This window comes from Genypterus blacodes, unplaced genomic scaffold (genome assembly GCF_046128005.1).
Source record: "Genypterus blacodes isolate CSIRO-AG114 ecotype Tasmania unplaced genomic scaffold, CSIRO-AGI_Gbla_v1 ptg000022l_1, whole genome shotgun sequence".
Classification (NCBI taxonomy): domain Eukaryota; kingdom Metazoa; phylum Chordata; class Actinopteri; order Ophidiiformes; family Ophidiidae; genus Genypterus; species Genypterus blacodes.
In genome coordinates, this window is record NW_027466835.1 from 1,600,572 (window position 1) to 1,741,107 (window position 140,536).

Genomic DNA, 140,536 nt, shown 5'->3' on the forward strand with positions numbered 1-140,536 from the left:
GGACAACAGGAACACGTCTGAGGCGTAACCTGTTCTCCGGCCCTCCCTCGCTTTGAAAAACCAGATGAAGATCGGCTGCGGCCCTGAAGTCATTACACCTTCAAAGGTAATTAACACATGGCTTTTGTTTGGGACCGATGAGCCCCAGATTATGTAGGTGCAGATGGTCGGGCGGGGGCGGGGGGGGGGGGGGCGGGGGGGAAGGCGGACAACAGATACCAAGAGCAAGGTGTGCTTGGATGTGCTTTCATGTCAGCAGGAAGTGCTTGACCCCTGGCCCCCTCTTGACCCCAAATCTAGGCTGTCAACGCCACTTCCTTGAGTGGCCTGTAAAGATGAACATGTGGACGGAGATAGGGGCCCTTCAGAGCGCCGCACAGTGAGTGAGAGGACACAGCTGGCATCTCTGCCCTCTAACACCTTTTGCCAGTTATGCTAATGTACATCTATATAAGATCAAAGGCCTTTTTCTTTCAGAGAGCTCGTGAAAACCGCAGCAGAAGTTTGCGGACGCTGCGAGACTGTGTGAAATCAGAAAGATGGCCGTGGTCATCTGTCATCCGTCACCGTCGGCCGCTTCCATTCTCGCCGAGCTTCTATTTCACCCGGCGGCGCTGCGATTTGCCACCTGGCCGTACGTTCTTCTCCTCGCCGTCGGTAAACACGGGCGCTTCCTCCCCCCGTCGTACCATCAAAAGGAAAGGAGGAGTCTGCGGTCTGGCCTTGACCTTGAAGCTACAGCGGCTCCCATATTGCTTACGGGTGTGCGTACGTTTGGAGCGCCACTTTACCCTCCAACCCCTCTGATCTCTGGCCAAGCACAGATACGGCAGCGGCGACCACGTGCGTCTCTGCGTCTACGAGGTAACGCGAGGCATCAATCTGATCAGAGATTCATCTGTGATCCATCCTGACGATCCTGAACTCCGGCTTCCTCTGACGCTCCTCTGAATCACTCTCTTCTCTCTGATTCACTCTTTACTCCAGGAGCTGCGTATCGTTGTAATGAGGAGTCAATGAGCTATGACTTCATGCTGCACGCCTTCATACCACCGCTGCGATGATTCACGCGATTATTTTGGATTTTTAAGACTTTGTGAGCCGGCGCTGTGGAATGCTTCAGTCAGAGTCTGTGTGATGTCGCACGTATGGCTGTGACACTCACTCTCATTACAGCAATGGGAAGGAAAGAGTTGAGATTCAGGTAGTTTTGTCAGTCGGGGGGCCATCAAACACACACATACACACACACACACAAGCACATGCACAGACACACACATGGGCGCCGTGCTCCCTACAGTTTAATATGAATTATTTCAAGCAGACTCTTGGATCTGTGGGTCAGCGTCTGTCTCTCCAGAGTGTTTGATGATGGCGTTTTATTGTTCCAGAAGGTCAAGATCTTCAAAGCTCTCCTTCTGTTCTCCGCAGGGCACCCGGGCAGCAGCTGTCAGGATACACTCGGCTCTGTGTTCTTATACGAAAGGAGAGGTGGGTCAGGCCGGCTCTCGCTGAGATGTTTTGACTGGGGGTACAGGCGCTCAGCGGACGCCCTCGTACTGTTGTTCTGCCCTTTTGTGAGAGCGTGTGAATCCTGCTGGATGGGAAGTCGACGCTCCGGTCCGGAGTTTGCTGCTGATCAAATCGCGCATCAGCAGTGTGAATGTGTGTGTGTGTGTGTGTGTTTGTGTGAACCACCTCTATGATCAATGATTTCTGGACTTTATGTCAACTCATTGTATTTTGCAGGATCTTGTATTTAGAGACAACTTACATTGTATTAGTCATTTATTAAGATTTTGAAAATTTGGCCTTAAAAACATTCTGTAGTTTTTATTTTAATTCTTTAAATGAGTTAAACTGATAAAGTCATGCTGTTTTCAGGTAAATTTGTATACATACTTTTACACATTGTTATTATATTTACATTGTTTTGAATAGTTTTGTTTGCAACTTTGATTTGTCACTTTTGTCTTTGTGGAAAAAAATCATTACATTATTATATTGGTGTACTGGCGGAAGAACATGGTCACACACACACACACACACACACACACAAAGCCAGCCAGGATGCAGAGAGCACCGTGTTCCCTTGACCCCCTGCACCCTCACACTGACCACCCTGAAACGCTGACTCTCCTCCTCGCCGCCTGCCCTCCCCTCTCGACAGGACGTCCATGAAAGACTCCCCCCCTCCTTCCCCCCCGTCGCTGAAAAGACTCCTTTTCATGCGGCTGCCATGCATTTGATGTGTCCGCTCGCTGAACACGTCCACGCACGAGAGGCTGTGTGTGTGTGTTTTCATTTCTTTTTTTTTTACGCCTTTGATAGCTGGAATGCTTTTTGGGGATATTTGGTACAAAATGCGCCGACACGTGCCAGTTTTAATTTCCAGCTTTACAGGCGTGTGGAATATAAGCCCGGCTTTGTACAGCTGTGCATCTCCGCCCTTTTTAAATGCCACTGAAGTAACACATTGGTTTCCACTCCACCTGCTTGTAGGTCACCCGCAAGAGTTTGTTTTGCGTAATTGCGACTCAAATTGCGTTGAGGAGAGTCGCAGCCACGCCACGCCACCCACCCGGGTCCATGCACGTTAGATCAGCGGCTTGTCACAGCTGTCAGATAAAGATGATGCTTTAGCTGCCAGGGGTGGAATCAAAATTGGAGTCACATGGATCATTCCGAGCGAACAATAACAGAGTTGTTTTATCTTCCCCATGAGAGCCACTAACATTGAAGACAGTTGGTGTACACCGTTTGCCAGATTTCCTTGAATTTACAATTCCCGGCATTCCTCTGGCGTCTGAATCTTTCCAGCGCCAAGAAATAACAAAACAGCGATTACATGCAAATATGACCGGGGGGCTGGGGGGAGGGGGGGGCTTCACATGAATCTGTCAGTACTGCACAGCGTCTCTTGTTATGCAAATATGAAGGGTAAAGTATACACTGCAGAGAAGACTTGTGTCAGCTGATTGGATGTGAAGCGAGCAGCAGCAGCGAGCTCGCATGAGAGCGGGACACACACAGTAGCGGGGAAGAGGTTTGGTTTGCTCTCAAACAAAATGCCCCTGACTTTGATCATTCCCCACGGGGCTTTGATCTGCGCTTTCATGAAAGAGCCGTGCATGATGTTTAATTGATTATGTAGAGTGAACAAGCGTCGTTTGCTCTCGTATCATTCATTCCTCCTTTTGTGTGCGTGTGCGTGTGCGTGTGTGTGTGTGTGTGTGTGTGTGTGTGTGTAAAGCTCTCCAAAAAAGACGATCACTCGCATGCCATATTGCCCCTTCTTCCCTTTCTTCTTCTAAAACAAATAAAGACGTCAAACATCAAAGCTGTTCTTGGTTAATAAAAGAAGACCTCAAATATTTTCCATTATGTTTGACATGGTTTTGGGTTTCGCCAACCAGAGGAATAACAACAGCACTGAATAAAATGGCGCTTTTTAAAAAAAAAATGTTGTTGCTCCGTTTCTGTGTTAGAGGTTAAGCAGACTGAACCAGAGGAGTGTGTTCTTTGATGTTAGTGCTTCTAATTATTCAAAGGTAGTCTTTCTCTCTTCCAGCTCTCTTCTGAGACACCAGTCTGCCCCCCCCCTCCTCCCTCCTCCCATCCCTGCAAATCCATCCGCCGCTACAAAACGTCCCTCCGCTCTCTCTCCTCTTCCTTTACTGTCCCTTTCCACGCTTCTGATTATGATATCCAGAGTTCCCGGCTAAAACAACAGTCTGTCAGAGGGATCGCTTTCCCTTTGAAGTCCACGTCAGTCAGTTGTGTCTCTGTCTTAGGCCAGAGCGTTGACCCCTGACCTGCAGTGATTACTTCCGTGGTGCAGCCAAGCAGAGATAACTGTAAATACGGGCCTTTGATATCCGTTTAGGAGTGGAAGTTTGAGCCTAAGGGGGAAAAAACAATGATGAACAGGCATCTGAGCGCACACACACACACACACACACACACACACACACACACACACACACACACATACACAGATGGACACACAAGGCGCCATATGGCAGTGGTCAAGGAAACATGGGTATGACTTTCTGATCAAAGCCTCACACTGATATTTGAACCTCTCTGAACCCAAATCAGAGAAAATTTGTAGGGGTAGTTAATGAAATGAACACCTTAAATCTTCCTCCTGGTGTGACGCTTAGCTTATCTGGGGATTAAAGCAAACAGAGATCCGACCACAGCATTCCTGTGTGATATTCATGTGGCCCCAAGCATTTAAATCAGTGTCTGTGTCTCTGGGATGACATGGAGACGGAGTAACCTGCGTCTGCTGGAGTCACCGTGTCTCCTACCAGGGTTTGAACATAGATCACCTCCACGTTCTGTGTCACATAGCAGCTCCAGGATCTGTCCCCTGATGAAAGAGGTCACAGAAATCGGTTTTCAGCCGTGTTAGCCTCCTCTATCGCCGCGTTTCCTTACCCAGAGATCATTTGTCACATTTCTGTGTTTGCTTTAGATTGCAGAGTGTTATCTGCTTCCACTTACTCAAAGGTTGTGCCCCTGAGTGATGGCTGCAAGTCAGTCCAAGTTCAATAACGTGTGTTACAGTGTGTCTGACAGCGAGCAATAATGATGGAGAGACAGAAAGACGAAGAGCCTGTTGACATTACTACTTTTCTGGCAGGAGCCACTTGCTGAGGTCGATTAGAAACAGCACAGGATAAATCAAAGACGAGTAGAAGAATAGAATTCAAGACTGTCAGTGTTCAACTCATACATCAATGATGAGAGCACAGGAGAGTGTGTGTTGGGATATTCAATAGATATTTCTGTTACTCTGTGGATGTTCTTTCATCTCTGATAGAAGCATTTTTTCATGACAGATAGTTCAATCCAGAAAATGCACATTATGACACACATGTAACGCTAAACATGTCTGAATCTGAACTATGATCACAATTGTACCCAATTCACTCTTATCAATCAATAGGTGCTGGTTTTATGACGAGATGAGATTATCAACATGTTTTTCTTGGAATCAGAAATCCAATAAATCCATTCTTTGCATACCAACACCACCGCTGACGTGAAGCATACAGTTATTACGGGAACGACTGTTGACATGTTCTGCTAAAGCCGAGCAGAGTCGACCGCGCTCTCATGTGAGGGACAAATGAAGATGAGCAGATGAGAGTTTGTGTTCTCCATGGTGACTCTCTCTATACTCAGCTATAATTATGGCCTCTCTTTTTTTTCATCCTTTCTTCCAATAGGCTGTGGTATTTTGCTCTTTCTCTCTGAAGAAAAGAACAAGCTGACAGAGCTCGATGGATGTCATGTTAAAGCTCAGAATAGTAAACACAACGGCCTTGTAATTTGCAGAATGCTTTTGTCATCTTTACCTCTAATTTCTCTTTCAGCAGAAGTGAGCGCCACATTTGAGGAAGGCTTCTCAAAGGAAGCCGCAGAATGTTTCAGAGTGAAAATGAACTCAGAGAGAATGGCAGTCGCTGCTGACTGTTGGCTGGTTCCATGTCTCATTATCCGGCTTCTCAAACCCAGATAATACCAGTTTATGTTAAATCTGAAAACTACTTTAGAATAGGCCTTAAGGATATAGACCTTGGGTTGCCATGGTTACATCTCACTGCCAAGGTTACGACCCAGGTTGATGTGTTTACCAACTGGCTGCCGTGGTTACAGATCCTTCACAACCTTGTTGTCATGGTCTGGTCTGATGCCCATGATTACAGCCCGGTTGCCATGGCTGCTGCCCCCTTGTTGCCATAGTTTTATTTTAAATGCCACGGTTACAGCCTAGTTACCATGGTTAAAGTCGCCATGGTAAGGGTTTTGTGGCTTTGGTGCATCTGTTGCCCTGGTTACACATAGTTGCCATGGTTACGGCTCATCGCTGAAGCATTAGTCTAGTTACAGTCCTGTGACCTGATCAGCTGCTCCTCAAAGCTTCAGTGTGTGTGAATGTTACGACGTTCCCTTTGGCACATCATATATTCTCGGATCTTCGCTTTTTTTCAGAATAAGTTGATCGATTAGTTTGTGCTTATTCAAACAGCGCCCCCTCAGGAGGGAGCTGTAACCACCGAGTCACCTGTCCTTCCTGTCCTCTGTGTCTCTCCTTCACTAAAGACTCTCTCTGTCCCCTTATTTCATGGTGTCGATGTCTGTCTGTGACACAAGACAACCGTTGCTGACGTCCACCAGATATCTATCATAGCTTCCAAACCCACAGCCCTGAATTCACAGAAATTAGATTTGGTTGTTGATGTATGTTGATGTGTTTAACATCTGAGTAGTGCTGTTTAGAATGGAAGGCCAGCTCTTTACTGCTTCCACTGTGAGATTTTGTCTCCTGGCTTTGAAATGTAAATAATTTGACCTCTCCCATGGTTACACCTCCCATGTAAACAACCTCTGCACCACCACTCTTCCACTGATTTGAACTCTGAGTTTGGGGCAGAGGGGACGACTTGAGGAGACTGAACCTTTGAAAATGCCTTTCATGTCCCGCAGAAACGATGAACTCCTGTTGTAGTTTATTGCCGGTGTGATTTTTAAAAGCATCCCCGTGGCTCTTTGAAGTGAGAACGGGCCTGTTTCTCCTCTGCGGTGGTGTCAGCGCTCTCGTCTGTTTCTCGTCTCTGATTGGATCTGATGAAAACAGCTCACAAAATCCAATCTGGTCTGCATGAAGCTAACAGGTTCTGGAGAAATCACTGAGCGTGTTTGATTCACTGCACTTTCCTCAAACAGGTGGCCACAAATCTGACGCCTCCGAGGATGAAGACTGTGTTTTTCACAACACAACAAATGGTAAACGTTTGAAGCATCTAGGTACAGATTTAAAGGCTTTTGGCGGATGATGAAGAAGACCAGAGGAAGCTGATACAAGCATTTTTCCTCACTTTTCTCTGGCTTTGCTCCGATTGTCTTATTCTGCTCTAAACACACACATGAAACGGTTCTCCTGAGCTGTCGTCGCCTTTATAATATGGCCCAGCTACTTGAAAACAGGGAAAGGTTCTATTTTCCTCCCGCGTATTATTCATACTGATTCATGTGTCTTTTATGATGTTATTCCAGCTCCAAACGGAATTCAAAATAGTCCCAAAATGCTATTCCCAAACCTTTATATACCTAACACATAAACATTTTTATGGCTTGAATGTAATTTTGCGGGTGGAAATAAGCAGGAAGACAAAAAGAGACACATTTTTTGATTTCCTTCCAATAAATGTTTGGAATTGTAATAACCTCTGGGAGAGGCGGCCCTATTTCCGTCTCATGTGGTGAGAGCTTCCGGGTTGTTCTCTCTGTCTTTGCGGCATGCGTGTCCGTGGGTTTGTGTGACTCTTTGAGGTCTTTGTTTGTTTAATGAAGTGGTAATCTGTCTACATACAGGATCACCCTCCTGTCTTGAGTTCACTGTGTCAAGTGACTCTGCTTATTAACTTCTGTAGCGTCTCTAAAAATGGCCGGAGAGAGGATGGTACGTCCGCCGTAACTTGTGCGTTTCTGGTGTCGAGACGCCTTTTCTTCTACGCCGCCGCCCCCTCCGAGTTTGTGTGTTCAACTCATCACTGTCATTGAAACCTATTCTTGTGGCTGTGCTGCGCTGAGGGCCAAATGCAAATTGTATCCCAGTAGTGGACAGATGGAGGGCCAGAGGAGGTTGTGTTCTGCCTGACTGTGGCCTGTTTCTAAGGGTACTGAGGCCTTTCCAGCTGTGGCGCTGCAGTTTTTCGCCCGGGGAGCATCAGAAAAACAACATCAACATTGGAGTTACAGAGAGGAGACTGAAAACACGATCCACTCCGCAGTGTGTTTGAAATGTTAACTAAAGAAAACAAGCTGGCTAATGGTTTTGTATTTATATATTTTCTTTGGGCCCTTTGAAGTCCGAGCCCACATTGCATGTCAGCCTCAGGCAACACTCAAAAGTAGCCTAACTGTGAATGTAAAGACGCAACGACGCCAGGAAAAAGCTTGATTTCACCTTCGACTCGGAGGACTTCACGGATTTCACTAATGCGTTTATGTTAGAAAAACACAAAGTGAAAAAGCTGTTTCTGTTTCTGACTGACGTGTTTCACTTTTCACTCAAACACAAAGTCACTACACACAGACACGCCGACAGATTTGTACATATTGCATAATGAAGTGGGACGGAGCAGCACGTTTACATTTACATGCATAAATCAAAGGATAATCATGCTTTTATCCATTTTAAGAGTAAATGTCCCCTCATTTAATACAAATGAATTGCTTTACTTCCGGTTTTTGACATGACTTGACTCTGATCGTACACGTCAAGGCCTCATGTATGTCAGACGATGTGTTACTATCACTCTCAAAAGTGTGTTTTCAAGTCAGAACACTTCTTTGTGCAATTTCTACAGGCTTTGATAAAAATGTGTTTATCTGATAGTCGTATGGTGCCAGAGTGTTTGGTTGATTGAGTGGAGCTCTTGCAGGCATCTGTCTCTGTCTCTGCTATGCCTAAAATGCAAATTCCTGAGATTTTGTCGATGTGAGTTTGGTGGTTTAGGAGCCTTGTTGCCTGTTCTGAGGAAGATTCAGTGTAGCCCATTGTCACACTGTAAAAAGCCCCCTTGTGTGGCTGTTTTGTGTGTGTGGGCTGGGGGGCATGTGTGTGTGTGTGTGGGGTGTGGGGGGGGGTTCTCACTGCTTCTCGTTGGTTGCGGCGCAGCCCTGTCTGTTCTGTGGGCCATCTGTGGGTTGCGTGATGAGCTCTGTGGAACGGTGTTCTGTTAGTGGAGTTAAACAGGCACAGTCACGAGCTCTACCAGACGCCATTGGGCACAAGTGTCTTGTCTCTTTGAGGTTTGGTACACACGCACATACGCTGACATACTACGACGTATAAATCACAAAATGACATGGATACACAAACATAAAACACATTCAATTACGAGTGCAGGCAGAAATCCCTTCAAATTTGGAGAGAGAGAGTCGGATGCCAAGGAAAATGTTTCGCTGGTGGACCCGTCACGTCTATATTCCCCCTACGATCCCGCCGCTGCTGCTGGCCAAATCTCACAAAGCTGTGAATGAGTTATCCTGCAGCTGCCAGTATTTTTGGTCTTTAATGGCCTACCAGTACATTTTTGATACATCCCAACCGCACCAGAACCACCATCCATTTATCACTAATGTGTGCAGCCTGCAGCCTCTCCAAAAGCCTTTACGCAGCAGCCAAAATCCCTGTTTTATTCCTAATGTGTTGCTGTCCAACGTTTTTAATAGCTGCCTTTTTATGGTTATTGATTTACTTTATTTGAAGAGGGAGTGGGTGTAAGCCTTTTAGCTCACCCCTTCCCATTTGTCAAAACGCGAGCCATAAACCTCCCTGCGAGCACGGAGGTTTGAGAACAGAACATCCATTACCACTACCAGCCCGGATCCCGTTCAAAGCCGCGCGGGGACCCGCAAGTTTGGACGTGTCATGTGGTGGGACATGAAGTGACACTGGCTGGTGAATGTACATCAGAGGGGTCACTGCCCAAACGCTCTGCCACCCCACAACTGAAACTCTCCAAACCCCGTCTCATGCCAGACTCTGATAGGTTTTAAATGATTTTAATGGCAGAGACGGATAATGAAGACAAGAGTGTAAACGGACCAGAGTGATGTTAGAAAGAGAAGGAAAACCCGGGGGAGATCAAACAGCCCGTCTACAGACTTTGATGTTTGTCTCTTTCGTTCCGAGTCGCGGCGCTTTTCAGACATTTTATTGGTCTTCCGCTAAGACACTTCAACTCTTCTTCCTGCCACCTATTACGCAAACATGGCAGCATCTTTCCACATACGAGTACTTAAGAGATGCTCAAGTGTTTTCATGTATGGCCAACAAATACCAGCATGGACTGAAATCCATACAGGTGGTATGAGCCTTTACTTCTCTGTTACCGAGGGTTTCCATTCATACTACATTCCCATCTAAGGAAAAGAAGAAGAAGAAGATATGCTGTTTATTCCATTTTAGGAATGGAGGAGAATGGGTTAATAAACAAAACTGTACAGTGTCATTATCAACCAATGCAATATACGGTATAGAGAAGAGTATAGAGCAGGAAGATCTGTTGTCCTTTAAGACTGATTGATTGATTGATTGTCTTATTGATTGTTGATTTGGTGTAGTTTGTGATAAAAAGAAAGTGGCCCAAATGTTTTGCACGTGTACAGAACATCACAATCTGTGTTGCCGCTGTTGTCGAGCCGTGTTTGTTTTCCTCTGCGGCTCTGATTTTAGGAACAAATCAGCCGAGCCACACATACACACACACACACACACACACACACACTGAAGTGCCGGCATGGGAGGCCCGGCTGGCTTGGCAGTCGGTCAGAGTGGTTTGGCCTTTTATGAGATTACATGAAAGCGCGGGAACTAACGACGAGCGTTTGATCATCTGAGACCAAGCTGATTTACTGCGCAAGCCGACACCTCCGATTAGCCTTGGCAGCCCGTCGCTCCACAGAAACACGTCACTGACACGCCTCTTACACCTTTGAGCGGTTTACCTATAAAGGTCCCAGCTCCTGCAGCTTCACCTTTGCTGGGAGGAGCCGGCGAGCGAAACTGATGTCTGAAGCACAACAGAGAGAAATTAACAACATTGTTGCCAAACAGAATGAACAGATCTGTTTTTCATTTGTAACTGCTTTGTTCTGGGCATTATGTCATGGGATCGCACTCTGCGTTTGAAGTTCTTTTTACCTGACTGCGGTGAAATTAATTCCCACATGTTTGCGTTGACGAAACAGTCGATGGCCGGCTGTGTTTGGCATTAGCAGTTGGCAAGTTGAAGCTGTATTTTAAAGAAGCACCTGGTCCGTCTTTGGCACCACACTCACCTGTTTGAGTACCACTTGCAGATTCCTCAAACATTCCAGTTTAACAGCCCGGATGTCTGAATCAGCTATCGCAACTCCGAAAACAGGGCCTCACACCGACATCATCAATGTAAAAATGCACAATTCCGCTTAAAAACAACCCGCAGAGCAACACGCCAAAGCGGGTTCTCACATCTCTTTCCCTCCAAAACGCCAGTCCCTTGATGAACAAAGTCCTAAAAGAGACTTAGACAAAGGGGAAAAGACGGAAACCCACTGGAAACCACAGTCGTCAATGGCGTGCTTTACAAGAGACAAAACACTGAACAAAACACAAAGGATAAAGGATGTATTTGCTTCAAAGGTCTTACTGTAAGTGTAATTTTGCAAAGGGTTGGGTTTGCCCCCGTTCTGTAATTAAGTTCTTCACATCGGGTTTGTCTGGAATTAAAAGGACTATTGCCACTTCTCAACATGGATGTTTTTATGTGTCTATGTTTGTCTGTGGTGAGGGATGAAAGGGAGATGGAGGAGCCCTTTACACCAGCGGAACGTAGACGAGGAAGCGACGGCGGCGGTGTTTGAACTCTCAACCAGTCAACAGAGGTGGTTTGGGTTTTTTATTGCCTACTCAACGCTATGATGCCGTTTCTTCTCTTTGAGGTGAGGACACTGGCCAGCGGAATGTCCTCCGTCTATCTAACGTCTCCTCCACATGTTTGTTCGTCCCCACAGAGGAACGTTTGAACACAGTCTTGTACGCTCAACCCGTTAGACGGTGGCTAGGTTTGTCTCCACGCGTCTTTAAGAGCTTCCGCGACGGTCAGACGAGTCGGGAACCTATTCAGCTGCAGTTTGGCCCCAGAGTTCCGTTGACGCTCCGTAGATCCGCTCTTCAACAGGACACGTACGGGATGTTTTGATCCAGTCGCCGCACTGATCATCTGTGACTTCTTATGCAAGTCTCATGTTCATGAAGCTTTGTCTTCAGCTTGACATCAGTGCGTTGCCCTTTGCTCTGAAGGATACTTTTTAAGTATTTTGAAGTAAAAATCTGATGACAGTAGTTCATAGTAGTGGACTGTAAAGCATTATCTGTGGTTCGGTGGTTTCTCCCTCAAAGTAGCGCTCCGGGGCAGCTCTCAGAGTTCAATCACAGCCCCTGCTCCGCTTCCAAGACCACTCTTCAAATGACAATGATACGCTGACGTCAGACTCGGGCTGTTTTGCTAGTAAACCGAAGCAGAGAAGAGAAATAATAATGATACAAGAAGACGGGACTTGCTGATTTTCCTGGAAGCTTCGATTCATCGGAGCCAATAAGCCTTTGCTTTTTTAAGTATTTTTTCCTTGTGTGTGTGTGTGCCAGACATGATGTCGTCCCGATGAAGGATGGTCTGCAGCGCTCTTCAAAGGCACTTAAGATGTATAATTAATAACAGAAATCAGTAATTTGAAATTACAGCAGAGGACACCCAGGTCTCTTTGAACCCATCAAATCTCTATGGATGACTTGCGGTCCTTTAATTAGCCCGGATTGAAGAAATTGGGTGGGGTCTGTCTACTCTTTACCCACCGCCCACCGCAAGCACCTCCACCCAACACCCCAGACTGAAGGGAGAAGAAGAATAACTCAATTTTCCTCCTATCTAACCCCCAAAACATATGCTGAAGGAAAAGTCACTCCTCAAGCCGCCAAGTATTCTCGACAGTTCGTCTCCCGGTTTGGCCTGCGATGAAAAACATGGCCGACAGTCCTGGCTGGGATCCCGCAGGCTGCCGACAGTGCCTGCCCCCGTCTATCACAGCACGTATCTGTCAGTCAAAGATCAGAGAAGGAACCACAAGCCTCAACCAGAGTCTGCGGCGGCGTCTGTAAACTTGCATGTGGCGAAGACATCCACACAGCGAATCACCACAGGCCCCCCTCCTCCACCTCCACCTCCACCTCTACCTCCCCCGCGTGGCCCCGTATATCTCGCACAGCGCCGCGCACCCATCACAACAACAGGCACACATGCTTGTCTAAACTCTGCCAGCTTTGTTTACCGCTCTGGCTCGCAGCTACGGCAGCCAGACGTCCGTCACAGAGGCGAGAGCTAAAAATAGAGCCGCTCTCTCATTATCAGGACCATTTGAGAGCAAAGCTGTTGTTTGCTCCGAGCTCCGTTTTCCCATTATGTGATAAGCCGGCAAACCCAAACAATGACATACGGCTCTCATGGGCGTCGGCTGTGTTGCGGGAGCTCCGCTTCACAACCGTGATGTCAAATTAAATATTTCAGATGTGCCTTTGAAGAGATGAAGAGATCTTGATTTGTCTCTGCTTTGTGTCTGAGATGCTCCCATCCGTCCATCAACACCACACGCTGGCTCTGGTCCTGCTCCTTCTTCTTCTTCTTCTTCTCTATGGTCGGATGTGCCATTGAGGTCTTTGTGGAGAGCGGAGCATGTGGCCGCTCTCATGTTTCCCTCTGGTCTCTGTGGGTGGTCCCATGGGGGGGGGGGGGGGGGGGGGGGGTTGTTTGATTATTCTAGGATAATCTTTTGATTACAATTCAATATGTGAGAGAGCGCTGGAATTTCCTTTTTCTCCCCTAAAGAATACATGAATGAACTGATTACATGAGGCTAAGCAGGCATCTCCTCTGTCATACCTTGACAGCGTGTGGAGTTTGCTGCCTTGTTTGCTCGGCTGTGCAGAAATCCAACCCGACGAGGTGTTTAGTTTCGTTTCCACCGCTTTCAGATCTGTGAGACGAATGTGACATAAATCTTCACGTACGCATTCTTGGCCGGATTTTGTGTCTTTCAGCTGTTCATCTTTTCGTGACGTCTGACTCGGGGAGGGGGGATTAGAGAAGAAAGACGGCGCGGAAACTCTGGCAAAAGATAAATGAAATATGTTCATTCACGTAAACGTTTGAGCTGGATGACGCAGGGCTGGACGGGGAAGGAGCCTGTCTGTTTGCGTCGCACATTTTGGGAAAACATCAACCAATCCCTACATGTTTTGTAGTGTGTGTGATGTTTGACAGGTGCACCTGGTCGGCAGGAGTTTTGTTCGAGGCCGCGCAGGTTCAATTCCCGCCTCCCCTTCCTTCCCGTCCTTGCATTCCTCCCCTTGGCCATCTGCAGTGTCCCTCTCGCTCTCTGTGCCCATACAGGGACACTGGGTCGGCCTACACCATTTCTCTGTGACCTCATCTGTGTTTGATTTTTGCCTACTTCAAATTGGCCATGGGGTTAACAGCGGGTCCTTTGATCAGTCCTGCCAGGAATTGGACTTGTTTATCTTGTTTATCTGATGATGGCCCCTTAATGGGGGGGCATACATTTAGCCTTGATGTGGGCCTTGATAGCTGCAGGACACAGAGGAGAGACGGGCCAGGACTCTGTAATGGTCGGAGGTGAAGGAGAGACGATTACAGATGTGGCCGTGGGGCATCTGAGCCTTGTCTCTCTCTCTCTCTCTCTCTCTCTCAGGCTCATTCCTCTCACACTTATCTGACCCCATGCAGATGGCCCCTCATCACCATCATCATCATCAACTTCATCATCATCATCATCATCATCACAAAGCACCACTTTGCAGCATTTCCTCTCTTTTGTTTTCCCCCTCAGTTCCTCACATGCTGCTACTGAATGAATTGACAGTGAAATCACATCATTAATGAATCCACAACGGTGGCGTCTGGAGGTGACAGGAAGTGAGCGTGGTTCGCTCGGTCCATGGCAGCACTTTGGCGTGGAAACGGAAACAGAGTGAGGGATTTGTTGTACTTGCATTGTGGTTTCCCCGTCGCACGCTGCCAGTCGGAACGACGCAATGGAAAATTGTGTTTTCGCTCTGTCACATTGCAGCATGTCAGGATTCCCTGTAACTCAGCTCTTTCTCTGTCGCTTTCCGGGACTGATGCTTATTAATCGGCATGGCGACAGCGTTTCTCGGCAGGCTTTCAAAGCGGGAACAGAGGCATACATCATCGGCGGGCGTCCTCAGATGAGACGTGGCCCCGCTCGCTGCTCATTGACTTGCTGATGGAGACGTGAGGAGGCTGGTGGGTAGACAGCCAGGCCCCATCCCATCACTTGCCTGGCTCGACCTCGGCCCCCTCAAAATGAAAGCTTTCCTCTTCTGCGCCGCAGCTGGACTCCAGGGAGCCTGCGGAGAGCCTGTTTATTTGTGCAACAATGTAATCAGGAGGTCTGTCGTTACAGGACGTAGCCTTTGCACCTAACCGTCTCTCTCTCTCTCTCTCTCTCTCTCTCTCTCTCTCTCTCTCCCTCTCTCTCTCTCTCTCCACCAGCCCCATCCTTTCTTCTGTTCCCATCAGCTCCCCTCCCTTCTTTTTAACCATCTCTCTTTCACCACCCTCAATCTTTTTCTTTGAGCCTCATCATTATCCAAATCCTTTCGCTGACCCTTGTTGACCTCAGGACTTGTTTGATGTGGTCCTGGCAAAGACGGAGATGAAATAAAGTTGAAAGTTTATTGTTTAAAGGGGAGATTTCCATGATTAGGTTTTGAGAAATAAACTCCCCATCCCTTTACCTAAGAGACTGCCGGTGTGTGTGTGTGTGTGTGTGTGTGTGTGTGTGTGTGTGTGTGTGTGTGTGTGTGTGTGTGTGTGTTGCAGAGCTGCATGTGTGCTGTTTCAGGCACACACACCACAATCTCCCTTGATGTTGGTTGACACATGGACACTTTCTCGTGTTCTAATCAATGCCGCAGCGTGTTCACTGTGCTAACATGCTAACATGCTACATACTTTACTCTGTTATGTTGTGGTTTAAATCATGAGACTTTTCTTCCCAGTTAAAAGCCGAACGTAAGTAAACAAGCTCACACATGTGGCCACAACATTGCTGTTACTCTGTCCAGAGGTTTCTGCCTCTCTTTCTCCCTCTCCCTCCCTCTCTCTCTCTCCCTCTCTCTCTCCCCCTCTCTTTCTCTCCCCCTCTCTCATTCTCTCTCTCTCTCTCTCTCTCTCTCTCTCTCTCTCTCTCTCCCTCTCTCTCTCTCTCTCTCTCCCTCCTCCTCTGCTATCCATCCTCTTCATTCAGCAGATCCCACTGAGATATGACAGAACCCACCAGAGCCTCAACGTTTGGTCCAAACGTTAAAAATGTTAAAGCCAAACAATCTGACCTACATACATTTTCTCTATCGTTATGTGTTTTCGAAGCGATCCATCATTAACGCCACAATCTCATTTATTCCCGTGTTTGATATAATTTAAAGTCATTTGCAGGAGTATGTTATCCATCCACGTGTGATGGTTTGTTTCATGTTTCTCTCCCTTCGTTTGTAGTTCTATAGAGTGACCACGTCTGAATGAATTCCTCAGATTCACTTCACGTGGCGTCGCTCTTTCACCTGGAACGCTCTGGAGGCTCACAACGCTTTTCCAAGTCCTCGGTCTCTCTGATGACGCGTGTTGTTTCCCTGTTTGTCCCCAGAGACAGACAGGCGGGGACGTTTTGGCTGCTGCTCTGCCTTGAGCATCTCCAGTCTGCGCTGCTCCGCACAGAAGAAGAAGCATCTTGTTTTTCAACTGGTGGTTTTCTTAAGCCGTGATGTTTGATGTGGGCTCTCCTTAATCACACAACATGCTGTCTAAACATGAACTACATTCATCTTCGCTCCATGACGTTTGGAAGCCCCCCCCCCTCCCCGCCCCCCCTCCCGGTTTGTCGCTGCTTTTGTTGAGTTATTGTGCAACAACACAGTGAGACAAGAGGAAGGCAGCGGCCCTTGATCTCAATGAAGTGATTGTGTTTGATCTGGTCAATCCAGCGTTGAGGCTACTGAGGGAAGAGTGATCCTCTAATCCTGGATGGTACACATGTGTTCTTTGTAGTCCTTAATGTCTCTCTTCCTCCTCTGTCCACATCACTATCTGATGGGACGCAGAGTAAGTATTAAAGCGGTTCTTCAGAGGGAAGCCTGCCATTAGAGACGGAGATGCCGTGTGCCCTTTGAGGCTGACGACTTTTAATTACAAGCTGTGGGCCCGATGTCGTCGCGTTCCCTCCGTCTTGCTGAGTGGAGGCTTGGCCCAGCGCTGGCTGCAGACCCGGTGCCAGGCGCTGGAGTTGGCTACTTTGTGGCTTTGAGACAAGGCATGTCGCCGTGCCGAGCGTGACTCTACAGGAGTCCCACATGGGGGCAGGGATGAATGGCTTTTATCTCCCATTACAAACCCCCTCCTCCCCGCGTCCCCCCAGCCCTCCCTTCTCCCTTTCCTCTTGGAGCTTTGACTGACAGGGCAGTAGGTGGAGGATAGAACTAGAATAACCAGACCGGTTGTTAACATATCAGCCCTTGTTGGAGCTTCAAGGGCGTCCAGGGAGATCAAAGTGAAGCTTTCAGTCCAAAAGCACGACATTGTCTTGCGCAACAATCCCGTCCAGCCTCCAATTCAGCTGTCAGTGAATGAGGAAGTGGTCATGAACGCCAATGGCAGCCTTTCACCGTCCCCTAATGGGCTTTGATGATCTGACACAAAGACAGTGTCATAATGGTCTCAGAGAAAGTCTCATGTCCTTTTTCATTTGTTTATTGTTGTCATTAAACTGAGAATGACCCGACCCACACCTTTGTGTATTCAGTAATGATGATGAATGTCTGACAAACGACTGCTATTCAGCCGGTTAGGGTGTGTTGGTATCTCTTTCTTTCTTTCTTTCTTTCTTTCTTTCTTTCTTTCTTTCTTTCTTTCTTTCTTTCTTTCTTGTCTTGTCTTCCTACCCTCTTCTACCCTCTTCCTCTCTCCCGTCCTGTACGCAGTAACTCCTTCCCTCCCTCTCCGGGGTGCTGCCGTGGTGAATATCTCTCCGTCCCCTCGGGGACTTCTTTATTTTTCAGTTTTGTTTTGTTTTTCGGGCACCCTGCATTTATACCCGGCAGCCCTTTGATGTTGTTGCCTGGGTGCCGGTGGACAAAGGAGCCTCCATCAGCTGGACTTAAGGACGGGGTTGGTGGGGGTTTGGAAGAAAAAGGGGAGAAAGGGATGAATAAAGAATCAAAGTAGCTGGAATGGGGTTTAGGGGCGGAGGACTCCATGTGAAACTGTGAACCATGTACCCTCTTAAATATGGGCCCAGAGTTCACAGTTGTCATTGCTTTTCTTTTTTGCTTTGCTTTGTTTTTCCTTTGTGTCACACACCATTGTCCCTGTGTGTGTATTTGTTGCCAGGCTTTGTCTGCACTGTATATTCTCATTCTTTCAGCCCCTCGTATATTTCTCTCTGCAGTCAGGTGATGTGAAAGAGCACCAGCTGCTGATTTCTCTCTCTCTCTCTGCGCTAATCAGTCAACGCTGCCCAGTGACACAATGCCTTGCTGATGGGCAGCTGCTCCGTTTCACCTTGATCTGTGGCACTGTGGTTATGACCTCTTCCCCAAACACAGGGCAGCAGACTCCCCTGGCCCATATTCTGCTCGGTGCTTTCTGCCCAGTGAGGGCCGCTGATGCTCCTGCAGCCCCCACACTCCCACAGTGGGGGAGAGACAGTCTGAGCTCCCTCAGCCCATCAAATCCCTGCAGGGCCACTCTGGTCCATTGGAGGTGAATTCAGGGAGCAGCCTTTGGTGGTGCCGACACAGCGGCCCTCTTTCACCAAGGGCCTCATTAAACCTGACAGCATCCCCTCAGCCTGGGGTTTATTGTTCAGCCAGCTTCATGCTAAATGGCAATTAAAGGCAACACCAAGGTGCAGGTATTAAAGGCTTTGCCAGATAAAAATGACAACGGAACAGTAACTAAACTTGTTCTTGTATAAACTGTGTCACCGTTGGCTTCTTTCATTCGCTCAGAACTCAAATGTGCAAAGTCGCAAAGTGAAAGTCTCTGATCTGCTCTTGCGGAACTGCGCCCCTAATGAGGTTAAGATTACCGTCTATGTGCGTTGTAATTGAATAATCGACTAGAACAAAGCGCTACACCTGCTGGACTTCAACCTTTATGTCTTGGAAAATCCAGGTAATGCAGACAAATTGAACACAGCAGTTATTTTCAGCTATAATTGGCAGATCAAAGCCTAACACACTTGTTTAACTGACTTCACATATACAAGTCCTCCACGTCTGTGTGGCTGGCGTGCCCCGCCAGGGTTTCTGCTTTATGGAGAACTTGTGGACATACATCTTTGCTTTTGTATTTATTTGCTTGTGTGCAGTCACGAAACGAAGCAGCGGGTACAGAGGGTGGACTCCACATGGCAGAGGGGCTCCACTCTGTGAACCATCACATACAACCAGTAATGGTCATAGCACAGATGAATGAGAACTATGTAAATAGTCTGTGGACAATCAATATGGAGTTGAGCGAGGTGGAGGGATGCAAGTGTAACATCTGTCTCCCAAGTTACACCAGCGCGTGATCAGCCAGCACAGGAAACAGACCTACAGCTTATAGGTGGATTGAGAGGACAGACAGAGACGCGGAGGAGAGACCAGGTGGTGAAGCTCTGTGAATCCTGTCCAGGAGACTTTATCAGTAAAGTTTGGATTAAAGGCACACAAAGTGCAGAAACTGAATACAGTATGCTGAGAATTCACCCACTTTTCTCGTAAGATTTGTGTTATTTCATACAGTGGAATAACAAAGGAGAGTCTGGCTTTAAAACATGACTCTGTTTGTCTGTCTCTATCATTACCACATTTTGAGGTTTTTCCATTTTGAAAACCATGTCTGTAACCATATAAGATAGACTTAAGTAGTTTATTCAGCTGTGGATGAACATGTTCTGCTTCCCGTCTCAGAGTCGGGATGCGATGAAGAATAAAATTGCTCTGATGATTTTGTTTTTACATTGTTGCCGAGCATCTGATCTTCCTTTCTGTTATTGTGACAATATTTCTTCAGCTCAGAAAGATGAAGGAAGGAGATAACATCGCCATCAGCAAATCTGAGAGTTCATAACCACAAAGGCACGGTGCATGTCACGTCCTGTTTGTTCTGTGCTTTGCTCCCACCTGGGTCAGCAGCTTGGCTCCCTGGGACCCCCATTCATAAAATCATCCGTGTTCCCATGACCTCAGATGCTTATACTGACACAGAGGTGGCGTTTGATTCCTATGGTCCATTCTGTGCATACTTAATAATATAATCCGTCTAAATAATTTAATTTAATTTAATTTAATTTAATTTAATTTAATTTAATTTAATTTAATTTAATTTAATTTAATTTAATTTATTTTATTTTATTTTATTTTATTTTATTTTATTTTATTTTATTTTATTTTATCCAATGGTCTAAAATGTCACAGCAATTCTGTCAAATTCATTTAATAAAAATACAAAATATACTACATTATTTAATTTACAGTATTGAAGTAAACCCTATCACCATCACAGACACCTCACTTCCTGTCGTTGATGCGGAGACGCCACACTAGACTGAATGTGTAAATTTTCAGTCTGTGTTCTTCTGTCAGGCTGCAATTGTAAGTCAACTAAGCCTCACTCCCACTCAGCTCTCCAGCTCAGTGACCTGGGTTCCTGTGCCGCGGGTGGTATCTCTCTAGTTAGCGGGATCAGTGCTGGATGGGGGGGAATGAAAGAGGGGGGACACCTGGCCTTTTCTCTTTGGTCGCTCAGACATGTCATGGCTGCTCCTCTGGACAGAAACAGGATGCAGGATATTGCCCTCCCATTGACGCACCTCCTGAAGCCCCTCAGCCTGTGTGGGGTTTTAGTGCTACAACCATAAGCACAACCGGGGTGTCTGTCACAGCAGACCATCCTGATTCCACTCCATGGTTCATTCCGACGTAGTTTAGCCAGAAAGCGCCAGAAAGGCCCATCGTAATGAGAGAGGACTTAATGTTGGCAGACATCTGCACCGCAAAGTTTTTTTTCCTCTTCCCCACAGTAAGAGTGGTGTAGCGCCAGTCCCCTTTATACGCCTGGTGACAAACATGGTGTTCTTTTGGCCACCCCTCGCTTTTCAGACGCTGTGGGATGACATCATCATGGTGAGCTTGACTGACATGCAGTTAGAAAGAAAGTTAGAGGAGTGGGGAAAAAGAACGAATGGGAGGGAGACAGACTGTTCAGCCAGCGGCACATCAGACACCATAAAAGCCTCTATAAGTCATATTCAAAGGAGTCTTGTCTCTTTCCTTTGCTTCCTACATCTCAGAGCCTTTGTTTCAGCGTGTTAGATGTGTGTTCCATCACGGGGCTGAGCAATTGAAGTGGTTTTAATTTAGAACACGCTGGTGCTTTGTTTTATGCACAGAAAGGTAAGAGCGGTGCAGCGGCGGCTCTTTTGAAGCGCTTTCAAATTTAGTGTTGTTTTTCCAGGAGAGGCGTTTTCTAAATTACTGCTCATTGAGATTGGATCTGCCCCGTTGCTGTTTTTGGAAAGGCTTTACGTTTCATGTCTGGAAATGAGTATTAGCCTTGTAGTCTTTCGTCAGACAGAGTGTGAGCGAGTGTGGGATAGAGTGAGGAATGTACCTCTGTCCAAAGGCCAAAGGTCATCCTGTCCTGGCTCTCTGCGCCTCTGTGCTTCTCATTTGATTTAGAAAGAAATCAAACCATGAGATGTGCAGATTTTCTTCAGCGAACCGGTCAGCGCTCTGTTGTGGATCGACTGTCCCCCTGGAGCAGGAACCATAAATCACCTAAGCTCCAGTTCTTCAATGTGACAGTGTAAAAGTGGCGTTAAACGTGTGTGTGTGTCCTCCTCTTGCTCTTCCACTCCAGTCTGGTTTGTCTCCACTCTGCTGTCAAGACAGGTCAGTAAATCACTTCCCCTGGTTGACTGTTTTTTTCCCATTTTTCTTTCTTAAATTAGATTTCGGCGCAGAAAAACAATTGGACTTGTTTCTTCCATTTCTCTCTTTCTCAATGAAAAAAGAAGTGGCACTGGAAATCACGCCACCCTCCCGCCTGATGTGTCGCCCAGAGCTCCAGTTTCTCGGCTCTATTTCCAACTGAAATGTAAAACACACGTGCTAAAACAGGTGCATCTTCAAAGACTGATGGCGAGAGAGAGAGAGCATCCACGCACCTTGTTGATCTATTATATGTCGAAATGAAACATTCACGTCAAAGATCAAATAGGTTTTTGATGGCAGCCTAAGATATCTTGACATTTTAAAGGTAGGGAGGATCGGCTAAATCTTTTTTATAGCCGTCCATCTGACCTGATTTGCCACATACGTATATCAGCTTCTATTATCTCTAATCTCCGCACAGTGAGTGAAGTTCCCCAATCTGCCCTTCAATAATCAATAATCAATAGGCAGTAATTGACAGCTATGTGTCCAGGTACAGGTGGACGGATGAGAGAGTGAGGTCATCTCTCTGCCTGCAGCACAGGAGATTACCACTCCGGTTTGCACAACACAGCAGACAGGAAGCTGTTAAAGACAAGGGGCCAATACTGCCGCCTGACCCCTGCATCCTGACCTCTCCTGCAATCTGGCATAAGCCCTTGTCTACATGAAAGCTGTCCCGTCGACTCGCCGAGGCTAATTTAGAGTTCCGGTGCGGCCAACCGTGAGGACAGACAGTGAACGTGTTGGCCTCTTGACTTTGTTTTGGAGAGAACTTTAGACTTCTTTGACCTAAAACAAGCAAACGGTAGCATTGCTGAGGGCTTCATACTTCTGTGGGTAAAGTCCTTCAACAAAAGCAACTTCACACTGTGACACCTGTCACCAGCTAAAGAGATGTCAGTCATTACCCGCCCCGTCTTAAACATCATCAAACATCAGCCCTTTCATCATTTGGAGAGCACGACCTTCAGCTTCTGCTTCTGTAAACGCGCCTATTTTTGATATCGCGACTTCTGATGGGACCTAAAAATAGAGCGCCCTGCTGAACTCCAATCTTGTCGGGTCTCCCCCACACACCCATATTTGACGTCACCTGTGACCGACTGCTTCTTTATTTTTAGACGCTCCCAAAACTAATTGAACGGCGTTGTTCTTGTTGAGCTTGTGCGGTGTTATGTAAGGGGATTACTCTGTTGTTATCGCCATTTCCCCCCCTGACCATGCTGACCACTGTACAGAGGAGGAGGTGGAGGTGGGGGAATACAGGAATCTCGCGGGGGAAAGAGGAGGGTGGTGTGATTAAGGCAGTAGTACAGGGATCCAGAAATAACTGTTCATCTCCCTCACTCCCCCCTCAGCTGTGTGCCAAGGTCGCTGACCCTATCATCCACCTCACTGGTTCCGGAAGAATCCTTTCCGCCCCCTGTGGGTACCCGAGCTCCAGCCAATGTGCAGTGCACAGCAGCAGATCATCTCCAGCCTCAGACTAACAGCCAAGCATGACCAGTTAGGAATGATTCCGGTAGAGCGTCCAAGTGGTTGGAAATGCCAGGTATGTTCTAATCATCCCCGGCATGGGCCCGTGGCTCCTTAACGAAGCTTAGCCCGAGGACCCCGGGCCCCTCGGAGACGCCCGCGGCCTCCAGGAAACCCACATGTCACAGCAGTGTATACAGCCAACAGAGACGCTGCCTCTCTATTTACATTCCCGCCACACATGCTAGGCTTTCCTGAAATCCCCAAACGCACCGCTCGCCTGTAACCGGGGCTTTTGTTTCTGTACTTCTTTGTGAATGTTTGCACGTTTGTCAGTTTTCACATAAGTTGCGCATAACTTGATGTGCGCCATGTCTGCAGAGCGTCTGGAAGGAATGCGTTCTCTCTGTGTCCCATGCAGCATTCCTCCATGGTTAGACAGCTCCGTGCCCATGAGGGGGCCACCAGGGCCTCTTGTCTCCTGAGCACTAATGCATCACAGCCACAGCTAGATCAAGGACAACGCGCATGCATGTACACACACGGACAGACAAGCTACACACCATCAGACATTTCATGTATTAGACAAAATAAATGATGACAGAATTGTACAGATCCTATCAGGGTCGTCCGATGATGAGGTGGCAGGGGTGCACCTGTAGCTTCGTTGTGAATTATCAAAAAATATCATCATCCAAACATTTGAGTCGGATTCTAAATCGGTCAGACTGTATAAAACATAAAGATGTCATTGTTTTGCACAGAAAGGAGCTTCAAGGTGACAGAATGTAGAAACTGTGTCATGGAGACCAGCGAGCCGGGAATGAAGGAGTGAGATCTGACATTATCCCAGCGTTCACTCAGGACTGATGTGGACGACTCCACCCTGAACACAGCACACACACAACTTCTCTATTGACTTGTTTTTCTGTGAGGACAAACGCTTCTAGAAGTCCTCACAAGACTTCTAGCTCTGCCATCACCACTTCAGTTAAGTCACATATTCAACACAGCCATGAATGAGTCAACCGTATCTGCGTGTATAAAGGAAGGGATTGGCAGTAACTGTTACTTCGTTTTAAGTCAGTATTGATAGCTATTGTTGCAATCAGGCAGATATCTGCGGCAATGATCAGGGCCTCGTCCCACATGAAGCACTGTCCAAGACCAGCCAGACGACTGGAGACGGATCAGTCTCTGTCTCCTGGGAAAAGCCTCTCGCTGCAGAGCTTCTCCAAAGCGTCTGGACTGGCTGTCGACACTCCCTGCCTTTAATGTATGATCAAGAAAAGCTTTAACTCATTACTCTCTTCAACGCCCCTCCCCATTCTTGTCCTAACTGCTTCCGTATGTTTAATAATACTGCCTTCAGATGTAATTTGTTCCACTCATATGCATAAGGAGGAAAGTTGTACAGTAGTGCAGTGCTTTGCCGTTTCAGAGCTTCCAACTGATCATTGTTGGTGTGGAAGAAAAAAATCCAGTCACGTCCAAGAGAATAAGAGTTTTTATTACATCTGTGAGAAATGTGACTTTGATACATTTCAGGTCAGTTAAACTTTAAAACTCTAAACTACAGAGCGAGATGTTGCTACTAGAAAATATCATTTCATTAACTGTCAACACACAGAATTATTTACCTACAAAATATTTTACTTTTCTAAAGCTCCTGGAGGCGTCGTTACACTACACGCAACCAAACAAGCTTTCTCCTGAGCGTCTGCTGTACACATTACTCATGGGAAACACTACATCCAGTCTGGCCCCTACTAAAAAGGTGCCGGGTCAAATTCCAGGTGCTGTGTCCTTGAGCACCTAGCTCAGCCTGGACTGACTTTAACCAAGTTGCTTCCAGCTGTATGTGAGCAGCATTTGTAAGCATAGTGACTCATCCATCAGCCACACAAATAAATAGTGTGAGGTGTTGTACAGCTATGCTGACTCACAGGGAAGACATGTTGGTCCAGGACACCGCTGGTGGACAACCATCAGAGGCTCCTGGGTTAGAAAACCCCACATTAGCCAGGCCCTTGCAGTCCCAACTCCCCCCTCTGCTGTGATGAAAGGGGAGAAAGCACCTCTACTACTCGCCTCTTTTGTTTATTTACCTTCAGAATTACACCCTGCTCTTCTTGGACCATGTTCCAATGTGTTTTGTTATGTTTCCTTTCAAACAGAATATCTATGCGTGTGGTCTCTGGCCATGTTTGGCTAACACACACTTTGGTGCACGCACACTCCCATTCAACTTTCCCCCTGTGCCAGAGGTCCCCTCTGCCCTTCCCCCCACCTCTAACTAAACATCGCAGGACAGCAAAAGGGAACTTCAAAGTGGCCGGAGGGGGTACTCCTTTTTTCCTGGCACTTGTCATCATCTAAGGGACTGGCTGCTCCCCTTATTACTCTAATTGCTTCCAACTGCTCCAGGAGGCTTTGATGAAGGGCGCCGTGGAGCATGCTGGAAGCACCTGTTGTTGCAGAGGAGCACAGGTGGGCCTTATTGATGGTGGCATGGAGGGCAGCAGACAACAGGGAGAACACCGCTGGCAGCTCCTTTAAATCTAACAGCTTCAATAAATACACAATGACAATTCTAAGGTAATCCCAGATTACAGGTACATGGAAAAATGGGAAAAATCAGTAAAACAATATTTGTCTGATAGGAAGTTGGCAGCACATGTAGCTCTCTGGCTCCATCTAGTGGCACCATTCTGCTAGAAGTCCAGCAGCTGTTAGAGAGGAGAGAAAGATCAACAGGGTCATGAGGCGATGCAAACTTTGATGTGGTGAATAAAAGATGGTGTTAGTACAAATACTGAAAAGGAAATAACTGAATATGAATAAACATGTCTTCTAATGAATACTAAACATACAAGAAAGAATGGAAAACTGTCCAAGGTAGATCTATTCTAGGTTTCCAATAGATCTACACCGACTCAGCATGTTGTCATATGGAACATTTCGCTCAAAGGATCTTGTTCTTGCTGTAAAACTGACGGTGGTGAACTGAACTGAACTGAACTGAACTGAACTGAACTGAACGTAGATGAAGATTCATTCACTCATCATGCTTTATGAAAGTTGTAGGACTTCTGATCTACACACCAGCTGAGGTAAGATCTTCTCAAAGTGCTCAATGTCCACTTGGTCACAGTCTTCAGACTCAGCTTGTTTCAGTGATCTCACAGCCGCTTCTGAAAACAGCAACACACCAGGTTATTCAACATAAAGTTATCAGGTGACCTTGTATAGCAGCTGTAACCTATCAGGCAGCCGTACCTTCCACAAACACCTTCAGCATCTCTGCCATGAGTAGCGCCGCATCGCCGCCGACTGTAACAGAGGCCTGAGGATGAAACATTCTGCCGCGGTTTGAGCAAAGTCGGTTACATTATTGGTTGCCGGACTTACTTTTTGTTTTGTCTTCTTTGAAGAAACTTGACAAAAGTTTGCTCACAGTTTCCTAGAAGTAAGAATGACACAAGTTTACATACGTCATGAGTCTGCTGTCATTATGTGTAGCTGCTTTTTTGCCTAGTTATTAAAGTTATTAGTTAAAGCTTCCATTAGCTTTATATACGATAATAATATATAGATCAATAACAACATAAGACTGTTATTTGACTACCTCAAACCTTAGTTTACAGGAATTCAGACAAGCCGTAAGGGTGCATTCGCAATAAAATGACCAGTTTGATGTGAAGACTGCAGTTTTAGAATTAAACCAAAACATTGAGGAAGAGTAGGTGAAGTCATACCTCCTTTGTGCGAAAATGTGTCAGTTTCGTGGGAACTAAGCGAGAATACGTGACGTCAACCCGGAAGAACTACAGCTTTAAAATCACTCTTCAACTCGGCGTCCAAACAATTCACCATAAAGTTCACATTTTAATGCGGTGCCCGGAATTAAATGCACAAAATGTCCAGATTTGTCTCCACAAGTTCTGCATTCTCAGCGGCAAACTTCGGTCGAATCACTTCGCTGTGGGCGTTTAATAGTAACAAACAGACAAGCAAATGCAATCTAGCTCCAAAGCAGAAGGAATGACAGCTTTACAGAAAACAAAACGCAGAACAGTCGAGTAATAACGCCGCTGATGGAGCGATAAGGTCGTATTTACCTTCTTAAACCCGACAGCTGCGTCTCTCTCCGCCATGTTTGTTATTGTGGGAGAAACCGCGCGCGCTGTGCAACGATTGGACAAATACCAGTGACGTCACTGGGAAAAGCGACCACAATGACGCCGATGAAAATGAAGTGAAATAAAGTGCCATTACCATGAATACGACTTTTCCTGTCGTTATAGTTATATAACGACAATAGTAATAGTTGTTGTGGTCATCATCAGTAGTAGTAGTAGTGTTGTTGTTGACGTTTCATTTTCAATTTATTTCAAAATCCAGAAAATGTCACAAAGCAATCAAACATATAGCAGCACTCCTGGTAGTAGTGGGATTTTTTATTAAATGTCCAAGTTTCATGCAATTTGAAATCATGACAAGCTTCAGCTAAGTTCCATAATGCGATTGAAGATTGAAAGGTGATGGAAACAAACACTATTACATTAGAAATTAATTTTGTTTCTATTTGTTATGCATATCAGTACTAAACAGTATGTGATATAATTTTAATTTCTCAGGCAATACAATTTCATTCAGACCATGAAATAAAACATCAAATGATCACAGATGTGTGTGATCTTGTTCATGTTTTATTGTGTGCAAGTAAACCAATTCAAAGTTTCCGTCTTACCTGTACAAAAGACAAAAAACACTTCCCTACAATTCAAGGCAAAACAAGCGATAATACATAGATGTTCAATAATGACTTGGCTTTTCTATATTGAACATTTTTGTCAGTACATGCTCAGACCTTCATTTTTGGCATTTTAATATTTTTCTGAGATAAGTGCTTAGTTTAGTCATCAATAACTTCATCATCTAACCACTGAGCATCTCCTAATATGTAGCCCAGCCCCACAGAGCGCCTTGGTCGATGAAAATTAGTGTCTTTTTCAGCGACTTCCTCCTCTGCATCGTCAGCCATCTGAAAGAGAAGAGAGACAGAAGTGTTTCCTGCAAACAGCTGATGGAGACACAGACGCGAAACGCAAATGCCACTAATCAGTATTCCCACGACTACAAATGCTGATTTTCAACTCCAACCATGACTTGTTCTTACCTTCGGACTAACAACTCTTCTCACTTCCACGTCACAGCCTCCAATATAATGAGGACCAGCCCAGTCTGCTTTGTCTGCTTCCTCTTCATGGGCAAATCTGACATAGGCCATTGTTGTATTATTCGGCAACTTTTTCTTGATCTGTTTTATGGAATGAAAAACGAAAGACAATGGTGACTGGTTTACATTAAAAGTAACCAAATCCCCGTAAACCACGACGCATAAAAGCACTAATACAGTTTCGTTGAAAATATATGGATTCGTTTTCATTTCATTACCTTACATGATGTGACGCTGCCCCACTCTCTGAAGTAGGCCTTCAGGTATCCTTCATTTATGTGGGGGGTCAGCCCTCTAACAATCAGACCATGATCCTGAAATAAAGAAAACATCGGCTTCATGGCGTTGGTCTGAAAGTGATGTGCTGTGTTACAGAGAGGCCACACTTAAAACTATCCTTCAATCAAAATCTCTTTTCTTCACAAGAGTGGCACTCTGCAGAGCAATAAGAGGAACTCATTACTTACTAGTTGGTAATGATTAGCCAAATCAGTCATGTGCCTCTTTGGGAGGCTGATGTACACCCTCTTAGGAGCAGTTGTTGTTGTCACATCCATGTTATCTGGAGAGAAGAGGATTTCATTTATCTACAACCCTTCATTCTTTTAACACTAATAAATAAAACATGACATAATAATAATAGGACTTCTCAATTTGCAGTTACTGGGAAGTAATTAAAAAGACAGTCACAGCGAAACTAAAACATGTAATAATCAGATTTAATGATGTCAAGAGAGGTTTCAATAGTGCTGATCAAAGACACAAGTTGCTGTTCATCTTACCAGACATCTTCACCCAGTTGTTGGACCCTCTAAGGTGCCAGAGCGCACGGTGGAGTGACTTTTATCCCCTTGTCCCTCTGAGTCACAAAGACCCGTCCTCCGCCTCTTCTGTTAAAATTCTTCTTGTGTCAACATATTTCCAAGGAAACATTTTCAAAGGCTACGTAGACATTCCATAGAAAACTTCAAGTAGACTCAACCTGAAATGCCATGACCGACTTGTTCTACAGGAAAATTTCGGTTGTCTGTGAGGCTGTTAGCCAGTAAATATTGGCCAACAACACACTAACAAACATTCATGTACACCACGAGTCAACTGGATTATATATAGAAATGTTATAATTTAGCAAAAAATACAATAAAAACATTTCTCCTTAGATTTGTAACTCTGAAAGAATCCCTCATAATTAAAGAATGTCACATCACCATGACAGATTTACCTTAATTGTCACACTATACACTATAACTCACACAGTTCCTATACTGTATGCAACAGGATGATGTAGACTGCTTCCTGTTTTGACACAATAGTCCTCAGGACACAGTGATTTGGCTACATTTGCATTTTAGCTCCATGAACCCTGGAATGTGTCACAAGCCACTTATGTCAACCAAATTCCCCCCGAGAGGCACTGAGATGTGACGAGCACGTTAAGTTAGTATCACTCGTTGGGAATGTAGAGTTTCTGCTGGATGACACACACACACACACACACACACACACACACACACACACACACACACACACACACACACACACACACACACACACACACACACACACACACACACACACACACACACACACACACACACACACACACACACACACACACACACACACACACACACACACACACACACACACACACACACACACACACACACACACACACACACACACACACACACACGTAAATAATAATAAATAAATTCAAACTGAATCCAACACCAGGAATGGATGTTTAATGCATTTATTTTGTCTTTCAAACATATTCAAGATAATTATTTACTAACATAACACAGTGAGATTAAGAGCTATAAATAAAATGTAATTGCCCTATTTTGGCACTTTGTATTCATTCCATTAGATATCCAGCATATTAAGTTCCAAACATCACACACTATACAGAAATATCACTAATTGCCTCGTTCTTTCACACTCACATTGATGGCACAACCACTGAAGAATTGACGTGCTGCATGTGCGGACGCTCCTTTAAATTGGAAACATGGAAGATGATCCGTTTGTTACAACATTCAGCACATCGGCTCAACAAAGATATTTCAGACTGCGAGAACAAAAGTGCAGAATGAATTATGGCCTTGATGGGGAGACCAGACGACGCTGCTGATGGAGGCCTTGCAGTTTAGAGATGAGGAAGGTTTTGTCTTTAGCCTCCTAAAAAAGCAAAAAACATTAAAAAAATTCCTTTCCCAATAATACATTAACTGGTTTTATTTCAGTGATTCTGTGTTAGCGAGTTCATACATTTTCAATTTGTGTTTCCAACATCTTGACGATCCTCCTTTGGCCATCAACGACTTGAACCTGAATGTATATCACCATCCTGAAACATTAAGATCGATTAATAAAAACTTCCACAAAGAAACGTATTTAAATGAAATATTAGACAAGGCGCCAAGGCCCAAGTCATCCTCCATTTATTGATCATGTTTGGGTGACAGAAGCCACGCCCACTGAACTTTGGGAACCAATTATAACAGGGATTATTAAAAAAACAACTTTTAAAAACTGATGGTGGAGAATCTGTATGACATCTGGATAACATCAGACAATGAAGGCTTCCACAGACACATTCCTGTAAACATTGGCAGCAGTCGTGCCACAACTCACAGAAACACTCCAGTGGCCAGGAATAAGAACACTGGGTTCTCCAAGAGATACGTGTTGACCCATCTGAGCCAGACCAGGCTGGGGTTTGCCACCCCCACCTCGTGGGCCCACAGTCTCCCTGCCTGGAACATGGTGGTGAGGTTCCTGAAGGGGCCGCACCCAGAGGACGGTTTAATCCTGTGTAAGACAAACGGGAGGGGAATGTTTATGTGTGGGGATCTCAGACACAACCTTTGATGAACAAACAGCTTGAAAGCGATTACACTGACGTCCAAATTGTGTAAGTGACGGATACGGCAGCGCCGAGAAACGAGGGGAAGCACAGGAGGAAGGTGAAGAGCGATGTCATCTGACTGGCTCTCCAGGGCTTTCTGGTAGCCTGACAATTCAGCATCAGGCTGCTCTGCAGAAGGAACAACAGGAATGCTTTCGTTTGATTGTCGCGTATTGCAGACGCGCAGCGGAAAATGGCCGCCATCGTACCAACCTTCTTCATGTAGAAGAGCACAAACAGTTTTATGATCTGAACCCCAGGCAGCAGTGGAGCAAACAGCACGCCCAACCTGAAGGAGCCAGGAGACCGTTACTGTCATCATAAACTGTGTACCTCACTTCATTTGTTACGTAATCATACACTGTAAACTGTGTTTTATACCAAATGAGGGTTTGACCATATATGAGCTCCAGGACGTTACGGGCTATGTCGAACACTGGCTTCCTGTTTCTTTTCAACACGCGCTTGGAAAACAGCCTGTAGAGCAGAAATATCGGGTCAGCTACCAGCAGGTGGATTGGATGTGGATCACAGGCGTCATTAGAACTGTGTAGCAGGTAGAACGCCACTCGCCTCCAAACAAACTCGCCCAGAAACGTGTAAAGCACCGTGCAGATAAAGTCCATCAGCAGCAAACGATACAATTCCTGCCCCACAAAGCTCTCCCAGCACTGCAGACAGTAGAGACACATGAGCCTCTCAGTGTGTAGGCCAAGGACAACACGGAGACACTTTTGTCAGAGATTTGAGGACTTCAGCAAATGATTACATGTCAGTGCAGCTGAGAATGTGAGAACAAAACATGTGCTTGTACCTGAAGACCACGACTTTCTGGTTCCACTGCAAGTCTGCCCAGCCAGTGGAAACACAACATACCAATAATACAAACCTTCAACAGCAGATTCCTGAAGAAGGAAAACGCAATGAAATTAAAAATGTCAAGATGAAGAAGAGCCATTATGAAAAACAAAACATGCAGAAAAAGGGGGAAATCTTCACTCGGGACAAATTAGTAGGTAAAAGTGATTAATGGAGTTTTATTCCAAGATACAGCTCTTAATAAGTCCAGAATTGTTCCTTTTGTCTGTATTATTAATGTGTCTGACATTTCCAGGAACCCTTTTCCTCACCCCCACCCCCACACCCAGTTTGTGTGTAGTTCTTGTTCTCACCTGAAGATGGAGACATAGACACAAACGCTGGGCGACTGGTGGTTCTCCATCCATGAGACCAGGTTGAAGAGGCCAGGCAGTAACAGGTTAATGGCCGAGACCACAGCAGATAAGATGAGCAGGTGAGCATCTCCATCGGCGGCAGCAGCCTGACAGGGAACACAGCTCAAATATGTTGTTTTATTTAGCACATTTGTGCAACATGCAGTTTTGCAGAGCCACAGCTGGCTGACAAATAAGTGTCAAAAAAGAGAAGTGGATGAAAGCAGGGGAGCATTTGGCGTAAACTCCCATGACGTGTGACTAGCGTTGTGTGAAATCAGTCGCGTGTGGCTGCACAGCCTTGGTTCGGCTCTAACCAGGTGCGCTTGGTCTGAGAGGTAGTAGACGGCCAGCGTGCTCAGGAATATGCTGACCAGACACATGAGCCAAGCCAGGAGATGCAACAAGAGAAACCGCAGGCGCTGCATGAAGCTCTTCTCCTCCTCCCCCATGATCATCTCAGACAGCAGCTCCTGTGAGACATGCAGAGGCCACAGGGAAGTCAAGTGTGTGTGTAATGCAGGACCAGCAACACTCAGATCAACACTCAAAATTGTGTAGAAACTGATTGACTGTTGGTGCCGGTTACGTGTCGACAGTTTTACATTGCAGTAAAAATCCTCTCACACATACCAAACATTGATCATCCTCCATTTAGTTAACAGCAAATGATCTGATGAATGCTTATTCATAACGTGCTTGAATCAGTTATAATAAGCTACAGAGTGTGAATACACAAGTGTTACTTCCTGTCATACAAAACCTCAAGACAGCGTGAAGAAAACTGCTCGTGTTTCAGTGAGAACATGTGACTTTGATGTTCAGCTTATCTGTTCTGTCTGCTGCAAATTTACTCAAAGACTCTCAGCTTTATACTAACTAAACACACGTGCATGCCATCCACGCTGGTGCACCTTGAGCTGGGTGCTGATGTTCTTAGATTGAAGTCTGATAGACGCCTTCTTGCTGACTTTGAAGTCCCAGGAGCAGAACACCTTCGCTGCCATGTTCCCATTTGATTTGAGCACGTGAAAACTTCTCCCACAGGACTTGAATACGCTGCCACAGAACAATGAGTCCATTAAACACACAGAGAAAAAAAGACATCCGGGCATCAACAAGGGTACGACAAAAAAGTAGCTCAACCTGTAAACCAGGATGATGCAGATGATGAAGAAGGGTATGCAAATTGTACAGAAATAGGCTACAGGGATGCTGTACTGCAGCATCCCAGAGGCGCCGCAGCCTGGAGGTTGACACGTGCTGATGGTGTTTGTGTAGTAGCCATAAAACATCACACTCTCAGAGAGGTAACCCTGCCAGAGAGAAGAAGAGGAGACTCATCTGCATCAACTGGGCCACATTGTGATATAAGAGGGTTCTATGCCCAGACGTGTTTGGAAGTTACAGTGTTTAAAGTCTTGCCACTCCTGTCTAGCTAAATTCTTGGGACCTTTGACTGATGAATACAAAAACAACCCCACGAGAACACAAAGCATCCTTCACTCATCTTCGCCCAAAGGTCTCCACACGTATAAATAGACCCTCACATCTTACCGTGCCTGTGAGGAGCTCCAGGCCGCTGAATGCGTCGTAACTGGATTTGTGCGGAGGAGGGAGAACGACTTGCGGGAAGATTAGGAACCAGCCGTTGATGATGAAAAGTAACAGGTTGAAGAGCAAGAGGGTTCTGAGGAAGAGGAAGTAGGAGAGCACCCCAGTTCCGAAACGGGCGCTCAGTCTTTTCATGGGCGACTTCCACAACTGGAGGGCGGCGAGCAAGGGGAGGCAGCTGTGCGAGCACGAGCGCCAAGTCTGCACAGAGCCAAACACAAGGGCTGATGGGAGATGGGAAGCTGACGTGGGGTTTGAATAGGATCACACCTCGTGGTTGTACTCACCCTCCGGATGCGCACAAAGAGGAGGTGATAGCATGGAACGTTTCTGTTGTTGAGGGACGTTTCAGCCGCATCACTGAAAGCAAGTCTCCTAATAACAGTTGAGGGGGGTGTCAGATCATCCAAACACCTGACTCCACTCAGGGCTGATGTCCATGTTGTTGTTCTGTATACATGTGCTGAACGTACCTGATCTGCATCTTCTCTGTCAGGCTAAGGGGCATGGCTCGCAGCTTGCACACGCCGTCGGCCACTGAGAGACTCTGCAGGTCTGACACCAACTGCTGCAACTTGTCTTTTTCTGGTAACCACAAATATAGCAAAAGCAGACACAGAGCCATATTATGTTGCTGCACCTGTGGAAGCTGAGGAACACCGACTCCCAGTGGACAAAGCAGTGCGAGGGATGTCTGGGAACACTCTGGGTTTGGCTTTAAGGAGCACACACACACACACACACACACACACACACACACACACACACACACACACACACACACACACACACACACACACACACACACACACACACACACACACACACACACACACACACACACACACACACACACACACACACACACACACACACACACACACACACACACACACACACACACACACACACACACACACACACACACACACACACACACACCTCTTCGGATGGAGCCACTGTGGACAAACGGCTGGGAGGGATGGGAAGAAGCCTGCACTTGGGTCCGGTGCGTGCTTGGTTGAAAGGAACGTGTGGCTCTCTGAGAGACGACCGCAGCACTACCGATCCCTGTATCAAAACCGGCAAAAAAAAGTTGTGTTTAGTCTAAACTGAATGCTCGACAGCCGAGACCGTTTCCCTGGAACATTCGACCTCACCGGCAGTGCGACTGGGCATGGAGGAGAGGACTCTTAGGGTAGCGGCTGACCAGCGGCACCTCTGCAAAGGGCTCATCTGCTCTCTGTCAAGTGTCCCCTCTAGCTGAAAGGACTGACCATCTGAAAGAAACACAATTCAGCAGAGAGTGAGTGCTGACGGCTTTTGGTCAAATAAGAAGCATGAGCACACAGAGTACAAATCAACATAATATGGTTACTTGTGTGGCAACGACTAATTGGACCTGTGCGTTCTCCGAACACCTCCATTTCCAGAGATTCGCCAGAGCTCTCTGAGGTCCAACTTGACGTCCACATGAGCTGCCGCAGAGACTCCTGGGGTGGATCCTCTTCTTCTCCGACGTTCCTGGATGATAGAAAGCATCGCACAACATGTGATGGAGATTCAGAAAGGCTTGAACTTCTGACAGCTGCGTACGCAAACACTGCATCATGTTTGCTTTCATCTAGTTTTCCATGGCGTTTTGTTCTGGTGCATTTTCTGGAGAATACCTTTGCATTTCCTGCTGCAAAAATGGGATCACAGAAATTTCGCAAATATCCAAATAAGGATGAGAGGATTGTTCTTTCCAAACATTCCCATCATTGCACAGTAGCACTTCCCTTCATAAACACATCAAACAAAAGACCCACATAAACAGGACACAATACCACTTAATGTGTGACATAAAGGGATATTAACATCCTCCACACATTAATGATGAGTCATAGACACACAAGGGTGAAGAACAGCAATGCAAATGTAAAGGAAACGGCAAATCAAATCACTCTGAAAGACAAAAACACAACTTACTCATAATCAGCTTCCATTTCACTAATGTTGTCGTCGAATCTTTCAGTGTGTGCCATAGTCTCAATGTTGACTCGTGCCTGCGTGGGGATCAGTTTCTTTCTCTCAGCCTCATTATGGACCACAGTGCTGCCAAAGGTCAGACTGCAGACTGCCAAATCAAAAGACTGACACTGAGAAAAGCATTTACTTCATACTTCCACTATGCAAAGTTCCTGCTCAATGAAGCTCAGCTGCTCTGACGCCTCCCACATAGCACATATCTCCCTCTGATGCTCTACTGACCCTGCTCCGATATGAAACAAGTTCAGTCAGGGCAGAATTAAGGAGACAGAGGAGGACAGAGTTCCGTCACCATGAACTTGCTGAATCAAACACCTTTGTTTAACACACGTGTCTGTCTGTCTCTCACACAGCTGTCTCTCCTTAGTCCCAATCACAAACCTGACAAATTGTCCTCGCCGTCATTGGCTCACAGGGCTTCTGCTTCCACGTTAAAGACGCTGCTGCCATCTCGAGTCCGAGAGTACAGATCATCCTTTTGTTCTGTCGATTTTCACTCTAAATAGATACTAAATAATTCTAAATAGATAGAAGAACTAAATACAGAAGAACAAATAAATAGCATCAGTCTGCATTTTAAAAGCAAAACATTTAGGTGGTAACGCCACTCTCAAAATGAATTTTAACTTTTGGTGACCCGCGAAAGACGTTGGTGTAACTCATTGAATGAATCCTTTATTTTTCATTAAATTCTAGTGTAGCAGCACCAACAACTTCCTAATATTATTATAACTCCACCTGTGTCTAAATGCCTAGATTCGTCTTCTCAGAATGTATTAATTTTTTTTTTATGAAATGTTGGCAAATGTTGACGCTTGTATAAAATATAATAAATTGTGCACTCGAACGTAACGCGTTATTCCATATTATTTTATTTTGGAGTCTGTTCCAGTGTGAGTGCTTCGCTGGGTGTTTCGCTTTACGAGGCGCAGCGAAGGCAACACTGGAGGGGCGGTGCTTTGAAAAGTTTTCAGGAACTTGAAGCGAAAGTGTCCCGGTGACGAGGAAGACTCGGACAGGAACCCCGATACGGGACGGCGAAGCTCAAGGATTAAAAAACATGCAGAGCGGCGCGTATGGATCCTCTCTGGCCGGAGGGGCGTTTGACGTGGCGGCCTTCGTGAAGCAGCCGCAGACCATCCTTCGCTTCCTGGCCTGGGTGAGTGAGACGTGACGCGGCCGCAGTTTAGCCGCCGTAGCTGAAGCGCGCTGTCACTTTGGTGTAACAGCTGTGCAATGGAACTTCCAGCAAACCGATTGAGGGGGCGAATATTCAGCGTTTTAGCGCTGCGAACGCGTGACAAACTGTTTGCTGGACGTTAGATTGTAACCTTTAATAAAGTGGAAACAGAAGTGAACTTTGTTTCGCACTTGTTGATGGTGGCTAACGTAAGCTAGCGCAGGCAGGTAGTGCTGTGTCACCGCACGAACCAGTTCACCTCCGCCGTATCCTTGATCGTCACTGCGTTCTGGAATTGGAAGGGTGTGCAGTTTCACAGTGTTACGCCACAAATTGAAACTTGTCCAACTGTGGCTGTCGTTTTCGTTGAGGAACCTGACTTGTTTACTGCGGTTGTGCTTGTACCTCAGCCGGGCTCTTGTGATGTGAGGCATGTGATCTCCATATCTGCACGTATGAAGTTCTGAACCACGTGTTTCTCCTCTTTCTTTCTTTTGCAGCTGTTTTCCATCGTAGTGTTCGCTACGATCACAGCGGAAGGTTACGTGAACGAGCCCAAGGAGAACATCGGGCACTGCATGTTCAACCACAACGAATCAGCCTGCAGCTACGCGGTGGGCATCGGCATCCTGGCCTTCCTGGCATGTGTCGTCTTCCTCATCCTGGACGCTTACTTCCCACAGATCAGCAATGCCAGAGAGAGGAAATACATCGTCCTGGGAGATTTAGGATTCTCAGGTAAGTCAGAAATCTAAGCTATGAAAGTTGGTGAACAAGTGAGAGAAAGAAATAGTTTTGTCACCAGGCTTGCGTCACAATCAGGACGTGTTAACCCTGTTCTATGGGTTTGTTTGTTTCATCTTTGCAGGAGTTTGGGCTTTCCTGTGGTTCGTCTGCTTCTGTCTCCTGGCCAACCAGTGGTCCAAGACTGTGGAGGGCGCTTCTGTTGCTGATGCTGCCCGCGCTGTCGTGGCCTTCTCCTTCTTCTCCGTCATCACCTGGGTGAGTCTCTCAGCACCTTCCCTGCCAATCCAGTGTTTGACTTGCAGAAGGACTTGATAAGCTTCTCTTCAGACATTCTGTGAGATTGTACCTAGGAGAGGTGTAAATGTTAATGCCGCACCTGTGCCCCGCTTCTCTCCATCAGGGTGTGCTGACGTTCTTTGCCTATGGGAGATATAGCCAAGGCGTCAGTGACTTTGATCAGGACTACAGAGACCCGGCCAATGACAACACCACTCCGTACCCAGCTGCTCCGTATGCGGGCAGCGGCCCAGCAGGGTACCAGCAGTCACCTTTCACCAACACCGAGGCCCCTGCTGGAGACTACCAACCTCCAGCTTACTGAAGGACCAGAGATAAGGTTGAGGAAGAAGAAGCTGCCGCCGTGGGATGTTTCTTTTTAATGAAGATGTGTGCTGATGGTTCATTTACAGTTTGGACTATTTTTCACACTCAGTACTGCTTTTTCCTTTTGCATACCGCAGGGCGCACTTTTAGTTTGAGTCTGGTGCAGAGTGTCACTTGGTAAGAGACGGTCATGCCAAAATAAGTTTTATTTATGTGCCCTTTTTGTCTGTTTGTTTTTGTTTATAGTGTTTTCGAATGCTTTGCGTGGCTAAAATGGACAATGGACTGTTTTTTAATTGAACAGTCTTAACTAAGCAAATGAATGCTTTCATTTTTAAATTAATCTACAAAGATTTGGCAGCCATAGATTAGGAATCCACCTTCTCAAAAATGCTTGATCTAAAACTACAAATTTGTATTATTTAATCATCGGGTGCATTGAAAAGGTTCCCATGGTAACTACTGTATTGCTCTAGCTTTTACAATCAACCACTGAAGATGGCTTTTGTGCACTGAAAAACATGAACTAGTTTCTTGGGGGCCATTTGTTGCACATATCAGATTTAAGACGATTGATGTGTTTTAATTTTGATATGAATACATTTTGATGTATATAAGGCTGTATTGTTTTTTTTTTTTTAAATGTTGTATTAAGGTAGCCAATGCTCAACCATACATTCATACCTGCTACCTCTGCAGAGATTAGATGTGCCTTCTTGACTCCAATCATAGCAATGTTCACATTTAATACATTCAACCCATAACCCAGGATTTGATTGTCAGTCATCGATGTGGAGATGTTATTGGATACTTTACAATCTAAGACTTCCTAGTAAAAGTGCCTTGTACAGTGTTCTGTATTTCACAGTATGATGCTGTTTGCCAAATTAAAAACTGTTCATGTTTAAAAAAAAAAAAAAAAAAAAAAGCAGTCCTCTTTTCATAGGTCACCCTTAGCTACACTTGGGACTCGACATTGTGCAGCAGTTTGCTCCCTTGGCAAATATTTGCATTGTGATGGTGCAGAAGGATGTGGAGGAGTTGGTGAAGTGAGGGGATGAGGTCATGCTGATCGCATTGTTTCAGCCGAAGCTCAAACAAACTGACGACTGGAGGTGCACATACATGACTCCACGTCATAACAAAGGGTCAGTGTCTTTGAAGAGCTTGTGTGTGCAGAGCTCATCATCATCATCATCATCATCATCGTCTAAGCTGGTGGAAAACCCCTAAACTTCCTCAAACGTCATGTAAACTATCTGGCGCGAGGATTAATCACGAGCTAATCTATTAATATATAAACTGCAACACTCTTTGAACATAACAGCGGAAAACACCGATGCATACAAACAAACCGTAACAGGAAGCAAATTATTTTCAATGCAAGCAGACCAAGATGTTGGAGGCTTATAGACATCATTTCCTATATCTTTGGTCACATTTTCAGTTGGTTCAAAATCTAAAAGTAAACACACCTCCTAAATACAAACTACAAACACAAGGATCCGTGTGACTACGCAACTATTCTCCTTGCACAATGATATTTTCTTCCTGTGAGCAGTTTACATTTGTACGCAGTCTGGATTATTAATGCTTCAGTGGACAAACTGTCATCGGGTTCGATTCCCGGCATATGGATGTAATTGTATTTGGCTGCATTTGCGCAACAATTATTAATCATTTATCCTCCTTACTCTGAGATAAGAAGTCATAAAAATGGATTCAAAACTACAAAAAATAATTGTGATCGTATTCAAGTCGCACTTGTACGGCGATATTCAACATTCTGCTGCGAAATATAAAATCCGAACTAAGAGGAAACAACGTTTAAAAATATGATCCCTTCCGCCTTTGTTTACACCGCACATATGTCCCACAGCTCATGAAGGCACCACTAGACAAGCGCCTCTCCTTGTGACGTCACCACTCATACAGGAAGTATCGATCGGTCTCTGTTTGCCGATGAGAGCCAGCGGAGGAGAAAGAGGCGAAGAAGAAAAAGGAAGGAATAACAATGACGTCCCGACTTCAACCGTCGCCATAGTCACAGGTGGAGGCGTAACGTCACCGTGAGTACCGAAGTACCGAGCGAACGGTCCGTTTGGAGGCGTTTCGACTAGCGGCTGACCGATTTGTGATGGCAGCCCTCACGTTCATCCAGCATGCGACGATTAACCTCTGAGCCGCTGTCACACACACACGCACGCACACACGTTACTCAGTCCCATCATGCTGGACTTTGGCTCTTACTTTGCTTCCTTTTTCTATTGTTGATTTCCAAAGTGACGTTCAAAGACCACCAGGTGCCTTTGAGAGGATTCCCAGGGTCCACAGCCAACGTGAAATACCAATAGTAAAATAGTAGATCATTGTTTTTGACATATTTATACACATTAAAGGCTATATTATCTACTTGTTGTGAGATGAACATCTGTTCAGGGGTCCTCAACATGCAGAGCCCTCCAGCTGTCTCAGCTATTTATGGTTCTCCTTCATCTGCTCCCTTTGAAGCAGATGTATTATTATGTAATTAGTGTCATTTACACACTTTCCTTCGTTTCCATGCCAACTGAGTAGTTGGTCACCCCTGCTCTTGACCTCTGGCCTCTCCAACAGCGCCGGCTACATCACAGGAATGCGTGTTTGTTTCCTCTTGGATTGTTCTTCATTTTGGCCAGATAAGTTGGCCGCTGACTTTTGTGCAGGTGACTGATCAGTGCCTGTAGTAATGGCTAACCTTAAACCAACGCCTGAGTGAGACACCATGTCTTCTGGTAGTAGCGTGCCACGATTGCCCCTTTGGACTTGATAATAACGCCCCTCATGTCTAGTTAAAGTTCACAAGGATTGTTAAAGCCCTTAGTCATGGCTACAATGCAAACAATGTGATAGAAAGAGGTTGTGCAGCTCAGAAGTGAGTGTAGCGGCGTGTGTGTGTGTGTGCTGGATGGGGGGTCTTGCGATGGTCCGGCGTTCTGGAAGAAGGAGGCAAAGGGGTAGGCCTGCTCAACTCATCTACACACTCAGCGGAGGAGCTCAGAGATTCTTTTATTTTGAAATTCGTTTCTGTTGATGTGAATTGGGTTGCATGAGGTCATGTTGTGTGGGGTCAGTATGTGGAAACAGCTGCACATAAACAATTAAGTCAATTTCCTTCTTTGTGTGTAATTGTTTCATGACAAAATTGTCATGATTACAAATGTTAACATGTCCAAATGTTAAACTCTCTTAGAATGTCAGTGTGAGATCTTAAGTACTTTAGAGCACAGAGTCAATTATTGAGCTCCAACAAACAACTTAATGGCAATACATGAATACTCTGACTGTTGTTGCTATATTCATCTTTAGCCGTATAAAACAATAGCTCCTTTCATGTAATTAGCTTCTGCCACTTGTTGGTGTAGACCAAAGACCAGTTTGTGAGCCTCATAGTGCAGACAGCACCCAGATGTTGCAGCTCTAAGGCCCTGCTGTTTGGCTCGGGGCCCTCTTATGAAAGAGCCTTTCAGCGGAGGTGAGGGCCGCCCCGGCCGCCTGCCACAGACTGTGCAGCTCCTCAGGACGAGTTTAGGGTCACTGGAATGTGGATGTAAGGTTAGTTAGTGTGTAGAAGTTTGACTCTGCTGAGTCCTGGTGTGCAGCATGAGGAGGTGGAGAGAAAGCGTCCATGACTACATGCCTGCCATAAACCCCCAGAATGACCTCATATAGAGGTATATGACCTTAAAATGATGACGTTGAATCAACTGTTTGAGGGTTTGAGGAACATATTAGTGCAATTGTACATTAACTTTCAAGTATATACTCCTTAACTTGTTGTCTTTATTGTCAACAACAGGTTAATGCATTTTTTTATTTTTTTATTTGAAGCAGGCATTGTACATTGACATTGCGCCTACAGTTGTAGGATATTTTGGAGATCATTTCTTATATAGAAAGAGGAGAGGGAGAGAAAGAAGGGAGGTGGTATTATCACTACTATTGTTGTTAAACTTTATACGAAGACCCTCAGATGGAGTACAAGTAGATTGGAATTGCAATGATGTCATTAAGAGAGAGGAGAGAAACAGAAAAAAACAAAGAGAGGACATGCCACCCAGAAACCCCACACAACCCCACAGTCACACAACCCCACAGTCACACCACCCCGTCCTGGCCCGCCTTTGTAAAATAAAATGAAAAACTCAAAAGGAACTGTTGGGTGTTAATGTGTATTTAAAGACTTAACTGCAGCACCGTCTGTGTGTGACGTGGTTGTGATACAATGGCTTGTTTCCGCATCTCCTGCCTGGTCGTGCGTTTCCGGATTTACCTGTTTGAAGCCATTGTCCGGTTGACCTGCTTGATCATGGCCCCTCCCACTCTCCACGTTGACACCGAAACAGTTGTGGCCACCGTATAGTTGCGTAACTCAGATTACTTCCTTTATCTCGTTCCACCTAAGGGTTGGACAGAGTTCAGTCTTGCGTGAGCTCTTGGATACGTTTACGGAAGAATTGACACAGATTATAACAGGCTGGGGATGAAACCTGCCAGCTTTGTTTTGTCTGCTTGCTGTCTGGACTAAAGGTTCGTTGTGGAGGCAGAGAGCGGCTTTATGGAAAGTATGTGAGTGGCATCGATGTCATCTTTGTCTAAATGCATTCAGCGTCACATTCTGCGTGATCATTAGAAGACGTCTAAGTCGTTAATTTGCACTCAGGTAACTTTTCTAATAAGGTCTTTGTTTCCTTCTTCTTATTGTCACATGTTGTACATTTGCTGTCAGTTGGCCTCCATCTGAATTCTAGCATCAGGCCTTCATCTCTCTGGATGGCTCAGCATTCCAATATGTTGCTTTACCTGTCAACTCATTTGCTTATAAACAAAGTGAGCAGGTAGAACGGGTAATCCCTGCTAGACTTTGTGGCGTTGTTTCTCTGTGGCTCTGTGACTCTGTGCATCTGTGACTCTGTGCATCTGTGACTCTGAGCCGTCCACCTCAGCTTCATATCTGAGGGGAAATGTAGATATTACCATTTGATAGCACGGCAACTAAATGTACTTGGACTTTGAACTTTGACGGGCTCTTAAATCCATCTCTCTCTCTCTCTCTCTCTCTCTAGCTCCCTCCAGGCCCTGTTTACCCTCCATGCCTGCTCTCCTAGGCTGCCCTGGACCGGAGCAGAATGAATCTATGAACCCGCTGCACATCTCTGTCGGAGGCCTTCCCATGTTGGCTTCCATGGCCAACCCCACTGACCCTCGTTTCCGCCTTAAATGGAAGTCTATAGTGGCGGTGGTTGTGGCCTTCGCCTTGCTGCTGCTGCTCCTCATGCACTTGAACCCAGGCTTGCACGCCAACCCTTACAGTTCGCGCTTTAGAGCCAGCCACTCTGACACCAGACAGTCTGAGTCCCGTTACAACGACACGTACCCCCTCAGTCCTCCAGAGCGCACCGCCAAAGGTACCCGATACCGCATTGCCGCCATTTCCGACCTGGACACAAACTCTCGAAGCGAAAAGAAGCTAACGTGGATCAGCTACATGCGGCGAGGCTACCTGTTGGTGTCTCAGAGTGGAGACGAGGTGGCAGTGGAGTGGGATCCACACCGGGTGGTGCTAGAGAGCCACCTGGCCGAGAAAGGAAGGGGAATGGAGCTGTCGGAGCTGGTGGTGTTCAACGGGAAGCTCTACACTGTGGACGACAGGACGGGCATCGTCTATCACATCGACGGTGACAAAGCCGTCCCCTGGGTCATCTTGCCGGATGGCGACGGCAGCGTTGCCAAAGGTGGGTGCTACCCTGGTTACCAACACGCTGTCGTTGTAGGATTGAGGCGTGGCTTTACTTGTAAACGTCTCTCTTGACAGGGTTCAAAGCTGAGTGGCTGGCAGTGAAGGACGAGCACCTGTATGTGGGCGGTCTGGGGAAGGAGTGGACAACCACCGCAGGAGAGTTTGTCAACAACAACCCCGAGTGGGTGAAAGTGGTGGGATACAGAGGGGACGTTCTTCACGAGAACTGGGTCCCCAAGTACAAATCGTTGAAGACCGCGGCAGGAATCGAGCCTCCAGGTGAGGACGTAAACCCTAAACTAATCAAACGGTCACGCTCGCCTACGTCTGCCGTTCAGTTTTGATTCCTGTTCTGAACTTCCTGTCGTGTCTCCCAGGTTACCTTATCCACGAGTCGGCAGCGTGGAGCGACACCCTGCAGCGTTGGTTCTTCCTCCCTCGCCGCGCCAGCAGCGAGCGCTACGAGGAGACGGCGGACGAGCGCCGGGCCACCAACCTGGTCCTGAGCTGCACGCCGGACTTCAAAGACATTGTCGTAAGTCGCGTGGGGCCGCTCAACCCCACTCACGGCTTCTCCTCCTTCAAGTTCGTCCCCAACACGGACGACCAGATCATCCTGGCGCTCAAGTCGGAGGAAGACGGCGGGAACATCGCCACGTACATCATGGCCTTCACTGTAGACGGACGCATCCTTTTACCCGAGACTAAAATTGGGGATGTGAAATACGAGGGTTTGGAGTTCATTTAGAGAGATGGGAGCGAACTTTGACCCCTCTTAAGGCTGCTGCACTGTGGGTCTGCGTTGTTTACAATCCAGTCACCGCCGGAACGAATCACCGCTTCCTCACTGACATTGTGAAAAGGCCCCTTAAAGAGTTCTCCTTCAAGAGACTGAAGTACGATCCGGTTTTGCGGGGTGCTGAGCCTGTTCCAACCAATCAGAATGAGGAACGGCAGCGCGGTCTCCTGCCCGTCTCTCCTTTCGCAGGCGCCCAAAACGTGGCCCTCAGAAGTACTGTAGCCTTTCTTATAATGAATGTACTAAATTTTGATCAAGCAGACTGTGATTTTATTATTGTTTTTCAAAAGTATACATTTTTCATGCACATACTGAACACTCGACAAAAAAAAAATCAAGGTCAAAAGGGTTTCTTTGCTTTGTGTCAACCGATATGACGACGTACACGTTTTCAATAGAATCACAAAAGTTCCGTTTTCACACGTCGCAACGCAATTTGAAGGAATTTTGTAGCGGAACAATGGGAATCGTATGCAAACTTTTTGTGGCTTGACTTGAGTAAAAATCCTGATCACTATTGTGTGTGTGTGTGTGTGTGTGTTTCTTCTGCGATGTGAGAGCTGACAAACAAATAAGGAGAACGACGGTTTGACATTGAACTCAGACAAGATCCCACAGGCCCAGACAGATTGCGCAACAACCCGCGTTTCTGCTTTTCTGGAAAATGAAACTTTAGGAAGAGACAGAGGTATAGATCGGAGCCCAGTTCGGAAAGAGGTTTGTTACAGAGATCACGAGAAGATCAGAGACGTTTGAGCTATAAGACCTCATATTTGGAGGGGAGAAGGTAATGTGGCTTTATTATATGTAATACTTCATCGTTAGACATCATAAGCTTGACCTTGATTCGGGAATGTATTGTTGTTTAGTTTCATTTATTTTCCAGTTTCTCTTTATAACATTTTGCAAACTTCATTATAAAGTTAACTAACAGCAAACATAGTTAAATAAAGGTATCAGTTAAGCTAACGACCATTCACAGCATATATAAACATATAAAGCATGCAGAGTGATGATGTCAGTGTTTTCTCAAATGGCCTCTTTCACTTTGAGTTGTTTGTTTGTTTGTCTCAAGCTGACGGTTTAGAATGCGGTTCCACCCGAACCCGATCGCACAGTGTGTGTGGCTCTTGCTGCTCCTTCAGGTCCATGAGAGTGAATGTCTCAATCTGAAGTTATTCAGTGAGTCGCCCAGAGCTCATCTCAGACCAGAAACCTCCTGCAAACCAAACGTTTTAGCACAAATCCGACATGTCATCGAGTCAAATCTACAGTATATCAAACTATGTGTGTGTGTGTGTGTGTGTGTGTGTGTGTGTGTGTGTGTGTGTGTGTGTGTGTGTGTGTGTGCAGAGCAGATAGTTGACCCCGGCCTGGCCACAGAGCAACAGGAGGGTGATGTGCGCCTGTTCGGCTCCTCGAAGCCCTCAGAGGGACGCGTGGAGGTCTTCCACGCTGGGCAATGGGGCACGGTGTGTGACGACGGATGGGACATGGCCGATGCTCAGGTGGTGTGTCGCCAGCTGCATTTCCCAGGAGTCAAAGCGGCTGCGCTCACAACACGTTACCAACAAGGTGCTCGCTCCTTCTGACTGCACACCACCAGGGGGCAGTGCAGTCAAAACATTGCAGAGCTGTGATTCAAAGTTCAAAGTATTTTCCTGGTACTTCTCTAACTGTGTATAACATGAAAGTCTCAAGGTGCATGCTGTTTACTTTTACAAATTCATATACAGTCTGAGGAACACACCTTTAATGTGCAGGGGAGAGAGAGAGAGAGAGCGCTGGTTGATTGTAGTAGTGATGTAAATTCATGTAGTGTCTTCTGTGCCGTGAATGGTCGAGGTCGCACTTTGACGCACCCTGTCTCCGTTCTTTCTCAGCCCCTGAGCCCATCTGGCTGGATGACATCAGCTGTAATGGCACCGAGAGGGCTCTGACCAGATGTTATTTCCAAGGCTGGGGTGTAACTGACTGCTCGCACAAAGAGGATGTTGCAATCGCTTGTGAAACAGGCAAATGTCCTTTTTTAGGCATCGCACGTGACCCGATGGTTTACTAAACCAGTAGACAAAGACATGTGATTCATAAAATGGCCTCTGTCCACTCTCATTTTCAATTCCAATGTTTACCCAAACTGTAACAATTTGCTCCCATTCCCTTTTCCAGACTTTATGTAATGCCAATTCCTCACTCTCTTCCTCTGTTGATAGAAAGTGGCGATGACAACAGGACACACTCCCTGGACCACAGTCATTACCTGTCAGAGAGCCTAGGCCAACTATTTGATAGCGGCGCAGGCTGTGACATCCAGATCCTGGTCCAGAGTCCTGCCGGGGCTCGACGGGAGGACGGGACCATGGCGATGGCAGAGACGGCAATCTGTGCACACAAACTGATCATCTTACAATTCGGCTTCGAAGTCTCAGAGGAGACTAACAACATCTCTGTTCAAGTCAGCCAGTCTTGCCTGCCGCATTTCTCCTCCTTCGTCAGGTAAGTGGGTGGGAGACACACGCAGCAGAACCACTTGAAATAAAAGAGATATAAATGTGAGGATAGTGGTGCTTTGAACTTTGAACTTGCTGGTGTACCAAGTTACATCCGTTTTTGTTGTAATCGGTGGAATTCAAACTCTCGTCTGACATTCTGGTTCTTGGTAGGTACCTTTATACACGCAAGCTGGATGTGACCTCCTCCTCCGCACAGTGCCTCCACTGGATGGCTTCAAAGTTTGGGTTGAAGCAGCTGATGGAGGACACAGGCCGGCTGTTCACCCAAATCCTCCCTGAAGACGCCTCCTTCTACACACAGTTGTCCCTCTATGAGTACGCAGTGGAAACAGAAGACTTGGTCCTCCAGGAAAACTGCATGCAGTTCCTGGCCTGGAACTATCAAAATCTGACCTCGTCCCCGGCTTGGGGCAACCTCTCCGCCAAGCTCCTCAGGGCCCTTCTGTCCCGCTCAGACCTGGTTCTGCCAGACGAGGCTTTCCTGCTTCAGTCTGTGGATCGCTGGATCACACAGAAAGGAATCCTGACCCGCTTGGAGGAGCAGGCGGAGCTGTTGAGCTTCATTCGTTTCCCAATGTTCTCTGCTGAGAAACTGTACGAGTTGGAGTTCACCTTTGCACTCTACGAGACTCATAAGGACCTCTTCCGTGATCAAATAATAAAAGCCCTGCAATTTAATGTTCTGCTTTTCAGTGATGTTAAGCGCAAACATACATTCAAGGCAGAAGACAAAGATTACCAGCCCAGGATCTACACGGCCGACCCATGGAGCGCTGTTATTGCCACAAACCCTCAATCTAATCCAACTCCGACAGTCAAGCCATTCTACATGCGGCGTGAGCAAGGCTATCCTCCTTACTATTATAATCCTAATTATGAGTATCCTTCTTCAAGACACCTCGACTTGCGTACGACATTCACCACACCTGTGCACAACAGCCTGATCTTTAAGAACACACTGATCAACTGGGAGGCCAGTGCGTTTACGAGTCAGTCGCGCCACGTGTGCAGGATGGCGAGCACCCAAAGCTACGGCAACCAGTACCAGGGCAACGTCACCTTCAAGAACCTCCTCCTGCTGAAGTGCCAGGACAAGTACATCTGTCATGTTCAGGACTTCAAGTCAGACACGGCTTACATTTACCTCAATGGTACCCAGGCTCTGACCTATCCGTGTCCCGATGGCCGCTACACCTACCAGTTTGTAGTGAGACCCAAGTATGTGTGAGACCCAGCAGAGGGTCAATTCAAATCAATTGTCCCTTCAAAGCTCTTCTGTAATGGCAAATGAAATAAACACTTATCAGCATCATGTTACAGTGTGTTGTGTCGGCACCTTTATTTCAAACCACCCGCCCGCTTTGTCCCTCAAAGGAGCGACAGAAATACGGGATTACAGTCGTTTCCAGCAACCTCGCCCCGCTCTGGGTGCTTGAAACCTTCTGATCCTGGGAGGTCAAGGTCACACTCTCACACGTATAAGCCTGATCTCTCCAGAGGTTGAGAGCAGTCAGGTCCAGATGTTAACAGCAGTGATCCAAACATGTGAAATGAAGCTTTGGATCCAGTATCATGAAACTACTAGAATAGTAAATGTCACTGAACTGTAGCTTTGTTCACCTAAATACAGTAAAGCTACTTTGTTGTTGTTGCTCTCTTGTGTATTCATCAGTACATCATATAGTTCAAATGTGAGCAACACACTTCCACTGTATTTGTTATTTATTCAACACAATCAGATGAACTTGAAGAGAGATTGAGAGCCCCCGCGCTTGAAACCCTTGATGAATCATGAAATCTTCCGTAACAGACTTCGAGACAGACTCCGCACTGTCTTTGTCTGTCACTGTCTTCCCGCACTTGTGCCTCACTCAGTTGACAGTCACACTTTTCAACGGGCAAACAAACGTGCCGGGGCGGGCGGGCGAAACGCAGCAACCTGTAACACGGTGTGATTCAAAGGTGTTTGGTCTGCGGCCGAACCTACGCATCGTTAGATAAGAGACGATTGATGGAAGGCTGCGATTACATCAGCATTGTGCTCAATTTAAAGATGACTCGTCCACACTCGCGGTCAGGAATGGTGATCCAGGGTGAGAGTGTGTGTGTGTGTGTGTGTGTGTGTGTGCGTGTGTGTGCTATGTGTAATTTATTTACAGGCTGTTTACGTAAAATAAAGCATTCTCCAGAAGGGAAAGGTCAGGTATTGCGCAATACTTCAGCATCACACTTGTTGGGCTGTGAGTAATGGTGTGTTACGTATGTGTATTCTTATAAACGTACAACTCAAATTCCAACTAATTGTGAACCACAAGTCATGACACTTATTTTCTCATTTAACCCCTTGTGAATTTCTGCTACTACTACAGTACTTTAGCTTTTGAATTTCACATTAGCCCTTCTTAAAATGATTAAAAAAACACCTGATGTCTTCACAAAATGGCTCAAAGGTTGAAATATGAGTGATCACTGAGTCTACATAATCCCGACAAGACATAAAAAAGAAGGATTACAGTGAAAGAATGTGGTAAATTCCTCATCAATGTGGTAAATTCCTCATCAAATCATCACATAATGTGTCAATATGTGAGTGTATGTGTGTGTGTGTGTTTGTGAATGGAGTTGTTGACTTGTTCATTGTTCACAGAAGCACCACCATTTCCACAAATTCAGCATTGAATGTCTGACATCTTTGTAAAACACACATATTTACAACAATCTAGAGTAGAATTCATGGATTTCAGGAGTTAGATCATATTTGTGAACGCATGCGTGCTCACAGCCACAGTGTAGAAATATGCATGTGATTGCTCAACACAATCTCTCTGTTCAGGTTTTACATCATGTCCACCCTCACACACATGCTCTGGGCGGTGCAGCGGAGGAAATGAGTGTGAGGGTCATAAGATCAGTGAGATTCAGTTCCGTAAAAGTGAGAGTTCCTCCCGCGAACACGCCAGACAACGTACTCACGATTACAGCAATCGCGGTGAAGCCCCCAGACGTCACGGAGGGCGCATCGTGAACGTTAACCAGACTCACCCTGACTCAGGATCTGGTCGTGACCTCACGCTTTGGGAAGTGCAGAACATTTGACCCCTTAAGCTCTGAGGCCATTTTTATGCTTTTTCCGACAGATGTTTTCCACCTCCGTCGCTCTGCAGTGAAAACACAGATTCACTGTCTCACATTATCACCAATAAAAATGTGAGTAGCTGCACTGATGAATGGAAAATGTGGGAAGTGTCTGTGGGCCGCGGCGGCTGGGTCACTTCAAAACAAAGCTGGTGTGGAGGAGGGAGAGGTCAGGCGGTGAGGGGGGATAGAAGGTGGAAAAGCAATCCAGCCATTCTCCCTCCCCGTGTGGGATGTGTGTTTGCAGGAGGGGGGTGGGGGGTTGGGGGGGGGGAGTCAGAGGATGTGGGTCAGTGCCACAGCACCCACACTTCCCACAATGAGACCCTCTTTTTCTATCTTGCCGGGCACTTCCTTCCCAGAGTATTCCTGGCCTTGCAAGTCTGTAATTTAGGGGTATGGAGGCTTCGACCATGCCCGAGCCCCTCTTTGGCGTTTGTAGTGGGTAATGTACACAGGGGGGGGGGGGGGGGGGGGGGTGCTTACATTGCACTTTGACAAATCCAACCTCCTTCAACAAATGAAAACCAAATGTTGATACAATAATACAGATCTGGACTGGGAAGGAAAACTGGCTTCTGCAAGTGTGGGAAATTCTCGCTTTTCACATTTTCGCTCTGTCTTGACGGATAAGTTGGATTTTTTGAAAGGTTATCGTCAAATGATATTCCCTGCTCGTATGTATATTAAGCAATACCTAAGTCATTGTAGAGGATTCCAGATAAATACCCCAATTACAGAATCACAGTGACTAATAACTTGTCACCTGCATGCCACATTGAAAAACTACTACAACGTCATTTTAGGGAATTTTGGTCTGTTACTCTGGGAACCTGGCTCACTAGTTGTATTATTTTGCTTGTTTATTTGTTGTACTATACTCATAAAGCAAAATCCAACACGTTCTGTGCCAAATTCCTCACATTCTTCACGTTGGCCCAGATACCCTGCTGGTGTTCTATCAAAGCCCATCAGGCGAGGTGGGCGGTGGAGTGTGTGTGTGTGTGTGTGTGTGTGTGTGTGTGTGTGTGTGTGTGTGTGTGTGTGTCTACCGCCCAGGAGCTGGGGACATGGCCTGGATCTGAGCAAGGGTCCACCACATCAGTCAGTATGTCAGCGCAAAGGAAGGCGAGGGTTTTGACAAGGGGGTGGCGGGTTGAGTGCAGGAGAAGGCGTCTGCTGTTCCTTCAGATGCCTTTTGGTCCGCAGAGAGACAGAGATGGAAGTGCCTTTCTACTCATTTGGTCTTGGATGTGTCACTTCCTGTCATTTCTTAATTTCTGCTCCCGACTCCCACGCCCAACATCTGCTGTTGTCCTTGTGCCCCTTGTGTTTGGTAACTTCCACTTTGCCGAGTCATGCTATTGCAAAATTCCTAACAATTTGGGAATTTTCCTCATCTCCCTATTGGCATTCTTACTCTAACGGTGAAAAACAAAAGCAAGCATGGTGCGATTAGACGAGGGCGTAACTTTCCTCTCCTCTCTCCCACTCTCCCTGTTTTTACATAGACACCGAGAAAACGGAGAACTGTGGAAAAGCGGCCGAGTAAAAATGCTAAACTATGGAAAAGAGTGGAAATATTTGCCAGAGTGGCCAGCAGACCGACAGCTGGTGGCCAAATATGATGTCAGGGAGCGAAGCAACCACAGCAGATACAAGCCCCTCTCTCTCTCTCTCTCTCTCTCTCTCTCTCAGCTGCACCTCTCCATTATTCATCATCAGCACTAATCATCACACACACCGTGCCCTCCCTGTGATCTCACCGTCTTGGGCCAGAAACAACATGGGAGGCCGCAAAACCCAAACTCTCGACGTCCCCCTGTTTCCTGAGGCGGAATGGCGAAGTTTCCAGCGGATAGAGACGTCCATTTTAGTGCTTGACTATGAGATGAAAAACAAGGGAAGAATTCTACTATAGCATAATGTTTGTTTTACGGAAGGGAGGAGCATTCGGGCGGCTCACGCCAGGGGAATCGCCACCAGATTGAATCTATTAAATTTAAAGGGATGATGTAATTCCCCCCCCCCCTTACTCTTTACCCCCCCTCTTTTTTCCTCCGGTATTTTCACGTGCTGTGGGTTTTAACGGTTACTGAAACTGAAATGCACACGACTGACTTGCAGGGAAAATCACATGACCCAGTGACGCCTACAAACGATGAGCGGGAAGATCCACAGAAAAGTAAATGTTTTAACCTCCTGAGACCCTGCGTCCTCATATGTGGACATTACATGTTTCCTTCCCTACTGCTTATACACCATTGAGCTTTATGTATATTTTGCCCCAAATTCAAGTCATGCGCTGCCATTTATGCTATCACTGTGTAACTTCATTAAATTTACTGCTCCACTGTAAAATAGCCTGTGTACTAAAGTGCCAAAATGTGAATGAGTGTGTGTGTGAGTATCAATATCAAGTCCAAAAAACAAATGTATATGTATATGTTGTTATTGTTATAGTTATAGATGTAGTTGTAGATATGGATGTAGAAACAGATATAGATAAAGAAAAAGAAAAAGAAAAAGATATAGATATAGATATAGATATAGATATAGATATAGATAATGATATAGATATAGATATAGATATATTCAAGATGTAGATATAGATCTAGATGTAGATGCAGATATAGATGCAGATGTAGTTGTAGTTGTAGTTGTAGTTGTAGATATTGATGTAGATATTGATGTAGACATAGATGTAGTTGTAGTTGCAGATATGGAATGTAGTTGTTGATATAGATATAGATATAGATATAGATATAGACATGGATAAAGATATGGATATAGATGTAGTTGAAGATATAGTTGTAGACATGGATGTAGATGTAGATGTGGGTGTGTGGGCGGCTGCTGGCAGGGTTTAGGCGCCTCTGACCTCCTCACTGGCTGGGAGCTCGGCGGGGGCGGAGCCGCTCGCTGGCCGTGGAGATAAATACCGGCTGCTCCTCCTGACGACAATACAAAACACATCTGGTAAGAGTGTGTACGTGTGTTGTGGACGTGAGTGTGTGTGTCTGTGCTACAGGAATGAACTCTCTCTGACGCGCTGTGCATCTTTCACTGTGACAACGGGACCTTCAGCCGCGCCGCACCGGGGACATCTCACATCTCTACAGCTTCTCTCTCCGCAAAGCCCGCCGGACTGCGCCTCTCCTTGCCGCCTCCTCCTGTCGCGTCCACACCTGTGCGTGTAAAAAAGTTGGTCAGTTACTTTCCGTCCCCCGCCCTCACTCCCCCCGGAAAAAAGGAAAGAAAGAAAGATGAGCTGGACGATGAAGAGATGTTTTGTCACGCTGGTGCTCCTGTTCGTGTGGAGGCTGGAGGACTTCGCTGAAGCCTGCAGCTGCTCTCCGGCGCATCCACAGCAGGCCTTCTGCAACGCAGACGTGGGTAAGTTACTCCACCACCATGTCTGTGTTATTGTTAGTATTTATTTTCTTCCCTCCCTTCATAACATTTGTTTGGCCTCATATGCCACAATAACTGTATAATATATTATAATGTAATTATAATGTAATAGAAGCACAAATGTAGTCCTCTTAGGTGAAGTTCAGGGTGGATAAATCCCTGATCACACACTCACTCCTCCTCTGCCTCAGTGGCTGAGAGGCGTTTGATGCAGAGCCTCAAAGGCTGCTGAGAGGCACTGAGGAGCTCTTTCTCAAAGGTCATGTGGATAGTTTGGACTCTTGTGACAAAACACTACTTGTAGCTGCCTCCAACACTGACCTTATGCTAACGAGCGTCACAACACTGAGCGGCTTGTCTCACTATTTAAATTGGGGTTTGCTGAGGGTCTTTTTTCTTGCTTGTGAGCTGGCTGAGCGTGTGGTATGTATGAAGAAGCTGGCTTATTCAAAGGTTTCTCTTTACTATTGGATTCCACGGCTCTGGAGGATGGAGAAACCACATCATCCTGCCAAAGACGTTGCTGTAAAGGAAACTGATGTTTTGCCAGTTCCTTTAACTGCTTTCATTGAGGTTATTTTAAAAGATGTAATTTCCCAAATATGACGAGATAGGAAATGTATGAAACTTGGAGGGTTCTGTTTGAATTCAGCTTCAAAGCTTCTGCAGTTTATGCCGGAGTGACAGTTTGTGTTTATAATGACACATTCATTCCAGATGTTGTTTATGCATCATTTGGTAATTCACGGGCTCTAATGCTGACATATCACTAATTATAAATATAAACACCTAAAGTCAACTCTGCCTCTCACAGTGATTCCATCGTCAAACCCTGTGAGGTCACGTTCTTCTTCTTCAGCACCATGGAGAGACCCTCCTACCAACACAAACAATCACCATTCGCCTTAACGACTTAGTCAAGATCAAACCAAGACCAAATCGTGTGTGTGGATGAATGATCGATTTGAGGTTTATTGACCAAGTAAACTGTTGACACTCTTTTTGTACTTTCTCTTTCTCCACAATGATACAAAGTAAAAGACAGACGGATAGAAGGTATCATACCTACAACAAGAGAGAAGGGAGAGTGTATAGAGTCAATAGAAATCAATAAACAGATGTAGTAGTAGTATAAACATGCTGTAATATTCAACAGTATGTACAGTGAGTCCAGATGTTGTCACTATGTAAGTAATGGGCTTCCTCCTTTGAAGATGGTCTTTCTGGCCTCACACTACTTTGTGGGAAGCCCAGATGCTGCGTCAGCTAAGGTTTCATAAGTACAGACAGTCAGTACTATTTGCTGTTATTAAAGCAGCAGAGGAGAAGATTTTCATCAAACCAACCGCTGGCCCTCGTTGACCATTCTGTCCTGTCTTGACTCATTTTTTGAGGATCCTGGATGAAGCAGTCTTGGGAAAGACAGAGCAGGAACCAAAACAACTCAATTCCTTTCTCTTAATTTGAAACTTGTCTCTCAGGTCTTGTGCAGAGGAATGCAGGTCAAATGCTGCGCTCGTCAGACATTGTTTCCTGTCTGATCTGTTTCCTTCACGATGCTTAGTCGGGGCAGAATGTACCTGTACCTGTTGCAGCTTAAACGTTTGGGGAACTCCAAAGAAAGAAAGCTGACTTGAACGTGACTTCTTGTATAAAGACGCCCCGCAAGCTGTGTAAACAGAGCCAACGTGTGTGCAAGCTGCACAACAGCTGCCCGAGCTCAGCATCACGCGGATGCTAATATGCTGCATGGGCTGTGTGTGTGTGTGTGTGTGTGTGTGTGTGCCAACTGTGCCGTCCTGCTGCAGGGGAGGGGGGTGGGGGGTCAGACACTCACCATAATGGGTGCACAGGTCGACTTTATGTCCTCCCCCAAGCAAAAAGAGACCACAAGGAAAAGACAGAGTCAGTTTGAAGTTGTAGTTTTAGTTTGTCTCTTTGGTGGCCTCACCGCCGTGCGGCTGTGCTGAGGGGAAAACTGGTGTCCAGGCGCTGCAATTACATGACAAGGGTTTGCTCTCTTCCCCTCTTCTCTTTGTTTTTTCTTAAATGCTGCCATGACCATATTAAAACCAAATGTTTTGTTTATTGTTTGTGTAACAAGAAAATGAGATGGTGTTTTTTTTTTGTTCATTATTTTAAAGTTTCTTTTTCTAGGCGTTGGTCAGCCTCTTCCAGTAAACGCCATCGTTTCCTGTCAGAGCAGGTATAGATTGTTTATAGAGTCACTACAGCTGTTTGAGTTACATAAACACACACACCATAACCGCTAAAAGACTGTATACATTCTTCAGTTTTACCACGTCAGGCAGTAACCGTGAGAGCTTCAGTGGCATCGGGTTATAACAGCGTCGGGTCCTGAGATTTGGAGTTTCCTCACTGGATCATAAACAGAAGTCCCAGTGGAGAAGAAGTGAAACGTGTGTAACTTGGATCTGTATCGCGTTACGTTAGAGCAGTTTAATGTGGTGTGATCATGTGTGTGTACAAGCTTGAGTGTGTGTCACATGGCTCAGATCAAGCATCAGATTACACATCACCGTAGTTGTGTTTAAGGCCTTGTTGCCTTGGTTTCATTCCTGGGTTGCATTGGGCCAATTTGCTCAAATTCTATACGTGTAAGCCACATGAACCACACACGTCTGTTGCTGTTCATATGGATCTGACCTACTTTACAATAGGAGAAGTGATGTGTGTGTGATTCTGCACAGTCAGGGAAAGGGGATTACCACCAGTCTGCTTCAGAGCCAGAAAAGTTTCCTCAGTGCCACGAGCACAGTGCGTCTGTGCCGTGTGTGATTTATAAACACACATCATCCTGGCCCGCGCAGCCGATCTCTCCGTGTGGTTTGTGTCTTTTAGTACCCGTGCTCACTCAGCCTCTCTGTGAGTGTGTGAGTGTGTGTGTTTGTGTGTGTGTGTGTGTGTGCTTGCATATATGCATGTACAAATATGTTTGTCAGTAGCAGCTCTGAAGCGCACAGAGAGGCATGCAGCTTGGAAAACTCTGTGTTTTGCACATTTTCCTGGCTACAAACTAAATCCCACCCCTCTCTCCCGCTCTCTCTCTCTCTCTCTCCCGCTCTCTCTATCTCTTTCTCTCTCTTGCACACTCCTCTTCTCCCCATTAACTTGTATGTTTTCTTGACACAGTTGAGCGCTGAACTTCGGCGTGATAGCTATTCCTGTCCATCCTCCCCTCCGTTCCTCTGCGTGCAGAACGCAGCCATCCTCATCACTCTCTCCATTTCCTAAATCTGATCCCCCCCCTACCACCGCCCCCCCACACTTCCCCTGTTTTCTTTCTGTTAATGGTCGACTCCTTCGACCCTTAAAAGGAGATGTTCTCTAAGCTGCCGCTGTCACCACGTTATGGTACATAATGGCTGACAGCTTCATACCTTGGTGGTGTAGAATGAACTGAGCGGTGGCTGGTCAGTCAGTCAGTCGCTGCCCCCTTGGGAAAGGAGAGTGCTGGAGTGCAGAGAAAACATCTGGTTAACATTAGCCATGTTGTCTCCTGTGCGTAAGAAGCTTGATTTTTGAATGTGACGCGCAGATGGAAGCAGTAATCCACAGGTATTTCGCTTTTAGTGGCATTCAGTCGATATTCTAAGGGAGTCACATGAACGAGGCAGTGCATGTGAAATGCGTGAGTCATATTTCTGTTGTCTCCGTATTTGGCCTGGCGAAAAGCTCAAACGCTCATTCTCATGGCTCCGATCATGTTTTTCCACTTGAAGCCTTTTTGTTTTTCCCCACATCCAAACCTCCCGAATCTGGAAGCTGAAACTCGGAGTCCCGAGGAGCAGAAGAAGAAGAGGAAGAAAGGCCGCACATGAAAGAGAGAGAGAGGGAAGCTGATTTGCACGTCAGCACCTCTGTCCAGACAAGGGGACGGGCCGGCGCAGAGGCCTCGGGGGCACGGGGGAGCATTCTAGTTCAGCTTTTTCAAAGTCTGCTGACTGGCTTCCTCCCGTGTCGGCCCAGGAGCCTGGGAGCAGGCAGCGCACATTCCTCTTCCTGATTGCAGCTGATGAAACACTCATGTGCCTCTGTCTTCCCGGCACCTGGCAGCAGCAAACGCCTGAGCTCCAAGCCACAGCAATGCACTGCGGCCAACCTCCGACGTGCCAAACGTGGGCAGGGCCGAGATCGGACAGAGACGAAAACTGATCCGCTTGAGATTAAACTGACAATAACATGTGGTCTTGAAAGTTTGTCTTCAAATAAACCGAATGTAAATGAGGTTCTTTCTTCTTCTTTCCCAGCGATCAGGGCAAGGGTCATGGGAGTAGAAGAAGTTGACGCTGGCAACGACATCTATGGTAACCCGATCAAGCGGATGAAGTATGACATCAAGCAGATTAAGGTAAATGATCTCATTTTACAAGTCGCAGTGTGAAAGCTTTGTTTGAACACGAATATGAACGGTTGTGTTTTTCTCTCGTCAGATGTTCAGAGGTCCCGACAACGACATCGAGGCCATCTACACCGCGCCCACCTCTGCAGTGTGCGGAGCCACCCTGGTGACAAACGGCAGGAAGGAGTATCTCATCACAGGTGAAACCCAGCGCCCGAAACCACACACACGCATCCCGCTATTCCTCACCGTGTCCCATTCAGAGGTCTATTTAAATACATATAAATGTGCTTCAGCATCTGAATCAAAACGTACTCGCTGTGGAGGCTAGTGCTGTCAGGTTAAAGGAGGTCTTTATATGTTTGGCTCAAGAATAAAGTTGAAATAGAAAGGACGGAGGGAAAGAAGGAACAAGGAAGATAGGAGCAAAGGTGAAAAAGGAAGGAAGGAAGGAGAAAGAGAGTAAGATTACACGGTGTATGACTTTATCCCAAAGCCTTATTTGAGCAGTGATTAGTAGCTACAGCGGTTAGATAAAATTACCTAAAGTAAACTGTACTTACACGCTTATTCTCTCGCTGGCTCACAGGCAAACTGGAGGCCGACGGCACCATGCACATCACACTGTGCGACTTCATTGAGCCCTGGGACGACATGACCGCCACCCAGAAGAAGAGTCTGACCCAGCGCTACGAAATGGGCTGCGACTGCAAGGTACAATGCTCAGAGTCTCTAAATTAAAGGAGATTAGAGTGTAAATGTTTTGTTAAACCACGTTGTAACTGCAGTGCCTGATGTCTTGTCTCTTCTCTTTCCCGGGTCCTCAGATTACTCACTGCAGCTCCATCCCGTGTATGATCAGCACCCCGCAGGAGTGCCTGTGGACAGACTGGGTGATTGAGAGGAAAGTCAGCGGAGACCAGGCCAAACACTTTGCTTGTATCAAGAGGAGTGATAGCTCTTGTGCCTGGTACAGAGGAGCCGCGCCTCCCAAAAAGGATTTCCTGGACATCGAAGACCCTTAAAGCTGCGGACTGTCACTGTCCAGCATCACTGAGGAGGTCTGCAGTTGAAATATAAGAAGATATACAGTAAATCCCCCAAAACACAGTAATGTTATGATAATGTTTTCTCAGTAAGGGAATCTACAGGATATATGTGTCCGCTGGTAAGGTTGGTACAAAAACAAAATGGGATTGTCGTGTTTTTATTATTAGGAATCATATTTTATTGAAGTCAAATGCATCGATTCAGCACTTTCTGATGCTTCCTTCCCAAACTTGGAGCAAGTTGCTCACAAACCACTTCGCTTTCAATTGAGATAAAGGTTATGCTCACAATTCAATGTTACTGTTCAAAGTATTTCTTCTTCCTGCGCTATAAGTATCTGGTAATTTTTTTTCCTTTCTGAACTAAATAAGAAACACATAAACGTCTATACATGAAAGTATAGTGATTCTGTCATGGCAGCAGGCATCCTGAATTGTGACAGTGGAGCTTTCACAAGGAAAGAGCGCCGCCTCTTGACTGTCCTGCTTTAAATACTTTGTTTTATGATCAATAGGCAAAACATTTCCTCTATTATTTTAAATGTACTGCTGATTGAGCATGATAGAGTTGTCGATGACATTTTAGATGCCAGTCTGTGTACAATCAGTGCTTTTGTTAAATATTTTTTCTTTAAGAAAATCTTGAATATACAAGATTGCACTTTGAACACAGTTGCCACAGCAGTCATGTTTTTATAATGAAAAATGTCTGAAAGCAAGAGGATTGAATCCTCCTTTTTGTATTTTGTATTTTATAATTCTCCTCTCTGATACATGCATCATTTGTGCATCATTTTCTTTTTGTAATGCTTTGGTGTAAGAGCATATTTTATTTAAGGAGATTTTGTGATTTCATCATAGTCTATTAAAACAATGCCCACACTTTACCATTTCTATGTGAAAAATCACAACATTGGTATTTTTGATAAAAGGAATCCTCATACTGCAGACAAATACAAATGTTTCATTCACATGTTTGAAGGCGTAACACCCTTCAGGACCCAGTGAAGTGCATATTGTGTCTTTGTGTGTGTGTTCAGTAATACAGCCACGTGGAAACGACCATAAACGTGTCAAACCAATGTCATGTGACTTTAATATGAGCATCACCTCAGTTTCACACATGTCATTCATTAGAATCTGCAGCAGTACTGTGGGGAAATGTCTTGTGCTGGTTTCACATAAGACTAGGAGGGAAGGCAGATTTTTTGCCGGCATGTCCGTGAACAAATGAAAAATACTGTACATTTGACAAATAGCCAACATTAAATGCCAAACTGTTTTGATGAGCTTTGTACTGGTTGTTTCTTTTCACCAAATGTCTTAAATGCTTGAATACTTATGCACATACAGGATTATAGATACCAAGTAAATGTGAGTCAATGTCATTTTGTTTTGTCAGAAATTAATTGACATCTGGTTGGAAAACACAATAAACAGCAACAGAGACAACAGGACCTTTCCAGAAAAACATTTAAGATAAAACACAAAAAAAAACACAAAAAACTGCAGAATCTTTAACAGTAAATGAATAAAATGAGTACAGCAACACGCAAAATCTTAACATCTATCTAGCAGTAATCCTTAATAAAATACATGTCGTTTACTTTCATGTACCAGCGACCAAGGACACTATTATAGCGATTTCCTGCCGCCTACTGGAGAACCTGCGACATTCCACCATATATTATAACAGATGTTACGCAATAATCAAAGGTTGTACAGGTAAACAATGTAAGAGGGGTGCGAGGTTCTTTGCAGTGTTATAATTATGTAATTATATTGTATTAACTGGGCATGAGAAGCGTGCTGTCATAATCATTTAAATGCTAAAATCAATTCGACTGTGCACCAGTTTATTAGTGCAAGATTACAGCGTTTATGGAAATCTGTGTATTTATAGGGGGGAAACTCATATTTAGGTGAAATCAAATGAGCGCTTTAAGACAACGACTGACCTGAGACATGGATACGTGCCTCGATGCGTTTGGTGCAACCGAGCCTCATGTTAACTTGAGCAGATGATGTTATACCTACAGGGACAATGGAGAACATGTCGGCGCCGTGTGTTCCTGTATCAATGTTGTTAATATGAATCGTGTCGATTGCTTCAATGGTAAACAGCCTGTCTGCCAGTCACGTGCCCCTCTCTACCCGAAAGCGATCCGTGAATCTGCCCTCTGATTGGACGAGAGCGTCCACCGAGGCGTGACCTCTGCCCGGATTGGCCTTTGATGTGCGTCAGTCATCCGTAGCCCCGCCCTCTTATAATGCAGCATGGGCGAAAATAGCAGAGCTCCGAGCTACAGCTGAGGAAGCAGACCTGCTACTGTGAACAATTTTGAACGATTGCACGAAAGGTGAGTGAACGAAAACCTGCTCGATGTTTGTCATATTTCATTAGCGCACATTTCCGGGTACGAAACGTAGCGCAAACCGCCAGGATACGGAGTCTGGGGGGGTTGTTAGCCACCTGGAAGCTCGCTCGCTAACCCACATTGCAGCAAGGAAGGAGGCAGGAGGGTTCGCCACGTTAAGTTAGCTCGCTGGCTAATTTGTTGTTGCCACTGTCAACCGTAAAAGAGTCGTCCGTTTCGAGAACCGATACGAGATAAACGTAAACTCATTAAACATCGACTAGAACAGATGTTTGTCTATATAGCGGCGACGTTTTGGCTCCAAATTCCGGTCTGTTCAAACTGACATTAGCTTCGGTAAAGGTTAGCAGCTTAGCCTCCGCTGTCATGACTGGCCCGCCGAAGAAAGACTCCAGTTGGTCTACAGGGGGGATATGGACGAACTGGTGACCGCGTTATCTGGTGACTGGAATGCGTCGTTGGTTGAGGCTGATCTGCGTTAATGTTTGTTTGTGTCTTGTCGTATTTTTGTGAATATTTTTGCGTGTATTCATGCTCCTGTTCAAATCCAGATCATAGTTAAGTCACGTTGGTCTCCAGAGCTTAAATATTATGTAAAAGCTGCTGAAGATAAGTTATTTAAACATTCCAGTGAAAAATTGTCCTTCATTTAAAGTTACTAATAAACGCCGACAATTTAAAACAAACATGCCATCGTGTTAACAAATTTAATATCTAATTTGATATCCATTCACATTGATTCCTCATTATTGAATTCAAACATACATTTTTGTAAATTTATCCAACTAATTAGTTATGTATTGTTGGCCTCAAATGTAATGGTTTCAACTAGAGTGCAAGAAAAGTGTTTTGTCTATTTCCTTGCACCACTTTGTCATGAGCTCAGCAGGGATTTTGATATTTTGGGCAGGCCTTGAAGGCAACACAGGGCCATTAAGATGACATCAAGGTGAAGACGAGCTTAGATATGGTTTAGTACGTTTTTACATGCAATCATCACATTCTGCTCTATCAGTTTAACAGTAAGAAGAACAAAATACGTGATGTAGAAAATTGCCCATGTTTGATATTAATCATAGTATGTAAATTTCAGGTTAAGATGTCATAGTGACCTTTGCATTATAACCAGAAACCTCAATGGGACTTTTGTTTGTCAGAATTAAGTAGTAGTGATTGTGTCAATAGACTCCCTGAAGCTCTTGTTTACCCTTAGTGGGTAAGTAAAAATGACACGTAGCTGCTCGAGGTCTTAGATAGGCATCAGACAGGCTTGATCAGATCAAATATGTTACATGTCGGTAAGGATTAAAGAATGTTTGATGCATAGATTCAGTTCCCTTTACTTGACTGTGTGACGTTATACTGTAGATGCCCTTGAGGAAATGTGTCTGCAATGTAACAAAGCCAAAAGGGAAATTAATCCTATGTACACACACCACCATGTGTCATCTATTGTTCTGACAGACTTTATTATACACACTTGGATAATGAACAAAATGTTAAGTCACAGAAAACTAGAAACCTCAATGCAAATCCAAATACTTTAAATCGTGTATTTGCTGCAGTTACATTGTGCACAAAGTCCTCTAGTTATTTGGTTACTATAAACAATACTGCAGTTGTGTAGTTAGGAGAAAAGTTATTACTGTAATGTCACCTGGCTGCAGCTTCCACTACTCGTCACACACACGTTGTGGTAGAGCTGAACCACTATAGTCCTAATCCGGAGGTGAACTGTGACATCATGCAACCTGCTAAAAACCTGCCACAATTTGACGTGAATGTACACAATTTGACTCTGTACCGTCGTTGAGTTTTTTTAACCGTCATTGTTATTGTCTTTCACCTGATTATGTTTATATATATGTAACATAATATGAATATTTGAATTATCACCCGACCAAGCTCATATGGTTCATCTATTCAGACGCACTTGACATCGCCATGACGACATTCAACACACCTATTTCTCACTGATCAAAGTGTTGTAACTACATAAAAAAGTGAAAGTGTGTCGAGTGTTTTTTTAAAGATGGTGACAGTTATAGTATAGTTAAGCTTTGTCTCCCACACCTGTCCCCACCTCCCCACGGCAATTAGATAAGAAATCATAACGTGAAATGGAATCCAACAGTAGAGTAGATATCACACTCCTGCCGATCCCTGATGTGATTTTGGATCTCCAGACACGACTCGTCATTTTCTCTGAACAAATATTGTCCAGAAACAACAATATGTGTGCAAGAAAACAGCAACAGAGACTGGATGTTTAGCTTTCCACTGCCCGGTGTTGATTACGTAATCCTCCCGTGATGGCTATTTACAACAAGCACTGGCAACTGTAAATGTAAGTATGCCAGTACAAAGATTAGCTCAGAATGTGATACATGCTGGTGATAAACTGAATCAAGGTTATAAAGATAAAGAAACGTTGTAACACTCATTACGTTTGGTTCATAAGACCTTTGACAAAGACATTTTTGAATTTAAGTGAAAATCAAGGTCATGTGTTGAGGTCGTCACCGGGTTCACTGCTGACAGCGTGTGTGTCCTAATATCTGTGTCATTATCATTTTGAAGAGTATGTCGGGTTATAAAATCTAAACTTGCCCTTTAATTACAGGATCTTGCTGAGTTTCCTATCAGTACTGTAGCTGCTAAATGATTCACACTCTGGGATATAGCAGGAGAAAGTGTGTTTGCTGTGTTTGGCTGGTTTGTATATCTTCTTTGCGTGGAGCTGAGCCCGTCCTGAGCGGCGTCGGCGGCTCCAGGTGCATAACAATGCGATCCGTCACCTTTGTTGTGGTCAGTGTATCAGCGCTCCTGCCGGGCGTAGCGGTTGCATCACTGCAGTCAGCTGTGCCTCGTCCCCGTGGGTTCTTAATTGCAGCAGCATCAGCAGCACGTGAAGGTCGGCGTGTCCTTGTGCGCGTAACGCATGTTCAGCCCTCCTTTCCTCCTCGTGACGTCACCGCCCCGCTCCGACGGGCACGACTCCCCTGCTGCTCTTTGGCTTTGGTGTCTTTGGTGCTGGCTCGTATCGTGTCCACAGCGCTGAGCCTTTTGTTTTGTGCAGGGGAGAGATTCCGTGGCATTTTATGTCAACAAACAAGATGCGTCGGGGTGATTGACGTATTCTCACAACTCTGTCAGCATTGGAGTCGCTCCGTCAGCCTCCTGCGGAGAAACGACGCGTCACAAGTCATTCACATAGCCGACGCTGGCAGGCTGTGGCTGCGAAAGTGTGTGTACACGCTGTTATCTCCACTGAAATGGTTCTGAGAGTGTACAGGGCTGCACTGTACTTAAAGGGCCAGTACAACAACCCGACGCTGGTGTCCACACAGTGTTATCAAAGCACGAGCTGAGACCGGGAACAATGTGGCTGAAGGCCCAGAGGGGAAAATATAACAGTGTGTGTGATTAAGGTAATGTGCCAGTGAGATGGCAATGGATTCATCAATTTGGAAAAATAATGATTATGAGAGATTGATCGGGCGGTTAAAAGCAGCTGTTTACATCCGATACGTTCTTAATGCCTGTCCCCCGTATCCACACACACACATACACACAGGCACCTTATTCTAGCAACGGCTGCTGTCTTGCGTAACACCAAGGCAAGCTGCCAAGTCCCAGCTGGCTCCTCAGATGCACTCAGTCCTCTGGTCATATATCTGTATATACGTCCCCTCAGCCACATAAGGACACGTGCAGGTGGAAAGGCACAGACCTGACCAGGCTCACAGAGTGGCTGGTTCTGTAGTTCCGGTCGTCACTACCATGCTTTTTATTACAGTTTTACTAATATAACATTCAATCTAACAAATATTGGAGATTTGGTGGCACTTCAGCTTCATCACCTTTTTTTTTTCTTTTTGTGCTTCATTCTCAAACTGCTGCAGCTTTCTCTCCGCTGCTTCCTGCAAACTGTGCTAATAATGACGATCTTATGAGGTCACTTCCTGCTACGCCGCTGTGCACGTTTGGGTCCGGTACAAAAGTCAAAAATCAGCAGGCAGAAATCAGCTCGTCTCCTGTCTGCAGCACTTTATAGACCTGGGTCACATGGCGGCATGTCAACTCAGATTTTGGTGTTAAATTTCGAGTTTCGTCTGATCAAAGGGACAAAATGAGACGAGTCCCGTAGCTGTAGGTGCGTCACCTGCCGCCATCCAAACTGTATTGAACCTGCATGTTATTCACTCACCGCTCTCATCTGTTCTTCTCCACAGTGATGTTCCAACAATGCCGATAGTTGATAAACTAAAGGAGGCTTTAAAACCCGGCCGAAAGGAGACGGGCGATGACGGCGACCTCAACAAGCTGCTAGCCTCCTCCGCCAAGAAGGTCCTGTTGCAGAAGATCGAGTTTGAACCGGCCAGCAAGGGCTTCTCGTACCAGCTCGACAGCCTGAAGAACAAGTATGTGATCCTCAACCCCAGGAACGAGGGCGCCGCCGGGCTGAAGGCCACAGAGCCGGCCCAGATCAAGAGGCAAGGTGAGGAAAGGGAACCAGTCCCCGCCAGGAAGTTGTGATTGTTAAGTTGTGTATGTATCCTGCATGTTGTTGTCTTGAATATATGACATTAATTGCTGGTAACTGTGTCCTCCAGTCTCGGAGAATGTGGTGGGGGGCCAGAGTGATGGCGTCCCCGCTCCACAGAAGATGCTTTTTCCGGGGAACAAGCTGACCCTGAAATGGGAGCGTGTGTACCGGGTGGGAGCCGGCCTCCACAACCTGGGAAACACCTGCTTCCTCAACTCCACCGTGCAGTGTCTCACCTACACGCCGCCGCTCGCCAACTACCTACTCTCAAAGGAGCACAGCCGTGCCTGTGAGTACTCCGCTGTCGTTCACTCGGCCGACTCTCTTGTCCACACTCGCTCGCGTGTCTGTCACCCGTGGAATGCAAACTGAAGCGCCGGTCGGGACGCGTTAAGTGTTTACATCCTCTCGCTCCAGAGGACTCAGCTTGCATCAGTCCCTTCATTTTGGGCCTGGAGGGCAGGTCGGGTCCACGCTGGACACCTCAGCTGTCCATCACAGCGCTCATGCACACACACACTTGTATCCACAGAAAAGGCTTAGAGTTGAAAACAGACTGTGGGAGGAAAGGGGAGCTTCTGAAATCAAGGTGTGTGTGGGAGGAAAGGGGAGCTTCTGAAATCAAGGTGTGTGTGTGTGTGTGTGTGTGTGTGTGTGTGTGTGTGTGTGTGTGTGTGTGTGTGTGTGTGTGTGTGTGTGTGTGTGTGTGTGTGTGTGTGTGTGTGTGTGTGTGTGTGTGTGTGTGTGTGTGTGTGTGTGTGTGTGTGTGTGTGTGTGTGTGTGTGTGTGTGTGTGTGTGTGTGTGTGTGTGTGTGTGTGTGTGTGTGTGTGTGTGTGTGTGTGTAAACATCGGAGCTGGGAACAAGTTGTGTCTAGAATGAAGTTCATGGTTGGACTGGTTGATCTGATCTCCAGCATTCCAACACGCTGCTCTTCCTTAAATGGAGGATTCATTTCCTATAATATCCTATTTTAGTTCAAATGATCCAAATTTTCATTCAATTATCCTCCATTTTCTGAAGATTCCCCTGCATAGAGTAACAACATAAAGAGTGGAGTCGGCAAAGTGTAGAAACTGTCCCACTGTCTCCCTGCTGTTTGTGTGTGTGTGTGTGTGTTAGCTGATTATGTGACTTGTGATCTTCTCCGTGACCTCCTGTGTTCCAGGTCACCAGTCTGGCTTCTGTATGATCTGTATCATGCAGAACCACATCATCCAGGCCTTCGCCAACACGGGCAATGCCATCAAGCCGGTGTCCTTCATCAGAGACCTGAAAAGTAAGAACGCTCTCCTCCATGCCCTTTGATTGACTGATTGATTTTTGATTTAATGTATATTTTGGGGGGGTTGACTGCCATCAGAGGCACGATGATGCGACCTCAGCTCCAGTAAGACGAGGTGACTTTAGCAGGCAGAGCGGAGAGACTGCAGCTTGTGAATGAACAACATGTACACCGGGGGGTGGGGGCAATGTATCTACTGTGCTCCCCCTCCCCCACCTGTCCAACCCCCCCTCACCCCCACCTGTCCACCTCCCCAATATGCTGCTGCAATCATGCCTCCACCTTCTGCGCCTTTTCTCTTTTTTTGTGTTCCTCTCCTCCTCTTCCTCCCTCCCTCCCTCCCCAATGCCCTCCCTGTCTCCTTGTGACTGCGGGCGGAGGGAGGGAGGGGGGGGAGCAGCTTTAGCACAAAAAAAAATGTACCGTCCCACCTCCCACCTTTCCTCCCCCTCCCCCGTCCTTTCTAACCGGGGCTCAGGGATGTTTAGCCGGTGGCCTCCCCGCGGCTACAGAACTGCCACCACAGCGAGAACGCCGTGAATGCATACAATGAAAATTCAACATCTGCACTCAGCACCCCCCCTTTCCTCCCCCCCTCCCCGTTCCCCACCGCCGCCGCCACCCCCGCCCCCTCCAAAAAGAAGAAATACAAATGCAGCACATTGTCATCGTTTATTTTAGATCCAGCAGCAGTTACTGAAAATTATTCTGGAATGACAACTGAGAAAGGAAATGAAATGACCCCCTAAACACACACACGCACACACGCACACATCCTGTACCTGCCGCTGACGTCTCCTCCCTGAGCTTCCCTGAAAAGATCATCAGCGTCGCGTTTCCCATTTCCAACTCAGAGGTGACTCATTGTGCCGGGAATGTGGCGGTCATGACCACATCAGGATTCTCCCGGCTCATACTTTCCCCTTTACATTAGGAGATAATGGCGGGCAGGGGGAGGAGGGGGGCCGTGGGGGCTTAGAGCTGTGTGAGACATTTATATGAGACACGTGAAGCATATGAGTCTATGCTGGAGGCACTTAGGCTTTATTAGGTCGTTGTTGTGCTGCGTGTCTCGAGATGCCAACGTTGCCGCGGCAAAGCACATTTTGTGAAAGGACGCAGGCGTTGATGCAACAAAGATTTGATGATGCTGCTGCCTAAATCCGTTCGAATCAGAAGTCAATCGGTTTCAAAGCTTCCCTCTCCGGGTTCTTGCAGCAGCTTCTACTCCACACGTTTCTGTCTCTGTAAGCGTTGTGGCGAAAACGTGCGCGATGCTCATAAAACACTGGCTGGTTGTTAACTGAGACACTCGCAGATGGAAGCATTTCATTAGTGCAGAGCTAAGACGCATTTCTTTAACCGGTTTCTTTTTTTTCTCCGCCCCGCAGAAATTGCAAGACATTTTCGCTTCGGGAGCCAGGAAGACGCCCATGAGTTTCTGCGGTACACCATCGACGCCATGCAGAAAGCCTGTCTCAACGGATACCCTAAGTAAGACGTCCTCTCACTCACTATCACTCACTATCACTCACAAACCTTTGACCGTACTGGAATCTTACCTTCTTCATGTCCTGTCCGTCTGTAGGCTGGACAGGCAGACGCAGGCCACCACGCTAGTCCACCAGATCTTTGGAGGCTACCTCAGGTCAAGAGGTAATACGGGATTCAGGACGGGCGGCATCCAAGGCTTTCAGCTCTGTGCGGACGTCCATATTTGCGTTTGGATATGTCTGCTGCGTTATTGAGGCGGATCGTCTGCGATATGATTGAAATGCTGCAGCGAGTCCGTCCGTCCGTCCCGGCACTCCGGCTCTCAACGCGTGTTCAAAGTGGAGGGGTCGGGACTTTATTGTACTTTATTCTCGCCCGACTCATTACGCTTGAGATTTAATGAGGGATTTTCCCGTTAAGCTCTCTGTCTCGTCGTCTTCAGCTCAGTCAATTCAAAGCTTTAATTCAACACTTTCCCGTACACTTTAACGAATGGAATCGCGGTGATTATCTCATTAAGTCGCGTTCCGTAAACTGCCTGTCTGTTATTTCTGACAATTAAGGAGCTGAGCGGCAAATTGAGAAGTTGTGTTTGTTGGAGAGTGTTAAACCTCCAAACAAACAAAGAATGAGATGATGATGAGAGATAATACTGTAATGTTTACTTGACTTTGTCTGTCACACACTTATGCATTCCACTCATCATTGTGAGTTTGTTTGATGAGTCACGTTTTGTTTCATTTGTGTTTCAGTCAAGTGCTCTATTTGCAAAAGTGTGTCTGACACGTATGACCCTTACCTGGACATTGCTGTTGAGATTCGGGTACGTCCTGTCTCTGACCAGTCTAATCTACATCTATACTGTATCCGTCTATATTCTAAGCTGTGTGCTTCTTTGTCGTGATCTCGCAGCAAGCGGCAAACATCGTGCGAGCCCTGGAACTGTTTGTTAAGCCCGACGTGTTAAGCGGGGAGAACGCCTATATGTGCGCCAAGTAAGTGAAACCTGAAACTCACCACATCATCCTCTAGCTGAACATAAAGGAGCCCCTCCCCCCTTTTTTGTTTTGTTTATTTGTATTTCCATTTCAGAGAACATTCACAGCACAGAAGTGTTCCGCAGCCTCATTAATCATTGGTTTCTTCCTCTTCCTCCAGGTGCAAAAAGAAAGTACCAGCAACCAAACGCTTCACGGTCCATCGGACATCCAACGTGCTGACCCTGTCTCTGAAGAGGTTCGCCAACTTCAGCGGAGGGAAAATAACAAAGGTAAACAAAGAATTCTCGCACCGTCGCTCGTTCCAGAGCGCGGTCTCATTTCTCACAGTCCTCTCATGTTTACGTCTGTTTGTCGCTTTTGTTTCTGCAGGATGTCGGTTATCCAGAGTTTCTCAACATCCGGCCCTACATGTCTCAGAGCTCAGGCGACCCCGTCATGTACGGCCTCTACGCTGTCCTGGTGCACTCTGGGTACAGTTGTCACGCTGGCCACTACTACTGCTATGTTAAGGTACGACGAGCTGAACATTAAGGTCAAAGAGGTCACAAGACTTGAACTGTATCTTATAATGACCTGTGATAGAGGTCGAGGTCGTTCTCTGGTGGCTTCTTGCTTCACCTCCATCCTGTTTTCCTTTTTTAATAGGCGAGCAACGGACAATGGTACCAGATGAACGACTCGATGGTGCACTCGAGTAACATCAAAGTGGTCCTGAACCAGCAGGCATACGTGCTCTTCTACCTGAGGTGAGACGCTGAACTGAGTCGGGGGGGGGGGGGGGGAATGTATTGTCTCTCCTCTGATAGGTCTCACAATGTGACTGTTCCATTGCATCTTACAGGATTCCTGAAACCAGAAAGAATGCAGACGGGCTGAGCATGAAGCAGGCAATGATGCATCCTGGGAAGAACAATGTGTCGTCTGAACAGATAAAGAGGGCCAACTTGAATGGACCTCTGTCTTCGCCGCAGGTCAGAAAGGTACGAGACAATGTTGCACGTAACGCACTTCAACATCTTCAAGGTCAAGTTTGTGTTCAGTTTTGCAGCCGGTAACATTCAATCTGCTGTTTTGATCTTTAATTGAAGTGCGATCGTTTCTTCTTACAGAAACTTGAACCTGCACAGTTGCGCAAGATCCAGTCAATGGACGGCGGTTTGGGACTTCCCATTTCGAGGAACGGCTCGAGCTCTCAGCCGCAGCCCAAACTGTCCAACGGGACCCCGTCCTCCCACGGGCCGCAAAAGTCACAAAGCGGTCCTGTGGTCATCGACGAGCCCTTCAAGAAGCTGAAGAAACCGTTTCCCCAGGGCCAGGCGCAGTCTCGCAGCGGCACCCCCACCCCTTCTAACGGCGTCGGTGGCGCAGAGGGAGACAAGAGGCAAGGCGGCGAGGGCAGAGGCATGGCCACGTCTACCTCAGTCAAGTCCTTATCCGACTCCTCATCTGCAGACTCCTCTGACTCCAAGGTAACATGTGACAGAAGCAGAGATGAATGGACACTGGTTTCATTCAAAGTGGACACTTAAACACGGCTCCTCCATTTCTGTCCTTCTGCCATTTCAACCCTTTTGTAGCAGCGTTGCATAAAACTTTAACAATGTGATCAAATCAGGATTCATTTGAGTGAAAGTACAGATATCTCATCACAAAATGACCTCATTCAAAAGTAACCCATTACAAAAGGACCAGAAGTAAAAATCATTCAGCTTCTGATGAATTATACTTGAGTATTAAAATAGTTTTTGGATAATAACTATGCTTCAGTTGTTACAGTAACATTAAATGTGTTTATTTTGGGTCCAAGCACAAAAAATGGTAACAAAATCTCCTTTAGCCATTTTCCATATATGGTGCAATGCAGACTTCCAACAGTAGAGGGCGCCTCAAAGACGGAACACAACAACACGAGTCTAATTTATAAAGATATGAAAGTCTGGGTTATGTTTTGTATAGTAAACACTATATGCCGTGTATCCGCGGGTGAGTAAATGTATATCTTATAATCTTATTATTATTATCTTTAATTGCCAACCAGTCGATGAAACAACCTTTGTTAACCCCTCGCTGCCTTCTGTTTGGACCAGGACTCCGGTCCTAAAAGCGCACCGGTCGGGGAGACGCCGTCCACCCCGAGAAAGGCGTCCAACGGCCTGGCGTCCCCGGCCAAGACCGTGGAGCGCAGCCAGAGCGCCGAGGAGCAGAAGACGGTGAAGCTAAAACCCCCGGCCCTCGGCAACATCGCGTCCGAAGCCACCAGCACCATGTCGCCTCCGCCTGCCAAGAAGCTGGCCCTGTCTGCCAAGAAGGTGAACTTCACTCTCATCCCTCCACTGTCCTGAAGTGTAATTAGCCAGTGACTTCTCTTCTTGGTAGTTAAATGTGTAATGAGTGTCATTTCTCTGGCGTGCCTGTCTAATCAACCACATATTAGTACTTGTTTGTCTTCTTTTCCTTTAGTTTGGTCTTTTTTTTCTAACCATTTCTAATCTTTCTCTGCAATGCCCTCTCCTCTTTTGTTTTCCTCCCGCCATCTTTTCCCCGTCATCTCTCAATGGTCCCCCTTCCTTTATTTGATTCTTCTTTTTCTCTTTATTTTTTGTCACATTCATGGCTATTTTCTTTAGACCACCAAGTTTTTATTTATGTCGATAACTGCAGGCTCGCAGCCGGAGTCTGAGCAACATTGATGCTTTGCCCCCTTTGCCGCACCAGCTGTCCAGTGACACCATGCATCAAACACAACTTAATCCCCCCACCTTTGCCTCACCCATTCATACTGATAGGTAAGATGTCAAAACCCCGTATCACTTCAGAAATGTTTGGAAAATGCGGTTTGGTTTTCTCAGTATCTCAACCTCCAGCTGGTCCAGGTGATCCCAATGTCTTCTCTTCTTCTTCTTCTTTTCGTTTCTAGAGCTGGTCCATTCCATTCACCCAAACTCCAGTCACCACCTTTAGCCCGCTTAAATGAATTAAGTGGGACTTTCAGACCGCAGTCCCATCAGAAACACTCTCCTCTCTCCACAATGCAAAAACCAAATGCCAGCCTTTGTCCCAAACCCAGAACCAACGGGCTCCACGGTCCCATCCCCAGAAGCCCCAAGTCTTCCAACTGCCTCATCTCCACGGTCCAAGAGCCAGACCTCAACAGCCTTCCAGTACAAACAGTCAGCCACAAGAAGAAGAGGAAGAAAAAGAAGAGGCGCCACTCTGAGGTGGAAGGTGAGGCGGAGGCGGTCGCCACCGCCCCTCTGGCCGCGGCAACGCAGCAGCAGAGCAGCCCGGCAGACGCGTCCAGCGAGAAGAAGCGGAAGAAGAAGAAGAAGAAGAGAAAGAGGGAGGATGAGGACGGAGAGAAGAACGGGAAGGAGAGAGAGAGGGAGCCTGTTCAGTCCCATCTGGAAGCCCCAGAGCAGCAGCAGGAGGAGGAGTGGGGTCAGGATGGGAACTGGAATCCGTCTCCCGCTCCAAACGCTGAGGGGTCAAAACAATCGGTGTCTCAGCCGACGCAGAACGAGCGCGAGTCGAACCAGGAGAAGGTCTCCACGTTGTTCATGAAGATGACGAAGAAGAAGAAGATGCAGCTGCCGGGTGATGTGCAGGTTGACGCTCCTTCAGCTTCACAGAGGTGCGTCCATGCTTCTGTTATCTCACTTCATGTTTGTTTTCCAATCTAAGTGATGATGCAATAATCTCGGCTCCAATCATAACATCTGTGACGATAACAAATTATGACCAAATTATAGAGGCTGACTTTGTAGGGGTGTGTGCTTGAGCTTTGTAAAGGTACAGTCTTTGGTTCTAGAACAACCAGCCGGCTCCATCATCAAACAAACCCCAAAGCTCCCACAGAGCAAACTGACCAATCAAACCATCCATTATATTTCTGCTGCTTCGTGCTGCGTTTCCATTCATGTCGCGTTGGCTTTTTATGATTATTATATAGGTATTAAATACTCCGGGCTTCGATCAGCATTTCTGTAGACTTTGCACTGAGGCGATGGACGCGTTCACAGCCTCGCTCGCTTCACATTGCCACATTAACGGTTGTTGAATTTACTTTTACCCCTAAACCAGTTCTGACACAAAAGCCACAGTTGTTCACAAAGACACTGGAGACTTGATAATGTTGAAAAACAAATTAAAAATGAAGAAGAAGAGGCTAAAAGAAGAAGACGAAGAAGGGGTGGAGGAGAGCGGGAGACGCTCCGACGGTCCCAACGACCAGAGTGAAGCAGCAGAGCCGCCTTCCAAAAAGAGCGTCGCAGACAAGGACGAGACCAGCAGAGCGAGTACAGGCGAGTGTGGACCTCCTCTCTCTCACACACACACACACCGGGTCCACTTACATCATCATTACATAACATCACTCTGTATTGACTTTGGTCTGTTTGTCCAAATCCAGTGGCCGTGGTCATGTGGGACAGGCAGGTGAAGGACGGCTACAAACGCTGCCAGGCTCCGGCGGCTAACGGAGACGGTCCGCCCCCCGCCACCACCGCCGCCTCCTGGGACGGGAAACGGTCGAGCGGCGTGGTGGAGGAGCTGCTCAAGAACGCCAGGGACAAGGCCTACGGAGCGAACGGTAAGACGCCTGCAAGTTGACATCCACGTTTTTCATTTCGGTCTTTCGATCACGTCGTTGTCACGCCGACTGTCTGGGATTCATAGCCGCGTTTGTGTTTTTTCCTCAAGTGCTCAGCTGGAACGGAGATGTTTCAGCCATTAGTCGAGATGCCATCGAGGACACCCGTCTCGCCAAGTGTGACACTGTGATCGACGAGTGGGACGAAGACTTTGACAGCGGAAAGGTAAAGGACAAAATAGTAGTAGAAGGTCCAGACAAGCAGAGACGCAGTGTGTCTGCCACATGTGCCAGTAGTGTTTTCAAATTGAGCTTTGGTGGGGGAGTTCTTCCTCTGAGAACATGAAAGGATCTCAGGAACTGACAGGAAGCAAAGGTTCTTGGTTCAGTCTTAAGAAATGATGAAAGCTTTTGAAACTCTTATCTGAATTCGACCCAGTTTGCAGCTGTTTTAATTCTGTGGGAGTCCTGGTATGAATCTGCTTCATTCAAGTCTTCATTGAGATGGACTTGATTTCAAAACTCTACCCACAATTCCTTTAACCGCCTCGATCCAGAGCAGCACCCAAAAGTTGCCTACACGTCAAAATAGGTTCAGAACCCCCTTTTTTCAATCGTCCTGAGCCAAACCAAAGAACCGGCTGCAAAGAGAGAGGCATGATTGTGAGCAGACTCAGAAGGTCGTCTCCGTTTCTCACCGGCGTGTCGCCCTGTTTCCTTCCCGACCGTGTCGAACAGGTGAAGAAAATAAAAAACTTTAAGCGAGAGAAGCGGAGAAGCGGCAGCAGCATCTTCCAGAAGATCCAGGACAGAAGGAACAAGTGGTCCGTCACCCCCGGGGGGAAGAGAGCGTTTGGAGTCCGGCGCTGAGAGTCCAGATGGCTGCGGAGGTCACGCCGACTGGAAAACTGAGCCGATTTCTATTTACACCAAACCTATGTAAACGTCCTCTTTTTGTGTCTGTTTCTGTTTTAAATCTTGTCTTGTCCGTTAAGACCCAGATTTCAAAAATAAGAGTAAAATAGTAAAAATCAACTATTCAGATGTTATCCCTACAAAATTTTAAGAATGGAATGAATGTAAGAAGAATGAGTAAATATGAAATAATGTCTTCAGGAGTCAGAAACGACAGATTTGACCACGGAAAATCCGCTTTGTTTTATGTTTTAATCCAGATGCGTTTAAGCTTCTCTATGCATGCAGTCCAACATCGCATCTTTGTGTCACACGAGATCCCGCGTTAGTAACTTTTCAGCCTTTGGTACTTAGCCTGAACGTGCTGAGCCTGAGTGCTATTTGTTAAAGGGAAAAGGTGAAGGGCGTCTTATATCAAATACTGTACACAGTCTGGAGTGTAATTTGCCGCTTTACTCACTAAAGTAAAGCCAAAACTGCAAAGATCCCAAATCGTTTTATAAAGTTACACTTGTTTTATTTTCTTTATATGTTGTTTTATAACTTTTGTCTGCCATCATTTCAGTTTGTCGCAGCTTGTTTTTAAGGACCATGCAAAAGCCTGCATATTTTTTTTGGTAAAATTTTGTTTTTACAATTCACAAATTCCAAACTCTGCATGTTCTAAAATTGGCCCCCGAAACTAACGAGGAATCATTTTTGGTGTCGGCTCCTCCGTGTTTTGGTTTGTTAACGTTTCTTCTAAACAGTCTGGTTTTTCCGGTTTCAGCGTTGATACATTTTCAGATCCTTTTTCGAAATTGTTCCACCGATTTAAAACGTTCTGTTTGTGGGGAAGTGTTGACGTGCGCGCGCGTGTGTGTGTGTGTGTGTGTGTGTGAAGAGGGCCGGATCGTTGGTTGGAGCTTGGATTAGGATTCTGGATCAGATCTTTTCTTCTGTGCAGCTGTCTAACTGTACCTCACGTCATCAACGTCTCGGTCTGTTCTTAATCAATGTACTGAAATAAAAAACGGTGACATTTTATACTTGAGGCCCTGTGTTGGAATGGAGCCGCCACATGTTAATGATTTCTCTCCCCCTCCTCGTCTCTTATATCTCTATGCAATTGTTCTGACGGTCTCGCTGGTCACCGAGTAAACTGGGCTACGACTCAGGAAGCCAGCCAGCCATCCCACATCTCATCATCATCATCGGCGTAGTCCCCCCCCCCCCCCCCCATCCTGTCAAAACTCTTTTTATACGCATAATTTCAGGTTTAGAAACCACGGGAACATCTTCCAGTCCGGGCACAGATCCATAGATACTCTACATGCTTTGCCAGTGTAGAAGATTGTACAGTCTACCTTGTGCTACATGTGTCTCCCTCCATGGCTGTAAAGATTTGCTCACGCATTTATTTTAATTCTAGAGATGTTGCCTTGAATTGGCTATAAAAGACTAGGATTTAATGTTATAAATATATAATTTAAAGAAAAGACAGATCTTTAATGTGCTACTAATACCCGGATCAGTTGGTGGATGTTAACTCAAGACTTTATCTGCAAACGTGTTTGCTCATTTGTGTATAGGAGAGTTGTCTGTCCTTCCCCCCCTGTTACTGTGGTGCGTTCAGGACAAACGGACTCCCGCCGGTCACGATTCCATACGACGTGTTTGTCGGCCGTGACGGCGCCTCGGTGGTGTGACTCTCCAAGCTGACACACACACGTGCGCAAACACACACACAGGAACATTTACAGTGCGAATGGACGGCCCACATGTTTGCATTGACGGTTCTGTATTTTGCACCACCTTTTTCTGACCAGGGAAGAGACCTTTCATAATGAAAGCGACTTCTTCCACATGATAGTTCAATATAAAGGTGCAATAAAGTTGTGACTTTTGTGAGTGGCTTGTTTTTTTTTGTGTCTTCGGGGCTCTAATTCTTGATTTATTGACTTAATTTATGAAGCCATACCTCTAAACTTCTATAACACCATTCTTACAGTTAGGAATCATTCAAATCCCAAGAAGAAATGGCTTTAATCACATTCTATTGTAGGGATTTAGTATTAAGGTCAACTCATTCCCTGCATGCAAATGAGGTGAACGTTAAGCCTCTATCAGGTTTATAACAGTTTTTTAACTTTTGATATTATCCACAGCAAAACATCTGCATAACATTACAGTGCTGTGATTCAGGCACAGCACAAATGCATTTCGTTGTATTCACATGTACAATGACAATAAAAGCTATTCTATTCTACCTCAGGTTGATCTTCTCTCTTCAACGTTTGTCTGGCATCCAAAAGCTTGTAGTCATCACCCGCCCCCCAACCTATAATACAAACTATTACATTTATTTATACTTACTTGTAGTTTTCTATGTAATTTATGTACTTTACGAACAGACCGGCGCAAAGCTTTCCTGCTCTCACTCTGGTTGCTCCACTGATCTCGCCTACTGCTATAATGCATGATGTCATTCATGATGTCATACGCCCACGATTTATTTTTGGGGGTTGAAACTAACCTCATTCATGATGTCATTATGGGGGGTGCGTGGGTTCCAATCAGGTTTGTACTCCAATACTATCATTAGGTAATATAAATAAAAATAAAACTGCTTATTTTATGAAATGAAAAGCACTATGTAAATGAGCCTTAACAATGTTTCAACTCAGCACAAAGACACACACACACACACACACTCCAATTATAGTCTGTATAAGATAAGACCATAATGCAAAATCAGGTCATTCAAAATCAATATTATTGTTAAAAGAAAACAATGCCAAACAGTAGTCAATAAAGAAAATTAAGAATTAACTTGAATGCATTTTGTGTTCAGAGGCAACAAAACAAACAACGCATGAGAAACGACTTTAGAAATACAGAAGATTAAAATTGCAACAAACTGGTCATTTATTTTCATATTTTTACATATTCTCGTTTAGAATAAGTATCAAAATATGAATCAGAGTGTTAGGAGGAAATCAGATTTTTCTAAAGTTGTAATGTCGTCACATCTGGGTGGGCGTGGCCAGCACGAGCGCCGGTCCTTTCCCTGGATGTGCGAGAGCTGCATCACCGGCCTCCGTTACACACACACATAGGCATCACACACGCACGCACGCGCGCGCGCGCGCGCACACACACACACACACACACACACACACACACTCCTGAACTGCGGCTACGGAAGACACACGCACACGCACACGCACACACACGCAACAGCTGTGAAGTCGCCGCGCGGAGTTTGAGCCTCCATTATCTGCTGACTGACTCCCGATAAGTTTCACCCTTCAGGAGGAAGAGGGGGGAGGAGGAGGAGGAGGAAGAGGAAGGTATCCGGCGTGCAGCGGACGTTTGGCGGATAATCCCCGAACTACATGAGCACCACGAGCGGCAGCATGCAGGGAGAGCGTCACGGTGAGTCCATAATGCTCCAATATGCTATGTTCATATTTAATATAGAATAGCACTCTGACTGTGTGTGTGTGTGTGTGTGTGTGTGTGTGTGTTATATGTTAGGAGTGTGTACTGAAATTCCATACAGTTGCTCTGCTGTGGCCTCACTGTTAGGATATAAAAAGATCTGATTGTGAATTATTAATCATCACACTGCAGCTTCTGTGTGTCTGCTCGGTCAGTAACATAATAATCTACACAAGTCTTTAAGATACTTTTTAAACTGAACGCAAACTCTCTTTACAAATTCAATGACCTGACCTCATACTAACCCCCCCACGCACACACACGATGGCGTCATGATTAGCCGATGGCTCTCTGTCGGAGGCTTCGTCTCAATTATTTAGCAGTTTTAGTTTTCCATAAGCTTAATGCATCTGAAAATAGACCAGCAGGAATGGCCCTCGCTGTAGGAGTGCATTGGTGAGATGGAGGGAGGGCTGCTACTCAACACCTCACATGTACTGTAAGACATGAACACACACAAACACACACACACACACAAAAGTTTCGAGATAAGACTAAGTAGCTTTCAGAGTTTGTATGAGCTGTCAGATGCATGTAGAACACCTGACCCAGGATGTGTGTATGTCTGCATTAATGTTTCCTAGATGTATATCAGCTAAAAAAAACCCTCTATTATGTAACGATCTGCTGGAGAGAGAGAGAGGGGGGAGAAGAGAGAGAGAGAGAGAGAGCTGTGAGAGCAGGAACACACCGAAGCTCTCAGCACATTCGAATAACATTCTCACTTTCCCTGACACCTCCTTAGTAAAATCACCTCCGTGCGGATTTGACTGAGTACGAATAAGTCATATCGTCATATGGTCTCGTCTCTGCGAGCGCGAACGGAGAGAATCACATCCAGGCTCCAATCCTGACTCCTGACGTTCACTTCCTCTCATGTAGAGAGACACGAGTTTCATCTTTATTATTCATGTGCTCGTCTCAGCAAGGGCAAAAAAAGTGATGCAATATGTCTGTGAGGAATTTAAAGCGTATCAGAGGATAATCTGCCTTTTTTTGGGGGGGCCTGGCATTGGCAATGTGTCACCACCTCGTCGGCCTTGGATGAGGAGCGGGTCCCCGGCTGTGTGTCCCTAAGCTGTGCCGGCCTTGTTGCTAGGTGCTGCTGTCTTGGGACTCCTCAGCTGTTTTAAAACTCCCATCAGAAGCTTGGAGCTGCCGGGTGTCAACATTAATTCTTGTATCTCTTTTCTTCACTGCACTTCTATATATATTTTCTTCTTTTTTGCCAAGAAGCAAGTGCAAGGGATTCTTGTGGTCCGCACGTGAACGGAATACACAATATTACACTACAATCACTACACAAAAGTCATTCTTACACCACTAACAACATCTGTATTCTGTTTGTACCTGTGTGTCTGTCAGTGCAGTGCAGGACTCATCTGCATAATGAAACACACACACACACACACACACACACACAGAGGAAGCAGTGTGCCGGTTGATAGGCGTGGTGCACCATGTGGTCGCTGTGGTTGTGTGGAGGTCTCTCACACACACACACACACACTCCTCTTTTGACTGGAATCAAACATTGCTTCTGCTCGTCTGTGACACGTTGCTTTCTTCCTCTACGGTTCATCTTCAAATCATGTTCAGGGTGGGAGGGGGGGGGGGCCTGTCTGCTCAAACATCTCCACCTTCTGAGTTAACACACACAATATGCAGAGGTTACTGCAGTAGAACAACAATATACAGAAATTGAGGAAGCAGTGGGGGAGATATTTAGTTGATTTGTTGCAGCTCTGCTCAAGGTGCTTGTTCTGCTCCCACCCAGCCTGTCGTTAGTCACCGGGGGGATGGAGATATTAGCCTAGTGTGTAGGAGGAGGAGGAGGAGGAGGAGGAGGAGCACTGACACTAAAACAAGCTCCCTGCAGGTTTGATTCCTCCATGACTCAGAAGAACACTTTGAAATCTACCTGAATCTGCTTGACAGAGTCGATATGAAGTCATCATATTTGCTTCCAATCTCTGTTTCCTTGTTTTGTTTATGCGTGGGTGTGTTATGGATCTGAAGTCATTTCATAATGAGTGTGTACGATGAATGTGTGTGATGTGTATCTGTGTGCTGTGGACCTGCAAAGGTGTTGTTGCATATTGTGTCCACTTGGTGGCAGCAACGCACAACAGCTCAAGGAAAGTATAGAGTTGGATTCAGGTCAGATGGCGGTTGAAAACATCTTCTCCATTAACTCAAGCACCTCTCACTTCTCCATTCTGCATCATAACTTCCCTGAATATGGATCAGATCACCTGCTTTACAAGCTGTGATACAGAATTAAGAAACAGGATCCAAACTGATTGAGGTCTTTTGATATGCAGACAAACGTTAACTCATATTTTCTCATGCAGTAAAAGTTCATTTACATCAGTAATATATGTCAAGATCTATCATTTGAAAGTATAATGAGTTAATCAATTCACTAAATGCCAGTCTTGCTTCTTCATCAGTGTTGCGTCAGGTTGGTGCTCATTAACACGACGGAGTGTGTGGGACCTGCAGGCTTTACAGGAGCTGAACCTAACCCTAACCCTAACCCTTTACCTAACCCTAACCCTAACCCTAACCTGTGAGGATCTGCACTCTCTGCTCCCATTCATCGTTCTAATTTTACGACAGAATTAATGAATTGTGTGATTACAGCCAGTTTAATTGAGGCTAACAAGTAGATGATCTATAAATGAACGGCTTGGGGGAGAAACTCAGTGACATATCTGTTTCAGTGCGTCTCTGGTTGACATGCAGCTGCAGTATTTGAAAGGTTTCATGCCTGCCTGTGCGGTTGACACTGGGTCAGGCTAACAGGAGGCTGAGACCCTACAGGTGCTGGGGACAAGGTGACAGATCCAGTTTTGTAATTACTACTATCTCAGCTCCTGACGTTGCTGCTCAGGGTATTTTTGGGAGCGTTTAGCCTTAACTGACAGAGACGCCAGAGTCTTAATGAACAAGACGAGCATCTCCTGTGATTGCTTGCTGATGAAGAGTTTGGTGTAAGGGGCGGTTACCTCACTGTAATCATCCTGGTTTACACGATCAACATGGCTGTCACTGCGCCTGGGAGCTCTTTGGGAGTCTGGATGTCTGTACAGTAAGATAATTATTGATTTCATTAGGATTATTCAATACAGATTTAATTTGAACTGTAGTCAGTTTTAAAAATGACCGTTGGCGCTCAAATGTGAACGCCTCCCCGGCCTGACACTGACTGAGGAGATAGAGACTGTTGTTAAGGAGGGAGGGGAACCTGTTGACTGGCAGGGGGATCGATCCAGAGGCGGCAGGTTCAATAAAGCCTCTTACAAAGTCACGGTGTTGGTATTTGCTCCGTAAGGCGGAGGAGACGACCTGAAACAAAGCAGAGTGTCGTTAATGATGAACACATTCAGAATGAGGCAACACAGCGTGGGTCACACCAGACATTCCCTCAGTACGAGCAAGGATTAAACAAGTCAAAATAAACGGCTCATGCTATTGCACCAACCAGGAATTCAACTTCTCCCAAACCGTTGCCAAGCAACAATGAAATCTTGATTTAATGTACGAGGCTTTTTGAAGCCAAACTGATGCAAGACTAAAGGCTAAGAGGAGCTCAGGAGAGACGCAGCTTCAGGACTGGACCACATGGCTCGGAGGCAGGGAGATGTTGTGTACGACTCAGGGAGAGAAGGAGAGAGAGAGAGAGAGAGAGAGAGAGAGTGAGAGGGAGTATTAATATATGCTGATACACACAGGCTAGATTTTGTGTTTGGGCTCTGTTAGATCTAAGAATATCTGCTAGACTTAGTGTGTAAAGTAGCAAGAGAGTGCAAGAGAGGGAGAGAGGGAGAGAGAGAGAGACAGAGAGAGAGAGAGGGCGGCTGACACACCAGCACAAAAGGGGAACAGGGAGAAAGCAGAAGTGATATTGGAAAGTTGCAGTTTTGAATCGAGGAGGAAGAGCCAGTGAGAGAAATTCAGCTGAGCAGAGAGACGGAGTGAAGATTTCACCCAATCGCAGCAGAGAAGAAGAAGAAGAAGAAGAAGAAGAAGGCTTTTCTAGGTGGAGTCGTTGCTGCGTGGGACAGCAGAGCCCACCGGGCCAGGACATGTAACACAGGCGGGACAGAGAGAGTCACAGCGGGGAGCCCGGCCTCAGAACTTCCCTTTTACACTCACACACACACACCTGCACACTGTGTGAGACGCCATGGGGACGGTGAATAAACTGTGTGTGTCCAGCCTGCAGACCTTCCTGTGCCCGGCGGTGAAGACCATCCAGCAAGCTCCAGGTAAAAGAGCAGAGAGGAGAGTGACGCCCGCTGTGCTGCCTCCAGAGGCTGATCTGTGATTGATTGATTTGTGATTGATTTGTGATCGGCTCCTTGGTTATTGGCATTGTTATTGTCACGCCGTTGAGTAGAATGTTGCTAGAGGGAATGATTAAGGCAATTTAAAACATGCAAGTTAACCTGTTGATTTATTTGTGTGTGTGTGTGTGTGAGAGAGAGAGAGAGAGAATTCTCATACACACTAACATGGCAAGCCACAGGTGATAACACACACAAGAATAGAAAGAGCTTCATGTGGCATTAACAGTAACTTTAACCTCTCTCCACACACACACACACACACACACACACGGCCTCATTTGAGACAGACACGGTGGTCATGATGACTTTACCACCTGAGCCACCAAATCCACTCTGGACTCCTTTCCTTCCCGTCCTAATTGATTCCTTAAGCTGTCTCCTACGTGTCCCAGTGTGCCGTCTGCTGCGTCCTTAGACCTCAGGCGGAGGATCCCCCCCGATGTAGGCGCAGATGGAGAGCCGGGTCGGCAGGACACGCCGGCTTCTGTCGCCGAATTAAAGATTTAGCAGGTTGTTTACACTCGCCATCTGTCGGCGTTTCTGGAATTCTGATGTCTTCACTGTGGCGGTGAGAGTGTCAACACATCGGAATTGTGACCGACGTGTTTGCGTAGTCGTGCACTGTTTGTGGGATCGGGGCTTTGGTTGTTGCGTTGTCGTATGTAGGTGAGTGTTGGCAAACTGGGATGGCAGACGGTGTTGACGTGACTAAAGGGGCCACACACACACACACACACACACGCGAACACACACACACACCAGGCTCTGTGCATGTGTGTGAATCAGCTGACAGAGTGTGTGTTGCTGGCAGGGAGCAGTGCTGTCTCAGTGATTTTAAAACACACACAGTCAGCAGCACTGTCACATGTTTGGGGCGTTTTCGAAGGAAGTAAGCTGATCTGTATTAAGAACGCAACTCCAGTAGTTACTGTCGTCACGTTGACCGATGTGACTTTGGGTTACACCCTGCACACACACACACACACACGCAAGTTATGTGAATTGGAAACTCAATGTTGCCTGTATGTGTGAACGCGAGCATGAATGAGTTTGTATGTCAGTGTGTTTTGACCTGAACGCACCACCGTCTCAGTCTGAGCCCAAAGACGGGACACTTCAACCCCGTGACCCCCCCTCCAACACTGATGCGTGGTTTGAGACTGTCCCTTCCTGTTTGAATGTGTTGTGTAAAGCTTCTCCTCCACTGTCTTGCTTAACCTGCAACAAACGTTCATCTCAGATAATGGGTGAAGCTCCTCAGACTCCTGGAGATCTGCTGTGAGTGGCTGGTGTCGTGTTTGTGTTCGTGTTTGTGCTTCTGCTTCTGCTTCTGTATTTTAATTCATGAATCATACTAGTGATTCATGCGTGAATCATCATCTGATGGTGGGAAAACAAGAAGACATGCAGGAAGAAGAGCAAAGCCACAATGCAGAAATACACAACTTGACTCCTGTGCGGCCTCATGTAGTGACGTCTGTAGTCTGTAGACTGGAGTCGCTCGGTCTTCTTCTGCCTGAGAGGCTGCGAGTGGACGTGTCGGGTTCCTCATATTTCCAACATCTAAATTTATATCCTGTGTTACGTTTGTGCCCTTTGACTGTAAACGATACGCTGGCTCCTGTCCTGTGACTCAACATGCATCTGCACATGGAGACACGCCGGCTGTGACTGACGAGCCGGCATCGCTTACACTTAGTCGATTGATAGGTCGGCTCGATTAGAAGGAGCCATCTGCAGCGTGAGGCAGGTGTGCCCGGCCTGTGTGTGTGTGTGTGTGGACCCCCCGGGGGGAGCAGCTGAGGAGACGCTCGTCTGTTTTAGCTGCTGCTCAGGAGACGCCTGAGGGAGAATATGTGCCCAGTCAGCTGCTGGTTGAGTTAGCAGGAGGTATTGTAGATTAATGGATGGTCGGCGGTATTGGACATGCTTTATTGCTACATTGATACATAAATTGTGCTCCAGAACGGGCTGATCATAAGGACTGATTGATAAGTTCTGAGCCTGAAGCAGATGTTTGACACACAGGACCGTATACTCTGAGGTTCACAACACTCAGATGTACAAGATGAACCAACATTCAGTGTACAACATGTGCTATCTTGGTTCTGATGATGGTTGCGGTTGTTAACTAGCTCAGCATCCAACCTACTCACCAGATTTGGTCGAGGAAAATGCCATTTGCTGGAAACATGTTCGGTCTCAGAAGATGGAGGATTCTGGAGACTTCTATGAAAGTGGGATGCAATCCATCTGGACTTGTATATGCAGAATATGTAAGTATGAGTCAGAGAGAGAGAGAGAGAGACAGAGAGAGAGAAGGAGAGAGAGATTATGTTGGAGTAAATAACCTCGGAGTGAGATCTTTCATGCTGTGCTCCGAACTTCTCAGAGTCAAAGCCCCTCTGAGGAACGCTGTGTTTTTCAGAAATTGAGTTGTGGGCAGTAGATGATGAAAAGATATGTAATTATAACAATGGATGTGTGTTTTGTTCACACAGTTTAGGTAAGACAGACAGGCTGCCCTCTGGTAAACACACAGTCGAAGTGTTCTGAATGCTGAAGCGAACAGAATCCTCCTGTGAGCCGCTTCAAAGCCACGAGTGTGTGGGAATCCAAACAGAGGCAGATGGAATCCACACAGATCTGAATGCCAAATCCATTCAGCCTAATTCTCTGGCTGGGTCACACTGGTTTGTCTCTCTGTTCCTTGTACCTTTGTATTTTGGGGGCGTTCCCCTCATCCCTCCCGTCCTTTGGCCTCAAACTCATCCGGCCTCTACGACAGGAGACTGAACACTTGTCCATCCCATCTGTGATAGTCTTCGTCAGCCTGCAGCGATGATGATGACGTGACGGTGCTGGCAGGAGGGACGGTGTCAGCTGCAGGAGTGTTTTGCAGCGCAGGTTGTTTGTGAGTCTTGCCCGGGGTGGAGTGACTCGTCCCAGACAGGCGCTCAGCTGTCCTACTTTCCTCAGCAGCGCTCTGCATTTCACACCCTCCTCCTAGAGCCGATCCATAGAGTGGCACAGCAAAGCAATCTGATGTCTCTGAATGTGTGTAAGACCAAATTATACTGCATGGTTTGGTGCACAACGGTCGTCCTCCTGCTTTAATGCTGTTTAGCAAACGTCTAGCGTCAAGCTTCCAAACTACCAGGCAAGGACAGGAGCACAAATCTAACACGCTTGTGTGTGTGTAGTGGGTGAAAACAAAGAGTTCCCCCTGCACGAGAAACCCACGCCTACACAGGAGCTCACACACATGGAACATAAGCGTGCGAGGAGACTCCAAAGTGAGGAATGTGATTGTTGAGACGGATCTGTGTATCATATTTAAAAGAATGGGATCTCCATGTTTTGTAATTCGCAATTGTGCAAAATGTAATTGGCCGCCCACAGAAAGTGACAAGCCTGTAAGTTCTAAATGTGTCCCCTGTATTATTATATGACTCATGTCAGTAATTAATGTTTCAAAGTCTGCCCTCCCCCCCCCCTTCCTCGCACAAGAAATGATAGGATGGACGCGCAAACGGATTGATGCAACAGTCTCATTACCTTCTGACTGCACCTGCAAAAATGTGGCAGAGGGTTTCGAAATCATCTTTGTGTGCAATGAGTCACGCAGGGGACAAAAGCTCCATCTGTGAGCTCCACTTCCACAGAATGTCAGCCGTGCAGTCATTGCAACGGTTGCTAAGAAATCTAAACGTGAAGGAGCCATTTTTCATCGTTGCGTTGCCTCGACACTAAACTCCCACATTTCTTGCTCGATGGACTTTTTCCCGGGGACGGATTTTGTTTGTGTTTTATGGAGCTGGAAACAAAAACAGGGACTATCGTTGTGTGAAATGACCCAGCAGCCTTCAACTAACGAACCACAGGGAGGGGATAAATGTTTAGAAATATGAGACAATTATATAGGTAATTATGCATTAATGCCTGGTCGTTCTGGATAATTTATATCGTGCGGCGCCTTCAGCCACAGTATAATTGGCTCTTCAATGTACTTGTAGTTCATACAAATACACAGCAGGGGTCACTCTTAGCTTTCCCTGTCACAGGCTTGACAGAGGCCCTGGAGTTCCTGCTTGAGCCGGTTGTTTACCAGAGAAGCTGAAGGGATTTTTAACACCGGTGTCAGTGTTAGTGAGTTTATAAGGAAGCTTTGTGCTGTGAGGAATGTCCTTATTGTGCAGGTATAATCAAATGATGGGGATAGAGAGAGACGACCGCGACGTGACCTCACACCGCACACACTGCTGGGACACATCAGCAGGATTTCCCGGCACGGATCGTCCTGGATCTTGTGGCTTCATTCATATTGAGGACAATGTGCTCTCTCTCTCTCTCTCTCTCTCTCTCCCCCTCTCTCACCCTCTCTCTCTCTCATGTAAACAATCTCTTGGCAAAAATCGAAACGCACACTCGGCCTTCGGTATTTAATATGAACATTTTGTCTCTGTCCTCCCCCTTTTTGCTGTTACATCATCCAGTCTTTGGTGTTTATACAGTTATAAAGAGTTGCTGACGACGTGACAATTAAAGTCGCTGGCTCCATCCCTCATTAGAGGTGAGACGCTCAGACAGACAGGGAGAGGCCGGTTGTGTCATCGTCATTACCGAAAACCGTGATCTGTCCCGAGGCTTTGTCACTCCCAGTGTCACGATATTCCAAACAGGATCAGCGATGTTGATCTAAGTGACGCTGGTATGAGGATGTTCCCGAGTTTTAGTGAGTCACTATCCTAGATATAACTACGTATCTATTTGCTTTTGATTGACTCAGTTTGTCTTCACACTAAAGTGGATTCTGTGTTCCCTGCGAAACAGAGAACGAGGCACCGAGGGGCCGAGCTACATAACAGAAACATTCCACATTAGAATCCGATCAGATAACTCTTCTCTTTCATTGAAACATTCTTAGAACAGATCGTATAGTTTGTGAAGTTGGTGTATTCAATTATCTTCCAACGTCAAACATTCCTCCGGATAGTGAAGATGAACAGCCACACATGAATACAGCAGAAGAAAATGAGGAATTCCTGCAAAGCGTTGAGCTCAATCAGCTGCATGTTTGAACACGCAAGAACAAACATCTCTGTACAGTCGTTGGTCCAGCGTGACGTCGATTTGATATTTGCATAAACACTCCATTAACATTACATTGGAGCCTTTCGATCAGGAAGTTGTCGCCCCAGACAACAATCTACTTCATGTACTGATACCAGCTCATGATCTTTTGATTTAAAGGTCAAACGGCGCTCTGTTTTCTCTTGTTCTGTGTTTTAGTGCAGATTTGCTGCTGAGCTCGGGGGGGAAATGGATGAACTCGTGACAAAGAAGTGGATCTTTATGTGAGCGGGGTCGGCCTCACACAAGAGTGCATTGTCCGCTGCTCCTTGGACTGGAGAGCACAAATGAGGCATTGACAGGCTGAGACATAAAGGAGAGCTGAGATATGAAGTGGTCCTGCAGATTGTGGAGCTTTCAGAGTTGGAGATGAATTTGCTCTCTTGTGCAACGTGGTTGATCCCACTGTTTGGCCTCGGTTCGTGGGTTAGGCGTTAGTTGGTTTGATTAAAATGCAGATCAAGTGTTGAAGAGGAGAGAATTCAGACATGCAACCACTGATGTGTTCTTACATGTGCAGGAGAAAGGTTTGGACAGAGGAGAGAAAGTGGAGATGAGCTCTACCTCCCCTTCTGTGTGGCCTCTTCTGTTCAGTGCTCTGTCAGCATTATGTGCTCTACAACAGGCAGGAACAGGATCAGTGCTTCAGTATCAGACAGGTACGGCTGCGCAGGTGGGATGCAAACATGCGGGTGATCTATTCAGTTACAACAAGGGGAAGAAGAGCAGCGTGCCTCTGCTGTCTGACATCACGTTTACCTTAAATTATTCAGCTAAAAAGCCAAATGTCTTTTATCATCACTACATTTGATCAGGTGGGATGAAGTGTGGATGCTTTGCCGGTTGATTGGAGATGAAAACAGCAGCACTTCTTTTATTTCTGAGCAGATTTAGGTCACTGAACAGTTACATCAGTCAAACGTTGCTCACTCTCACCAGTGTGTGTGTTAGAACCAGAGTGAGTAAAGAACATTTCGATGTGATGAGACAGATTCTTCACCTGCTGTGACATGTAAACAAGACAAAGGGATCGAATTAATTATCGAGGAATAATACAAGTTGAATAGGAGTGTATAAGAGTTATTATGAACTCATATTGTTGAGTACTTTGAGTAGTTTCTAGCACAGAAAGCAGCACTATTCTGTCTCACAACTTGTTTCAACAATCAACAAGTGTTTGATGGTGTGGAGTTTCATGGTGTTTGATAATGTGGATCTTCATGTTGTAGTTCGTTTCCTCGGTAAAGAGCAAAGCGCGTCACTATTTGGCGGATGTGGTGAAGCTAACGGAATAATGTGCTCGTCAGTAGCAGCGAAACGCTGCATGTGTGTGTCAATCACGGTCCCTGCCCCCACTCTACATGGTAACACACCCAACAACGAGTGCGCGCGTGTGTGTGTGTGAGAGAGCGAGAGAGAGCGAGAGGGGGAGGGAGGGAGTGAGGGAGGAAGGAAGGTAGGGAGGAACTCCAGGCAATCGACGCGTCATCTGGGGCGCGTTTGCTGCACCTACCGGAAGTGTGGAATTCTCTCTTCAAAATAAGAAGATGAACCGTATGGGGCGATACGGCGATATGACTTAGTGGCGGTGTACAATTAATAGTGGTGGTACTTCCATCCTGATGCACAGCCTTCAGTAGACTGAGGGTGTCCACCTCTATCACTCACTCTGCATTTAGTTGGTGGATCCGTGCACCCGTAACTAATTTAATTTATTGTGGGCGGTCGTATCAAAGGATGCAGTTATTTAGAGGAGCTTTATTTTGAAATCAATTACAGGAAGTTGTGTTGTTTTGAATCCTCGTATTGACGGACGCATCAGGGCGAAGGACAGATTGGCTGGTTAAAGTCCTCGGTGTCTTCTGACCGTAACCACTCCCAGGAGCCGCGCACACACACAGAGCTTCTCTTACACCCCGAGGAGTCCATTAACAAGGCGATAAAAAAAAAGAAAAGAGTCAAACATCTTTATATCTATTATTTCTCACATCCGGATCAACTTTTGCCGCACAGCTTGTAACTTTTGGAGTCGAACCCGTCAGGCAGCATGGTGCTTAAGTCTGAAGACGGCGTAGGTGAGTGAAGCGAACACGACAAGACTTTCAGAACGCTCCGAGATGTGTTCACGGACACTTTATGAAATGTTTACGATCAGTTTAGATGGTAGGAATATTCGGTTTTTGTTGTACTGTTAAGTCAGTATGGAGCTGTGTGGACTACGGCCTTGTTTACACCGTGTACTCTCACACAAGTACCATCACACACTGTTTAGTTTGCTGAGTCAACTTCATGTATGTTTAAACATTTCTATCATAGTAAATTAGGGAATGATCTTGTCATTAAACACAGTAAACAGTAAATTTAAGCTGTAGGTCGTATTCAAATCACAGCAAGTACTATTGGAAACCATATCCTCACTATTGAGGCCCATTGTATTAGTGTATATCTATATTATTTTGGTTTCTTCAATTCAGTTATATACATTAGTAGTGATGGTGGAATATCTCAATATTTCTTTGAGTACATTTATTTTCATATCGTAGTTTCAGTGTTAATTTGATCCACAAGCCTGAAACTGTAACACGCGCGTAACACTCCCACTGTTTAACCTGCTACACAACACACACACAGTGTCATTTTTCAGTGAGCAGCAACAGGTGTGAGAGTGAACCAGTAAAGCCTCCACTGTGACACACACACACACACACACACACACACACACACACACACACACCGCAACAAATCAGTTCCCCTTGCCACATTGAGTAATTAATTCCATCTTAAATCATCATAATATTGCTGTAGTATTCAAGGACCTTGGGTAAAAGTGTGTGTAAATATTAAATCTATCACAAACTGTAGGATTTCTACTCTTATCACTTACATATCTCCTTTGCAGTGGTGCTGCTGTGTATTTGCACACTGCAGGCTGTAATTAAAGTGTATTCCTCTGTAGGATAAATGACAGTGCAGCTCTGCCTCTTCATGCTTTGTTGTGGATGTTGCTGTTTCTCATCTGGTCGGGTCGGTGAGCCGGCAGCTTTAATTAGTGCTGTAGACTTGCGTCACTATTAATCACTGCAGGAACAGTGAACCTCAAAGTGACTGATCCTCTTACGTGCTGCTGCCTTTGTTCCTCGAAAGCTGGAGGGAGAACTTCCACACTCTGACCCACACACAGCTGGGACGGAGATGAGCGAGCAGGACAGTTGATTCTTTCCGAGTCCATTTGTCTCTGCCACTTTAAGTTGGCTGTTGTGGGTTAGAGTAGCTGTCTCTAATGGTTCCTTAATGAGCGGTGCTGAGAGCTCTAATGGACCCTCCAGAACAATGTGCCCCGCCTGGTGGGTTTGATAATCCTCATCCTCTCTGCTTAATCATATTTGATCCTCCTTTGTGCTGTGGTGCAGCTCTCTCCTCTCCGCTCAGGCCAGTATGTGCTCTGTGTTGCTACAGGCCTGTGTGTGTGTGTTTGTGTGTGTGTGAGCATAGCAGCTGATCAAATTAGCTTGGAATCTTTACAGTAGCAGGGGAATGTCTCGGTGGCTCGGTTCTCTGCAGAGATGATCCCGATCTGGACCTGGACCTGGATCTGCAGATAGATTACAGAACTTTTTAAAGGATTCTTCACCATTGCCTGTTGCTCACTGGCTGGGGGTTTTCACCTGTTGGGCTCTAAACTTCACATTTCCTGTCAACACAGCTGGTGCTTGTGGTTGATTTTTGCATGCAAGTTGTGTTTCTTCACACTGCTTGGTTCGTGGCACATACATTTGTGTGTGTGTGTGTGTGTGTGTGTGTGTGTTGCAGTCGAGAGTGTGGCAGGAGTGTGCCAATCACAGGGTCAGTGATTCTGCAGATACACATTCGACTCAACTCCTTCCTTTCTTCTTCTTCGTCTTCTTTGATACAAACTGCGGTAGTCAAATCAGCAGCTGCTCATTCTTACATTGATATCTCACTGATAACTCCATAACATTCCAGACTCGTAGCCTTTCGCTCCATCTGGCACTTTTACAGTTAATTCTCCCTCAGCAGGGCTCGTCGGTGACTCTCAGGTCTGTCGGCAGCAGGTAGCAACACGCCGGGAAGTCTGCAGATCAGCGTTGGAGATAGAGACATTGAACATGTGGAAGCATATCTTGAGTGATATCTGATTTTCCCGTCAGCGCTCTGATGTAGTTGGTAGTTTGGTTCTGGTCTGGCGCTCCTGTACTGAACTCAGGCCCGCAGGATGAAGCTCAGCTCATGACTCTCTGTGCTCTGCTCACAACATGGAAGAGTGATTACTTAGAAGAGGGGATCTGATCTGGTGTTGACTACAAACCTGTGTGTGTGTGTGTGTGTGTGTGTGTGTGTGTGTGTGTGTGTGTGTGTGTGTGTGTGTGTGTGTGTGTGTGTGTGTGTGTGTGTGTGTGTGTGTGTGTGTGTGTGTGTGTGTGTGTGTGTGTGTGTGTGTGTGTGTGTGTGTGTGTGTGTGTGTGTGTGTGTGTGTGTGTGTGTGTGTGTGTGTGTGTGCACGCGCGCTCGTTGGGGTTCCTCTTTCATATGCAAACTGTAGAAACTTAATCAAAGAGGTAAACAATCGAGTCGGGTTGGACGGGAGTGAGAATGTGTGTGTGTCCGCCGTCAGATTACAGCGTTACTTTTGTCCCACAGCACCACACAACACGCTGTCTTATGGTGATATGGTTCAGGTTTAAAGATGGAGGAAGCGTTGTGGCTGAGCTGAGTCTTACCCACAGGATGGGTGGACATGGCTGCTGGCTCTCACTCCGCCCCTGAGCTGGGAGAAAGGCGCACAAACAGGAAGTGAGAGGTTTGACTTTCTGCTTGCCAGGAAGCGACATCCTACAGCTTGTGTGTGTGTGCGCGCTACGGAGAGAGATGTAGAATCAAACGAGAGAAGCTTTCTCACCCTGTGGTTTCTGGGCTGAGTGTGGGTGTGTGTGTGTGTGCGCGTCAGTGTGTATTTCACAGGCTGGAGAGGATGTTGATAATAGGGCAACACTGATAAGAATCGAGGCTGAAAGCATTGGAGCACAAAGGCATGCATTGTGGCTGGGAATAGCACTTCCGCCTTTGAGGAAAACATCCATTTTGTCCTGTAACAACAATTTTTAAGACACCAGAACGGAGATTAATAAAGAAAGCTGATGTTTTGTGTCTGTAACGAGGGCTTGTGTGCACAGAGCTCACATGCTGCAGGACGTGCAGGAGCTGCAGACTGTGTGTTTTCCTAACAGCGTCTGTGTGTGTGTGTGTGAGGCTCTGTCCTAGACGTTCCGAGCCTCAGATCCTCCAGTCGTCACCAGACTGACTGGGATCGATTCCCATGGAGGTTAATGTGCTGCAGGCGCGCTGCCGGCCTCCCTTTGTGTCATTTTAAGCCTCATTACTCTATAATGTGACACACTCCTGCCTCGCCACAGCTGATGTACTGTGGAGAAGAGGACACGCCTCTCTGTGGAGATCAGTCTGATGTTGGTGCTGTGGTTCCATCTCCACCTTCTGTCCTCCTACCTCATCTCCTTCAACTTCAAACGGGAATTCCCTCCTTTCTCCCAACCCTGGAGGCGGCCCCGCTCTCCTGAATGGCGACGTGCTACATGTGGTCGGAGCGACGGTGAAAAACGATATCTATGTTGATATCGTGACTCAGCCAACAGGTTTTTCCAGGACGGCCGCACCCTTGACTCAAAACACAACAACACACATCTGCGTCGGCTGGACTTCGGCCTGAGTGGTTGAACATAAGCACCTGCTGGATTAAGAATAAAGCTTCAGCATTGATCGCTCCTCTTCTGTATTGTTTATGTAGATTTACAGCTGACATCTTTTAAGACGGATCGCTCCCCTAATATGAGCTCATAACCCTCCTGACTCACGGGTCGCAGGCCAGCAGGCGTCACAGGAAGCTCCTTCCTGTTGGGGGGCTGAGTAGAGCAGCAGGCACAGCGGCGTGACTCACTAAACTCCATCCAGATGTGAGGAGAGAAGTCTCACGTCTGCTGCGGAGCACCCCGAGGCGAGAGTACACTCACACTCACACCACACAAACACACCCTCTTGAGATGTGAGTCGGAGGAGGAATGCTGGGAATCTACTCCTCCAGCACCAACCTTTACTCGGCTCAGGCTGGAGTTTAGAGGTGAAAATGACACGGCGGCGGCTCGCATGACTGGTCAGAAGAGCCCAGACCTGGATCAGAGCTGAGTCACAAGGACGGGTCAGTCACAGCCTCCATGCCACATGATGGGATGTGATAAAGGAGGAAAGTATGTCCATTAGTACTTCAATATGGTCTCAAGGTCTGAGCCTTTGTTAGGTCGGGACACGATCTATACATTGTCTGTGATTGTGATCAGTTAAGGAATTACAATACAAAACATCAATATAATAGATCTGATATCTCCCAAATGAGTTTGAAATAATAAAGCCTAACTACCTAGAGTCACAGTTGATGAAGATGAAGCAGAGAGAAGCAGGGAGACGAATGACCACTGGGTGGAGCCTCCATGTTTATGATTGTGACAGTGAGAGAGAGAGAGAGACTGAGAGAGAGGGAGGGAGGGAGGGAGGTGGTGAGTAAGGATCCTTCCCAAATGGACTGTCAGTGTATGTGTGAGCAGGCGGGGAGGAGGAAGCTGCGCTGTACAGTGGAGGAGGAAACCCGGCAGTGTCGCTCTGCTCTGTCTCTCCCTCTGGCTGCCCCCGGAGGAGCCGGCTCCTTCGCCCGCTCTGCTTCTTGTCATGTGGACGTCAGGCTTTGGCCGACGCGCGGCGGCGTAGCAAAAACAGGAAGAGGCCATCAAAGAGGAGGAATAAGGTGGAATAGAGAGAGAGGAAGAGCGAACCAGGAAAGACGGGAAGTTGCTCCACTTTCCAGGATTTCTCCCTCAGGCTGGTTTGTGATTTTCGAAAGTATTGATATTCTCTCTGATGAATTGTTTGGTAAATTGATCTGCTGCTTGTTTGTGTTGCTTGTTGTCATCTGAGACTTTGTCCAGCTGTCATTGATTGTTTCCACGCACGTTTGACAGCAGTGAAAGTAACAAACATCCATCTGTATGTTATGTTGAGCATCATACACGCCGAGGTGGACGCTCTGTGGCTGACGCTCTGTGGCGGACGCTCTGTCATCCTCCTGCTTGACCCGTGCTGAGGCTTCTCTCCAGTGTGTAAGAGGGCCAGCTGATGACTCACTGATAGATGATGGGACTGCTGATGCTGCTGGGTCACTGCTGTCATTAGGGTTGACGTGTGTGTGTGTGTGTGTGTGTGTGTGTGTGTTAGGGGGGATGGAACAAAGGTATATATGTTTATTAGCCGTACTGCGATCGTTTGTCCGAGCAGTAAAGGCACAGAAGTTCATTCAGGGGTTAAAGGTGTGTGACCCCCTGCCTGTGTGGAGTACGAGCTGAGGTCGGGCCTCAGCTTGTGACCTTTTAACTGCAGGATAATGGAGAAATAGTGAGGAAGAAGGGGGACGAGTGTGATAGCTGAAGACGCCACAACCTGGAGAGAGGAGCAGTGTGGAGAGGAATGTCCAGAGCGGCCACGTGGGGACACAAAGACAGAGCTGTGATCGTCCCACCGTCTCTGTGTTCCTCTGCCACCGTCCCACTCCTCCCCAGGCCCCAAACACAGGGGCTCCTTCTCCCCTTCCTCTCTCCTTTCTTTCACTCTCCCCTCCGCCTCCGCCTCCTCTCCGCTCCCCGGGACAGGTCAGGTCGGGGGCTTTGGACGCCGTTTGATCCACAACCGGCGGTCCGGGTCTCTTGTCTGCGTGTGGCGACGGCGTAAAGCCTAATGGGTCCGGGGGGGTCAGAGGTGAAGAAGTTCTGTGGGGCCCGTGTTTGTATCGCTGCCTGGCATTCCTTCACAGCCCCTTGCTCTGCTTTGTTACAGGCAGCGTGTGTGTGTGTGTGTGTGTGTGTGTGTGTGTGTGTGTGTGTGTGTGTGTGTGTGTGTGTGTGTGTGTGTGTGTGTGTGTGTGTGTGTGTGTGTGTGTGTGTGTGTGTAAATATAAATGAGTGAGATCACCGTGTGGATTGGCTCTAATGAGATTCATCCTCAGCCTCCATCAGCCGATCAGATAGCCGTTCTTTCAAATTCACCTTTTGTTCACCCAAGAAGGATCAGTCAGGACCTCCATGTGCTCGGCGTCAGTGTGTGTGTTTTTGCCCGTCTCAGCTCACAGAATCGATTGTTTGCGTGTGTGTGTTGTTGTGCTGAACGCATTAAACCTCATCATGAACTACACTGGCCTTCGTCACGGCTCGAGCTCTCATTCGTTTAGGCGACGGGTCGATTGATCGAAGCCCACAGAGACGACGGGAGTGGACAAAGTCTGGACTCTAGGTGAAGGAACGCTTGAGAGTCCTGATGGGTGCGTTTGGGAGATAAGGTTTGCCAAGAGGAAGAGGATAAGAAGGAGGAAGATGGAAGAAGTATGGAAAGTGTGTGAGGACCAGACAGTGCTGTTTGTTCTTTTGGTGGAGACAGAAAGGATGAAAACCTCAGTCGGTCACACCAGAGCCTCAGCATCGTTCATCTGCTTCGATCGCTCCGAGCTCTTCATCAGAATGTAATCAGGCACAGGAGGGGGGGGGGCGGCAGCTTCAGAACTACACCCGCCTTGGCATATTTCCCTCAGTCAGCACATGATCGAGTAAATATATTCACTCATGTCTCTGTCTCCGCCTCCTGCTGCGTTAGAGCGCCGAGGACCAAAGATGAAGAGGAGAACACGGAGAGACATCATGCCCTCAAACCATGAAGATACAGGAATCTTCTGATAAGCTTATTTAATCATTCAGTTTGGGAGTCCTGGCATGCTGAGAGGTAACTGGGTCACATGGGGGAGGGGGGAGGAAGAGGGAGAGAGAGAGAGGGAGAGAGAGCGAGAGAGAGATTCTACCGGTGCTCCGAAATCCTAATTTCCTTATTTTCCAAGGAGAGTATTTGAGTGATCTGGATGGAAATGAGATGTCTGCTTCCTTACTCAGGCTATATTAGGGCCTCTGTCGTCCTGGGAAAGGTGGATATAATTGGTATCTCCCCTGATGTCGCACACACACACACACACACACCCTCTGCTTGACTTAAAGGACAGCAAACGAAGAGGAGTGGATTCCTCCGAAGATGTGTTGCTCTTCCTTGTTGCGCAATACTCCCCTTTTCATTGAAATGTGATTTCTCAAAGTGAAACCAGATCACTATACTATATGTATGTATGCTGGTGTACACGCTCGAGTGTAGCTGGTATGTGGGCTTGTATGTGTGTGTTCATGTGTGTGTGTGTGAGTTCCTGGAATGACCTGTTTTCCAGGCAGTGCGAGTCCCTGAAGGAGGACGTGGGCGGCCCCGCGTTTCTCTTTCAGCCTCATTTCACGTCTTGCCGGTGTGTCAGTCAGACTGCTGCAGGGGGGCTCTGTGTCTGAGAGGAAGGAGATGAGGAGGAGGAAGAGGAGGAGGAGCAGCAGTGCACCTTATATCCCCCATATGTTTCACACTTTGAAGCATCAACAGGCATTGTAGAGGGCGTCAATAAATCTGTCTGCACAAAATGAATGTGCTTTCACTCTCACAGAAACGATTCATCTGTGTCTCTGTCTTTCTGTCTGTCTGTCTGTCTGTCTGTCTGTCTGTCTGTCTGTCTGACTGACTGACTGACTGACTGACTGACTGACTGACTGACTGATGACGACAGCCTTTACTTTGGCAGTGTCAGTGCAGACCTTTGCTTGAACGACAGCCAAGCAACTCTCAGCAATTAGCTAAGTGAATAGACACACACGCGCACACACACACACAGACACACACACACACACACACACACACACACACACACACACACACACACACACACACACACACACACACACACACACACACACACACACACACACACACACACACACACACACACACACCCTGCTGTGCTCTGGCCAATGACACCCACTTGATACCCACGATTGCCACTCGCCCCCCCCCCCACACACACACACACAAACACACACAGGCCTTGTTGGACCCTTGTGTTAAGCTTCTGAATGTCTTTTCTGATTGTGTTACTCTCTTCACGTCTTCTGTCTCGGCCTCCCCGTCGCTGTAGTTTGCTCTGGCTTTGCTCCGCGTGACAGTAACTCGTCCAATCGATGGGGAGAGGGTCGTATTAAAGGCGAGCGGCCCCTCGTGGACTCTGGAGACGTATGGGCACTCGTCCCGTATCTACAACGTCCACGTCTTCCCTGATATGAGAGGAAGCAAAGTGACTGAGCAGCTGTTTATCGAGCCGTCTGGCTTCGTCCGGGCAGGCCGGCTTCTTCCAGCTTTGTAGATATGAGCGGGGTTGTTCGGAGAGAGGTTTCCATGGGAACTCGGAGCATTTGGGAGCAAAGTTTTGCCAGTGGTGCTGTAGGTTGGGAGGTATGGCAGGAAAGGTCGTCCTTGAATGGGGGACAGACACACTACACGTCTTTGTTTGGTTGTTGTTGTGGAGCCCGACCCCTCGTCTGTTCCCCCCACGTTAAATATTAACACACATTCCACCGCCTCAAAACATTAAATCTGTATCGATGTGTTTTCTTAGGGAAACACGCAGAGGAAGGCTTTGAAGTCTCTTTGTTGACAATGGAGCTCAGACTTTCTGCCTGGCTGCTCTCGTCCTCTCGTCCTCTCGTCCTTTGCCGTATCGATCCCTGTGCCAGATATTATTTAGTCTCTCTAACCGTCCTTGCATTGACCCGTTTCCTCCACACATGCGTGTTCATACCGGTGCCGGAGCTTCAGAAGCAGCAGTCAAAGCTTCTGCGTTAATGTGTGTCAGCGTCGCTCTGTAACCATTAGCTTGTTAATATTTACAGAGATCCACCACGTCCCCGCCCCACCTCGTGACCTTTGAACTGAGGTAATGAGGAGGGGAGAGGTCAGCGGTGGCACCTTATGTGGAGCCTCAGGGGAACGGGGTTGACGACCTAATGGCAGAGAGGCGGAGGAGGATGAGTTTCCAACACGACGGTCGCCGTGGCTTTTACAGCTCGTTGACTTCGGAGCGGCACCGACACTCTCCCGCTTCACTGGGTTTGAATCCCACACACTGCCCAACGTGTGCAAGAGCTTTAAGCGTGTGATGCTGCAGTGTGTTTACAACGTGAGGCGTCTCATAGGTCAGAGATCAACGGCTCCGTCTCTACCGGAGTACAGACACAGTAATGAACATCGATATAGAAGCTAAAGTCTGTCCGGTCTTCTTACGGGCTGATGTCAGCTCCTGTATCCAGCCTTACTGGTACCTGAAGTGACAGAAATTGTGAAATCTTGTGGACATTTCAGGAATCTTGATTGTTATTGCAGCAGGAGGATGGTTGAAGGCTCCGTAATGAGTGTGAGAGCGTCAGATTGTGCTGGACGAGCTGTTATCAGAGTGCTGAGGCTCGGAAATGGAGGCGATACACACACACTGTTTGCTCGACTTTGGGGTGGATTGAGGGACGCACGTAGAGACGCGCATAAGACCCGTCAATCAGGACACACTGCTGCTCGTCCCATCAGTCCTCTGCACTTATGTAAAGCTAATTATAGAGAGGGAGAGAGAGAAAGAGGCTAAGAATGTCTGAAAGGAACAAATACGTCTCTTCTCATGAGTTTGTGTTTACTCTGTGTGCTGTCCTCAGGGATGTAGCCCTGGGATGTGTGTGTGTGTGTGTGTGTGTGTGTGTGTGTGTGCCGTGTTAAGGATGGAGGTGAATCATATTCTGACCTCTGATCTTAACCCTTCATTCTCTCTCTTTCTCTCTCCCTCTAGTGCCGGACGACCTCACCCCAGAGGAGCAGCAGGAGCTGGAGAACATCCGCCGGCGCAAGCAGGAGCTGCTGGAGGACATTCAGGTAATTGTGTGTGTGTGTGTGTGTGGAGAGTGGCGTCAGGCCTGGTTACTTTTGACCTTCTGACCCCTCTGCTTGGCTCACTGTGTCCCTCGGCCCTCAGCTGCTCTTCAGTTAAACGTTTACATCTGATCCGGTTTGTGCTGCTTCTTCTCTTTTCCCACTGAGCGTCCTGTAAACATCTCCAGCTCCAGAGCGGAATGTGAGGCATTTCTTACCAAGTGCTCATTTCCTTGCTCAGCCAGTTATACTTAGTTGGCCATTTTCTTTGTAGTTATCACTTTTCTACTTAGTTTTAGAGGATAAAACGTTAAAAATGGACACAAAATACAGCCAGAATTCCGCTCCTGCAGTCTGATGATCCTGCTGATGATTTGTTTCCCCTCCATGATCCCTGATGAAACCTTTGGTCCTCACGTTGGAACCTTGAGCTCAATCATCAGCTCCATATCCCCATGACACGTGGGGGGACACACTCCTGATCACCCACTGTCCATTGCCTCCACACGTCCCAGTGGACGCCCCCCAATTCCCTCTGCAAACACGGGAGGCGTGATCCAACCCTTTTATGAGCCCGGGTCACCACTGATGGTGTCCACTCCCCTCTCAGTCCCCCCCCCCCCCCCCCACGCCTCCCCCGTCCCCTCCTCAGCTCCTCTGCGGTCTGCACACCAACTCTTCTTCTTCCACTGCCCCCCCTACCTCCTCATCCTCCCCCTCCTCCTCCACCGCCAACCCCGTCTGCTGCGGCGTGTCAAGGCTCCCCGCCGCAGCCGCCCTCTTCCCTGCATGTGGACAGGCTTTGTTTGTGGAGCGAGGTATGCCAGGAATGTGTTGTGATTATGGAGCCCTTTAAAAACACAGATGTTCTCTTTTAGCTTGGGCTTACGGCGGCTCAGACTCATCATAGATCAAACCTACTGACGCTGGAGACGAGTGGACGGGGCGCCTCGTGTCCTTTTACCTTTCAAGTCTCCTGTGACCAAGTCCAGCCCGTGCAGGTCCACGCTGACGTCTGGGTCTATTGTCCCAGTCCCTTTCCAGACTGAGGTCCGGCTGGCGGCGGCCTGATTGACTCTATCTGTCTCTGCTGCCACAGTCACACAGAATATAATCCACTTTTACGCTTTCTTGCCTGGTCTCTGTTGAGGTCACCGGTCACCGACTGTTCTCCCCTAATCACATTCAGAACGACACACACACACACACACACACACACACACACACACACACACACACACACACACACACACACACACACACACACACACAGTTTAGTGATATGAGATGAGATGTGGGCAGTTATTGTTTGTTGGTTTTGAATCCACCTGTCTTACATAAACACAGACAGACAGCCAGCGTCTCACTGTGGCTTAACTTTATGAAGCCCGTATGCGTTTCATACAAACACTTTGCATGATGTTTCGGTTGCCGCCGACCCACACACACCCTGTGGCTCCTTCAGGCAAATTAGTGGACGGATGACAAACTCCTTCTTCCTGTTTTTTCTCTGCAGCGGCTGAAGGATGAGATAGCAGAAGTGACCAGTGAGATTGAGAACCTGGGTTCCACTGAGGAGAGGTAAGAAGACGTTTAACGACCCCCGACACACACACACACACACACACACACACACACACACACACACACACACACACACACACACACACACACCCTCCCCTCTGTGTCGTACAGTAACCATCTAAATGAGCTTGTTGTTTGTCTTCTTATTAACTTAGTGACTGACACCATGGTTGAAGGTTTAATGAGCCTCCTTAGCTCCTCCAGTTATGCTGCTTCCCCAAATTGTCTTTGCTTTTAGGGGCAGTTTAAATGTTTTATCAGTCACACCCGCATGATGGGAAGCCTCATTGAATAATGCATTTGGTGTATGGGCAGAAACACACAACAGAAGGTCCCCAGGGAGGGGGCGGAGGGGGGGGGGGGGGGGGGGGCTGGAGTGCTGGCCTCTGCTCTACTCCAGTGGATAGGGATCCATCGCCTACAGAATATTCTGAAAGCACTCTCACTCGGTTCTTAAGCCCATTAAGGCTTACAGCGCTCCCCCCCCCCATCATAGTTTCTGATGATCCATTTTGTCGAGGCTGGTACGTGATGGAGCGTCTGCACGTCTCTCAGCTGTGCTCGCCTGTGTGGAGTGTGTGTGAGCTCAGTGCTGGAGTTTTGGCAGACAAAAGCTGGAGGAATGCTGAGTAGAGTGAACCAGAGGGACTGAGTGGTGACCTCTCACTGACTGGGGATGGTAAACGTAACCATGGCGACGGTGGACTCCTAGAGTGGACTCTGACCCCTGAATAACTGGAGGCCTGAGAATTTAAGCTAAACTAAACTCTTTATCGACACTTTGACCAATAGGAGGAAAAGGTCCAGTTACCAAAACAACGACGCAATTTAATGGGAAATTTATATTTAGGAAGTCAAGTGAGTCACAGTTTAAGATGGTGTAACATCACTTTGACTAATTTAGTGTGAAGTACATATAAGAAGTGATTGACTGTAAACTAACAGCATAAACTCTGATGTCACAGGAAAAACATGCAGAGGAACAAACAGGTGGCGATGGGCCGGAAGAAATTCAACATGGACCCCAAGAAGGTAGAGAGGCGTCCCTGTCTTTATGTGTGTGATCTGTCCCTGTGTGTGTGTGTGTGTGTGTGTGTGTGTGTGTGTGTAACAAGGGGGCGGGGCTCTGTGTTTCTCAGGGGATCCAGTTCCTCATCGAGAACGATTTGCTGAAGAACACCAGCGACGACATCGCTCAGTTCCTCTACAAAGGCGAGGGCCTGAACAAGACGGCCATCGGAGACTACCTAGGCGAGAGGTGAGGACGGAGGAGGCTGTCCCGTTGTCTCTGTCCCTGCGTCTCACCACGTGCTGCGTACAGCGGCGACCCTCCTCTGCTCCGCATAGTTTTCGTGTTGCTGTGCTTCCTCTCGCTCAGGCACACGCCCTTTCCTTCTTTCCTTCCACACTTTGATGAACCCTCCGCATTACTCAATACTCCATCTGTCCTCCATTTCCTTACTCATGCGTAACGCGATCAAGAGACTCATAATAGTGGAATGTTTGTCTTCGGAAGCAATTAGAGATAGGAGTCGGGATAGAGTCCATAATACAGGAAGCAGTAATGGTGCTGATGGACGCCGCGAGCTGTCCGGGGAATATAATGCAGGCAGCGTTACGGGCAGGGTGTGGTGCGCCGGGTCACGGCAGGAGATGGACGCTCTCCGTTTGATTGTTATCAAGTTTCCCGTGTGTTCAGGAGGCTGCCTGAGCAGTATGAGGAGCAGGATGTGACCCTGTCAGGGAGAAGTGAGAGCCCCTCAGAGCCACGCCGTGACCCCCGAGGACATATCACTTACTCTGAGAGGGCAAGAGGGTCGGGAGATGATGTCATGATCAAGATCAGATGATAAACGGAGAGAGGGGGAGGGGTGAAGGGAGGTGGAGGAGGGGTCTCTGTCCATCCACGTGTTAGGATCAGAGTCCACAGCATCACCAGCATCTCACCTTCTTCTTTCTTCTTTCTTCCTCTTCACTTGTTTATTGTTTCATGTTTTGTCTCCTACAGGGACGACTTCAACATCGAAGTGCTCCACGCCTTTGTGGAGCTTCACGAATTCACAGACCTCAACCTGGTGCAGGCCCTCAGGTAAGGCCAGCGTCTCCTCCTCCTCTCTCTTCTCTGCTCGCCTCTCTTCTGCTCTCTTGTCACCGTGGCTGACGGTTGTTGACCTGTGACCCCTAACAGACAGTTCCTGTGGAGTTTTCGACTTCCGGGAGAAGCCCAGAAGATCGACCGCATGATGGAGGCCTTCGCTCAGCGCTACTGCCGGTGCAACCCCGGCGTGTTCCAATCTACAGGTAAGAGCAGCGACCGTGTGAGCAGTGAGGCGGAGGACAGAATGACCTCATCGATGGTTTGACCTCCTGTTACCTCCAGGTCTCAGGAGGATCAAGCACAACATGGAGTGAGAACTATTTGCATTTGTACGTAAAAAGTGTATAGAATAAGTATTCAGTCGTTGACGTCGCACTGTTTAGTATTCACACAGAGTCTGTGAGTGTTTCTCTCGGCGTGTGCGACTTATTTGTTATTGTTTGAGTGCACTTCCTTTTTTCCGCGCCGATCTATCTGAGAATGGCATTGATGAAGTGAGCATCACAGCGGCTCTTTATCTCCTCTATGTAGGAGACTCCCAGTCTGCTGAGGTGAAGCGTCTGATAGAGCGTCTGGATGTCGCCGGCGGGGGGGAATAACAGACGTCTGCCTCTAACATGGCTGCAGATGGATTTGAATAATGCATGTGGCTCCTCTGCAGCCTAACAGGCCAGATAAAGTGCTGCTGTGTCAGCCGTGTGTTTACCACGCCGCCCTTTTGGCACACACACACACACACACACACACGGGGACTGTGCGCGCTCGTGACTACACACGCATACTTGGCTGCCTACGCGCAGCCTTTCGCTCCCGCCCACTCGCTCTGCTAATGACGCTCTGTTGCAGACAAACGTCCCTTCTGCTTCATTTACATTCAGATGTGAACATCGCCTTAAACACTTGCGTGGTTCTTTATGATAAGCTGCAGCTGGAGATCATTTCACACTGCTCGTCTTCCTCTCTAAGTGGTGAAACTGATCTTTTTTCTGCTGCTGTAGCGTCGCATGTTTAGACCTCCAGGTGTGATGGAGTCATCGATGTCTCAGATTGTGTGTGTGTGTGTGTGTGTGTGTTGCAGACACCTGTTACATACTCTCATTCGCCATCATCATGCTGAACACCAGCCTCCACAATCCAAACGTGAAGGACAAGCCCACGGTGGAGCGATTCATCTCCATGAACAGAGGCATCAACGAAGGGGGAGACTTACCCGAAGACCTGCTCAGGGTGGGTGGAGGTCCCAAACCCGTCTCCCTCCTCCGCTCTGGAGCTCTTTACTTGTTGAATGGGCTGATCTAATGTTCTGATAACAGATAATAGACATTTGGGAACATTTAAATATATGAATCAGTCCCAAAATTGATTTGAAAACATCCCAATCTACACGTTTCCCCCAGATGAGTTCAGTTCTGTATTCATCCGACTTCTCTCACCACAGAACCTCTACGACAGCATCAAGAACGAACCCTTCAAAATCCCCGAGGACGACGGCAACGACCTCACACACACCTTCTTCAACCCCGACAGAGAGGGCTGGCTGCTCAAGCTGGGTGAGTGGCGTCCGACATGTCCAACCGGCAGGGTCCGTCCGTCCGTCCTGCTGCGTCCTCACAGCGGCACAGAGCCACGGATGATATCAACCTGCGTTAAAGTCATAACCAGCGTTTCTCCCTCCGTAACCTGAAACCTGTGTGAATGTGCGCCGAGGTGCCTGCGAGCAAGTGGGAATCGGTCCGCACACACTCTCGACTTGAGACGTCTGAAGAAATCTCTTTATTGTGTAATGAATGCGGCCTTGAGATGAGGCGGCCACTTAGAGGTCTCTCAATTATTTAAGACGAGACATAATCACACACACACACACACACACACACACACACACACACACACACACACACACACACACACACAGTCATCTGGTCATTCAGAACAGCAGAACTCTGGATCCCTCGACTCTCCATCCTCTTGTTTCCACTAAGATCTCTCTCCGTTGTACAGATTCACAATGAACACGATCGAAACAAAAGCTTCGATTTGTAAAAGAAACTGAAATCTTTGTCATCGCTGTGAATCTTTACAACCTCCTCCTGTGCGTGAGACGAGCTCGTACTCGCTCGCCTCAGCTCTCACTCCAGGATCTGAGCCTTAACAAATCGGGGTGGAAGGTAAATAAATGGTCGTAACACAATTTGGCGGAGGCGAACGTAACGTAGCGCTTCACACACACACACACACACGGTCTGCTCCCCCCTTGTGGAGAGAAGATGTAAACGCAGATACGCCGAGTGGATCTGTAACTCTCGCACGCTACATATCCACGTGTGTGTGTGTGTGTGTGTGTAGTGTAAAGGTGTGAAGCGCTGCGTTGTAAGGCCTCCTCGGTGCCAGATGATCAGGATTGTGGTGCTGTAATTCCTCATCGTTTAATTTGATTATTTTGTTTTCTTTTCCTCTCCCGTTTGTTTGTTTGTTCCCATGATTTTGGCTGTTCTCTTTCCTCAGGAGGTATGTACACCTGTTCTCCCCCGGCATCAGCCCCGCCCTCTCAGCTCTGGTTGCTTTTTGGTGGTCCGCCATGCTTCTGTACTCTCTCTCCCTCTCTCTCTCTCTCTCTCATGTGATCCGCATTCCTTCGGGGGTTTTGTCTGTAGATATTTTTGTTAATTATTGATTTTATTTGTCTCTTCATCGACTTCTCGTTTGTCTGTTTCGGTCGCTCATCGAGCTGTTTGGTCGCCGGGGGTTGCAGAGTCGTCCGACCTGCTCCCCGTACGCTGCGATGGACGAGTCTCTGATCTCTGTGTGTGTGTTTGGAAGCTGCGTCATTCCTGTTTCCATACAGCGAGCAGAACAAAGGCGTGAACCGCAGCGATCCTTTTTGATAAAAGGCAAAACAAAAGCAAAAAAGGAGGAGCCGCCGCCGTTGTTATGCTCTCTGATTTCTTGGAAATGGGAATCCTGCACCTTTGTCACAAGACCGGCTCTGCATTGTCTCGTGCTGTAATCGGATCTGATGGGTTTAATGGCGTTGCTGTCATGTGTGGCGGTGCTGGACCGGACCGGATCAAACGGGCTGAGAGGCCTGACGGGGAGGAGCGACAGGCAGAGCAGCCAAAGGGAGGCTGCAGCCAAATCAGGACAAGTCATAAACAAAAGGCTAGAACCTGAAGTGTCTTGTTTGAATTTAAGTGCACAGCAGCAAATCAAACACAAAACGATTCCCTCTGAGCTATTATTTATCAAGGAAAGACAAACGTGTAGCTATGATTCACAGGAAGTGGCTTCCTCTCTCCCCCTCTGCCCGCCCGCCCGCCCGCCTGCCCGGCCCTCTACATCTCCTCTCCAGCCCGGCGCCGCCCACATCCCTGCAAGCATTGTTGTCATCTCTCTCTCTCTCTCTCTTCGGGAACGTGACGCGAGCGTTCAGACCCGATCGACGCTCTGCCATCAGCTGTGTGATTCTGCCGCTATGTGTGTGTATATGTGTGTGTGTCTGTCTGCTTTTTCCCTAAAGAGTTACGAGCCGCCACGGTGTGTGTTTGAGTATCATATACAGTTGAAACGCTGCTATATGATGATACAAGTGTGTGATGTTTACCTTCAAAGTCAGAAAATAGACAAACCCTCTCAGCTCTCCTCTCCTGTCATGGTAGTTGGGTTTCTACATGCAACTGTTTACTAACATTGGTGGTGGTGACGTAGCCGACTCATGCCTTACATCACGACGTGCTCCGTGTCGCACGCAGAGAGGAAATCATCGCCCTTATTGATCGACAAGCGACTTAACAAAGCTGCTGCAGATGCCTGTAGAGGAGCGGAGGGAGAGCCGCTGCACGCTGGCATCTCAAGCCGCCGTCTGCTATTGGGATCGGGTTTCCCCTCTCAGGAAGCACGGGTGATAGGGGAGGTCAGAGGTCAGCGATCCCAGATCAACGAGCACAGAATTAAGCAGAAAGGTCCCGCTAGGCGTGCAAATGGGGAGGGTGGGGGTGGGGGGAGGAGCTTAAAGAGCTGTGAAGCGGCCCCCCCCAGACGCTCCGCATTTGACCTTCGTTGGACTGTTGTCAACGTCTATAAATGTCTGCTAGTAACTTCATTTGGATGCTAGTTGATTAAGTTGGCGCGAGTTTAAAAGCGCGGCGCTCCGTATCCTGTGTATCGATTCTGGCCTGGCGCAGACTGTTAATTCCTCCCGAGTCAGCAAAGAAAAGAAGAGCACTCACACACACCCAGACTTTAAAGTAGACATGTAGATTTATCCTCAGCCGCCCACACAGTCCAGACAGTCCAGACAGCGACTCCACTTAGCTGTAGAAACGCATTAATCCACCCAGACAATCAGTCAGTTCTGGCAAATTAAAGGGAATTAGGAGCTCAAGGCCGTGTGGTGGTGAGGGCGAGTGCATGGTCTAATGTGGTGCAAAGGTGGATCAGGGCCAACGTTCCTCTGGAGCCGTCATCTTGTCTGTCTGCACATACATCTGTCCGCCTGTCTGCTGCTCAGCCCCGCTGCTCTTACAGTCTCTCTCTCTCTCTCTCTCGCGCTCTCTCTGCCCCGCTCTGACGTTGGATGTTTGCTCCGCAGGGGGTCGCGTAAAAACCTGGAAGAGAAGGTGGTTCATCCTCACAGACAACTGCCTCTACTACTTTGAGTACACCACAGTGAGTACGGCTGCTCTTCTCCCGCTCGTCTTCCTCTGCTCCTCCCTCCCGTGGAGAGGCGTCACTCTCTACTCATTCCATCACACTCAGCGTCGTGTTTGCTTCTTCTCAATCTCCCGCAGGACAAAGAACCCAGAGGAATCATCCCGCTGGAGAACCTGAGCATCAGGGAGGTAGAAGACAAGAAGCCTGTAAGTACATCGGCGCCCTCTACTGGCTCGCTGTCCGAACACACGCGTCAATCAATCTCAGCGCCTGTGATCCTCGTCTGTGACTGTAAAGATTCATTAGAGATCTTTTTTTCCGTTGTAGAACTCCTTTGAGCTTTTCATCCCCGACAACAAGGACCAGGTGATCAAGGCGTGCAAAACCGAGGCCGACGGGCGCGTCGTCGAGGGCAACCACACCTTCTACCGCATCTCTGCGCCCACCGCCGAGGAGAAAGAAGAATGGATGAACAGCATCAAGTAAATGTCCTTCCATCGTCTTTTAAATTGCATCGGAAAACGCTTTAAAGTGTAGAATTAAAGTGTTGTAGTCTGTTTGCTCAGTGACACGCGTTCTTTGCTCCGCCCCCACAGAGCCGCCATCAGCAGAGACCCTTTCTATGAGATGCTGGCAGCCCGGAAGAAGAAGGTGTCGTCCATGAAGAGGCACTAGAGCTGCCCGCCGCACTTGACAGGGAGCAAGGGGGGGGCCGGGGCAGGGGGGGCTCTGCTGGCCCTGAGGTGGGTTTGGGGGGGGGGGGCTGTATTGTCTGGATTTGAAACCAGACTAGCTTTGGGACTCGGCGAGCCAACAGGAAGCATGCTGAGGTCTGTAGACGAGCGTTCTTCTCCTGTCCTGATTATTCTTAGGCTCCCAGCTTTCTCGTTCTGCGTAACTGGCCGGCCCCCCGCTCCCTTCTTACCTCCATGCTAAACCAAACCCAAGTCCCGTGAACATAACAGGCTCCCTCTCTCTCTCACAGCGTTTAAACTCAGCAGGTCTGACTTAGGGGTGGAACTCCAAACTAAATGTTTCCAGCTTTCTGGAATAAAAGTTAAAAGAAACCTTTTCTGCTTTTAATATGTTTGTGCAACATGTGTGTCTATTTTTACAGCTTTTACTCCGGATTCCTCCTGTGAGTGTTTTTGTTTGTTTGTTTTGCCTTTGTAGGAAAAGTCTTATGGAGGAGGGAGATGGGGGGAGGGGGGTTTATTTGCCAACTGTTTGTGATTTTTATAGTAAATGAAAAATGAAAACAAAAAGTTCTTTGTCTAAAAAGAAAGAAATAGTTGCCTCTCAGGAGATTGTATTGTAACAATGTTCTGAAACTTTCCATGTGCAGAAAGACGCATGGAGAGACAGACACACACACACACACACACACACACACACACACACACACACGGCAGCTGGTGTGTAGAATGATGCTCAGTGTCCCAAACACTGTAACTGTTCGTGTCTGGACGGCGTCTCCGTGTCCTTGGTCGGTCGCGGCTCTCAATGTTCATTTCCTGGTGTTCCTGCAGATGCATTGTGGGGATTATAACTGTCTTTTCCTTTTTTTGTTTGGCTCCGAGGTTTTCGGGGATGAAACGTCGGCCCCACTTGATCTTTAGTTTTCCCCTTTTTTTATAAATGTCTCTCACTGTCCGGCATCATTCAAAGTTGAGTTGAATCTGCAGTGTGGAGAACTCTGGATGTAATGTGATGACAAATGCTGCTGGTTAGCTACACAAACTCACAAGATTCCTTTTCTCTCCAGCTGCGTTTGACCTTTTCACCTCTGGAAAAGTCAAACAAATCATCCTGCGCCCGTCACGTGGCCGTCGCGTTCGGCCCCCGCGTGCTTCCTTTACCGCTTATTGTTGCAGAGGCTTTGAACGCAGCACAGATGTGTCACTGATGTGCCGCTGACCCCCATAGGCTCCGCCCCCCCGTGTCTCAGGATCCAAACAGTGATGTGAAACAAAAACACGCCACCTACTGTATCAGGAATGTACTGTGGTGTTGAACCAAACGCTCCATGGCTCGACGGCACGTCGGCAGGTGTCGTCAGGTCAGATCGTCGTCTTGTCGAATACCAAATTGTCGTTTTTTGTAGCTTTTTTTTGGCAAGCTGAGGTACAATATTGCAGGTGCAGCTCCATTTTTGCATGGAGAAATGCTTTAGTTCTCTCCTCCTCTTCCTCCTCTTCCTCCTCTGTCACCTGTGCCTGCTGTCTCTGCCCGTTTCCGTTTGCTTTCTGCTCTCGCCGCTTTAATCTTAGAGATGTAACAATGACAAATGCAAAACAATCGTCATTCTAGACAGTATTTGGTTTATTTATCAAACATGTACATACTTAAATGTATAGAGGGTATTTGTCTCCATTTTTCTGAGTTCAGTATCTTTTTAGTTGTGCCAATTTGTTTTAATGTTTCTGTTCTGTAATGTTTGATTTGAGCTTTTCTTATTTCCTGAGGTTTCCATTGTAATGTAATCAAACCAAAATAAAGAGGAATTTGACACACTTGCAGCTCTTTGGTGATCCTTGCTGAAGCTTTATGTAGCTGTAGTTGTAAATGACTCCAGCAGGTGGCGGTGTTGCACAGCGGTTATGGAGGCATTCTGCTTTAAATGCAGCTGGCAGGATTGCAGTGAGGGAATTTAATGTGTTTTTCGTTATTGATATTTAATTAAAGCTGATTTTTTTAAAAGTTGATTAATCACTCACTCACTTGTGGGTCGAATGAGGTTGATCCCCTCTGTTGAAAACACTGATAACCATATATGGGCGTCTGACAGCTTCATCCAAAGTTTGCATTCTCATCTTCAGCCTTTATTTATATTTTCAGCTTTTGCGACATTTCATTTCACAAGCTTCTTGTTCTTCTTTTAAAAAGTATTAATGGCACAACGGTCGGAGGGGGCGGCTGGGAATGAAAGGTCGATATTTATAAGTGAATATGTATCGTATTAAATGATGCCTGGAAGGCCGATCAATAGAAATGACTTTTTCTCAATGGAACGGGCACGCAGGAAACGGCGGGGATTGAAGGCTCTGATGCTGCGTGGAGGGCACGGTTAGAGTCTTGCAGTGCAAAATGAAACAAATTCACTTGGTGAACCACAGAATTCCCTGGATTTCCATCCCAATTAACAGTTCATCAGTCTTTGTTTGTGTCTCACAGCAGATCTTTCCTCACTCACAGCCTGACTGACTGTTTCTTTGGGATTGTTTGACTTTATTATAAATGACCTAAATGAGACCTTATGCAGAAAACTATTTGCATGCCCTCATTGTCCTCCTGCATAACTGTGGAATTGCATAAATGCCTCATTTAGAAGCACAAAAGCGATCGTTGTTTTAACATTTTGCAGTATAAATGATGGATGAACATACTGGCAGCAGCTCATTTTAAGTTAATGTGTTATTATGCTTTATTTAGGAGAATATAATCAATTTTCTGTGTCATTCTCTGCACAAATCTGCTGTAAAATATAAACCATATCGCTCTTAAACCGATTACGGCCTGCTCATCCTTACATAACTGAGACACTTTCCTCTTACGGGAGACAATAAAAGGAACTTTGATCTTGATAGTGAGTTTATGAGTGTAACAGTTCTGACTGGAGAGATCAAAGCCTGTGAAGTTTATGGATCTGAGCAGCAATCTGTCAATTTCAAAGCAAAAATCAAAAGCGCAGTTTAGGGTTTTTCAGACCAGATGAATGATTTATAGAAACACAGTGTTTCTTTCTGCTGAATGTCAGAGGGATGTGGGTTCAGATCAGGACTACCACTCTTTATTTGTTCCAGATGTGCGTCCTGATCATAACTGGTGAAGACGTATTTGCTGCGAGTTTGCAAAACAACATTCTAACTTTGCATTAAACCGTCCGGCTGGCTGCTGAATCCCGGGGCCGTCGTCAGAGGAGTGTGTAGAAAAGGAATCACTCACTTATCGTTACACAACAGAGGTCACACGTTTTGTTTTGTACAGCAACACGATAATGACATTTTCAAGGATTTCAGGGCAGGCCAAGGAGGTGACTGATGGGAAACAAGAGGCTCGCTGCCATGGCACGAAAAAAAAAAGACTGAAAAAGAATGTGTGTGGTGGTGAAACTGTGGGGAAATGTGTGTTTTTTATCTCAAACGCTGCCCTGCAAGTCTCATATTTCTTATTGCTGTGGGATTACGCTCGTCACACCCAAAGACGCTACGTGCCGCACATACTGTCCGTCAGTGAGAAGGGTTTTGTTTGTCACAACGCAGGAGGTGAGAACTGGAACAATGGCTGAGAAAGGAGATCCCTGGAACACCATGTACCTGACGGGAGTTATCAACAAGACAAACCGCCGCAGATCTAAAAGCACAACACTAAACCCCAGCTCCCTGCAAGCTGAAATTAACCCGACCGCGCCGCTCCGTCATGCTGTCACGTCGCGGGCCCCGTGTTGGTGATGTGCCTGCTCTGTGGTTATGCTGATGAAGAGGAAAGGCCCGGGTTCGCGGCGGCTCCCATAGGCCCCTTCAGCGGGATCCACCGTCTCCTCCCATAAGTGGAGACATGTGAGACCAGTCAGGCTCCAATTAGGCCCAGACCGTTTCCCAGAAGCGCTGGAGGCCTCCCCCTGCCTCAGCCCACCGCGGCGGGAGAAGGGCACACCCCGCCGTGCCCGGACCTGACCTCAGCTGGCACGAGAGGGGCCTCCGCTGCGTGTGTCCCCCCCCTCCCGCCGCAACTGTAGTTCAGACGAGGAATGTTTTACACACATACAGTTCACCCTAACAGACACACACATATATAACAAATATCTGGCATGTTTCCATACAAACGGAACCAAAGCTCCATCGGGTCTTAGTTACTGATATTTCAGGTTTTAAAGCATCGCTCACATGACTCATTCATCTTCTATCTATGGGATCTCCTGTAATGCTGCTCTGATGTTCACACGAATCTGAAAGAACCACATCACACGCAGACAGACCGGAGCCGACGGCAGCTCGCACTCGCCGTTGGAACACAGGAGCGATCAGCATTTTTTTGCAAGGCAGCATGACGCACGGTTACGTTTCACACACACACGTCCTGCAAGGTTCAGCGCAGCGTTTTTGGAGGCCGACACAGGCGGCAGGTGCAGCTTTGTTGTTTTTACAGAAAAGATAAATGTTCCAAACGCTCCAGGAATCTTCTTCACCACTGAGGGACAATAAATTGAGCCTGAAGGCAGGATTTCTGAGAAAGGGAGTTAAGGAGCAGCCACAACAAAGTGTCTCCCTCCCTCGCTCGCCCTCCGTCATCTCACCAACTCTCTCTCTCAGGCACACACACGGTATTCACAACACACTACTTCATTGTAATGCAGCTCCATTTGACCTTAAACTGATGCAGTACAGAGAATACATTATTTGTTTATATCTTATAACATTGTGGAAAGACATATGAATGTTTTAAATCTTAAATCTGGACATTAAAGTGGGAAAAGCTTGACCCTCTATTCTTTGTCCGTCATGTGATCATTTGTTTTCCTTGTAATCGACACTCTTACCTTCCCAAATACTGACAATGCTTCCACTTAGACCCCTGAAATGTCCTGACACGGTGACCTGGATACGATTGTTTGCTAAATAAACAGTTGAAATTACACTCTGCTGCTCCGCTTTATTGACCTGCTGACGGACAATAAACCCGACTTATGTGGCGGTTTGGTCGTGCGTTGCTTGTAAATGATTCTACAAATGCTGCTGTTTTACAAATAAGAAATTAAACGGCCTCCACCCAAGCATTATGTGTATATAACAAACACATTCACCTGGGCAGCTCGTGGGTTTAGAGAGGAAGATACCAGGACCACATCAGTTAGATTTACTGGAAAGAGGAATCAACGGTCTTTCCTGTATTCTGTATTTTTAGTGGTGAGCTTGCTGACATACAGAATAAAGTGTTCCTTTGAACGGCTTTGTGAACAAGAGCGAAGGGTCAGGGTTGTTTTGTCCCAGTGGAATAATGTGAATGTGGGATTTTCTGCACATTCATTGAAGTGGGGGAGGTAAGAGGGGGCTCCTGTTCTGGGAAACACTCACAAAAGAATCACATTTTGGTGTTTTGGGCCCACATGTGAGCTCGCACGTGCTACAGTGCAGCTTTACAATAAACAGCAATGCACGTCAAAGGGGCGTATGTGTACATGTGTGTGCTGCGCCCGATGTGGCGTGAGGCGATTTCTGGCACGACTTGGATGTGTTTGTTTACATGCAGGTTGGAAGGTTTGTACGCTGCTTCCAAGAGTTCTTGCTGAAACCGGGAAAAGAGGGGAGAAGGAGGCCGTGGTTTGGAGAGGATCCAGGAGAATTTCCTGTCGGCTGAGAGTCCAGCTACAAGGGGGGCGGGGGGGAGGAGGAAATACTTGGAGAGAGAGAGAGAGAGAGAGAGAGAGAGAGGGCGAGGGGGAAGAGGGGCAGTGGCATAGATTTTCCTGGAATAGAATAAAATATTATAAAATAAGATCAAATAGAGGTGTGGGGGCTCAGTGGTCCCCTCTGGTCTCTGGACCTGGACCTGCTCCCACCTCAGTGAATGGACCATTGCACCATTGCATCATTGTGGCTTCTTAATTTGTTTATCTCGCAGACTTCCAGGATGCAAAGCGTCAGAGCTCCATGAGGAGCAGAGAGGCTGAGATCAGGAGTCTTCTTCAGCTGCATGAGTGAGAGGCGTGGAACTCAAATACGTGTGTGAGAGCTGAAGGAGAGGCACAGCGTGTGATCAGAGCATGTGAATATGCTTCTGTCACTGCTCTCTATAGGCGAGCACGTCGGAGTGTGTAGGAGTTGTAGATAAACAATGAGACTGAAATGGAATCAGAGCTGTGTGAGTAATGAGCACGATGCCACGATGAGAGCAGCGGCCCTAATGGAAGGAGAAATCCACTTACACACACCAAAGATGCAGCTGCAGTTTTATGAGAAGCATCTGAATACATGTGAACCTTTGTGTAACTCACAGGAGGAGAAACACACCTGCGCCGATGACAACGGCGCCTATTCAGCACACTGACCACCGCCGCAACGTTCACTTTATGGTCTCTAGATGCAGCATCATTGTCTCTGCCATAAATGGCCTTATGTGCAAGGTCATCATCCCAGTCACACACATGCGGAATCATTTACCGACCAAGGGGATGACTGGGATCAAAGCCTTCCTCTGAGTTGCCTGATGCATCCTGGGTAGTATCCCCAAACATCTGTGACTGACTCAGGCTCTGTAAACAATGCAAAGTGGGATGAGGGAGGGCGGGGGACCCATTGGCGAGGGATGACGAACGGGCAAACTGAGGGGACATCTTCCAGATAAAGCCTCCTCTGACCTGTCCCAGCTATCAGCGCCATTATCTGAACAGTAACCACAGAGCCCGTGTGTGAACTTTGCACGCACACACTACATCTATCCGGAAATGTCAGACCGCTTACTGGCACAGCTCAGGATCAGGTTACTGCTGTGTTATAGAGAGAGCGTGTGTGTGTGTGTGTGTGTGTGTGTGTGTGTGTGTGTGTGTGTGTGTGTGTGTGTGTGTGTGTGTGTGTGTGTGTGTGAGGTGCACATGAGGAGCGGTCACAGTGCTTCATTTGCATGTGAACACCACTATGGGAGCGCATTCTGGGACATGTGCATGTGTTTGAATGCACGCACACACACACACACACACACACGCACGCACACACGCACGCACGCACACACACACACACACACACACACACACACACACACACACACACGCGCACATACACGCACACACACGCACACACAGGCACACACACACACACACGCACACACACACGCACACACACACACGCACACATACACGCACACACACGCACACACAGGCACACACACACACGCACGCACACACACACACACACACACACACACACACACACACACATACACATACACATACATGCACACACACGCACACACGCACACACACACACACACACACACACACACACACACACACACACACACACACACACACACACACTCGTCTCATCTTAAACAAGGTGTTCTTGTCTCGCCTCATTCAGCCAACCTGCTATTCTGGTGCAGACAGATTTATTACCACCTGCCCCATGACATCAGCCAGCTATTTCTGGGGATTGTGGGAACCAGAGTCCATTTTTGAGCATCCCGATTATGTCATTGGCTCCCCTGTCTCCAAGCATCCGATCCTGATAAACGGATGGCGGCGGCATCGGCGGCGGGAGAGTGGAGATGCTGGTGGGGCAGCGTCAGATCAATCACATTATCTCCCATGATGCAATCAGACAAGCGGAGTGAGGACTCACATGATGGTGGCTGCTGATGTTTTTTTTTAAATTAGCTGATATTTTGTCATTTTCAAGAAGTGTGAGGCTTAAAATACGCAGAGTCCTTCCTGTTTTCTCTTATTGAGTTTTTCGGGGTGTTAGGCTGCTTTCTATGGAGTTCTTAGTGTAAATTATGATGATCTCAAAATGACCCTGATGTTCTGAGGCCAGGTCGTGCTTGACAAAATTTCATTCGTCATTAAATTCAATAAAATACAATAGTAGATTTAATAGATTATATATTGCTGAAAATCTTTATTGAATATTTATTATAATTTATTTTCTCCATTTTGCCTGTGACTCCTGCTTTATTAAACTATTAAGACCTGCTCTCATTAGAATGCCTCTGATAAAACTGTCTCAAAACTTAATCATCTTTTATCTAATCTGAATCATCTTTTATCGTCTTTTTGGGGAAATGCAACAACTCTCAAATGTCCAGAGATGGAAAGTACAATTTGTGGTACTTGTACTTTTCATGTATGTCATCAGACTGGTTATGGTGATTAGGGTTTCAGAATGGATCTGAGGTAATGAGCTCATTGGCTTTAGGGAAGAATTCAAGCAGCGATATCATTCAGCTGTCGACATGAAGAATTTAGAGTGTTGCATTCTTTGGTAATGTTAAGTGACGACTGAGATCCAGTTTGCAAATACCTCACAACGAGGATGTCCCTGAGTGTGTGTGTGTGTGTGTGACGGGCGATTGTGAAAACGCCTTCATGTTAAGGGTGCCTTTATTTTGAAGCTCCATCTTTCCAGTAAACATTTAGGTGTGATGCGCCTAGCAACCGCATCAAACACAACATGGCCCCAGCTGGAAAGTTATGACACACTGGAAGTCCGGCACTAATGACGCTCGTGACATCTGCTTCTTTTTTAACTTCTTCCTTTTGGATGTGACTGTGCACTTAAATAAGACTGAATCACGTGCTGTGAGAGCTTCGCCTGGATTCATTTTCACAAGCTGGCTCCAAATGTCAAAATAGTTATTGCCACATTGTGACACTTTGTGCGATTTGGAAAGATGTTTGTTGAAATTCCTTTTTTCGGGGCCTCTCAGGAAGTCGTCCTGTGTTGGTGGCGTCAATAACAGAAGCTCCGTGCTCGCTGTCACATGGAATGAAATACAATTGTTCCTTGTTGGTAAATGGGCCTCATCTTGTCGCTGTTGTAACAATAGCAGCAGACGATCACATGCCAGGAACACACACCGTCTGACAAACGCCTCCAGTAAACAGACCAGTTTCTCCTGCCTGTGGCACATAGTTCCTTCCTGCCGACCTTCAGCGCAGAAGACCAGGCACAGGCCGCTTCAATGGACCAGAGGGTGGCGCTACCTAAAGATGGGATCAATGCCTTTGCCACAGACCAGACGTGAGCTCATTTATGAATACGGTGTTACGGCTTACATTATGCCACTGTGGTAGGGAAAGCTGCTCAAGATAAGTGGAATGAGTGGAGTCATCGATGATCTCCTATCCTTCGCGTCCAGATCAAAAAATATGACTGGAAGGAAGGAAGAGAGTCCATACTCGTCTTCAGAGAAGTCATGCAGCCAGAAGAGCACAGGCAATTTGTTGGAAGAGACAACAAAGGAGCCAGCTATGGTTGGAATTGTGGGTGTGAACAATACAAATGTAGGTTAATGGTGAGGGTGGCTGTTCCCAGCAGTCACACCTGAAGCCATAAATAGATGCAGGAGGGAACACACACCTCACACACATCTGACCACAGACAGGATTACCCACACACACCTCACACACATCTGACCACAGACAGGATTACCCACACACACCTTTCACACCTCGCAAGCTCCTCTCGGCAACACACACCGATCAGTCGCGCGGTGAAGGCTGCCAAAGCTTCTCAGCACAAGGAAATAAATGATAAATAAAGTGATGAATAAAGGCAGTATGATTGCGTTTCTTTGTTAAAATCCTTAAAGTATTTGAAGAATGTATTTCTCCACACAGCCTGAGTCAATGTGCGCTCGGCTTATCATCTTATCATTTGACCTTTGCCTTTCTCATTTTGTTGATAAGGTGAAATGCCCGATAATAGTCCTCATCATTTCCTATTAAGTAATATAAGATAGAGATACAGAGTGTTCTTCCCCGAGGCATTACAGTAATACTCCACAACGGAGTTACGCAATCAACCTGAAAATCATCACACAATTATGAACTAGATGTTCTTAAGATAGAATTCCTGGCTTCTTTCCATGCGTCACATGCCAGACTCAAATATTTCCAGTCAATACACACACAACACACACCCAAACGTGAATATTCTTATCATCAGTCCCCCCTTGCCCCCCTCCCGCTCGAGGCCATATGCAGTTGGAGTCTTTAGAGAATACATTGTTTAAAAAAAGTGGTGGTTTGTTGTTCATTCTCATCTGTGGTCATCACACAACATAGTTCCCATAATTCACGGAAACGCACAAAGGGTGACATTCACAGAAAACGAGAGAGAGAGAGAGGGGAGGGAGGGTCAGAAAGAGACAGAGAGAGAGGGAGAGAGAGGGAGAGGGAGACCAGTTGGTAATCTCTGCTCCGGCTTCACCAACAAGGAAGTGGTGGCGAACGGGAAACAGTGAGGCTCTGTAGCAGTAAAATGTCACTTTAAAAAAAACGTTGAAACAGGAAGTGAAGTTACTGTACGCGGTGGTGATACTGTACTAACAGGAATTAGATTGGCAGTTGCCAGGAACCTTCCAGTGTATCACCGATCAGTAGCAGTAACACTGTATCACAATGACTGGGGCTTCCTCATACGCCACAATCATTCAGATGGATTTTTGCAGGGCGACCTTTTAGACGTGACCCCTCAGATACTCAGTAAATCACCTTTGCTCACATGTTGTTCCCTCCACCTGGATCTGAGCCCCAAAGCGCCTTCAGCTGTACAAACAGTGAGCGGGCGCCTTTGTAATTGCCATAAGAAAATGGCAAAACATCTCCAGTTCTCCAAAGGTCGCTGAAGTGCTGCTCGACCCACCGGCTCCAAAATATTTTGTCGAATAACATTTTCGGTGCTTTTCAACGTCTTTCCAGTCACTTTTTCCGTATCCACGGTGGGTTTACGGGAAGAGCTCGAGTACGTTTCTGAGTCAGTGTGGGAAAACCTAAACAGCTGCCTGTTCCACTAAACAGAGCGGTTTAGAGCAACACGCCATCATGCAGGACCGTGTTTCATTTACTTATATAGGGAAAACGCATTGACTTCAAAAGTACCTGGGATTTGAACGCTCTCACTGGGAGATATTGAAAATCCGTTAAAGTAAACGTGCTGTGTTTATGTTGTTAAAGCTACTATAACACACACAAACACACACACACAGTCATACACACACGCATGCACGCACACACACACACACACACACACACACACACACACACACACACACACACACACACAGGTTCCCTCAGATGTGCTGCCAGAGTCCCGCAGTGTGTGATGATCACAGAGGAGAACATCGTGTCTCAGCTCCAGGTCACATGATTCAACAGAGGACCAGCTGACCAATGGTTAGATACACACTGTTTCTGCTCTATAAAGTGTTTTATAGCTGCTTAAAAGCGCAACAAATTGTGTTTTTTACTACAAAGAAGCAAAACACAGTGTTGGGCTTTCTCTTTCCCATTCAGTGGGCTCTCTGCCACGTTCCTTCCATTGACTTCCACTCTGGCCCCAAGGGAGCTGTGTGGATGCTGGATTCATGGCTCACACTGATGACACAATAGAGTTTCTGGAAACAAGTGGACTTATTACGGGGTTAACCTAGTGATTCCTGATCCACCCCCTTTGTGCTGATGATATGAATGAGACAACACCTGACTCACCTCTGTGGACACAGCTGGCATTTACCGAAGTCCATCAGGCTCTGTGGCGTCAATGGGTTACACATCACCCCCCCCCCCCCCCCCCCCCTCCCCCCCCGCTCCCCCACCACCATCCCCATACAGCTCCCGGCAGAGGTTTGGGAAAACCAACAGATGCATCCTTCCCTGAGGTTAGGCTATGTTGCTCTCTTTCTCCTTTTCAACAGTTCACAGTTCAGTTTCTCTCATCGGGGCGTCTCACTGACAGTGCCGCCTTCCACTGATGAGTAAAACAATGAGGCAGTAAAAGGAAGGCGAAGCTTAACATGACACCATAGCCTGGAGTTAATCTGAACTAACCACCTGAGTCTGAAGGCTGTCCAAACTGAGTCAGCAGGGAGGGAAGTGTGGACACTATGAGCACTTTATCAGTCAGAGGCGTGTTGCCAAAGATTAGACTGGATTTACAGTCACACTTCTTTAGAATTGTCTGATACTTCTATTGTAAAGAACTGATGACAAAGATAGATTTTTGGGTCAACTCCAGTTAAAACTATACACACATTTAGATGTATTAGACATGAAATCATTTAGTCTAACTTTTATTCTTTGTTGTACTAAATATGCTTGACTGTCATGTGCTAAACATCTAAGTAAGATTTAGTTGTTGTCTACTTTTAGTCCCTGTACTTATTAATCCTTTTGTTACTGAGTTTTGTTTTATTCTCATTTAGATCACAGATTTCTTTACTTTACTGAATAACAACCTCGTCAGTGAGGAAAATGCTTTGGGAATGGTTTGCTTAAGGCAGCAGAGCCACTAAGTCCCAAAGTCTATTATCAAAAACCAGACTTAATATCAATAAAATGTCATCAGAAATTAAACACCCATAAATTATAATTACATAAACAAAAGTAGACAGAATGTTCTCCGTTTGATATAGTGAACACAAAGACCTTTGGTAGTGTAAGTGCTCTCCTGCTTTAACAAAGCGGTTTGTAATCACTTCGGGGAAAACTATAAACTTCACAACAATGAGTAAATACTCTGCTGGCCTTGGAACAGCTGTTGCTAGTGTGAAGACCCGTGGAACAGCTCCAAAACAAATACCGGCGCCCCCTATGGGAGAACTGCGGCATCACACTACAACTCCTCTGAAATACATTTGTGTGTCTCGATTAATTTAAGAGAAATGTAATGACATCACAATATAAGCACTGAGACAGACTAATGTGAGCTGTGTTTACAAGTTTAAAGAGATACACTTGCTTGGAAGTCACTCCATTTTTTTTGGGAGACAAGAGACGAAGGGGGAGGAGGAGGAGGGAGGAGGGGGAGGGGACATTGCAGGAATTCTTATAAAAAATAAAAGCACCTCCTGTCGGGTTGCCAGGACAGAGAGAGAGAGAGCGAGAGAGAGAGAGAGGGAGAGACAGAGCGAGAGAGAAAGAGAGAGAGCCCTTTCCTGGAAGAGAGGAGGAGGGGGGGAGGAGGCGGGGCGAGGTGACACATGAGCTCCTCCTCCTCTCAGCAGCTCATGTACAGGCAGCGGCGCAGACACTCAGCGACCAAACGAGCACACAACTGCTGCTGAACGCACCACACAAGACACTTCGTCCTCGCCAGACAAGACAGCCAAGCGAGCGTCCTCACGTCTCCGTCTGTCTGCCAGTGACTCAGAGAGGACACTTTGGAATTTAATTTAAAGCAAGTTTGGAAACACGCCAGAGGTAAGCATCTTAGTCTCTCTTCTTTTCCTTGACTTTATTTATTTGACTTTAAAGTGTTTTAAAGTGGCCACGCGCTCCGCTGTATTGTAGCGGCGCCGGGTCATCGGCAGGAGTGTTGCGCAATCGGGATTACGTTGCCTTTACTGGAACTGACCGAGTTCCCGAGGACAGTGGTGGAAAAAAGTTTCCTCGAAATTGTTAAAGGTTAACTTTTGTGTATTTTCTTGCCAAGTATGTGGTTAAAGCCACACGAGAAGCCTTATATGTTTTAATTATGTGTTTTATTGTCTGTTGAAGGATAAAAAGTCATGATGTAATAAGGCACTTTCCTTCAACATGACTATAATTTACCGTAAAATTGGAAAAACATTTACTTAAAAGCTGCATAAATGCAATAATATCGGATTACTCCTCAGATGTAATAGATAATTGGAATTTCGTGGAGTAAAGTGACTGCATTTTCCTTGTTTAGCATCGGTCCTTAAATCATCCATCGACCCTGAGCTCTAACCCTCTTCTCCTCTCGTCTCCTCAGGTGCTTTATTTCCACACACACCACTGACCTTCTCGTGCCCTCAGACCAAGACGACCCACCGGGTGCAGCGAATCTCAGTTTTACCCCGCCTCCTCTTCTCTCTGTTGCCCTGTGCTCACTGGGCAGTCTAAAGTTGGGGCACAGCGCCATGGTAACTCACAGCAAGATTTACACCGCAATGAGCAGCAGCCCGTTCGACTCCAACATGCGGCTGCCTCACCGTTACAAGACCTTCAGTGGCAAGACCCAGTACCAGCTGGTCATCGCCACCATCCACAAACTCCAGGAGAGCGGCTTCTACTGGGGGCCAATCAGTGGCAAGGAGGCCAACGCCATGCTGTCCACCGAGACCAGCGGGACCTTCCTCATCCGGGACAGTTCAGACAACCGGCACCTGTTCACCCTCAGTGTGAAGACAGAGTCGGGCACCAAGAACCTGCGCATCCAGTGTGACACTGCTTCTTTCTTTTTGCAAACAGACCCTAAAAGTATTCAGTCAGTCCCTCACTTTGACTGCATTCTCAAGCTGGTGCATTACTACATGCCACAGAGCAGAGCAGCATTATCAGTGGGGAACACACGCAGTGGGAATATCTACTACATCTACTCTGGAGGGGAGAAGATCCCCCTGGAACTCCTGAAGCCTCTGTCCTGCAGCTTGTCCACCCTGCAGCACCTGTGCAGGAAAACGGTGAATGGACACTTGGACATTTCCTCAAAAAGAGACCAACTTCCACATCCTCTGAAGGAGTTCCTCCAGGAGTATGATGCTCCTATCTAGAAACGCCAACTGAGGCTCTTTAGGGCAAAGACTTGAAGAAAGTGAACGGCTTCTGCAAAGCCACACGCGATACGTCTTTGGAGTAACGAGATGGCAGGACAAACGGTCTCTATAGGAGGCCGGACCTGCAAAAGCCCAAGACTGAGCTTGTCTGGAGGAGCAGCTTTGCACTGACAGACTGCCCTTCGCCTCTGGTTCCAGATTTGAGGAGGTACGGCTGGACTAAGGACTAATCCAACAGAATAAGAGCATTACTGCAGTTTGGTCACATCACAGAACTTACTGGAAGCTGACGTGAGGCAGTCCATCAGCTGTCTGGACTCTGGATGATGCAGGGTTTCCCTCTGCTGCTGCTGCTGCTGCTGCTGCTGCTGCTGCTGCTAAACACGGTGCAGTGAGGCTGTGGAGCACACACACACACACACGCACGCCTCAGAAAACGATCCATCCATTAAGAGCTGGACTGTTCCGATCAGACGGGGCTTTGTCTGACATTGAGAGCCCGGTCCTGGACCAGGTTAGGCCCGCATCCAGGGTTATGCCACCAAATGCACGCTGGGAATTCACAGAGGAACCAAAACTGTCCCTCAAGACAGAAATGCAATGTTTAGTAGAAGTATAAATGTCAAAACTTGCCTGATTTTGTTGGACAATGGACACGACTGAATCCAGCTGGTCCCGACTCCAGAGCCTGACGGGTTCTGAAGCACACAGATCCTCCACACAAACAGAAACATGGCGGCGTTTTGTTGCACAGGCAGGATACTTGTTGCTGGCAAATGAATGTATGAATATGAGAAACCCTCTTCACCCAATGAGGCGAAGTATCAGAATCTTATTTTACTGTTTGACTTAAGATAGTGTTTACATGAGTGACTATGAAATGGTAGATCTGTTATCGTGCTGTCTTTTATAAAGATGTAACTTTCAGCCAAACCTCCGGCTGAGGATGCTTGAAGATATTTGAGCGAAGTTCGATGAAACAAGCAGACTGATACAACTTTGCACTTATTTATATTCATATGAACATTTCAGTAATTTATAATAAAGAGCACTATTTTTCTATGAACCATCTTCTCCTTGTTTGATTGTTTGTGTTTGTCACACATCAGAGGTTTCCACGGTAATCAAAATAAAAATATTGTTTATACTGGATAGTACACACATATTTGACCAACTATGTACATTAGACTACATACACATGAACTGAACAATACACACTCTGTTCCGAAGCACGAGGTGGCTACTTTTAGCCGGCGTGACTATTGGACTTTCATGAATACACACCGCGAGGCTTCACATGAACTCACGTGAACTAACACATACACACACACACACACACAGCTCAAATATGTATTATCCCACAGTAATTCAGATTCAAAGGAACTCATTTTACTTAAGAGCGATCTAATCTCTGCAATGATCATGTAATTAGGTTGTTTGCCGCCAACTATGGGAACAATGTGCTCAGGTAGGATAAAATGAAGTTACTCCTATCCAGGCTCAATAGACTAGAACATACCTTCAGACAACAAAGTTACTTTGATGACTTACCCAAGTACATCCTCATAATTGTACTAATTGATGAACTTAGAGTACAAACACACATATTATCTTTTATGTTCTAATAATAGACAAACCTCCACAAAGCATCAAACCTTCCAATGAAAAGCTTGAATGTGACAACACGTGTTAATTCATGTAATCTGGTAATAAATGCATTTTATTGTGCAGCTTCATGTCAACATCATTAAGTATAATGATGTAATGACCGACAAAGTTTCCTCTGAGCCTGATTGTAGCGTGTCGCCACCCATATAAGCACAAATGCCTCATGTCTTCCAAACCGTAGACAGAGCCCACGAGCAGGAATGTGCACATTTACTGCAAACTGCTGAAATGATGATGGATGAGCGGGAATCTGCAATAACCTCAACATCCAACATGATGACGGGAAGCAGTGCTGAGTCCTCCGCTCCTACCTGCCTCCACAGCACTTTACTCTTTCCTCTCAGTTCAGGGGTTTGAGAGAGCGTGAGGGTCTCTGAGGTCGTTCACACTGTGCGGATAATCCAGAACAAATGTTTTTCTTTTCACTCAGTAATGGGCTGATAAGAACATGACAGCATTCTATAGAATGAACCACTCAGAAGCCTTTACATGTGAGCTACTGACCTACGAACATACTGACAACATGTTTGTTGCACACAAGAAAACACAAACATTCAGAAATGTAACTTCATCATAGATTTTGTGTTTTGTTCACCTCCTTAGACTTTCACTTCTGCCTTTCTGATCTAAAGCCTTTAATATTGTCTGGCTTCGCATGTTGACATCACAGACACAGGGAGAAAAATCCCTCCTGCATTGCTGGCACAAGTGTGTTGTTTTTTGGGCTGTGGGCTCAAAATTTATCAATCAAGCCATGTATTTTCCAGAAAGGAATTTGATCAAAAAGGCTGCATGCGGGCCTGCCAGACAAACAGCGGAAGAACAGGACCATTCAGGGGAAATTCTCTGGTACTGGATGAACTGATTCCAGGGAAGCAGAGTCATGAGATCATCGTCTAGTCTCCGCCTCCACGTGCCGACTTGTGCTTGAGCTTTGCAATCTGATCAATGCATCATGGCCCATCAGGTTTTTTCTAAGGAAGTTTGTCCTTCCCCTCAAGCCAGAACAAACTGATGGAAGTGAATGAGAGGGATATTTCCCATTATTAATTATTAATGTCATTCAGTAATATGCATTTCTATCTTCCTGGGTGTCATTTATGTGGTTTGTTGGCCTTAGCAGCAGAGAGGACGGCTCCTATGCACTTTGAGCATCTGTGATAATACAATAGTTGTGAAAAAGAAATATTCTTTAGATAAATGTAGCCATTATGTACATCAACTGTTATTAGATTTGATTCTAGGTACGATTCCCTCAAAATTAGCAGAAGTGAGATATGACACAGAAATGTTTCATTCCACTTTCATGTCATGTTGGATTTACCAGAGAATCAAACCTGCTGACTGGGGGAAATCCAGCCGCATCCCCCAGAGCCGCAGTTACAACTAGGACGTGGGACTGTGTGGAGTATGTGGAGTGTGTGGACTCAGGCGGTGTGCTGTGTGTCACAAATTGTGGAAGTGTGCGACCGAAAACCAACACTGTCAGGAAAGTCCAAATGTTGTTTTTATATCAGGGAGGGAACAAGATTATGACAGATGAGTTTGTCCTATGATGCTGTGTTAATACAAGCTGAAGCTTTGTAAACACTCCGTACACACACCAATCAATCATGTAAAGAATAAGAAGTTGAAGGGATTGGTGTAAATTTGTTTTTAGTTAACTACAGCAGCATGTACCCTTGATAGGCGACCTCCTGGTGTTTGCGAGGCCTTTATGTGACTCATTGTGCAGGGCAGTGTGCAGACAGTGGGTCGTTATCAGCATGGCGGGATGTTAAATGGAGGCTTTGGAGCAATAATTCCTGTGTGAGTGAACTTGTACATGAAATAACAATGTGTCAACACAAGTGTTTGCCGGAGCGCTGAGTTAAAGTGCAGGTGAGCCGCTTGGTAAATTGTGTTTTCTGTCACCGGCAGCAGCAATTAAAGCTTAAAAGTTGCTCATTTAAAGTGCCAGCGAGCCCTGAACAGAAATAGTTTCATTTACGGTTAGTGGAGGTTCCTGGAAGAGGGAAAGCACTTTAATTCCTTTACAACAAATACATCACAGATTACTACTTCCTGGAGGAACTGCTGTAATATGTTGTCAAATAAATCAACCTATGATGATGAGGAATGTGAGAATGTTAACTACTACTGTTTTCTGTTGCAGTGTTACTATAGATACAGCATAGTGGGTCAGGCTTTGCTCGTGTCACATTGTTACACTGACGTCACTCTGACTGCGTCACACGCGGTGATTTCCTCTCACAGCAGCAGAGAGAGTTCCAACGCCGCAAACTTTCGCCAGCAAGCTTTGAAAACGTTCCAAATGTTTTGTAATGCTTGACTGTACGAGGATCGTTATGGCTGAGGCCTTTCGTTTGATTCAGTCTGTTCACTTTGCCTCATTTGCTCCCTTTGTCCCCAGCATGTGTGCATAAGCTGTCAGGCCTGTTGAATGCGCGGTCGGGAAAGGCCTGATTCCTGCTCGGATTTCCAGTCCCTCAGTTTGTTTACAATTCCACAACTGCTGGTTGCCATGGAGCCTTCGTCAATGAGCTCCAGATGCCAGATACGAGAGCCAACCAGGGAGAGGTGGTGAGTCATCGCGGCCCATAAGTCCCACCCTCCCAGACGGGCAACGCTCCGCCTGTTCCTCCTCCAGGCCTTTTGCATTTACTGTCAGAGCTCCACTCCCTGTGCTCTGCTCCACTGCCCAAACAGAATAATACAAATGTACACACGCGCCGTCGCTGTATTTTTAGAAGCGCTGACGCTGTTTTCGGCTCTGCTTCGCCTCAGGGAGGCTGTCCAGGCCCACAGAATCCCAGAGTAAACACCCAGCAGAGATGCAACAAGTGAGACCTAGGCCCTGTGCGTGCAGCGCTGGGGGGTCACGCAGGTGTTAAATGCTTCTCAGCCAACCACTGGGCTCCACAAACAACCTCTGTTGGTTTTGTCACAACTTGTCACAGCCTGATAAGATTTCTGCAGGAATGCAAACATTAATGTGAAAGTCGGTTTATTCTCTGCCAACTGCAACTACATTCATAATGTTTGAATTATAGCAGTAAGTCTGTTTGCACTGTGCTGGTAAGTGTCCGTCACTCATGCTGCACTTCCTACTGTGGTGTAAACAACTCTATGGTTTGACTGGAAACTAGCGACACAACACCTAGCAGCTGTGAAAAACATTGATTTTCACTGTAATTGGAGTTCACTTCTTGTACTGTTTGTTGAATGTTGAAACTTGACCTTTAGTCACACTAGATGTTGTTTCTGTTTCTAGAAACTTACGCAGATATCCACAGGTGAAACCTACACACTTACCATATGCAAATGATGCATATGCATACCAAAGAAAAGTGCAGACTGTGATATTTAAACAGACATTGAGCTTCTTCTGCTCATATATACAGCATGTAAGTCAGATAGAATCACATATGAACAACAATATTGGTCTTTATGTTAGACTCATAACCTATTAGACCATATGGAGTAAGATCTTATAGGTTTTGCTTGTATGTATGTATAATATATGATGATATGTTACCAAGTATAACACTTTCCTCATTTGAATTAATGAAACATATTCTGATTGTGATGTGCTGCAGGCCACATCTTGCCAAATATAGAAAGCTCTAGTTACAAAGGTAGGAAATGCAGTGTGTCCTTTCCTTGAATGACACACACTGACATAACCACGTAGAAAATATATGGCGTATATCATATGTACATACTGTACATATATTAGATTTCCACACGGTCCCTGCTGACTCCTTCTCCTCTCTGTTCTCCTGCAGAAAGCTGGTTTGTTAAGCTATGATTCTAATTGTCGGGCTGGAACACAATGTCAACTGGAGAGAAATTTTAATTCTGCATTGCTGGAAAGAACCGTGTGAGTCAGCCGTGGAGAGAACAGCCCAGGGCAGCAGGAGGAGGCCGTCCTCGTGTAACTCGTTTCTGACGGGTGGTTTACTGCGTGCAGCACTTTACTGTAACACACTGTGCAAACACAGAGAAACAGCAAGCACACACACACACACACACACAGCAGACCGTAACTATTTGCAGCAAAAACATGTATACATCTGTAAATGAGTGGTGAAGCAGGGAAGAGCTGGAGGAGTGTGTGATTTTCTGTTACCAGTGTTCGGATGCCTCACTTCCTAATTATGGTGTGAATCATAGTAAAGCCTTCAAACATTTGCAGCTTTTGCTCTGCACGGTTGCCTCTCACTCACTCACACACACACACACACACGCACACACACACACACACACACACACACACACACACACACAAACACACACACACACACCCACGTCCTGCAGCTGCACACCAGCGCTGCAGGGATCGTTTTCTTTGTTGTTGGGGTGTGTTTTCCAATACACAGTGCACGCTATGAGGTGTGGCCGTGAAGTATCGCCCTCCGATTGCTCCATTAAAAAAAAAAGAGGGGAAAATTGGTAAAAGAGGAAAAGAGAAATATGTGTTTTTCGGGGGGAATTCTGAATAAATTAATCAGTTTCACCGTTCTTAACCGTCACAGAAGCCAGTTGAGCAGTTTGTTTTCTATAAATAACCTACAAATTGTACAACAGCTGCTGTGTGTACTATTATAAAACAGGTGTGTGTGTGTGTGTGTTTGTGTTTGTGTGTGTGTGCCTGCAAGAGCGTATGTGTCATTCATCGAGTCTCTTCTTGGAAGCGGCTGCGGCGGGTGGTTTCGTCTGTTCTACTGTGACGTATTTGGTTAATGCAGCACTCTGACTGAAGCACTCTGTCCTCTGAGGAAGTGAAACACTGAATGTCATCACCACGGCAACCAAATAATGCACTACGTATGTGTGCATGCTGGGTACAGCTTGCTGCTTTACCTTTCTGACGTGTGTGCATCTTATGTCCCAATAGCAAAAGCAACACCAGCAGACTCTTTTGCTTTGTTTACACTTGTGTGGTTGAATACTGAGGACCTTCCTTCTTCTTGAGAAATGCCCAAAGCATTTTCCCAAGAACAAAGGAGCAACCGGCAACAATAAACAAATGAGTTGCAGTGATTCCAGCCAATGCTCTCAAAACTGACACGCTCTATTCTAATGAGGACTGCACCTGTAAACCACCACCCCCCCCTCTGGCAGGAGAACTCCTTCAGCTCTGCCTGCATCAGAACAAACTGAAAGTAGCAGCTGGCACACACAGGCCAGACCAGTTAGTTCCTCAGAAATTTCCACTGAGTTTGTGTTTAATGGTTTGGTCATGTCCTAGATAAATGTACCCACACCTTTGTGTTTGCTCTGAAACTTAGGCAGATTTGCTACACTGATCACTGTGCAGCGGGCGACACACACACAAGACATGTTGGTTTGTGGAACTGCTCTTGGTAAAGTGCCAGTGCTTCTTTGTGACGCGTGTGAACTACAGAGGCACATGGATCTTAGACTGCATGAGAACCTTTGTCCTCGTTCCATATCAGCCTATCAAGTGACCAACACATGAAGTAGTAATTCTTTGGAAGCAGAGCCTTCAAGAGGGGGTGATTCCTGTGAAGTACAGCCATAGTATCAGCACGAGTGTTTCTAGTGAAACAGTTGTCATGCTTTCTGAAGAAAATGACAATCAAAAAGAGGATCTGCCCTCTTGGATTGGAGTTTGCTTTGTCTCCAATCAGTCTTTCTCTGGGCAGATAATGTTGCTGACAGTAAGCTTAATTTAATCATTTATTCATGTGTTTATTTACTAATTCATTCATTTATTCAAGTAGCTGCAGATTGCTGTGAGGGTGTAATGTGACTGAAAATGGCAAAAAGCTTTCAAAGCCACATTTTTGGATCATGTGTGGCTCATAAACCCAGCAGCCCGAGCTTTACTGGAAAACCTCTGATCATTTGACAGACAGTTGAGCTATTCAATACATCAAGCCACTCACTTAGTATACAATGACAACCTCGCATAAGTGTGTGCGCGCGTGTGTGTGCAGGGCGAGTATTTTACGATAAGAGAGCAAAAAGCTGGAAGTGGAAGGAAAAGGTCAGCGGAGTGTTTCCTGTATTGGAGGTCATCGGGTGAGTGGGAATGTCCTCTTTCTGGAAACGAGGTGTCCTTCCTGGATGAGCCTGAATGCTGGACTGGTGCGTCAACAGAGCAGAGCCGCATTCCCAGCAGGGCAACGCGCAACCGCTTCCTGGATCCCTGAGCACCAGCAGATAGAAGATAGAAGAGACATTTTCATTTTTAGAAAAGATTGCATACTGTATGTATTTAGATTATTCTATGTGTTATTGAATGTAGATAAAGAACAAATGTTAACTTAATGTATTGTATTTATATGAGTCACTATTATAAAATAGAGATGCATCTTCATAAAAAGTTGACACATTTATAGTATAACACAAATGTGCTTCTTTTTATTTTAGATTTTTTAAATGTAATTCTTTGTAGGTAGGTTGTAGGTAAAATAGATGTAGACAGTAAAATGCAGAGCACACAATCACTTTTTAGCGCTTTGCCCTTACATAGCAAACACTTTTCGTTGGAAATCAGCTGACAGTCACATACTGTAAACAAAGGAAACACGTGGAAGCTCAGGGACAGTCCTGTCCCGCTGTCTCTGAGGCCAGACACTGAGGACACAGAGCAGCCAGTATAAGATCATAGACCTTATTTCAGGTTTGCTTGATCTGGGTGTTGTGTGCTAGTCCACCTTAAACCTAGATCAGGTTTGAAACACACAATATATCCTTTTTTAGGAACATTATGTACTCAAATGCGCAAAACCTATTCGATCATTAAAACTTTCTTTTGTGTAAATGGTTAATCTTTGCATATCACAACCATCACAGCAGGTACTGACACGCACTATTTACACAACTAATGAGCCTCAATGTGGTTTGGAACACCAGCAACAAACTGGAGCTTGTGTGTTGTGTGAGACTTGGCAGGGACTCACAAAGTTTGAGCACAATGAGTCACAAAGGATTTATTGCTCTATAGGTCTCTCAGTGTTTGTTTATAAAAGCTGAAGTCAAATTCTTAATCCTTTCTGGAAAGTCGAGGCCATGAGAGGGAATAAAGGTGGGAGAGCTGCTTGTGTTCATTTGAAAGTTTCCTGTCAGGACATGAAAGGTGTCCTGGGAAAACAAGCAGCTGTTATGGAGACCTCCCGAAAAGACGCTCCGATCCCTCACGTCACAGGAAACCACACGGTGCGCTCCAGAGAAGGATCCTGCCACCTCATGGAAACACAGCACAGCCAGCAGGGAACAATCTGATACCGGGTCCTGTTCCCCCCTGCCCCGAGCCTCAGCAGGACCCACACAGGCCATACACACAAACACACACAGGCCACACACACACACACACACACAAAAACAAACCTCAACCCCAAGTGCTGCTTCCGTGTTGGTTTGTTATGGAACAGTTCAGTTTGGAAAGTGTGGAAAATCTATTTCCACAGTGTTATTCAATTTTCACCTCAATTACATGGAAAGTTCATACAACGCACACAAAACGGGACGGAGTTTAGTATATTTGGGTTCTGGGGACGACTTTAAGAGATTCAAATGAACTTTCCCAGAACATTCTGCTTTGATGGCTCTACAGATGGTCTGGATGGTTTGCAGAACATTCCCAGGAGGTTCTTATTTCTCAGCCTCAAACATTTTCAATCTGTTTGGAACGCTCTCCAGAAACACTCTCAGGGAATTGGAAAACCCCAGGGAACACTACAGGTTGCACTGATAATTTATGATGTTGTTGCTCCCCCCCAACTAATATTTGTGATAATGATGGAACCTCACACATGAACTTTGACCTCTAGGGTAAACGAGAAGGACACTTTATGGTTGTTTGCTTAAGGGAAACAGATGTTTCTTGTTAAGTGATTGATCTTTGCCTCCAGTTGTATTATTATCACTGAGGATGCACAATAATTCACAATATTTTAGTCTAGCAGTTACAGTTCTAACACACACACAGGCGTGTGGTGCTCAGTTTGAAGCCGACGGACTGCCTGCCTTGCCTGCCTGTCTGTCCATCTGTCTGAAGCTGCTTTGCATGCAGATCAGTGAGGCCTGATGCGGCGCTTCCACTGAAATGTGTCAGTGCCGACCGTGTTTATAATGAATGAAGCGATAGACCAAAACCGTCACCAGCACTTACGGAAAGTATGATGTTAACAGGAAGGTCACAATCAGCCCTGCAAAAAGCTAATGAAGGAACATCCCAGAACGCATGCGCCTCATCACGCTTTGCATGGAAGCAAATGGGAAACCACAACTGAAGAGCCATGCCATTAACCCAGGAGAAGGAAATGAGGCTTTGTATTATAACCAACCCAACCGAATGATTGAAGAGTTTAAACTAATTTCATTTTCTGCTGCACAATGTGCGTGGAGAGTGCGGTTTAAACAGCATGGACTCGTACGTTTGGTTGGATCGCCCAGCAAAATGTTTGCTCATATTAAGCCACTTGAGTCTCTTTTACAAACCATCTGAGCAGGAATCCAGTGCAATAAAATAATAACTCCCCTCCAGATGCTTAATATCATAATAATGTGATCGACTCTCACGATGGCTCCAGCTTCATCCCTTCAAGGCCTCGGTTAGACACCAGCGCAGCAGAGACCTCGTGATGATTTAAACCGTCGCTCTGCCAAAAATGAGAATGAATTACACGAGAGGCTGCAGACTCAAATCTGCTGTGAGATGTTTTCAAGGCCTCAATGAATTTATGCTTCCAAGAATTTTGGTGTGTTTCGCATGAGAGCGTTGGCTCTCGGTGAGGCCACACCTGCTAAAAGAGAGCAGCAGGATCTATAAGTGATCATTACTAAAGGCTGAGTTTGTAAATGCCTCCGAGCGTGCGTAATGTGCGTTATTGGAGGAAGGGAAACATGTGATTTCCTTTGGAAAACAATAATTATCACAGTTGAACGGTGCTGACTCACAGTTTTGGAAAAAAAACAAGGTCCTGCTTCAGGTCCAAGATGTTGCTCAGTAACAAACTGAGGGAAAATACGAAGGCCGGGTGGAACTTGAGCAATACGTGTTGAATATTTAGCTTGCTGGGTTTTATTTCCATGCTTGTGATGGGAAGAATGTTTACAGAAATGAGCTCAGGGGTCAGAGGAGGACAGGACTCACGCAGGAGGACACTCTTTAACTGGACTGACTTGGGTTTGGAGGATGAGGAGGATCTCTCTCTCTCTCTCTCTCTCTCTCTCTCTCTCTCTCTCTCTCCCTCTCTCTCTCTCTCTCTCTCCCTCTCTGGCTTTCTTCTTCTTCTGCATTCATTACATGCCATTAGCAGCGTGCTTGTCCTCATCTTGCTGCTTGTTGTGCTCTTGGCCATGGCTCCAGTGAGTGTACACCTGTTCATGAAGCACCACTCTGCTCTGCTCTACTCTGCTCTGCTCTGCTCTGCTCTTCCTCTTAGCTCCATCAGCTCACCAATTGTCTGCCATCAAAACACCATCGTGGCTTAACAGTGAGGTGTGAAAGGCTTCCCCGAGGACGCTGTTATCAACCTCTGACTGTAAATAACACTGTGATTATTTGTCGCAGCCGTAAGCTTTTTCTTTTTTGCAGAGCCACATGCCATAATCTTGAGATTAAAATGGATCTTTATGACTCCAATGTCAAATAGTAGATAACAGGGACTCGTACACTTTGTTCCAGTGGTTGTTTTGGCTCCCACCAGACACACGGTGACTGTAAATGTGAACTGAAACGTAAACAACAAATGCAAAATGCGTTTCTCTCCCACAAATGCAATGCAGATTTCAACCCAGCGCCACACAAGTTTATACGGCTTCAGTCCCGTCTGTCTGTGTGGAAAATGCAGCGATCGGATCTCGTGTATTAATTGCAACACTGATGAGAAGAGGAAAACAACATTACCACATATGTACAATGTGATGATGTCAAAGTGAAGTACGCTGTTGCAAAATGGCTTTAACCAGAAATGCACTTGCTCAATTTACATAAAATAGGAAGTGTTGAAATAGCTATAATTAGAAATGAAATTTTGACAATGCCTGATTGCAGAGGTGCACTGTTAACGCTTTAGTGATAATATGCAACCAACCTACGAATTACTGAGAAACGCAGCTGCAGGAAGGGGCAGTTGTAACCGCCAGTTACTGGAAATGAAATAGAATGCATGTGCATGCGTGCGTGCGTGCGTGCGTGCGTGCGTGCGTGCGTGCGTGCGTGCGTGCGTGCGTGCGTGCGTGCGTGCGTGCGTGCCTGCAAAAAGGAAGTGGCAAATTTTTCAAGAAAATGTGATGAAAGAGGTCAATAATATTCAGTAATTGTCAGTGTGTAAGTGTGGCTGAACAGGACAATGGTGATGATGAAGCAGCTGTGATGAGTTTGTAACACAAACATTGCAGCTCTTTGATATGAATTTCTTAGGATGTATGATGTTTGGATATTTGTCAACTTGATGTTCTTGTGTGTAAACGTTGATATGAGCAAATGATTCTCTCCCTTTAGAAATGTAGTGCCGTGTAGAAGTCACTGCGGCTTTAGGGGGGGAAAGTAACAAGAAACCACATTCACAGGATGCACGAAAGGTAGAGGAGCAGAAAATGTAAAGTATGCAGCACAATGTGAAAGTACTCAAGCAGAAACTCCCAAAATAAAGAGAAGAATGTAATGAGCTGAGGTTTACACACGCACGCACGCACGCACGCACGCACGCACAAACACACGCACACACACTCATCTGTGATAGGTGGGATGATTGAGTGGGCAAAATAGTGTCAGATTGCTGTGTGACCCAACTTCACACAAACACAAAGTGTGTGTGAATGAGAGAGAGACTAAGACAGAACAGGAGAGAAGAAGGGAGTTGTGTGTTTCTGTGTGTTGGGGGGGTGGAGGTTAATCTCTTACTAACAATTCAAGGAATTGATTGTGATCTCTGAGAAGTGTGACTCATCCAGCTGCATATCAGGAAACCCTTCAGATATTGGTCACAACCTGCGTGTGTTGAGCAAAAAAAGCCACAGTTTATGCAAACGTATGACACTCCTCCTGACCCCCCTCTCTCTATCTTTCTCTTTCTCTCTCTTTCTCTCTTTCTCTCTCTCTGTCTCTGTTTCTCTCTCTCTCTCTCTCTCTCTGTCTCTCTCTCTCTGTCTCTGTGTCTCTGTTTCTCTCTCTGTCTCTGTTTCTCTCTCTCTCTCTCTCTGTCTCTGTGTCTGTTTCTCTCTCTCTCTGTTTCTCTCTCTCTGTTTCTCTGTTTCTCTCTCTCTGTGTCTCTGTCTCTCTCTCTCTCTCTCTCTCTCTCTCTCTCTCTCTCTCTCTTTCTCTCTCTCTCTCTGCCTCTGTCTCTGTCTCTCCTTTATTCTCTCTGTCTCTCTTTTTGTCTCAACCTGTTCATCCTGTCATGCTCAAACTGTGTCCGTCTTATCTTTTTTCCCCTTTAACTCCAGAGCTCAGACAGGATATTGACACATTTGTGATTGGAAGTCACGACAGTAGACATTAACATGCCAGAAAGCCCACATCAGAGTCTCGTCTGCTCAGAAACTCAAGCCTCACTTCCCTTAACAGACACACACTGCAATAAATAAATCCTAAATCACGTGTGTGTGTGTGTGTGTGTGTGTGTGTGTGTGTGTGTGCTGTTTACAACAAATAAGAAACCGTATACACTAGTTTAAATGCAGCATTGCTCAAACCAGACGACTGTTTTGAAACATTGAATGAATCAGGAGTGTGTTCATGTCTTCCAGCCAGCATCTGAATCACTCCAGTGGAATCTCAGTGCGTGAGTCCCAGCTGAGGCTGTAGCTCAGCTCAGACCTCATTTTCAGACAACTTTATTAGTCCTTCAGCTCCAAATCTTTTGATTTAATGAAACATGAGGGCGAGAATTCCATCCTTTGAGCTTTGGTTTCTTTGGTTATTTCAAATGAAACAGGCCAGTTGCAAAGAAACTTCCTCCAGGTTTCTGTCTCTGAGAGGGTGACATCAAACAGTAAAGAGAAAGCCCTCCCCCTCGTCCTATCACCCACGCCAGTGATAGGAAGTGACACCCGTGGGACCCCTGTACTGTAACCGTGGTGATGGTAACACCAGAGGCCCACTGCTGGCTTCCTCTAAACGCTGCACCTTCACCACAAATGCTCCAGTAGTGCCTTTAGTCACACCAAGATCTGTGCAGCATCCAGTCAGACAGAATGATTCCATGACTTTGTTGGGGGGCAAAGTGAAAGTAAGACGAGTGTTCACAGTTCCAGGAACTTTTCGACGTGGTGGGCTTTGGACGTAATAGCCCTGAAGTTTTGATAAGGTTTGAGTAATACAGCTATAAACAGACCTGTGTGACTAAACACAGGCTGTTTCCATGACTGATGACATCACTAACTTAGCAACGTGTCCATTTTTGTCTCTCAGAAACACCTTCACTTCACTTTGCTTTTTATATCATTTACATCCTCGCTCACTCATCAGGGATCATTTCTGAGAGCCTTATCTCATCTCATGTAAAGTCTATCGGCCTGAACGAACAGATGTTGATTGATAAATAAGGACAGTTTGTGTCAGAGACTTATGCTACATTATCGCCTCAGCATGTGTAACTTCTTTATCCGGTGTGTGTGTGCGGGTGTGTGAGTGAGGTGGGGGAGGCAGAGAACGTCATGAAAGAGCAAAAGGGAGGTAGAGAGGGAGAGAGAGACAGACAAGTGCACCGCATAGTGAGAAGTGAGAGTGAAACATGTGAGGCTTTGGTCCTCCAAGCTGAAAAATCTCATATCTTTATGCAAATCTGACTCAGGTGAGTGGCATCAAAGGAAACCTTCTCCCTGTTTCCTGGAAAAGTGTGTCGCAAATCATCCACTTTTTCATGACATACCACATAACCTGAAAGTACGAGCTTCCCATAAACTAAAGGCTTACAACACACACGCATACACACATAACCACACACGCAAAAGACAGAAAAAGAGAACAGGAGAATGTCGAGGGGTGAAAGCTTGTGACATATGAGAGTTAAGCAGAAAAAGCACGCAAAGAATACAGGAGGATGCTGTGCAACTCTGACTTCACTTTCCTGGAAATCAATGAATAGATTATTATGAAGGCAAAGAACTGCTCCATTCAAAAGTCCACTCAGATACCACAACAGAACCTGAAGGGGATAAACGCTGTACTTCTGACCATTACAGGTTTATTTTCTAACCTTTACCACCATTAATACATGTAGATATATTGGTATACGTACAGAATAATGTGATATTTTGTACGTTTTGCTATACATGACTATGAAAAGGCAGATGCAATGTTATGGGTTTCTGTGTTAAGATACTTGTAATGATTTATATACTCTATATACTTGCATTGTACTGTTTGATGTCAATAATAAACAAAACAAAGCTTGTAACTCTTCATTTTGCTGATGAGGTTGTAAGTCCCGCAGGAATCCACAGCTGAACTTCCTCACAGATCATTAGGCTGTAGTATTCTCCTCCCTGCCTGCACTTCCTAGAACCTTGATTTGTCTCCTTTTTATTTCCCTGATCTGCACACACTCAAGTGATTTCACCACGCTGAGAAGCAAGCGATACAGAGAAAAAGCCCAAGCTGAGTGTGTTCCAAAATGACGAGATCGTTCTCCAAAACGTTAGGCAACACTTGCCGGGAATGTGAGACGAGGTAATTAAAGATGACATCCATACTGTCCTCGTCTCTCGTAATGATCTGACTCGGGCTCCCGCTCTCTTTGAACACTGACACACAGCATGCCGGAGCGTTTACTGTACAGGTGTGGGGAAATGGGCCTAAGTCATGCGAGTTTCCCCTTCGCCAACGGGATGAAGGCAGACAGAACCAGCAACTGCAGCTGGAACTCATTAAGAGGCTGTCAGGAGACGTTTTTGCTGTTATGGTTGATGAGTCGCTAATCTGCTGCTAATCTGTAACATATCACCACACATTAAAGATCATTAATAAATGACAAAAGAATGCATTGGGCCTCACTGCTTAGCACAGATGTCTTTGTGGGAGACAGAAAGGCTGATGGACATGATTAGCACAGTTTTCAGGGTTACAAACTGGAGCTGTTCTGCTGTCCGGCCTCCTCCTGGACGCCTCCTTGTGGAAGAGTTCCGGTCAGGTTGAACACACGGCAGAGAAATTGTCTTTATACTCATCAAACGGCCTGGGAATGTTTTGGGATCCCCAGTCCCCGGTGCTTTGTCACCGGACCTGGACTGGACTGATGGGTGAAAGTGTGTCTACTTGGGATAACAGCTACACGGAGTTTCGTTCGTTCCTGTGTGTGATGCTCAGCTCACACAGCGAGGAGGCTCCTGTTAACACGTTTTTCCATTTGTGTTTTTTTCAGGTGAACGACAAAAGGTCAGAGTGTAGCGGTGAGGAACGCTGCAACAAAAACGCAACAATGTCATCAACCTGTCATCAACCTGCGCTGTGTTTGCTTCTATGTAGCATTTAGAGTCGACACAGCCTGTCAGAGCAGCCAGAGGAGAGATATTCATAGAAACAACCAGAACAAC

The 140,536-nt window shown here is 46.5% G+C and overlaps 9 protein-coding genes across 18 annotated transcripts; 7 read left to right on the forward strand and 2 right to left on the reverse strand.

The window, feature by feature from the left end:
• Window positions 1-24,608: 24,608 nt before the first annotated feature.
• On the reverse strand, window positions 24,609-27,297 carry cenpx (centromere protein X). The gene is made up of 5 exons (XM_076142678.1): window positions 27,241-27,297; window positions 26,531-26,582; window positions 26,399-26,452; window positions 26,225-26,313; window positions 24,609-25,848 (listed from the first exon to the last, which is right to left on the reverse strand). The coding sequence occupies exons 1-5, from the start codon at window positions 27,274-27,276 to the stop codon at window positions 25,834-25,836; spliced, it is 246 nt and encodes an 81-aa protein (XP_075998793.1). The 5' UTR covers window positions 27,277-27,297; the 3' UTR covers window positions 24,609-25,833.
• Window positions 27,298-30,101: 2,804 nt separating this feature from the next.
• tmc6a (transmembrane channel-like 6a) lies at window positions 30,102-36,514 on the reverse strand. 4 transcript variants are annotated; one of them, XM_076143256.1, is made up of 19 exons: window positions 36,075-36,509; window positions 35,482-35,627; window positions 35,264-35,383; window positions 35,046-35,174; window positions 34,577-34,688; window positions 34,391-34,478; window positions 34,047-34,304; window positions 33,636-33,805; window positions 33,404-33,548; window positions 32,807-32,962; window positions 32,448-32,596; window positions 32,090-32,180; window positions 31,849-31,946; window positions 31,657-31,752; window positions 31,489-31,564; window positions 31,271-31,404; window positions 31,002-31,178; window positions 30,636-30,714; window positions 30,102-30,545 (listed from the first exon to the last, which is right to left on the reverse strand). In XM_076143256.1, exons 1-19 carry the CDS (start codon window positions 36,128-36,130, stop codon window positions 30,462-30,464), a joined length of 2,364 nt encoding a protein of 787 aa, XP_075999371.1. In that variant the 5' UTR covers window positions 36,131-36,509; the 3' UTR covers window positions 30,102-30,461. The 4 variants fall into 4 exon arrangements, with proteins under 4 accessions (XP_075999371.1, XP_075999369.1, XP_075999368.1 ...); XM_076143254.1 differs by having other exon boundaries at window positions 34,577-35,174; window positions 35,506-35,627; window positions 36,075-36,511; XM_076143253.1 differs by having other exon boundaries at window positions 34,577-35,174; window positions 36,075-36,511.
• Window positions 36,515-37,095: 581 nt separating this feature from the next.
• Window positions 37,096-39,543, forward strand: syngr2a (synaptogyrin 2a). Its single transcript, XM_076143157.1, has 4 exons — window positions 37,096-37,293; window positions 37,815-38,052; window positions 38,183-38,316; window positions 38,462-39,543. The coding sequence occupies exons 1-4, from the start codon at window positions 37,195-37,197 to the stop codon at window positions 38,660-38,662; spliced, it is 672 nt and encodes a 223-aa protein (XP_075999272.1). The 5' UTR covers window positions 37,096-37,194; the 3' UTR covers window positions 38,663-39,543.
• Window positions 39,544-40,598: 1,055 nt separating this feature from the next.
• Window positions 40,599-45,751, forward strand: cant1a (calcium activated nucleotidase 1a). 5 transcript variants are annotated; one of them, XM_076142891.1, is made up of 4 exons: window positions 40,599-40,733; window positions 43,770-44,438; window positions 44,519-44,722; window positions 44,821-45,751. In XM_076142891.1, the coding sequence occupies exons 2-4, from the start codon at window positions 43,796-43,798 to the stop codon at window positions 45,189-45,191; spliced, it is 1,218 nt and encodes a 405-aa protein (XP_075999006.1). In that variant the 5' UTR covers window positions 40,599-40,733; window positions 43,770-43,795; the 3' UTR covers window positions 45,192-45,751. The 5 variants fall into 5 exon arrangements, with proteins under 5 accessions (XP_075999006.1, XP_075999003.1, XP_075999005.1 ...); XM_076142888.1 differs by lacking the exon at window positions 40,599-40,733 and adding an exon at window positions 41,308-41,660; XM_076142890.1 differs by lacking the exon at window positions 40,599-40,733 and adding an exon at window positions 42,580-43,268.
• A 125-nt stretch (window positions 45,752-45,876) lies between these two features.
• Window positions 45,877-49,069, forward strand: LOC142992450 (galectin-3-binding protein A-like). Its single transcript, XM_076142887.1, has 6 exons — window positions 45,877-46,029; window positions 46,318-46,424; window positions 46,596-46,817; window positions 47,126-47,257; window positions 47,456-47,738; window positions 47,906-49,069. The coding sequence occupies exons 2-6, from the start codon at window positions 46,331-46,333 to the stop codon at window positions 48,981-48,983; spliced, it is 1,809 nt and encodes a 602-aa protein (XP_075999002.1). The 5' UTR covers window positions 45,877-46,029; window positions 46,318-46,330; the 3' UTR covers window positions 48,984-49,069.
• Window positions 49,070-53,869: 4,800 nt separating this feature from the next.
• LOC142992319 (metalloproteinase inhibitor 2-like) lies at window positions 53,870-61,003 on the forward strand. The gene is made up of 5 exons (XM_076142688.1): window positions 53,870-54,286; window positions 58,576-58,676; window positions 58,759-58,867; window positions 59,257-59,381; window positions 59,495-61,003. The coding sequence occupies exons 1-5, from the start codon at window positions 54,157-54,159 to the stop codon at window positions 59,690-59,692; spliced, it is 663 nt and encodes a 220-aa protein (XP_075998803.1). The 5' UTR covers window positions 53,870-54,156; the 3' UTR covers window positions 59,693-61,003.
• A 954-nt stretch (window positions 61,004-61,957) lies between these two features.
• usp36 (ubiquitin specific peptidase 36) lies at window positions 61,958-77,811 on the forward strand. Of its 2 annotated transcripts, none has more exons than XM_076142686.1 (20): window positions 61,958-62,076; window positions 66,330-66,595; window positions 66,711-66,932; window positions 67,811-67,921; window positions 69,319-69,421; window positions 69,516-69,583; window positions 70,174-70,244; window positions 70,334-70,416; window positions 70,580-70,691; window positions 70,792-70,932; window positions 71,068-71,168; window positions 71,264-71,402; window positions 71,532-71,891; window positions 72,510-72,731; window positions 73,084-73,208; window positions 73,340-74,053; window positions 74,503-74,723; window positions 74,831-75,010; window positions 75,121-75,236; window positions 75,749-77,811. In XM_076142686.1, the coding sequence occupies exons 2-20, from the start codon at window positions 66,343-66,345 to the stop codon at window positions 75,878-75,880; spliced, it is 3,474 nt and encodes a 1,157-aa protein (XP_075998801.1). In that variant the 5' UTR covers window positions 61,958-62,076; window positions 66,330-66,342; the 3' UTR covers window positions 75,881-77,811. The 2 variants fall into 2 exon arrangements, with proteins under 2 accessions (XP_075998801.1, XP_075998802.1); XM_076142687.1 differs by having other exon boundaries at window positions 73,138-73,208.
• A 5,547-nt stretch (window positions 77,812-83,358) lies between these two features.
• On the forward strand, window positions 83,359-111,630 carry cyth1a (cytohesin 1a). Of its 2 annotated transcripts, none has more exons than XM_076142761.1 (13): window positions 83,359-83,682; window positions 100,709-100,791; window positions 102,305-102,369; window positions 103,338-103,404; window positions 103,512-103,630; window positions 104,381-104,461; window positions 104,561-104,673; window positions 105,549-105,697; window positions 105,909-106,020; window positions 109,056-109,132; window positions 109,255-109,323; window positions 109,445-109,599; window positions 109,714-111,630. In XM_076142761.1, exons 1-13 carry the CDS (start codon window positions 83,601-83,603, stop codon window positions 109,790-109,792), a joined length of 1,251 nt encoding a protein of 416 aa, XP_075998876.1. In that variant the 5' UTR covers window positions 83,359-83,600; the 3' UTR covers window positions 109,793-111,630. The 2 variants fall into 2 exon arrangements, with proteins under 2 accessions (XP_075998876.1, XP_075998877.1); XM_076142762.1 differs by lacking the exon at window positions 83,359-83,682 and adding an exon at window positions 90,737-90,971 and having other exon boundaries at window positions 105,909-106,021; window positions 109,054-109,132.
• Window positions 111,631-122,844: 11,214 nt separating this feature from the next.
• socs3a (suppressor of cytokine signaling 3a) lies at window positions 122,845-125,417 on the forward strand. Its single transcript, XM_076143046.1, has 2 exons — window positions 122,845-123,032; window positions 123,568-125,417. The coding sequence occupies exon 2, from the start codon at window positions 123,716-123,718 to the stop codon at window positions 124,346-124,348; it is 633 nt and encodes a 210-aa protein (XP_075999161.1). The 5' UTR covers window positions 122,845-123,032; window positions 123,568-123,715; the 3' UTR covers window positions 124,349-125,417.
• The last annotated feature ends 15,119 nt before the right edge of the window (window positions 125,418-140,536 follow it).

What these genes read in the sequence shown, in the direction of transcription:
- cenpx (XM_076142678.1), bottom strand. Translation starts at nt 27,276, where the DNA reads ATGGCGGAGAGAGACGCAGCTGTCGGGTTTAAGAAG. An exon ending in CAGCTGTCGGGTTTAAGAAG is followed by an intron (nt 26,583 to 27,240) that starts GTAAATACGACC and finishes TCTTACTTCTAG; the next exon opens with GAAACTGTGAGCAAACTTTT. An exon ending in GCTGAAGGTGTTTGTGGAAG is followed by an intron (nt 26,314 to 26,398) that starts GTACGGCTGCCT and finishes TGCTGTTTTCAG; the next exon opens with AAGCGGCTGTGAGATCACTG.
- tmc6a (XM_076143253.1), bottom strand. Translation starts at nt 36,130, where the DNA reads ATGGCACACACTGAAAGATTCGACGACAACATTAGTGAAATGGAAGCT. An exon ending in GTCTATGTCTCCATCTTCAG is followed by an intron (nt 32,181 to 32,447) that starts GTGAGAACAAGA and finishes TTCCTTCTTCAG; the next exon opens with GAATCTGCTGTTGAAGGTTT. An exon ending in TATGGTCAAACCCTCATTTG is followed by an intron (nt 31,565 to 31,656) that starts GTATAAAACACA and finishes TGGCTCCTTCAG; the next exon opens with GTTGGGCGTGCTGTTTGCTC.
- syngr2a (XM_076143157.1), top strand. Translation starts at nt 37,195, where the DNA reads ATGCAGAGCGGCGCGTATGGATCCTCTCTGGCCGGAGGGGCGTTTGAC. An exon ending in GGGAGATTTAGGATTCTCAG is followed by an intron (nt 38,053 to 38,182) that starts GTAAGTCAGAAA and finishes TCATCTTTGCAG; the next exon opens with GAGTTTGGGCTTTCCTGTGG. An exon ending in TCTTCTCCGTCATCACCTGG is followed by an intron (nt 38,317 to 38,461) that starts GTGAGTCTCTCA and finishes TCTCTCCATCAG; the next exon opens with GGTGTGCTGACGTTCTTTGC.
- cant1a (XM_076142888.1), top strand. Translation starts at nt 41,612, where the DNA reads ATGGGGGGTCTTGCGATGGTCCGGCGTTCTGGAAGAAGGAGGCAAAGG. An exon ending in TGGAAGAAGGAGGCAAAGGG is followed by an intron (nt 41,661 to 43,769) that starts GTAGGCCTGCTC and finishes CTCTCTCTCTAG; the next exon opens with CTCCCTCCAGGCCCTGTTTA. An exon ending in GGCAGGAATCGAGCCTCCAG is followed by an intron (nt 44,723 to 44,820) that starts GTGAGGACGTAA and finishes CGTGTCTCCCAG; the next exon opens with GTTACCTTATCCACGAGTCG.
- LOC142992450 (XM_076142887.1), top strand. Translation starts at nt 46,331, where the DNA reads ATGCGGTTCCACCCGAACCCGATCGCACAGTGTGTGTGGCTCTTGCTG. An exon ending in TCTCAATCTGAAGTTATTCA is followed by an intron (nt 46,425 to 46,595) that starts GTGAGTCGCCCA and finishes GTGTGTGTGCAG; the next exon opens with AGCAGATAGTTGACCCCGGC. An exon ending in CATTTCTCCTCCTTCGTCAG is followed by an intron (nt 47,739 to 47,905) that starts GTAAGTGGGTGG and finishes GGTTCTTGGTAG; the next exon opens with GTACCTTTATACACGCAAGC.
- LOC142992319 (XM_076142688.1), top strand. Translation starts at nt 54,157, where the DNA reads ATGAGCTGGACGATGAAGAGATGTTTTGTCACGCTGGTGCTCCTGTTC. An exon ending in CTTCTGCAACGCAGACGTGG is followed by an intron (nt 54,287 to 58,575) that starts GTAAGTTACTCC and finishes CTTCTTTCCCAG; the next exon opens with CGATCAGGGCAAGGGTCATG. An exon ending in ATGACATCAAGCAGATTAAG is followed by an intron (nt 58,677 to 58,758) that starts GTAAATGATCTC and finishes TTCTCTCGTCAG; the next exon opens with ATGTTCAGAGGTCCCGACAA.
- usp36 (XM_076142686.1), top strand. Translation starts at nt 66,343, where the DNA reads ATGCCGATAGTTGATAAACTAAAGGAGGCTTTAAAACCCGGCCGAAAG. An exon ending in TACGTGCTCTTCTACCTGAG is followed by an intron (nt 71,169 to 71,263) that starts GTGAGACGCTGA and finishes TGCATCTTACAG; the next exon opens with GATTCCTGAAACCAGAAAGA. An exon ending in TCACCCATTCATACTGATAG is followed by an intron (nt 73,209 to 73,339) that starts GTAAGATGTCAA and finishes TTTCGTTTCTAG; the next exon opens with AGCTGGTCCATTCCATTCAC.
- cyth1a (XM_076142761.1), top strand. Translation starts at nt 83,601, where the DNA reads ATGGGGACGGTGAATAAACTGTGTGTGTCCAGCCTGCAGACCTTCCTG. An exon ending in AACCTGGTGCAGGCCCTCAG is followed by an intron (nt 104,462 to 104,560) that starts GTAAGGCCAGCG and finishes GACCCCTAACAG; the next exon opens with ACAGTTCCTGTGGAGTTTTC. An exon ending in GGGCTGGCTGCTCAAGCTGG is followed by an intron (nt 106,021 to 109,055) that starts GTGAGTGGCGTC and finishes TTTGCTCCGCAG; the next exon opens with GGGGTCGCGTAAAAACCTGG.
- socs3a (XM_076143046.1), top strand. Translation starts at nt 123,716, where the DNA reads ATGGTAACTCACAGCAAGATTTACACCGCAATGAGCAGCAGCCCGTTC.